General features: G+C 43.5%; 1 protein-coding gene and 1 long non-coding RNA gene across 6 annotated transcripts; one reads left to right on the top strand and one right to left on the bottom strand.

The window, feature by feature from the left end:
- Positions 1-28,807: 28,807 nt before the first annotated feature.
- LOC101061118 (leucine-rich repeat-containing protein 4C) lies at positions 28,808-105,438 on the top strand. 5 transcript variants are annotated; one of them, XM_029842129.1, is made up of 4 exons: positions 28,808-29,006; positions 29,132-29,429; positions 93,499-93,579; positions 100,594-105,438. In XM_029842129.1, exon 4 carries the CDS (start codon positions 100,645-100,647, stop codon positions 102,586-102,588), a length of 1,944 nt encoding a protein of 647 aa, XP_029697989.1. In that variant the 5' UTR covers positions 28,808-29,006; positions 29,132-29,429; positions 93,499-93,579; positions 100,594-100,644; the 3' UTR covers positions 102,589-105,438. The 5 variants fall into 5 exon arrangements, with proteins under 5 accessions (XP_029697989.1, XP_029697988.1, XP_029697992.1 ...); XM_029842128.1 differs by lacking the exons at positions 28,808-29,006; positions 29,132-29,429 and adding an exon at positions 68,010-69,505; XM_029842130.1 differs by lacking the exons at positions 28,808-29,006; positions 29,132-29,429 and adding an exon at positions 87,338-87,598.
- Positions 105,439-106,906: 1,468 nt separating this feature from the next.
- On the bottom strand, positions 106,907-107,431 carry LOC115251087 (uncharacterized). The gene is made up of 3 exons (XR_003889640.1): positions 107,337-107,431; positions 107,103-107,259; positions 106,907-107,024 (listed from the first exon to the last, which is right to left on the bottom strand). It is a non-coding gene; the product is annotated as an uncharacterized lncRNA (long non-coding RNA).
- Positions 107,432-144,179: the final 36,748 nt, after the last annotated feature.

Raw genomic sequence — 144,179 nt, 5'->3', positions numbered from 1 at the left:
TAAGGACCACCTTCCCTTAAAAGAATGTTGCCAATAGATGTTTTTAAAGTTCAGCATTTTTCAAAATAGGTGCATAACAGCCAAAAAAATCAGACATTTCCCACCTGAAATCCACTTACTGCGTCCTGCCACTCATAATCATTCCGTTTAGACTGGAGCTGCAGCAGAAAGTAATCTGTGTTTTTCTCCAATTACTGGCGCGAATTAGTTGACCCGTGTGATAAATTCGCAAACACGCGCTCCCCTCGGATTTGGTGCGTACCGAGAAGCGAACTGGCATCGCGATATTTCACCGCTAAATTGCTGCTCTTGGAAAAACAGATTAAACACAGCGGTGCAGCGGCGGTTAAACGCGCCGTATATTTCTCATCAGAACAAACTTTAGTGCGCAACAGCTTAGTAAAAAGTTTCATTCATAAATAAAATCAGCGAGACATAAAATGGCAATTTTCTTTTTTTTTTGGAACACAGGAGCCAAGTGGAAGCAAACTTTTTAAAAGTGTTTTCCCCGCCATCACCACTGCATTTATACAATAGTTTTGCTTACTACATTATTTTATCAACTAAAAAAATAATTCAGATAACATAAAAATTCATCAGCGCATCCTTTTGTCTTTTTTTCGCCTCCATCGGTGGTTGAAGCCTCTTCGCTGACGTGCGAATGAGCGCAGGACGATTACTATGAACAACGGCTACTTGCCCCATATAAGATTAGAACATAATCTTTTAATGACACGCTGTTCAAATGTTACATTCACTCTTCATTACTCATGATATTGTCTGTGTGACATGTGACATGTGTGAAAGCATTAGGCCAACATCCTGGGTTCAGCTGAGACACTGTTGCTGACTCGTGGTTTCCACCAACAAGAAACCAAACACTGGAAATAAAGCAAAGTAGAGATAAATAAATAAAAATCCAGGTAAACAATCCCAGCAGTCTCTTTATCATGTAAGAGGACTCTATGGAGCTCTTTGACTACTGATTATGCTCCTGGAGGTTTTCACTATCTTTCATAAGACCTTTGTATGGAGCTACTACGTCTGCCACCTGAGCTAGAGAGATGAAGGGCCCTCCATCCAGACCTGGCTCCAGATGTGGGACCCGGGCTTCCTCTAGGCAGGGCATCTTGGTTGCCCCTCAATATACCATGAGATCTCGTGAACAGTCTTGGTCTGGACGCACCTATTAGGCCCTAATCAGAAACACAGGGCTCCCACCAACACAGCTCCCAGGATCACAGGGGCCCAAACCTCTCCACCACAGTTGCACAACGTAATTTGATCTCATTTACTTTGGGCAAGTCATCATTATAACATTAATTATCAAACCAGTTCCTGTGAGTTGGTACTCAGTGAAGTGCTAGTGCCTCATTTTGTGATTAGTTACACATTATATTAAAATGGAAGGTCTAATCATGGCAAATCTGATACAAATATTATCTAGTTGCAGCAGAAATCAAAGATTAGACCAATATTATTATTAGGAGCACTTATATTAGTTTGAACTGCATCCAGAGGGGAACATTTAAAGCCTGTTAGTCTAATGATGAACTTCCTGTTTTTAGTTTGAATCCTCTCCACAGGACAAAAGATGGAAGTGGACATGAGACGGTTTAATATTCAACAGTGCTTCCATCTCTTCAGCTTATCAAATTTACTGTCGTGTGCCTCACGCACAGTTTGGTGAAACTTTACAAAAAAGTTGAGGATGTGCTGGGGTCTCAGGCATCAACAGAAATTTGTCGTTCTACAGTTTTTCAAGTAAATGACTGCAGTTGCGATCAGCAACTCAGATGATCTTTTCCTGATAGCCTGATGATGATGTTGATGATGCTTTGATGGACTTTTATTGTGATATTGCATTATTGATTCGACCTTTAGATTCTGCATCTTCAACAGGATAGAAATTGAGTGAAGCTTCACTTCATGAGTCACGGTAATGAGCTAGGGGGCAATAAATTACATATTGTGAAGTTGTAGATTCTAATTTCTGCCACTAATTGTGAAGTGTAACACTTAATCAGGTTAGCGCACCAAACTGCATAATACACAATCGCTATTTTTGCATGTTTAAATCGGGGAATAATGACTCAACCAGGCATTCAATAGATGGAGCACGTCATTATTGTAATAATAATTTTGTAATTAACTCTGTGCACTAGCTAAAGTTTTAATGTGTCACATTTATTTATTATGGAAGGAAATGTCCCGTGTGTCTCGACGCTGATCAGCATTGGCATTTCTGCTAATCGCTAACGTTGGTGGGCGGCGTTGTGAATATTAGGTGGCCTTGGGTGCAAAAGTCGGAGAGGGAAGCGTGGGATACGCCTCGTCGCCTTTACAAACGGATTTAATGACTCGATGGAGGGGAAGTGAATAGCTTCAAGTCTGAATTATGCTGATGGAAAGACATGCAAATGATTATTTAGCGGGAAATGTAAATGAAAAGGCTTCAGTCTGGCTCCGTGACGCCACACTGATCTGGCTCCTTTCTGAAGTGAACACAAAGCAACCGAGACAAAAATGACAAAATACTGGAGGTCCTTGTTCAGTTTGCTTGAGTGTATGAAATATGTCTTACAGTCTGGTGTCGGCCTCTTCACCAGACGATTGTTTCCTCTTTTCCTTTTGTCTTTCTTTTAAGGACAGCTGTGACTGTTTTTTTTTTTTGGGGGGGGGGGGTCCTTTGTGATGTAATTATTTTGGTGTTTACAGAAATAAAAACTGGAACACATATTTAATAGTTGAGCCTTTTCCCAGTCCAGATACTCAGACCTTTCATCCCATCTGGTGGTTCTGTTACTTCAGTCGCTTATTTGCATTTGTGAAGTGCTCACTGGACTCACAAGACTACGATTGTTTTGTTTGGCTGACACAATATAACGATTCGTCCCGTCGTTTGAGCGTCAAAGAAACACCAACACGCACAATTTGTTTTTATGCTGCCTTTGGGAAGTGACTCTCAGAGGTCCTAAAGTTATAAAAACCGGATACCGCAGAAGCATTTTCCAACAGCTTAGACGAAAAAAGGTTAGGCTGAACTAGATAAATAGGATGAAATCAGATCACAATGGCCTTGATGGCTTACTGGAGGGATTTGGGGAAGAGAACCGAGGGACAGGATGAGAGAGGACAGTGACAGCTTGTACTGCTGATGGCCAAATCCTGATCCCTGTTGCGGTTCCAGGAGTATTTCCATTTGACAGACACTTTGTTGTGCGTGCCCTGACTGGCAGACACTTCGCTGCATACTTGGAATTCGACGTAATCTGCCTACTTTTCACGAAACACCTTGTAAGCAGTTGTCATTGTTCCATCCGGGGCATCCAGTTTGGGTTCGGTGTCCTCATTCTCCCCTTCTTTGAAGGGGAAAAAACTCCCAACTTTTTATTGCGACTTTCCATTTGTGCTAGCAGAGATAGAAACGCTGGGGACTGTTTACTCGGGGGTCTGGCAGGAGCATTTATTCTGCCTTGATTACAGTTCGCCTGACACATTTTGTGCACCAGCTTCTAAACGGAAACCTCGCTAAAACCCACACTCATGCGCATGCAGTGCAGTGATGAATGTCTTTCCAGCCAAGCACGACAAGTTTCAATTACCGGTGTGGCTGAACGCACTTTTGCTGACGCTTGTAAAGATGGAAGCAATGGCCGAGGGTCGAGCGGTATTTGACCCGATGTCATGACGCGTGTTCTGCTGGCGCGAATCTCTCTACAAAGCGAACAATAGCTGGGCTGCGGCGGCGGTGAAGCGGTTTGGCTGCAGACCTCATCAGATATCGCCGGGATCGCCTCACGTGACCCATGACACAAACCCTCTTCAAAGGCCAACTGTTATTACAGAAAATGAACTATGTGACACTGGAAAGGCTGCAAAAGTCCGGCAGTTTCCGCAGAGGACATGAGCACACTCACGCGATCAGCAAAACATTATTTTAAACAGGTAGACGCTGATGTCGATGTTATGAAAGAATATAGATTTGATTGCATAAAAATGTAATAAAAGCACCCTGGCTAGATTTTCAGTTTGATGGAAACTGTCAGCCAAGACGTGAAAAAGAAAATCCAAGGGCAGATAGTGCCTCACATAAGAATATCATAGGTTTCCATACTTCGCTCATGAGCGTTCATTTTATGTTGTTTGATGGTTGAATTTTCCAAGTGGCTGTTAATCAAGGTTGTCTCATTCATATTCTATTTCTGCTTTTGTCTGAACTAAAATTATCCAGAGACAGGAGAGGAAAGTTCATGCACATCTGCATAACATCTGTGATTCCAAATTAATAGTCTATTATTATGGCCTAGTTTTCTCATGAGAAACCTTTCTCATCTTTCCACAGAAAAACACACCCTTTTATGTGCTATTATACAGGTCTCACTGTCGCCCACTGACCTCTGACCCCTCTGACACAGTCAGGCTTGGTTCTGCTGTTTCTATTAACATCTGCATCTGCCCTCTCCTCCTGCCCTATCTGCCTTTCAGGACAGCTATTGAGCCTGGTCCTGCTCAAGGTTTCTACCTATTGAGAGGAAGCTTTAGCTGCTACGGTTGCTTGTTTAGGGTGATGCAGTCTAAGTAAAGCTGAGTCAAGCGCTATTGTCTGCTTTTTCCTCAAGAAAGTCCTGCCATTAAAAAGGAGCCAACCTGACAATTAAATGCTTCACAAACTATTCTTACCAGCCTCTTTTAATGCTGGCAGCTATGACAAACAGTGTCCTTCGGTTTCTTGCTTTTAATGCCTTCCCACCATGTGCCCCCATGCTAATAACCCAAAATTACCTCTTTTTTACAGTACACTTGAATTTATGACACCTGCTATTCAACAGTATGATTTTTTTTCTCTTCTCCATTCAGATTGTCGTGTCTGACCTATACACACTCTGAGCTCTAATGATGGTGGACAGTGTTATGAGATCCGCTGCTTTTTCCTCTCATTCCACTCATCAGCCTGTGAAAGCGTTTGGCCCCTTCTCGCCCTCTCCTCAATCACCTATTCACTCCAGGTCTCTATATTTCACACAGCTAATGTGACATTTATCTGTAATTAGACTCTTACATATTTTAATAGAAAATGATATCCCTTAAGGTCTCCCTGTCATTTGCATGGGCAGCTCTGATGATAATCAGGCCCCCCAAAAAAACACTCTCGATGACATGGGCTGTCATCCCGAATTAACGGCCGCAAAATCCTTATCAGGGGACTGACCTTCCCGAGCACGGCTCAAACTTGGGCAGCATGTGGGAAGAGGGGAGGGAAAAATCAATGTGTCTGTGCAGAAAGCACAGTTTCATTTTTATTTTAGAGCTGAAATTATCATAAGAGATGAATGATTAAACCCAATTTTCCGAGTAATGACTAAATCTGTCATATGGTGGCTCTTGCCTCCCATTTTTATAAATTCTTTACATCCATATTATCACATAATCCTCAGGGGTTATGATTGTTTTAATGAGTGATCGGTTGTGTCGTTGTGACAAAAACAGTTGAGCTCAAGGCTGAAAGATGCAGCCTTTTTCCAAAACCTAAACCTCAAGAGGCTGGAAGAGTTAAATTCATCAGTGTGAAATGATAAATGAGGAAAAAGTCTTCAATATTCCACCAATATTACTGGTCTGATGTTGAAAGAGTGTCAGGAATGAGGGATTTCAGCTCCGATGATGGTTCACAGAACCTTCGCTGTACAGATGTCCAAATCTATTTCATTCATGACTTCATTTCGTTCACACAGAGCCGCCTCTCTAACTTTTCCTTCAATCTCCCCATTTCAGGGGAGCACTTTGTTCAAGAATGAGATTAGATGAGTGGGGTGGTCAAGTGTGGCAGATTGGGAGTAAAATGTGAGACAAAGCAATTGCATTTCATATTGAATTGGGAATAAGGGACGACGCGGACTCCCCTCACATACCCTTCATTGTTTGGATTTCATGCAAAGACCGATGAGACTCCAGCTGAAATTGAAAGGCCCTATCAATCAGTCTGATAACCCACAGTTTTTCGGGGCCTGTCAGTCTTTAAACTCTGACATGCTTTGGATTATTGGAGCTGTTAAATTTAACACCTGCATTCAGATGTTTTATTGTTCCAAAATGTATCGGATATTCGAGGAGGGAAGCACACAATTACAGTGAGTTAAATGCTTCATTCTGCACACAGTCGGGTCGTCCGTCATGCCGTGGCCACGTTTGGGGGAGTTGGAAACTGCGGCCTAGATGAGATCTTCGGGGGCCAGTATCTCAGAAAGACGTAGCGGGATTGTATCGGTGGAGGAAAATAATCCAAAAGATGTGAAATATTCCTTAAAGCATCCTTCAAACTGTTTGTCTTAATGCTTTCAGCAGTTATGGACCAACATTACGCACTCCTCCTGTCGCCTGAAGAAATAAAACCTCAGTTTTCAGTACGGAAGCAGCAGAATTTACTGTCTGGTTAACAACACTGCCCCCCTCATTATTTAGAATTATTGCCCATGAGTTTATTATTTAATGGCTCAGACTATTATTATTATGGCCTCTAAATAAGGGAGCTTATTTGTTCTATTAATTGCATCAAAATTATTCTTAATTGGCACAATTATCTGTTTTTAAAGAGACAGATGAGGAGAGTGGGAGTAATGGGAGACTGCTGTGGCGATTTTTAAAGTAACATATATAAAATAATGTTCCAATATTGTTCAATCCCCTTTTGTTATCACCTTCGGGAGAATACTCACTTTTATTGGTGTAATGTTGTTCCTGCTGGCTTTAGGTGTAAAACTGGTGATGAAAGTTGGTCCAGAATGTTGTGGGTGGGAATGTGAGATGCTAACTAAAGACCAGCCTGCAAAAACAAACTGAAAACAGAGAGAAATGTGCCTAAATTCCCCATTTGATAATTGTAGCATGCAGTTCTAAAAGCTGCAGGTCCAACTGCACTCTCACAGAAAGGCCTGCTGGTTCTTTGACACTTCCCATCCCTTCACATCATATCTGTCTAATCAACCACATCAAGCCATCACTTTTTGCCAGGTACAGAAGTGAAGGATGCGCACCTGCCGTTTTTTTTCTTGTGGCCCTCAAACGCCTCAAACAACAGACATAAGCACTTGTCTAACATAAGTTCCATTTTCTCCTCGAGTGCTCTGCTGCGTGTATCTTTTCTACGTGACATCAGTTTTGCCTTGAATGTTTTTTATATATATTTATATATCTGCTCACTTTTACACTGACAGAGTAAATTTTCCAAGCAACGCGTCATCGCCTTCTTCTCCCCGAGGTGGATGCTGCTGTGGGCCAACAGGTGCTCTCTTGTGAGAGGGAGATTATCAGGGAGGTGGTAGATTTGCAAATTTTTTTAAGAAGAAACCACAACGTCAAGAGAATCACTAAAATTGCCAATTGGTGTTTCGGCTCACTAAATTAAATCCTACTTTTTTGTTGGATTAAGGTCATTCATATGTTAAGCATTACATAAGAAGCAAGAAGAGGTCATGTGATGAGAGTTAAGAGCAACAACCTTAAAAGGAGAAGAGTGCAGCTTCCTTCAGCACTTTTCTTTCAGCCACAAGGTTTGACCGATCATTTACATAAACCATCAAACTAGCAGCCATTTACATTCTTCTTCCCAGGTTAGATATTGACAATTTGTCATGGTTTCTTGATCCTCAGGTGCCCTTTGTCATCAGAAAGAGATGAGCAAGGATTTAATGTGCCTGCGATGACTCTGCAATTAAGAAAATGTTGCATGACATGAACTGGTGAGATTAACGTTGACCTCATTTGAACCCAAGCTTACCGCTCATTCCTGGCCGGTCTATTATTCTGCGTAAACCACATTTGTTTTTTTTGGTGTGTCTTAAAATGTAACCGGACTTTGCCATGTGATAAGATGATTGTTAATGAGCTTTCAATCTTTTTTATGCCAGCGAGCGATTGTGCAGCACGCAGGGGTTAGGGCCGAATCGTTTACTCTGAGCTTCTACGCTGCTGTGAATCAATACTTGTTGGCTTATTGCTGTACCGGAAGCTGGAAATCATTTTAATAGCCTTAAGCAGTCAAGAATTCAACAACTGAGCTTTATGTGCGTTCAATGTGTTTATGTTCAGGGGGTTTGCAAGCTGCTTTTGATGGTTTGATGCAGATCAATTTCATCCAGTTCATCTAATTACGCATGATACGTGGGAATATCAGGATTTGCCCTCAACACGCTCCTCCCGCCTCTTTTGCTGTGTATTTACATGTTTCCTTTGAAGTGGGTTATATTTACCGTCCGCACAGTTTCGATTTATATATATTTTCTTTCTGGGCCATGAACAAGCGTGGAAAAATAGACCTGTCGAGGATAGTTTAGCACAGAGCTACAATCCAGCTGCTCCTGGTGTCAGAGAAGAAGCACAATGTTCTCCAGGACACAGGAAACAACAGGCGTTTCCCATCAACACTGCACCTGCTGTAGCCCGAGAGCATTCGATCCTCACTCCTATAACACACCATGTCCCTCCCAGTCTCACTCTTCCTTCCATTCCACTCAGCAGGGGGTGGGCTTTTTGACCTTATTATGGATGCTTTGACCTTTTCCTTTAGCAGGCTCATCCAGTGGAGGACAAGGGCACATTACAGGTAAGTGATCAGCTGAACAGAACGTCTGACAAGGGCTCGGATTGACAGGACAGTCGGGGGTAGAGTGCTGACAGGGGGGGTGTTGAAAGATTTCTGAATGTCATGGTTGAGGTCAGTCATATGGACGAAAAAAAGTGAGAGAAACAGAAAAGTCAAGGCACCCTGGCAGGCTATTGACCATCCAGATGACCCCCCTCAGACGTCCTCTCAGCAGAAGGATGTCTCTGCCAGCAACACCGTCCATCATATTGACTCCAACAGCTGAGCAACATCTGTTCATTAGCTCTGACAGATGAAAAAGGGCCTGTGAAGATGGGGCGGGAGTGGACCACCAGATATGACGCCCTATTAATTATGAGGAGCTGGTGCAACACAGACCAGACCGTCGTCTGCCGATAATGTTCCCTGGCTCTGCTACATGTTGTCTGCGCGCTAGGCAACACAAACGGGTTACAAGAGCGGGAAATGTGCGAGCTAATCAAGGTGTTCCCTTTGTCTGTCACACATCTTTCAGGTCTGTTGTGATGTGCTGAAGGACTTTGTCGCTTGTGAAGGAGTGACGGACTACGAAGCATTCAATGCTAACATGGTCAAATGAACCACTCATCGGATGGGTGCGAGGAAAAGGCATGAAGGCAGAGGACAGTTTTTCTTTTCACTGAAGCACTTACGACGTAAAGTAGCACATCTAGGAGAAGAAACGGTCTCCTGGATTCCCCTGCAGGTGCATCAGCCGTAACCTTTAGGGCCGTAAATTAATAAAAAGTGTGGGTGCTTGAGCAACATTCTCAATGCGACCAAAACACCAATTCATCTGCATAATGGAATAATCATAATGGTAATCATTATCAGAGCATCAACTATCAACTATGGTTACCATGTTAAAATTGGTAAAAATGTCCTGGTTATGTTTATGTCTCTCTTTCTGAAGATAAATGCGATCTTAGTTAAGCTCTACTCCCAATCAAGAGCAGTTGGCTGTTACAGGATTTTGTGCATGCAGACAGCTCTCAGGACAACTGAAATAGATAAATTGGATAAAACCCTGTTTGTTACAGGCCATGGAACTGGTGCCAAATTTCCCATTTCCCTTTAGCCTGCAGCTGTGATTATGCAGAGAGCAGCGCCGTTCCCACCTCAAATCCCCCAAAACAGCGTCACCACAAGTTCTGCAATTTTGCACGGAAATTGACTCGAGCATTGTGTCAAGTCCTGTTTACTCCATGCGCTGAAATGCAGGCAGCGGATGCAGGAAAGGGAGGTGATTAAACTGAATTTGTTTCATCAGACATACTTGAAAAATATGGCTGGAGCAGCGCTGGCTGAGATTACCTCATTAACCTCCTCTGTCCACCTCCCTGAGTCTAGCTGAGTCAGGGAGGTGGACAGAGGAGCATTAGAACCCCAGGAACAAGATAAAAGAAGGACAAGAACGCTGCCACTATGTAGGCGTGTGTATGTGCATGAAATGGGATCAGAAATGAGGAAGTGTATGACTGCTGCCTGTCGGCGTGGAAGCCGCGTGCGCGATGCCTCTGTGCGGCAGAGGGATGGGCATAAATAATAATCCAGTTTTCTCAGGCGCTGATCATCATCCTGCATCAGCGTCAGGCATGATGGACAGTTGTGTAGAGCGGCGCTGTAGCGTGCAACGCCTCGACTTACCAAGCCGAGCTTCCTCTTTTTCCTGTTTGACAGCCAATGAGGAAACAGCTGCAGCACATGAATCAACAAAGAAGCAGAGTTAAATATTTCATTTTGTTCAACCCAAATCCCACATTATCAACAACGTGTAACATCCACGATGCCCAAACCGTATGGCGCCGCTGGTGAAATGAAAGCGCTCCGATGAGAATCCCAGGAAACGCGAGAGGGAATATAGAAGTTGGTCGGCATGTGTGGCAGCGGAGGATGGCAGATGGCTGTCGACCGCGGTGCTAAAAAGACAGAACGTGGCACGCAGCAGCGACAGATGCAGCCTCATAACCGCTGCGTGCCAACACCTTGAGTGGAGAACTGTTGTCGTTTTTGAGAGGGATCCAGGACTGGTGATGGTTTGGCAAAGTCAAAGTTTCTCTGAGAAGAACAAATCCAGTATCTACATTGATTTAACCTCAAGTCATATCCATGGTTGCAGCATCAGGACTGATTTATGTCTTCAATACGGGATAAATGAGCGGCTGAACAGAAAAGCTGCTCATACTCCACAAGAAAGGCTCAGTTATTCTTCCAGGGATTCAGAAGCCAAAGGGCCAGTGGCGCTCATCCTTCACTGGTCATTATTAAGCTTCCTGTGCTCAGAATAAATGTGAGAGATCGAAGCGAGAGCAGCTCAAAGCGTTCACACTCTCAGAATCAGTTTTCATCTTCTAATCCATGATCTCAGATGATCAGCATGGTAAAAACACATCCGAGCAGAGTTTCCTGCATGAGAAAGGCAGCAGCCATTAAAGGGAATAGACAGAGAAATAGCAAAAGAGACACGAGGTGCAGCTGAAGTGCAACACACTAAAAGAAGACATGCAGGAGGATGATGGTGCTAGGTGCTGTAAAATAACTCAATCTCTTACTCGTCTTCAAAAGCAGGTGGCCCAGCAAGTTTCAGGAAAATTAGGCCTATAATTGTTTGGCCAGTGATGCAATTTTTAGGATCTTGTCACTGAAATGGATTTTTTTTTTTTTTCGCTCTAAGAGGTTTTTCAGGAGAAGTGGTTGGTAGGGTTATAAGGTAAGGTTTCAGATATAGGGTTTTATATATATTATTGAAAATATATGCATTCATGTATATGTCAAATGTGATCTTTCAAAACCCGTTGAACGCCTAGTTGACCCCTGCCATTTTTATTGCCAACAGGTAGAGGGAGCTGAAACACCAGACGCCTCCTTTGACGCCTGTCGTCTTTAGTTTATCACAAGTCCAATTAGGTTGATCCAAAGTTACAGTCAGACGTGTCGGCTGGCAAAACCAGCAGTGAGCTAAATTCTTCTCATTTTGTTTGACCCACGAGCATCGGCATTTTAATTATAATCGCTCTGTTTGTAGTTCTCCTTCACACCATTGCAGACAGCAGCTGCTAATTTTGCTCGCTGTCTGGTTTTGTCTGAAATGTTCTTATTTCTGCTGCCAAGCCCCCATGTTTGCCATTGAGAACTGAAAAACTAATATCAAAAGCTCATCTAATTCAGTCATTTGTCAAATTTAGTATCACACCTTTTGAATAGGTCGCATTAGTCTTTAATAAGGAGACGTGGCATCTTTATGTGTTCAATTTGTGGGACTGGAAGACGATCAAAGTGTAACAGCAGGATACAGGTTCAGTTTCAGCAGTTTGTTTTTTATGCACTCTGGTGTTGTTTTCTGTATCTTTTCTTATTCCTAACTGGCATATTGAATATTTCAATAGCCCCCAACCCCCCAACCCTGAGGTAAAAGTAAAGTATTTGCTGATGTAACTCTTTCATAAAGTGGGAAAGTGAGTTTTGTTTGATCATTTAGAGAGCTTCATAAATTATATCTTACACAGAGAATGCTGGTAAACCAGAAAAAAATGAAAGAGCGTCACGGCTCCTCTCGGTTTCCCCATCTTCCCCTTACACAGCAACACCAGTGTGTGTCTGAGAGCTACACACCTCTTTTTGCAATTCAAATCAAGGATGAGCTGGCACTCTGCAAGCTCTGTGTGTAGGCTAGCAATGCTGCCTTGGGATCCTACGCTGCAATCACAGCTCAGTTTTAGAATTACATCCATCCTCCTGTGCAGGTGAAGGACCGACCTCCACAATAGATTGCATTAGATTCATGATGTCTTCTTAAGGATGTCAACTATAACCGATACAATGCAATTAGAGGTTCACCTGAATTAGCCGCCATATCTACTACCTTCTCTTCACAGTCCCACGATATACTTGGTCAAAACATGTTTGGGTGCAAGTATGAGAATTAAATAAATCCAGTCAGTTTTCAGAGGGAACCCAAGTTCCAAAGATGCTCAGCTCTGGTTTTTGGTCTTTCTCCCTGCATCCTTTTCTGCCTTCATGATCCAGTTTGTTGTGACCACCATGCAGTCATTTGGTCGCTGCATTAGCAAGTAACAGTGACGTGTGTTGCGGCTAAAGTAGCTTCCTGCAGTACTGTTCTAAAACTCACTGACTGGCTGCACATTTGAAGGTAAACATAATCTCCTTTCAACAATGGTGATTTTCACGGGAGGGGAAAGTGTTGCTATTTTTACCGAAAAACAAATAATTAATCGTGTGAGCCTTGGCGTTCTGCGAGGTATAAGATTAGCAGCGGTGGGAGTACTTCAGTGGAACCAAAAGCTCTCCTACGCTGCCAAGTATATCAGCTGCAACCCTCCCCTTCTCCTCTTAAATAATTCCCCCCCTGTAAGACTGTCTGTGCGAGGCTGACAAAAGATGGCGCAACACCAGGAATGTATCACATGAAGTCCCATGCCTGCCAATTGTATTTCAAGAATTAAACAAAGCTTCATGAAAAAGAGGCCTTTACCGGATTGTCAGTCATAATTCGATTTCAAGTCAGCAGAAGATACAGTTAAAAGTAAGTCTCAAAATGCTGTGTCGCCCTCAACCACCCCAACAAAAATGGAAAATCCCGGAAACACCGGAAAGTTAAATAAGCTCATCTAACTCATTTATTATGCATCACTTTTTGTTCTTGAAGTGTGCTAATAGTGCTAGTAATGCTACAGGAAGGGCTACTGTATATGTAAAACCATTTTGTGGGAATGAAAAAAATAATCTTTAGAACCACTGAGGCATTTTGACATTTCTCTAGAGAAATTAGCAAATCTTCAATTGAATTGTCAGGGAATTAGATTAGTTTTCAACACTTCTTGCTACTATTAGGTGGAGGCTGGTTTACTTAACAAAATTCACGAGTCACCTTCTTATCGCCAAAAGCTTTCCCAGCAGCGTTGGTAGGTTTCTGAAAGGATCAGGATTAACTCAAGTACGTTTCAAACATCAGCACTTCCAGTCTGATCCGGGCGGCGCAGTGAACAATCAACTGAGTAACAATAAGACTGATTATTGGTGAGAATAAAAGATAATTGCAGAGAAAAAAATCATTTCAAAACAACCGTGGTGTTACTGGGTATGTTTGATCCTGGTCGTCTAGCACCATATAGGCTCTTTAAACAAATCAAATAATTTGCTTTGTAGCAGCATGTTGTGGCTAATTAGTTTCCTTGCTGTGTGTGTTCTGAGCCGTCTTTGCTGGCCTTTGAAGCTCCGTTGCCTGTATGCTTCCTCCCAGCAGGTGAGCATGTGCCCCTCTCTGTTAACTTTGTAGTTATTCACGGCAGCAGGTGCTTTCTCTGACACTTTTTGGGGCAGGTCTTCAGCCTTTGTCTCTGCAGCCCCAGGGGAGTGCTTCAGCCGTGACTTCACTGCACCTGATGCTCTGTGTCACGCGCGTTTGGCCATTAGACTCCCGCTCCCCCATGGTGTCACTGCACTGTTATCACAGGAGTACCAAATATGCAAAACCAGAGTCCGGGATGATTAGCATTCTGAGAGGCGCAGGAGCTCTTTCTGTATTTTCATATGAAAGAAAGTTCTTGGAACAAAGTTCAACATCAGAGTGTTAGATTAATGTAAGTTCTGCTTTGATGTTTATGCTCGGCATTCCTTCGGGGTAAACTGGGCGGTAGTAAGGGAAAGGGCTCAAGAGACAAGAGTGATTTGATTTATCCCAGCAGTTAGCGCAGCATTTCATTAACACCCCACAACTTACGTGGGGACTTTGATCTGGACTTAAACCCCTAAATATATCCACTGAATACCTGTCAGTATGGACTATAGCACTTATCATGTGCACTTAGTCATCAAACCAGAATGAGGGAATTGTTCTTTCTCCACAACTCCCAACACACGGCGGTCACAGCTTATTAGCATTCAAAATTCCAAATGCACTTCCTTTTTAATGTTAGGTTGGTGTTGTGCTTAAAATTTATGAATATCAATGAATATCTTCCTTCTTATTATTTTTCTTTGAATCTATATTTAGCTCTGCCCGCTCACCCTAAGAACCCTTTCAACTTACAACATAATAAAGAAGTTTTTCCAGAGCAGCTAAAAAATCTGACCCAATCCCCTCATGCATTTGGGGTTAGAACCCCAAACTGTTCCGAAATCCAAAATAATCTTCCCGATAATTCTGATGCTCAAAACACAGACCTTCCTGCAGAATGATTGTTCAATGTTTTAGGAGGAGTGGGGGAGGATGGGGGGGGGGGGGGTGAAAACCTAAGAATATTTTCTAGTTGAAGGCAGCTTAAATTCAGCTTCTTTTCAAATAAACGTGTGCTTATCTGCTCAGTGCCACAATCCCTCCCTCTCATTCGTTCTTCTGTCCCTCCCCTCTTCTGCTGATCCAGCACCTCAGAATTCCTCCTGCTCTCCATTCAGCCCCATCCCTGCTCTCCCCGTCCCTCCATCCGTGCCAGCCTCCCTGAAATGCCGCACTTACTCTATCTGCAAAAGGCTCTATTGGACAGCTTCCCGGGAACGGGACCCCTCTGAGGGAACAGTTAGTGTGTCAGAGCAGATGAATGCTTTGATCACAGAGAGATCAACTCCTGCCGGTCCCAAACCCAAGTCCACCGTGGTGTGGCCCAGATAGGGTGGTGATCCCTCTCTGACCCACTGTCAGAAGATCTGGCCCGGGAGACGGTGATGTATATGTTTAATCTTCCAGACAGCATCTCAGAGTGGCGCTAAGGCAGAACTGGCGTTGACCAGCCCTAATGCAGTGAGGTAATCAACCTAAGTGGCTATTTATGAAGTAGGAGATGGTGAGGTCACTACTTGTTTGATTTTACTGCAAATCTAACAAAAACATTATATGCTTAATATACATAGATGGTGGACTATTTCAAAGACAGATGGGAAAGGGTGCCTTTATATTTCTCCAGTGGTGCTTGAATATTCACAGTGGATCCTTTGGGGCCTGTGAGATGGGGCTCTAGTCCATTTCATCACATGCCTGTTTGATTGCTCAAAGGGACCCAGCTCTCAGAGGTCCGGGAGTCAGGTCAGAGTCCCGGGCTCTTTGTTACACTCCTAGACCCATTTGTGGTCTGGAGAGACACATTAACCTTCTGGAAAGGGAAAGGCAATAAGATCTACAACTGCTTCACAGTAGTTTCTCAACTTGTAGTTTGAAGATTGTGGCTTGTTGTGGGTTGTATGTATTTCTCGCAGGTAGTCTTTGATGGTATATGGTGGTGCTTTGTTCTCCCTGGAGAAAACAGAGGAGGTTAGACAGCAATAGCAAGCCGTAATTTCATTCTGTCCTCCTCTGGGTTGAGATATGAGGATTTTAGACATATAAGAACTATGAATTATCACCTCTGTGGCTCAGACCCCTCATTAACCGTAACAGGAGATGACAAGGAAAACATGAAACTTTTTATCTCCAGAAAGTTGCTGCAATAATAAAATAAAAGGTTGGTCATATATAATCATCCCTTACCTCAATATGATGATGTCTTTTCAAACTCAATTACACATTAGCGGGGCGATTTCTTCCTTTATCTATCACACTTCATCAACTGGGGCTTGGCTGCATATTCTATCTTCCTCATTAGCAATCGGGCCATCACTCACTAATAATGGCCTATCAACACTGCCGCAATGACCAAAGTTACAGCAGGGGCGAGTGAAATATTAACTTCTGATGTTAACCTCAGGTCATGTTTCAACATTGTGGAATTAGATCAGATCTAGTCGATTACCATCATAAATCCAATTTGAAGCCGACTATGAAATAATGAAGGTAACACAGGAAAGGGTAAAAAGGAAAGCTGACCTTTTAAGACTTTATCTAATTAAGTCTCGAGATTCAACTTAACTGAAAATGTACTAACTGGCCAATTTTGTGTAGAAATACAATAAAAAAAGGACCATTAAAGAGCACTTTACCACATAGAAACAGTGCAGTGAGGGGGAAAAAGGGAATAAACAGGGCCTCCGGCAGGCATCCTGTTTTCTAAGCATCACCATTACCATAAATGAATGCTGACTGCCTGCAGTCAGGACCAATACACTATCTATAAAGGCTCATTTCTCACAAATTTACTTTGCTGCTGGTGTGATGGGGTTGCTCAATAAGTTCACTTTCACATATCTCTTCAGGCATGTCCACCACAGCCAGAGGTGCACCCGGCTGGTGTCACGTCGTCACCCCTTCCCGTCCTCTCCCATTACCCTTGCAGATATTATGGCAAACACGTGGCTCCAGGTTCCTGATGCAGGTCTGCCGTTTGCTATTCCAGTAGGGAAAGTTGACATTGGGAAGATCCGTTCAAGACGGTGTGAGAAACGTCTTCTTTGTTGGTCAAATGAAGGTTTCAAACTGAAGCAAGTACTGTCTTCTGTCATTCTGTGTCTCCAGCCCACACACACACACACACACACACACACACACACACACACAGATCCACTCGTGGCGAACGTCCACATCTGCCAAGAAAGCACTTAAGCAAGAGTGGCATGGCAAATTTGATACTACTTGATTGTACTTTGCATACATATTGCGTTTTGTTCTTAAGGGCCACGACCAATGTCAAATAGACACTTGAGAATCAACAGCCATTACCGCGTCTCCTCACGTAAACCAAGTTTTCATCACGCAGGTCTGTCCTCATGGGACCATTCTGGTATAGAGCAACTTAATCTGTGCCCTTGATTTATTTTACGACGTACAGTAAAATGTGCCATCATCCTCGGCTGTTTCTTCGACTTGAGCCATTATCCCGCAGACAAGTTCATAAATTTTCCGGCTGAGTGATCTGATGCTCAATAATGCAAATGAGTTCCTCAATCTTAGCCCCACTCCAACTGGTAATTAAATCAGTGATTTATAGTTATAGTAGTATTAGAGGCACTAACACCTCGTATGTAAAACACATCAAGCTCCTTGTGATGCAGTGTGCTTCTGCAACCTTTGATATCTAACAGAAGATATTTACAGCTGCCAGGTACAGTATAGCTGGCGTTCTGCACTTGGTGTTGCCTCTCTTTCACACATATGACCTAGAGACCTCCTGAGCAGGGTGTCGTCCATTTGAGCTCACCTTGTACTCCATCATGAGGTCAAGCAGAGCACCTGCTCACCTGCGTTACCAGGTGTGGGGGAAGACCCTGATCATGCACTCATAATGACTTGCCAGAAGGGAAGGGCATCACATGCAGCTGGTTTATTGCACATCTTTGCCATTTATCTTCAAATACCCAAGGATCTGTGGAACAGTCTCAGGTATTCTTTGTTGGAAGAGTTGTGGCCTCTTTACCCATCAGGTGTGATAGCTTCTCCACATTATGCTGATTAAAAATGGACCAGCGGCAGTGTCAATGTGCCACATTCCCGTCACTGCTTAAAGAGCTTATGATCGGATGATCGATGGTTCCGTCCACAGGATCAATAGTATCATTCCTGCACAGGGAATAGAATCAGCAACGCTCTCTGGCTTTTTAGGTAAAGCCCATCAACCTCAACCTGAAGTATAGAGTATGGCAATGATTTAGAGCAATTGATCAATTATTTTTCTTCCATCAGTGCCTAGACTTCTTGCACTCACCTTCCTTCCGAGTCTATTCAATCCACTCCACTTTTTAGCCACTTGGGCTGTGTTGAACATTCTCTGACCTTCATATCCTTTCTGTTTGACTTATTACTGAACAAAATTGGCTCCAGGCTCGAGACACCACAGCTTTTCTAAAAGACTGCAGCTCCACTAATCCCAAGCAGAAAATCAATTCATGAATTAATTGTTGAGCATGTCTTGTAGATCAATCTTTCATTATTATTGCAGCCAGGGAAAACTGGCGGCAGCATGTCTGTTCATATCTGCCAGCGGCAAAATTGGAACAGTTCTAACCTGTTGCAAAATCTTTGGGCTGCACCCGCATGCCAATATGCCTCGGGTGGCATTGATGCAGTGTGATATCTAATTTGTCAACAACAGCGGCAGCATCATGCAGAACGGAGAATGCAAACAAAAACATGGAAAACGTCTCAGTAGACCTCATTGGTATCCCTGTAGAGTAGCTTTTCTGTGTTGGAAAATGTTGTGGGTCGCTGGCTTTGTTTGGATTTCACAATAAAAGCACGTACGGTTTTAGTTAGTGTTGATGTGGAATGGGATTTGATAATCATCGGTGATCATTTTTGTTGCCCCATATCTGTCCAGCAATGTCAAATCTAGCTATTATATTCAAAGGGATTCTCAAAGCATCACCATGGAAACGGTAATTTCATAGTCGCAGAGAATCAAGAAGTGCCTTCTCTCTTTCCTAACATAATTTCATTCTCGCAGCTCTGGTCTGTGAGTTCTCGCAGCTATTTTTTGACACATTATCAGTCTTTCATGTGGTGTCTGAGAACGTATGTGTGATTGGTCAGAAAATGTTCGCTAGTGTGAGAGATTAAACAATAGTGGACAGGTTTAAGGTTCATTTGGCTGAGGTGGCGAGGCGCTACGGACATTTGCCCAACACATCATATAAGGTGCAGTAAGACTCTCAAATTAAAAATGGTAAAAGAAGAAGCTTGTACACATGTTGTAGCTGTTTTAGCCACCACGAAAAAGCCATGAAATGTCTCTGTTCTTAAGAAATATGCAACAGCCTGAAGTGCTGTAACCTTGAAAATGTGTAGGCTTTGGAAAAAACAATGGAACGAGTAATCAGACACAATCCAAACATTAAAATGTAATACACTGGCAGATTTGTGGACCTCAGAACCTTTTGAATAATAAGCTTTGTTTTGTTTCAGGGGAGCCATGACTCAGTGAATATTTTGCACTGTTATCTTCTCTAACATAACCCTCCTCAATAATCCTGAAAGACATTTCACCCTTTTCCATCTAGAATATCTCCTTAATGGAATTTGTTAAACTTCTTGGCCATTTTAAGTTGAAACAACCCCAGTGGATTACAGTTTTGTGATAGAGTTGAAATGAAAGTTGGCTTTGGCTGGAAATGCTGTGACCTGCATGAATACAAATGTCCGTATCTGAGACTAGTTTTACTTTTCTAATGAACTTCGGAAAGACTGCAATATGTGATGGCACAACAATAATGTGCACACTCTAATCTACAGTTTTGCATCAAGATTGGACTTGAGAAGCTGACATATACTTAAATTCAACATTTTTAAAGGAACTTATTGAGGTTGTAGTTTTTTTTTGGTTTTTGTTTTGGCAGTGCAAAATAAGGAACAAGACCATGGCATTTAGGAGGCTTGTGATGTCGTTTTACCTAATCAAATTTTGCTCCCTTGTTATGGAACAAGAACTTTAGTCTATTAAAATGTAGGACAAATGTCAGGTCATACTCATTATTGTAGGTCAACAACTTTAAAATCCTATTTAAAACAAACATCCAGCTGTCCAAAACTGCCTTTCTTCATCCATCATTCATGCAGTAAGGTCACGGAATATTTTTACCGCTTCCAGCCCTCTCTAGCCATATCGCTGCTTGCTCGTCTACCTCCCCTACTGCTCATCTCTCTCTTTGCACCCTCATTCTGGCTCCTCAACCTCAGCTTGTCTCTGGTGAAAGCACCAAGCTGACATTAACGGCACTATAGGATAGAAAGGTTAATTAAGACCAACTGTTCCCGGCCTGTTCCTCGGCACCATCTGCTGTGGAACATCGGTTAAACAGATCCAGATTCCTGACAAAGCATTGAGTGCAGCATGGAGAAACTGTGTAAACCCTCATGGCAGGTTGTCTTCTAAACAATGGAAATGATTTTACAAGTTTTAAATCAAAGTCCTGTCTGGCCCTGCTTATTGAACATTAGCAGACTGAGTCCACTTTTGAGTCATCTCTGGAGTTTTTAAATGTCCAAAGTCAGCTCACATTTTCACCATTTGTATCATGTTGTCATAGATGTTTAGGCAGAATAGTTGCAGCAGAGGGATAAAACATTCCAAAGAGAGAACACATTTTCCTTAATTCATGGAAAACTACCACTTCCTCTGGAACAACAGGTTGTCTGGATCACGGCATGAAGCCTTCGGAACCATGTGGGGATAAAGAACCTCCATCAAGGTAGTGCCTTTCAATTCCCCCCAGCCAATTCTTTTTGCTGGTGTATAAATTGGAAAACAAATATAAATACAGATAGATATAATCTGAATTCAGGCTGCAGACGATCACTAAGTGTCTAATAAATTACATTAAAGCAGTGTTGAAAAACAATCAAAATAATGAGGCTTCAGAGGATTCTCGACTCTCTTTAACTCCTCCTTTATTGTCTCTGTCTGTGCTTCTTTCGGGCTTCCTCACTTTGATCCTTGAACCTGCAAATTTTGCATGTTGAGTTACTCTTGACAGAGAGGAGGCGAGAGTTTTGCAGAGGCAACATGAAGAGGAAAGTGATAAATTAAATATGCTCAACATGGACGTCAAGGGCAGAGGAGGCAGATAGAGCTGGAGGCAGCCAATCTGAATATGTAGCATTGGAACAAAACAACAGTATTCTCAATATGAAAGGATCTAGTGAGCACTCTAGTGCACCAGGACCAATTCAGGTTGATAGTCCCTCACAGAGCTGGCTGTTGTTGGAAGCATCATTTTCAACCTGCAATAAATAACAGTTGACAATGGGAGAATGTTTTATTTGAGTCATGGAAGGAAAACAAATAGTGGGAATAAGCATATTTTCCTACAAAGATTGTTTCTGCCTAAACTATTAATTGGAGGTCAAATATCCATTTTGGAATCATACATGCTGGCTCTGAACATGTTTTTTTTTTTTTTTTTTTAAATACATTTGGTAAGAATATAAGACCTACTTTCCTTCCTTTCTTTTTGAAAAAGGGACTTTAGTCATAGAGGTCATAATATGATAATTGTTGTAATGTGTTTCCCAAGTACTATTAATGAACTGAAGGTCTTTTTGTACATTCAAGGCTACTGTTGAATCATAGCGGGAGCAGCCATGGAGAAGGACCTGCATGAAAATCTGGATGTCTATGTCAACTTGATTTGTGCCATCAGATCGATCATGTCCTGGAAGAGTTCAAGTCAATCACAGCATCAATTTAAAAATGCTAAATAAAACCAGCGGAATCTGTTTCCACCCTGAGCAGCATTCATCTTCAGTAAAGGTCGCATTTAAATGACACATTCTGTCAATTTACCCAGTTGGCTTCTGGCAGTAACTCAGGCATACAGCAGAACCGGAAAATCCATCGAACATGCTGTGCCAGAGAATGCCGGAATGATCACCATTGAGGAGTGTCATTGCATGCCTACCCTGCCATGTCTTCACATTGTTTCTTGTCCTTTCGTTCTTATTGCCAGAGGATTAAATGATGCCTTCTACGCCACGCCAAGGCCCTTTCCCCAAACAAATCAGTTACAAACAGGAAAAGCAATCACGCCAATGCAGTTAGCAAGTGAATGGAACAGCAGACGCTGAAAAGACACTTTCAGACTCACTCTGCTCGTGACACGGGCATGACTATCCATTCACTTAAATTCCTCACTCATGTTTTCATATTCAAATGATGTCGGTTTCTCGGAGGACAAGTCCCTGTGCACCTGGAATTTATGGTGAAAAACACATAAAGTGGATTTTTTAGTTGGGTATTGTAGTCCATAGAATGTTTGGGATGGACTACAAACATGACAGCAAACTCATTTGTCACTTGGTGAACATTACATTCTTAACTATGAGCCACTGTTATAAATAAACACCACCGTCCTAGCATCTCTCTTCAAACCCATCCGAGCTATGCTGTGATATCGTTGCGCTTCCTGGTTCAAGATGTAATCAGCCACCAGCATCATAGTGATTGTAAATGCTTATTCCATTTTTTCATGCTAAACTGAAAAGAAATGTCCCTTTCCCTCAAATATAAAATGACCAATATGAGTAACTAATCGATGCAAGTACAGAGACGACTTTCGAGTAAATCTAAAGGTTTTAAGAAATGCAAAATTAAAGAGAAGATCAGCTTGCTGTTGATCTAGTCAGCATGCGGAAATAAAGTAAAAATAAAGGTGTATGGAAACCCAGTGCAAAACTCTAGAATTAAGATAGCTATTAATAAAAGTAACTGATGTTTTGCAACATAATTGAAAGTTCCAGGTTGGATTAAATAGGTGAGTAGGGTGTGAATGAGCTGTACGTGTGTTTCCCTGCTGGTTAATCAGCCACACCATCCTCAAATCAGCACTGAAAGAAAGAAGAGTGGGGAGGAAACAGACAAATGGCACAAAAATAAGAGAATAAGTCAAATGAATAATTGCCTCAATTCGACCGCAACTGGAAAAGTGAAGCGCATGTAAATGTGTTAGTCTGACTAATATTCGACCTCTCTTTATAAGACTACCAGATAATGCAATAGCAACAGCCAATCCTTAATCTGAGTCCACATGCTCCACAACCCCACACTGTCCTATGATCCCGGAGAAAAACCTTCCAAGAAAGTTAAAGGGGACTCAAGGGGGTTTTATGTGGTGTAATAGGTCAGCTGGAAAGGGGGCTGTGTTAACCTGCTGAAAAGATGCCTATCGCCACCTAGTGGTGAGGAGGCCAGCAAGTTCCCGTCAGTTATACGATTTTCTTTCTTTTAAACTGAAACAGGGACAAAATTCCAGCGAGAAACCTCAGTCAAATTTTGAGCATAGCTCGATGAAACTCTGCATTTAGACGTGCTGACAGAAGCTACATTTCTTCTGATGCTTATCTGTAGGTGAAGTTGACACAAGTGATGAAGGAGCCTTTACTAAAACACGAGGTTAGAGACACCGGAGAGGGGTACCGTGTTGAAAATTCATGAGATAGCCATCTAGCCATCACAAATATTGCCTCCGCTCATCCATCCTGAACGCGCACTGTGCATTGAAGTGCTTTTATTCCTCAGCGTGTACGTCGACACTTCGGGCGCACACACACAGACCCACCACATGAGCCTCTCTAGTAAGTTGATCATTGTTGAGCAAACGGTCCAATCTGTCAACATCCTGGCTGGTAAAAATTCCCAGCCATAACATTCAAATGCATCAACATTCAATTCTCCGAGATTGTCAGGGTAGCTACATTTCATTGTCCTAAAATTTGAACCGTCACTGCCTTTACACAATATACAGTTAGATGTGAACAGACAATATGCAGATGTGAACTGAAACAGGTCTGACTTACAGATGGTGGCAGCTTGCTCGGTATTGTACTGATAGTATCAGTTTTTGTTAAAGATACCTGAATAGTCTGAAAAACAGAATCCGGATCCAGAGTTTAGCAGCCACCATCAGCTTCTCATCTCTGATCACTTATACTCCTTCAGTTCGTCCCTCCAAACCATCATCCATAGACCAGGAAGTTAATGCGCTCAGATCTTCATCACTGTCAGTGTAGGAGGTCAAGAAAGCGGACTCCTCTTCTCATCTGGAGGCTTTAATCATCCGTCTGCTTCCTTTCATTCCTGCTTTTATGTCTGTCTCATCAGTGTCTCCTGATTGATATGCTACGGGTAATCGCATGCCTGAATGCAAAAACCAAAAAAACAAGCATTGGTCCCACACATATGATTGTGTTTTGCTTCATCAATTCTATGTGAAGCAACATTAGCGCATGAGCTGGCGGAGTGGTGAAGGCGATAGACTCCTAGTCTATTGTGCTCTGCATGCATGGGTTCAAATCCCATCCTCATTGGTTTCTCTAACCAAGATGCCCTTAGATTTTCTTGAACGCCCAAATATTCAGCACAGCCGTCAGTGGCTCCAATCAATAGTAGTTGTATGATATGATAAAAGTCCAAGTGCCGCATTTCTTCCTTCCATTGCATTGACTCTGGTGAAGCTTTGTTAGATTTTATGTATGAATTCTGAGTTGGTGTCTCTATATCAGCTAATTTGCATGTGCAATCACATTATAAAGGGCAATGCAATTAACACATCATCAAATATCACAAAATCACATCAGGAACCTTTTTGCAAAGAAAATGCAAACAAAGGCCGACAAACAAAAGAGTAATGTCCTGCCTGCTAAACGCTCACCGGGGGTTAAGCACACATAAAAAGGCAAAGAGCCTCATTAGTGCAAATGTAAATAAATAGAGACAGATGATGCAGACAGAAATTTAAAAAGGCCACAGGCTTCAGTCTCATAGAGATATCTGCCGTGGCAAGTCAAGTCTCAGTGTGTTAGCATCAGAACTACCTGATGGGCCCACATACCAGCACCCAGCACGCCCTACACGTGCTCATTACCAGAAAAGATCACATAGAACTCAGTGATTCACATGTGGTTAGCCATTTACTCAATTTTGATCTATTTGTGTTGCAGAAGTTACACAAATAAAGTTACCTCCTGTAGTTGTCCAGCTTCCCATTTGCGGTGGGAAATGGCCCACAAGTGAACCTGCAAAAGGTGGCCATTTTATTTTGAGTTACCGGGGCATAATTCTCAGTGTGGTCACGGTCACGCAAAGGTTTCATTTACTGGCACAGAAAACATGTCCATGTTTGGTGGGAGCTCACCCCAGGAGGGGTGAAGGTCCAGGTTGAGTGGAGGGTAATGATGATGACGGTGGTGGTGGTGGTGTTGGTAGTTGCTTCTTTTAAACCTACAAAAGTTGGGAAACGCCACCAAGTCATTCTTACTTGAGACTTTATTTGGTTGCGCGAAAACACATTCATTTAAGATCTTTAAGAGTGGTCAGAATTTAAACCCTAAACATGTGTGTATGCAGCAGAATGGGCTGTGAATACACGCCGAGCATTTTTTACTGTCTTACTTTTATGTTGCATGTTCATGTTGGAGTCTTTTTAAAGAAGAGAAACACAGAAGCCTCAGAGGAAATGCGACAAAAGCTACTGTTGCGCATTATGAATGGAAAAAAGCCACAAGAGAGTGTCTTTAATTGTGGAAATTTCAGACATTCAGGGCTCATTTAGACAAAGTCAGCTGCCTGTCAGTCTTTGTGGAGGATCCCCCCAGGGCACGCTCCCTCTGTTTTGGATGGAAGAGGCATATGGAAGGGTTCATCACATATGCGCTTTGCTCTGTTGCTGCACTGGATGTTTGTCTTTGTCGCTGCTGCTGCTTTGTCAGGAGGCACCAACCCTCCAGGTCCTCTGCTGCCGACGCGGCAATTAAAAGTTGCTTTGTTTAAAGAAACAATATCTGGATTCAGATCCTGACGATTCTCTTTGACTACCCTTGAAGAGTCTAATTGACATCAGCGACAGGTTCGTTGAATCATTCTCATTTTTGAGGTTCACCTGTGGACTTGCTCACCTCTGATTGTAAACAACAACCATCCGTGTTCTATCTTGATCACTACACATTAGCAGATGGTGGTTTGTGCTGATTGATGTCAGTGTGTTTTGAAATCTGAAGCGGTGACAGTGTGCACTTTAATCCCAGAGCTTGTGTCTGTGTGCATTTGCATTTGTGACCATTTAATTTTGTTCTTGCAGTCAGTATTAATCATGTACACACTTGTCTCAACTCGCTCCCCCGCTGCAGCAACTGCCACTCCTGATATAATTGTTTACACCCCAGATGTTGCAAATATGGAGCTCGAAGGTGCAGTTCCTTTCAAAAACAGCTTTATTTTTCATCCCCATCGCCGGTCGCTGCTGTGGGAAACAACATCTGCCGCAGCTCAGGCTGCAGCGGGGTGACAGGTGCCTACTTACGTTGTTTTCATTTTCATTGTCAAGGCCGTACTTAGAGTCAATTTATTATCACCGTAAAAGACCTTTATATAGGCGGAGTTAGTCGAGGAGGCTCGCCAAATAGCTGCGGTTCAATGTCACTTGTTATTAGGCGCCGTGGAGCAAAGCTGGACTGAGCATGTTTCACTGCTGGTTCTGACTTTTGTCTCTGTAATTAGCCATCAGGAGCTGCCACCACTTTTAGGAACTTTCCTTTGTTTTTCAAACATTTTTGTCACTTGATTATTCTTCTAACTTTAGTGCTGCTGTAGACTCAACCGGGCCAAACATTTGGATTACCTCCCTGAGTTTTCTCGGATGCAGCACAGCCACGCTGACTCCATAGATGCACGCTCTGAGCTGTGGGTTCAGATGGTCCATAAGAGGCCCAACAAACCATCTGCTGCTTAGATATACTCTGACCCCCACACCACTGAGGCATATCCATGCATACAGCCTGCCAGGTTGTTAATCTCCGTGGGGAAGATGGGGCTCATCATACTCCATTTGGACAGACAGGCAACAGGTAAATCCCCTCTGAACGCTCAGTGCTCATTATTACAGATTAATACTTTGTCCTGGTGGTGCTGCTGTACGTCCAGTCAACATGTATTAACAGGCCTCTTTATTTTAGTGCTACCGTTGAGCTAGCATGTACAGTAAACTGCTGATGATAATGATCTTATAGCTCCAAATCCTGACACTTGGTCTGGGTTTCCCAGACATCAAGATGAACCCTTTAGTTTCATTTTTTTGACACTATTAATCATTTAAAGATATATAAGCTAGTCCATATGTATATAAACTCTACAGAATGAAGTTAACAACGAAACACTCACACTATAAGTTTTGGCTAAAATGCTGCAATCACAGACTGTTAGCAGCGAACATTTTTACATGCAATCCTTCACAAAGTTTCCTTAGCTTACAGAAAATGGGATGAAAATGGGGTTAAACTAGTTAAGTATTTATTAAACAGATGTTGAACCACGCAAAAACATAATCCTGGCAATAGAAATTAGATACCAATGATCAAAAGAATCTCAAAAACAAAGTAGAATTTTAGAGCTTTAGCGTTAGCACCAACATGCTTGGGCCTGTACTGTGACCTGTACCCCTCTTATACCTGCGGAAAGGTCCCTATCTGTGCCCAACGAGCCGCTCTCCGCTGACCTGAATTCAAATCCTCCCACAGCTGTTGTGTTTGTGGGCCACATTAGCATCTCTGCTGCGTCTTTGAGCCTCTGATGTAACTCATTTAGAAAACGGAGGGATGATTTAGAATGCGCTTAAGGAGAAAATGCATGTGTCCTACTAATAAATAATTAGCTCGGGGAGTAAATACAAATGTGTTTTACCTACAACAGCATTTTAACAATAGTTTGTCTTATTGCAGCAGTTGCTACAGCTCTGCTGTTTGTTGAATCCTTCTGAGGATTGAAAATGTGGTTAAAAATAAGTGTTCTTGCTTGATATCTTGGACTGATTTATTTATTTTATTAGGAGGTATGGACAGCCACGGCGGAAAATGGCTCATTGGGCACAAGATATGAAATAACAATGTGGCCTGTGTCACCTTTGTGGCGACAGCAACGACACCTCCCTAATTGCGGAGCAGTAGCTATGACGATTTCCGCGGGTTGACACTACCCCGACACAAATAGTTCATCATTACCTACTGAGAACGGCGTGTCCTCTTCAACATCGCTCACGGTAACGTCACATCCAATAATAACCTGCTTGTAATAAGGGTATATATCTGGCAGCGGCTGAAGCGTGAGCGTTTCTCCTCACATGCTGCCAAAGCAACGACCTGCACGTGTAAAATTAGCCACAACGAGCCAACAAGTGGTGTTTGCCTCCAAAGCACTAACATCCTGCTTGTAAAATTAATTAGACCTGCAGGTCACTGACCGCTGTTCCCCCAGAGCAAGAATAAATGCTACTAAACAGGAGATGGTGGACAAAATTAGACCTGCTTATGACGGCTAGCAAAACCAGCAGCGGCCCGGTTCTGATGTGGAGTGTATCTCAATTACCTCAATTGTCATGTTGTAGTCAATAGCTAATGTAAGATGCTTCGAAGAGAAAGAAGCAAAGTCTGCAGCTCGGACTCAGATGCTGAAGAGTCTGACAAATTTGATGTTCTTGCTTGATAGAAGCAGGCTGTTCAGTGGCTCCGCACCAATCGTGACAGCTTAGCCCATCAAAGGAAGTGAGTCAGGGATTTGGAGATTGCATCTTTTCCAACCACCCCCTCACTTTCACTTAAAAAAAAAAAAAAGAAAATCATCAAGGAGCACAATCATGTCTTTAAGGAAGACACCCCATTTGTATTCTGGCTCCTCGTGTGTGAGAGTGTGTGTTTGTGCGAGTGAATGTGGGAGAATGGGCAGGCAGCGAGGGTTGGGGGGGGTGTATAGGAGAGAGGAAGGATGAATCCATTGCGTTGCGGCGGAGAAGTGTGACAGAGCAGGCATTTATTTGAACAGAGTGCGCCGCTGTAGCAGGACGGATGCAGCGGCAGCGGTGGCAGCAGTAGCCCTCCTCTGTCAGTCAGCGCCTCCACAGCTGGAGATAAGGTGGACGCGAGGAGGTGGAGACACGTGGGACACATGCTGGAAATGCAACACCTCTCCAATGCCACCCTTCTGGAATACAACACCGGCGTTCCCCCTTTCGGGTCTCAGAATATCAGGTCCTTTTGCTTTCTGATGCTCCTCGGTCAATCTGCTACTCTCGGATCGCTCTTGATTTTAGAGGAGCCCTTCGCACTAAAGGGAAGCGTGATGTGAATGAAAACCACTGCCATTCTCTGTACAGGTCACAATTAAGCACCGGCGGAGGACTCAAACGGTACCGCAAGCATGCAAAGTCCCCTGTGTGCTCCACAGAGGTTCTACTGCAGGGCTGTCGCCTGCTGAACTCAGGGGAGTTCTTCAAAAGTGCACAAGAGACGTTCCAAGAAGCCTTCAACCTTGCTTGTTTCCTTCTTGGCTTTGTAACAAATTGTGGAGAAAACTGAGCAAATGCAAAGCACCAACAAGTGTCCTTGCATTCCCATCCTCCGCTGCTGAGTTTCAGCCATTCTTCATGACCTGGACTCTCGCCTGGACCCTCGGTGAGTAAGCAAACTTCTCCATGGCCGAGATTTTTCTCTGCGATCCCTTATTTGTCTTCACACCCACGCTTGCGATGTGCCTTCACAACCAGGTAACCACTCAGGAGTTGGTCCTCATGAAAGTGAGCGTGTGACAGTTAGTGTGCTCGTTAGTGTCGCCCGGCGTGTTTCACGAGTGCGTCTTTGTTGACGCTTTCTGCAGTTCTGCTTTATATTCACGCGATCTGACTTCTGCCACTTCCAGTTTGTCTGTGACCCTGGCAGCAGCTGAGAACAGAAAGACGCCACACACCTCCGCTAATATAAATAGACAGGCAAGCTGATAGATAACATGGCTTCTACACTACAAACTTGTCATTTGGTTGCTAAACTACCATTCGCTCCCGAAGCGGTAATCACACCGCCCGTCAGGACAGATGTGATTTAATCTGTTTGGAAGACCAAATAATTGATCACTTTTGGTCTTAGTGCTTGGCTGGAGGGATGGATTTCTACCTGTGTCTCTCTCAGATGTTGCCCCACCTGCTTTAACCACCATGCATGCAAGGTTTTAAGAGGTACGTCTTTAAACTTTTGTAGCAGAGCGGCGTGGAGAGGAGGCGTGGCAGCCGGATCTGGGAAGGCAGATGCAGGTGTATCCCTGGTGCAGGGTGGTGCAGTGGGAAGGGAGGAGGAATAGGCACGTAGAAGGTGTGTGATGGCAAATGTAAGTCTAGGCGCACTTGATCCGGTCCTCTCATTTCAGATTGTGACAGTAGTAACGTGTGGAAAAGAGGATTATATAAGTCAGCAGTGCATTTTATGGACCAGGATGCTTCTAATGTCAGGTGCCGAGTGACAATCTGGACTGAACGTTAATGTCTTTGCCATCAAATATCTAATTTTGTTATTTGCATATAGTGCCTCTGGACGTCCACCACACCTCCTTTCTTGCTCATGTCCTTGACGTTTACAGGGTTCGGGCTTGTAAAGTCAACAAAATTGTAAAACTGCACTTGAGGGCCGTGCCAGCATGGAAAAAGTCACTTATTTTTCACTAAATAACAAAGAGGAGTCAGCTCCCACCACAGCAGCTACGTATCAATCAGAATTTTCAGCCATAAATCTTTTCCATTGTACTTAACAATCAGAAAGGGCCCGAAACGCTGGCGGTGGGTTGTTCCTATTATAACAGTCGCACCAGGGAACCGGCTGAGATAAGACAGAGGTCACGTTAGCATTACACAAGCATGTTTGCGTGTTTGTATGCAAACAGTGAGTCGGAGATGCTGGACAAGTGCTGCGCCCCCGAGAGGGCGAGGTGATGAGGCATGTGTGCACAACCCTTGATGCCACCCGTGATTCTCGGAGCGGTGACGTGGCGATGAAAGGCCGGTAATTGCAGCTGATTAAGATATTAGCAAATGCATTCACCCATGCATAATGAAATTATATGCATCATCAAAATCAGAGCAAACACACTTCAATTAGTTCAATTGATGAAGTCCTTCAGAAAGATTGAATCATTCGGAGAAAAAAGAGGGCAGAATTCATTTACTCCCTGTTCAGTATGAAGACATGGGTGCCACCATTGTCCTTGAATCGAGCGCACATTCGCTAGCTAGCATGCTTCTAGCGCATACCAAGTGTCAAATAATTACTGAAAGTCCCTGCATTGACAGCATTTTCTTATTTTAACATACATATTGCAGTAAACCTGCAGCCACGGTGAACCGAGCACTTTTGAAGCTCAATCCAGCACAAATCCAACACCAAAAAGATTTGTCTCAGGAGCGAGCATATGTGCCATATATTATTGAGCAGGGAAAACAATAGGAGAAGCATCAAAACAAGGGGGAAACGGGAGCATGCAGGAGCGTCTCCGGTGTGGGCCGCAGCTGGCTCTTACCTAAATCAACTGATGTGTACTCGTGTTCCAGCGCCGACGACTACAAACCAGGTGCCGCCGCTGCATTCACAGATCAAATACTTGTTTTCCTTTTCTTCATCTCTCTCGTTCGAATCGTTTACTCCATCTTTTGTTCTGTGCACGCAATGTGTCAACTCAATTCGGAGACCAAGAAGAGACGAGTGAAGCAGAATCAAGTAAAAGGAGCGTTTTAAAAGAGTCTTGCACATTCAACTCTCGCAGGAGTTAATTTAGTCCAACAGCTTGACTCCCAACGTGTTGGAGAAAAACTGATATTTAAACCCAAAAATTAGGGGGATACAATGGCGAGAATACAATGCTGCATATGTGGAGTGAAGCAACATCAATAACAGCTCCAAAAAAACAGTCGATAGTAATGTTTTGTAGATGAAAATCTCTTTTGTTACCATTTTCGGCTGTGATCAATGTGGCCATTTTGTCTTTTATTTGGTTCAAATTTCAAGCCAACAGTCACTTGTAAGTACCGTAAGATATTGTATTGAGGCTGCAAAAGTCATTTATTTCTCAGCAGAAGATGGCTAACAGCTTGAAACATACGGGGGCAAAATAACAAAACCAGTGTTGTTGGCAATTCAGCCGTGATTATTAAGGAACACCTGTTTGGCTCGCTGGCAGGGCGACTGGGGGTACCGCTGAATAGCAGCAGGGTAATGAAAGTCTCCTCTGCTTAATTGTTTGGGCTATAAATAGTAAAGGATAGAGGACAATGCCTCTTTTTCTCAAATCTTTGGCTAAAACGCTGCTCAAAGTTTGAAATGAAAGACAATGAAGAGCATCAACACCAGCTAAACTCCTCACTCATGATTTTCCCGATGGTGCACCAATAATAGGCCTATTCCGGCTACATCTCCCCGACCAATGGCTGCCAAGTGGAAACCATAAGATAGTTCACCTTATACAAAGGGATTATTAATCGCAAACCCACCAAAATGTTCACCAAGATTCAAAGAGATTGCTCAATGACCTCAAGTAGTGTTTAAATGAGCTAGAATTGAATTTAAATTACAGTCAAACTCTTATAAAATGCCTTTATTTTATTTTAGGGGGGCATGTTATTGACCTGTGCTGCGGACTACTGATTCCAATCCTTGCATCTAAATCGAATCAAATCAAATCAAAATCAAATCAATCTTTATTTATATAGCATCTTTTACAATCAGAATCCCAGGGCCTGACCCCCAACAAGCAACAGTGGCAAGGAAAAACTCCCCTTTAACAGGAAGAAACCTTGAGCAGGACCAGGCACATGTAGGGGGACCCTCCTGCTGATGGGAGGCTGGGTAGAGAGAGAGGAGAAGGGAGAGGAGAGAAGAGGAGAAGGAGAGGAGAGGAGAGGCACAGAGCACAGAAACACATACAAAAATACACTATTTATGCAAGCCGCCGGCCGAGCGGGTCAGCGGGGCCGGAGGTCATCATGCAGCTCCGAAGGCGGCGATACCTGTAACTGAATACAGAAGGGGGCGAGATTTCTTTAGCATGATTCAATCAGGATGGAGGCAGATCCACTGATTTTTTGTTGAATAGTGTTTGATGATTTGCCAGCACAATGTGCCCCCCCACTGTGAGCGGGTCACCTTCACTGGTGCTTGGCTGGCAGCGTTCGTCAGGTCGGCTGGCGGTCGGCAACTTTCAGAAGTTGTACAACACCGGGCAAAAAAACAAAACAAAACATTACTATGAGGAGCGCAAACCCTTCATTTTAAATCGCTTTAACTTCACCAGTATTGGAAAAAAAAAAAAATCAGACTAAATATAAATAGCTTTTACTTAGAAATAAACCAAATCAGAAGTGAATTCAGACATTCTAGATCTAGAGGAGAAAGACTGAGCTCAACCCAAAGATGGATAGAAAATATTTTCAAATGTATTCAGCTGCCAGTATCCAGGGTAGTCATATCAGAGCTGTCAATCAAGGTGAAAAAATCCATATCATCCCTTCAACTCAAGCAGAAATAAATATAAGGTGAGATTGTCACAACAGTCCAACAGGGCCTGAGCGCGAGGAGCATACTGATCACACCTCGCTGGTGTTTGAACCCCAAAGTCAGGCAGTTACCCATGAGCCTCCGGGAACCTACGCTGTGGTCAAGCCTTCATTTACAAAAAGAACCTGTATAAATGTTTTTACACACTCACATTTCTAACTTGCTGGAGACTTTTAGTCGTGATGCATCACCCAGCTCCGTACTCTAACCCAAACTACCATCACCTTAACCTAAACCTGATACCAACCCTAACCTTCAAGCCATGTCTTCACCTTCAGACAGTTCTTTTGAACTTGTGAGGAACAGCAACACACACACACACACACACACACACACACACACACACACACACACACACACACACACACTCTCCCATTTTTGGTGCTGTTTTATGTATGCATGCGAAAGCTGGAAGTCTGTGTGAAACCAGCCTGCGTTCCCTTTGATGTTGCCTCTTCTTCTGTCTGCTGATGAAAGTATTATCCTGTAGGTGCACATTTTAAGCCCACTGTCAACATTTTTTTTTCTGCGGTATAAACAAAAATTCTTTTGCAGCAACACCAACTAAGAAAAACACTGACAAGGAGTCACTAAAAAAAATCCTTAATATTGAAGCACTTCCATTTTGTTTAAGGAAATATTCTCCTATGTAGTCTTGTTTTAGTCATCAGAAGCTTGAAATAGTAGCATTTCTTAACTGACAGTTAGCATTATTGTTAGCTCACTAACTCTTGTGGACCAGGGTGGCATCAAGAAGTGACTCAACCCATCAGAGTGTGACACTTGGACGTTCTGTCCTTGAGGTTGTTGAGGATCCCATCAACAAAATGCCTTGCTGAGGAGGACCTCAAATGTTGAAAACCACAACACATCAAACACTGAAACAGATGCTACATCAGTCGAGGAGGCCAGGCTAAAGGAGAAGCTAGTCTCCAATCAAGTGCATATTTATTTTTGGACTGGGGGAGTTGAAGTACGCAATGTTCATGTTTAGTTTAATATTTTAGAGCTGTGGATTTTCATCCATTCCAAGAGAAATGGGTGGATCTTTCAATGGGGAATTACAAATGTTGCTTCTTAGCATCTTTATTCAGGTGTGCCTATCACTCTGCTACTGTCTGATATTTATGTCTGAGCATTGCGCGCCCCCCCCCCCCCCCATCCATGTTTATCCATTGATCTGTGAGAGGTGAGGGAACCAAATCCTGGGCGGCACATGAGCTGCAGACCAGCGGGTGATGTTTGGGAATACGATAGCAATTTACAGTCAGTTGAAATGTCAGCAACAGGCGGCAACACCAAACTCCCACATATCGGCACTGATCCCATTGGGAATGTAATAAGACTGCGACATTTAAGAAACAATGCTGGAGAATATCAAGCAACCTAGTTGGGCTGGTTAGATTGAACAGCTGTCTGTGGTCACACTTGTTTCTCTGCCAGGCAAAATACCACGATATGACTGGACTTTAATAATTGCTGTTATGAGAGAGCCCCCAGCGAAACAAAGCCTGTTTTTCTTTCCTTCCACAGGGAATAACTGTTTTTGTTCGCCTGTCTGTATGTATTAGGACACACAAAAGTGCCATCAAGAGTGAAGAATGTCCCAATGACGCTGATAAATGGCTTGTTTTTAAAATATGAATGGCCTCTGATGTCTGCTCTGCCCGTATAAAGGTGCTCAATCATGTTGCCTGTAATTGTTTTGATTAAACAGAGATAATTGCCACTAATGACTTCAATTAATGTTGGAAAAAATGGGTTATAAACAGAATGAAGTAACCGTTTAGCCATTTCGCTGCTCTGTGTGATGGGTAAGTATAGACATGTCAGTGGCTCCTCTTTGAAACAAATAAGCTAGCTGCGACAATGTTCACTTTTCACAAATTTCTTTGTCCGGCCGCAACGACAACAGCCTTCTTCATTTTCTGAAGATGAAGAAATTGATAATTAAACCTGTAGCTGGGACTTTTGATGCCAGTAACATCATAAAAAAAGACACACAAACTGGTCTACAACACACACAGCAAGTATCAATACTTTCCAGTGCCTACAGAACCTGGCTGTCATGCTGAAGCGCCACCCCCCCTCCCCCTTTTGAGGACACCCCTCGCAATCTCGATGGCTTCCATCTTCACCGTTCCCTTTTGTCCCTTTTGACAGAAGAGGCTTGACAGATAGATCACATGGATGCACAATCATTGCCTGGTTTGGACCAGGATGGAGTGCACCCATTATTCTAAAGCAAAGCTATCTGGCGGGGCAAGGCCTGCACACCGCATGGTGCCGTGATAGATGGGGGCCATTAATCAAGGCGAGGCGGGGGCCCGGAGATTGATGTGCAGAAATTCAAATACTCAAACAGCATATGGAAGATTAAGGCTGTGCGGGCAAGGTTAGAATGCTACCTATGTGTTGTGGGGAAACAGGTGTGGCGGCGGCGGAGCCAGGGCCCGCCGCTGTCGTGGGGTCGGCCTGGAGGGACCGGTTTGCTTTGGGTGCTCGTTTTCCACTCAGGCCAAACGTATCGCATTCATCATTGTCCAGGTGGCTTCCTTCCATCCTCACAGCGCTGACCTCTAAAATGAGCGCGGGGGAATACCCGTCAGGGAAAACGCGTGTCATTATTGTGTTTGCTCACCGCTCACAACGCCTGGGCGCCACGTGGGCGCCACAGCGTGGGAAACAGCTATCGGCATTATTGGTGGGCGTGTGGCTCCTCAAGCTCTCGCTATTCATTAAAACACAGGCTTTACAGAGAGATACCCATTGTTATTGCCCTCATTGTGCTTACCGAGGCTCAAAGTATTTTGTCCTGAATAGGTTACAGGATACCGACTGCGCTGAACCCTCGACAAAAAGTCATTTTACTCCCTGGTAATGACCTCATGTTGGATTAATTAACATGTAAAGGTGGTCATTACTCACACATACACAGCAAACCAGGCTCCTCCATAAGAGCCTGTTTGGATGAAAGTGCACCGCGGACATTACAGATTCCACAACAGCTGGCTGGGAGGATTCGCTGATTTTGACATTGAACATGCGTCTGTTGATGGTTCATATTAAGGTGATAGACAGGAGAACATGCGGAGAGCTGTCACAGCTGAACTCACGCTCCCACCTGGCTGTTTTGTTGAGATTAGAGCAGCAGAATCATGACATTCCCCCCCCCCCCCCTCCCCCCTCCCCCCACACACACACGCACACACACAGCCGTTGTATATATTAAATACATGTATACAACCCTGATGATGGCCCAATGAATCAAGCCTGCGACTCTGCGACTCACCGACAGAAAGACATACATAATAAAACGCTCTCCTGATGATGTAAATACACACTTGTACATTATCATACATTCTTTTAGTCCTTCTCCTGTATGGACTCTCCAAAGCTTAAGGAGTTGACTTGCTGGCCACTTTGAGGTAAGAAAAGAAAATCCAAATCTGAGGTTTATTAATATTTACTTTCATGCAGGGACAATAAAAAGGAGGATTTGTGTCAAACAACTATAGCACATTGGGCTTTTTCATGGATGCACAGGTTCTTATCAGTTTTTGTCAAAAATCTCTTTGAATGGTTAAAAATGTTTTGGATGTGGTGTTTTTTTAAATAGAACTAATGTTACATCAATGTCAATATAGAAGCACTAATGCAGGGAAATTCATTTAGGTTCCAAAAACCCACCAAAGGACAATGCCTTGTGCACCCTGAACAGGTGATATGTACAATAGTGTGAGAGGTTCTCCCCCCTCCCTTTTGGGCCGTCCATCCATCTTCTGGAGGCAGGGTCCAACCTGGACAAGACACCAGCTCATCTCAGCAATATTATAACAAACATTCAAATGCAAGGTCAATTCACACACATACATATGTTAGGACTGTGGGAGGAGCGTGACGTAACCACAGAACCCTTACAGATGCGGGGGGGACGTGCACACCCCATACGCAAAAGCATGGCCATTACATGGCCATTTACTGCTTTTGTCATAATGGTTTTGTTTGAGTTTGGACGCCACGTCCATTAGTCTCGTTGGCTCCATATTTGTTAGCAGGTTCACCTGTATGGGACTCCGTCACCCACATGGGCCTGTGTGGAGCTGGTTGGACACAGTGACTCTGAAAATACATAAAATGTTTTGATTTATTTGCCACTCTTATTTCTCTTCCATTTCAGTCCGCTTTGCTATTTTTAGAGTTTGGTTATATAAGACATGAGGTGCTGCGGTGGCACAGAGCTACGCCCCTTCAACAGCTGAAAAGTGGTTCTAAATAGGTAAAGCAAAAGGAATGTCTTCAGCCTTGAACCCAAAATGAGCTGTTTGAAAAAAAAAGAAGCTTTTAGCGCTTCAAGGTCGTGGAGGTGTGTAAAACATAAGAGACATAAGAAGACACACAAACAAACATGTCGTGTCAAAGAGATTCATTCAGCTAGCGAAGAATGACGAGCGATTGCTTCTCTATTTATGCCTTAAAGCTTTTAGCTCTATTTCACGGGGACCCGTGTTTATCTTAACTCACTTTTTAATTGTGACAAATGTGACGTCTCACTTTTCTGCTGCGATCCATCTGCCTGACAAATCTGCCGATGCTGCGTTGATGAATGCGGCGTGAGAACGCCGGTGAGAACACGCTTATGGGTGCTATTAAAAGGGTAAATCCTCTCTAAAAACAGGTGCATGAGCGGCGTCAGATCAAATTGACGGCGTTTTCTTATTAAAAAGATTCTGATGATTATTAAGATGGTTCTGTTCTAACTTCCTGTCACCGCTGATCAGTTTCAGGTCCCTTTTTTACTACGTTTAAATGTTAAAATGGGGAGCAGTGTTTGTACTGCCTCTGCTTTTCATAAAGCTCCGTAATGTCCCTCTGCTAAACCTCCTCATTGCTCACCCTGTTGGGGGCCACTTGCTCCAACTTGATTTAATAGTTCCCCAAATTGATTCTTTTCTCCCAGTGTGTTAACAGCAGCTAATTAGATGTGAGGAGGCTTTCCTCCGGGCACATTATGTAAATATGCTTATGTCATACTTGCTTCAGTTAAGTGCAAAGGGTTATTAGAAAATGCTACAACTTTAAATGGCGAATTGCTTTGTTTGGGGAGCGAAGTGGCGCCCGCGTGAGTGCAGATCTGACGCAGAAGCACGCTTGGAAAAGCTATCTTTTCGATTCTTTCATTTGAGAGGGGATATAATACGGCATCTGTACATTAGGGGAGAGGAATATATCGAAGTTAATCTATCTTAAGGAGATTTCCATCTTCACCTGGAGCTAGAATTGATACAGTTGACGCAATGAAGAAGTAGATAACATACGACAGCTTGGGAATGTGATTCAAAACCAGAGCGCGAGCGTATATATGCACAGAATATACGCATCTGATGTTGGCAAAATGGAAAACACCATGAAAGCTCAGGGGGAAATCCAGCTTTATCATTTTTATATTGTTCTCATGACAAGAAAGACCTTCAGTGAGTCTAAATGATCTGCAAGAACATCATCCTTGACTCCCCCCGAGGAGGACGTAAGCCATTAGGGGAGGAAAGGAGAGACAAGGATACAGAAAGCTTGATGGAGAAAAAGGTTAGAACGTGGAAGAAACCGGCAATGTGGGATTTTTAATCCTCTTTTTTTCCGAGGGAAAAGTACAAATAGATAGAAACATCTGTCTCTCGCATAAACAAGCCTGGGGAGATGCAGAGACGCTAACGCTGCCTTCACCGCATTTTAGACATTTTCTTCAGTTTTCTACTTAAAGATTTTAATCTGAGGAGAGGAATGTTTTATTATGGCTTGTGTTTTTTTTAACCAATACTTGATTGACCATCAGTGCTGCCTTCACAAGCAGCTATTTCCCTGTTTCAGCAAGAAAAAAGTTTATTTTCAGCCCAACTATTAGGTATAATGTTATTCAGAGGGAATAATACGCCAATCTACAGACAGACAGATGCAGCTGTTGCTTCCTGACTCATTAGGTTATATTGTTTTACATTTTTTGTAAAAACAACTATTTTGTATGGCATCAATAAATGGTCCCCAAATGTGAGCCTGGTCCTGCTCAAGGTTTCTTCCTGTTAAAAGGGAGGGTTTTCCCACTCAGGGGCTCAGGCTGTGGGTTTGTGTGATTCACCTGGAGACAATCTTGAATTGAGAAAAGCTGTTTCAGTAAAGTTGTGTTGATTCGAAAATATTACAGATATTTGAATTTTGTTGAGGCACCAGGTGAGGACAAACCCGGTGCTGCATACAGGAAGTAAAGCCTGTTATTATTGCGATCATGCAGTTACGCTCAGAGTGAGCGACGGGGAGCATACGTGGGGATGAGTGTTGTTCAGGAGCTCTTTGTTTATGAATAATAGGAGGGATCATTTTGTTCTGCAACTGTAGAAAAGGGCCCACCAGCAGAGCTTCACAGCGTAAAGCAAATTCACGGCAAGTGCTTTTCCAAATTGCAAAATATCACGCATTCATGAACACAAAAGTGTGTCGTTTTCACAGAGTGGGAGGAGCTGGAACAATAATGACATCATGAGTAAACCATAATTAACTCACGATATAAATAACCAACCTTTTTTCCCTCTGTCTTACTGAATTGTTGCGTTTTTACTAAGATCCGTACAGTTTGTGCCGTGCAACCAGGCTGAGCCTCACCAGGTTCCACCCTGACCTCGTCCAGACGGTCCAAATCTCTCCTTGCTACGTCAAAGGCGGCAGCTTTGTGACTGCTAACTTTGTGTCTCGGCTAACTGTAACCCCCCCGCTTTGTGCAGGTCAGCTCGAGTGGACATCCAAAAGGCGACAAGGGACCGAAAATTGCTTCTTTTGAATGTGCCACTATGCTTTTATTGCTTTCTGCAATATTTTCTCTCTGTGTTTTGCAAGTGTTTGGTGTAAATGTGCCGAATACTCAGCTGCGGCAGTCGTTGGGAAGCCAAGCCAGTATTTAATGCATGCAGCCAAACATTATATGTACAGTTTCGTTAATACATTTTAGCACTAAATATGAGCAATGTGATATAATAGAGGCCAACTTTGACAGCCTCCTGTATTTTTTTTAGCATTGCGAGTGTGTGAAGCATCCAGATTTGAGATTAAGGTAGCAGCTACTGATCATGATAATTCAGCAGGTTTAGGATTATATATTTGGAGATGCGTAGCTTTTTTCCTCTGCTTCGGTTTTACCAACGGCATACGTCTGGGTGAGTGTGTGTGTGTGTGTGGTGTGTTGATGGAGCAGAGCGCTGAGACTGTCATGGTGATAACTTTAATCCCTTTTTGGAGCCACGTTGCTAATGATGCACGCAGCTGCCGTACGACGAATGCGACAGCACAGCAGCGTAGCTGCGTAGCTGCGTGTGTTAAACAGCTAATTTAAGAGGCAACGCAGGTAAGCCGCCCAAGAATTGTTCCATCCCCATCTCCAGGTGTTCAATAAGAGGTTTTGTACAACACGCCGATATCGGGGGATTAGAGATTACTGTCGCTATAGTGGATTTTCTTTGGTTGCATCTGACGAGGCGCCGCCAGACTTCATGATGTGTGAGTAGATTTGCAGGAGAAAGGGCAGGTGGGGCGGAGGGGGCAGGGGTCCCCCTCACAGGTAGTGGTTTTTGTGCAAATCGAGGTGCATGAATACAAAAGCCATTTTAGTTTTATGATTTGTGGGTTTCTGTACGGGTACAAGCGGCTGAAATGAGCTTCCTCCGTAGGGTGGCTGGGCTCTCCCTTAGAGATAGGGTGAGAAGCTCTGCCATCCGGGAGGAGCTCGGAGTAGAGTCGCTGCTCCTCCGCGTTGAGAGGAGCCAGATGGGGTGGCTTGGGCATCTAGTCAGGATGCCCCCTGGACGCCTCCCTGGTGAGGTGTTCAGGGCATGTCCCTCCGGTAGGAGACCCCCGGGGAGACCCAGGACACGTTGGAGAGACTATGTCTCTCGACTGGCCTGGGAACGCCTGGGGATCCCTCCGGATGAGCTGGAGGAGGTAGCTGGGGAGAGGGAAGTCTGGGCTTCTCTCCTTAGGCTGCTACCCCCGCGACCCGACCCGGATAAGCGGTAGAGAATGGATGGATGGATGGATGGGTTTCTGTATGTTTCCTGCTATGTTCTAGAGGGGGAAAAGCAGCCCTGGTGCCCAGTCAAAGCCTGCGTATCTACACCAAATCAGTGGTATTTGATATTATGTGCTGGAATTAATCATTTCTGACCTTTAGAGTCTTCTGAATTAACTCTCTATTAGGATTTAGATTTCCCTGGAAGCCATCTTCTGCTGCACTCGGCATTCAATCCCCTTGTTTGAGCTCCCTCTGTATCGCACACAACTGTAAGAGATCGATGGCACTAATCTAGTTTTTAAAGGGCATTTATTCATTAATGTTTTCTATCCATTTGATTAAAAATCTGTAAGTGACTCTTGATTAATCATATGTATAAAAAGACATGAAACAACTATTTCAGCCTCAGCCATATGTATCACCGCAGTGATTAATGTTTAATTTATGCTAAATGTAGCTGGCAACAGTAATCAGTGTGGATTGTTGCCAATAAATCCAATGAAAGAAAGTTGGAGAGCAAAGAAGCTGCATTAAAAAGGGGTCAACATGTGTTCGATACTGGCTATGAGCTGCAGTTTCATACATGGTGCCATGGAACCGTACAAGAGGCCAAATAATTCACCATTTTGTTGAAACATTATCGAATTCTAAGCTTCAATTAATAACACGGGACACACTGTTTGGAGGGGTTAAGAGACTCAAAAAAAACCCATTAAAATTATACATCAAATATTTTAAATGTTATTATTATTTCTCAAAGCCCAAATAAGTCGGGTGGATTTGAAAATGTAAAGGCAGCGGTTGAAGAGCGAACCGAGCTGTTCAGGCCAATGAGTCAGATGTATAATGTGAAAAGTTTATGTTCCTCATCCAGGAGGCACACACACACACACACACACACACACACAGGCGTGCAGGAGAAGCTGCAGAACCCAAATACTTTTTAGCAGGTGGTATTTGCAGACTAAAAATGCCTCTCTGAATTACACTCTCTGTTTGGATGCCTGCAGGTGACGATACCTTCACTTCCTCCCACTTTTTAAATGCCTGTGCCTGCTGATGTCGCCGCAGTCACTAGTCACTCCCATTTGGTTGCCTTCTATCTGAATAACTTTATTGAAATGACATTAAAAGAGCTGAGACTTGACAGCAATTGTTAGAGAGTGATTGCTGCATTCCAACCCTTTTCCTGTTTTTTCCTAATGTCACACAGGGATATTTCCCATCAGTAAAATAATATTGATGTTCAACAACATTCAATTAATTTTACATCCAATCAGAGTTAATTGATGTGCAAAAACAGAGCAAAACCAGGGCTGCTGCGTACTTCTGCTGGCCGGAGCTATGACACGGCAGTGACGGGCGTGTGGCGTGGAAATGCTAAAAATGCTGATGGACTTAAAAGGCTGTGAATTGCTGCAGAGTTTGCACAAGAGCCAGAAAGGAGGAGAGATGGCATCTACACCAGAAACATCATTTCATGCCTTTACTAATGTAATAAACCTGTAATAACAAAAATACACACTGCATCTTAGTGTGCTGTGCAGTTTATTTGGGAATTTGTAAGAGAAGTTGCTTTAGTAGAACCTTGTGCTGGTGGAGAAGACTTACTTGTGTTGTATCCCAGATACATATAACAGTGTATAACTGCATAATAACACTCCCCTCATGATACCTTGTCATGATCCATTGAGTGTTTTACACACTGTAAAACATTATTTTAGCCTAAATGATTGAATTCTGTGTTCAGAGCGACCTGAAGAATCAACGGATAAGGCTGACCTGACCTGGCTCACTTTTTCCTGTAACCAGATGAATAGCATTCTCTTTCTACTCTGAACGTTGGGCCTATCAGTTGTTTGTGTCTCTACTTCTTGCTTACATGTTGCTCCAGCTAATCGTAAACATCGTACTCTTGTGTAAACACAAGCCACAAATAGGACGTTGGCTCCAGGGTCGGGTTTGGTTCAGCTTCCTTTTTCAAAGCAGGAGCCAAACAGGATATTCACCAGCTATCAGAGACAAGTACAGCTGATTCAGAGTCAGTGGACGGTGTCAGAAGATATGCAGATTTGGAGCAGATACATTTATTACCCTCAGTTTACTTTGTAGAGTGGCGATCCTCAGAAACCCTCGTATGTGTCAGACTGTGTTTGTGTGTAATGAATCAATGACCTAAAACCTTTAATTACTTTCCGATCGATAAACAGCCCCTGATCACCTTATTGTTCATTGCTGCATAACAACATGCATTTTGCCTGGATGAACCTATTGATCAGGAGATTGCAAGAATTTTGGGGCATTCCGTCGAGAGTTGTGACCTTGACCTTTGAATAATGACTTGTAAGACAGTGAAAATAAAGCCTCGTGCATCATCCTTTTCATCAGTGCTGCACGTTTGATGTTTCTCTTGTTCATGGTTGTTGTTTGCTGTGTTTCTGTGTCTCCTGGTGATGTTTCTGCGATGTGACGAGTTCACACTGTTCCCCCAACGCAGGAGGCATTATTTATGCAATTTAGGGATTAAAAAAACAACAACAAAAACGCTGTAATTTCACAACCCTGCCTCTGCAGGAGCTACCTTGTGTGAAATCACAGATTTCATCGAAAGTCACAATGGTTTTCTGCCTTTGTATAGAAGCCATCGTTCTGCCTCCCTAACCTCGGGGTTGCACTCGAACGCGACACGCGTGATCCCAGATAACTCTAACAAAGACCTCGGAGGTTGGGGGGAGGAATGGAGGCTGCAAAAAAAAAAAAAAAAAGCGACGCCAGCTGCAGATTTACACGCCTCCACTGGATCACTGCACATCATTAAAGCCAGAGGCTGCTTCCAGTGGCTCCGTCTCCGTCCCAGCCCACACAGGCTGCACCAGGCCCCCCACACGCTGATTTATCTCCGCTGTCGTTCTGAATGTCTTTCCCCGCCCGGAGAGATGGGAGCTGATGAGATTTACGCATGTATGTCGGGAAATTCATTTTTGGGGGGAAAAGAACATGCAATCCGTCTGAAGGAAAAGAGCGCCGCTCGCTAACGTCTCTTGTCTCAAACCACATAGCCAGCGCCACCGTTCCACAGCAGGATGGAGGGATCAGTGATAGATGTTCACCTTTACATTCTCTCTAAATATACCTCAGTATCGTAGACATTCTTTCTGCAGGATCCTATGTTCTATTTAACCTAATCTTGGCTTTGCAGTCTTTGTTGCGTTGCGCTTGATGGTTGTGTGTCACTGTTTTGGTTTTCATGTCAATTTCAAAGTCAGGGTTGCATTTAAGGGCTAATATGGCAACAAATGACATTAATAAGAGTCTCATGAGACATGCTCAGACCGTGTTCTCCTGTCAAGCCTGGTTCCTCCTTAAATAACAACATTTTGCACCCTGACATCTTCACATGTAACCGGCCCGTCAGCAAGAACCTTGAGAAAGACGCAGTGTGCATATAAAAGACTGTGTGTCTTCCCTTTTGGCAATAGCAGCAGGCTGTTCTGGACGCCCATATTGGGCCGGGTGCCTCTTTCTCTCTCCTCCACACCACTTTGATAATCTCAGTGCTTGACTGAATCTTCTCAAGGTTACGTGCATAGACACGAGAACCCAGCATCCAGCAAATGGAGCGTGTCCGTATTGGTCTCGCACATTACTTCAACACGACATCCGGCCTGCGCGGCATCTCGGGTTTTCATCATCCTGCCAGACAGACAGCAGTATAGACGGGAAGGCCGGAACATTGTTTGCATCAAGGCGATCGCCCTTTCCAGTTACCCTATTTTTTTAAAGGCTACTTTCGCAGCCTTTTCACCATCATCATCATCAGCCTTTGTCTTGGTTATGTGTCAGTGGCCGAGGCGACACTTGACATTCTGACAGTTGTCGCTCAGGGTGATGCAGCAGATGGACGGAAGAGGGTTGCCGGACTTTGTTTGGGAGAGGTCGCGGTGCGACAGACCTCTGCGGAACGAGGAAAAACCTTTGATCCAACAGACAACACACCGTCGCGCACAGCTCTGAAATTAGCAAAGGGCTTTAATAAAACATTTGAAGGTCGCAACAGAGAGGTAATTGTCATTATAGTTATCGTGAAAGTGTTTTGAAGCATTTCGAATTGAATTCAGTTCAAATTTATTTCAAACAATTTTCTGTTATGGCGTCGTGGGGAGGGTACTGGAGTCTATCCCAGCTGCATATAGGTGAAGGCAGGGGACGCCCACGGGCGAGTCGCCTCGCCCTATGTAAGTTTTTGGGGGCAACAGTAGCTTCCTTAGGGGTAACTTGGCAGTGCTTCAAAGGTGTCCAAGTATCTTCCCCTGCTACCGGCACACCTTCCAAATTTTGTCAACACCTACATCTTGAACCAAAACCCCTCCATTTCTTCCCCTACGGGATGTTTTTGTCCTGATTTACCCCCTTCCAACCAAGGACGGCAAATGCCAGATTATCAAGAAGCGTGATGACTGAGGAACAAGGAAGTAGGCGGAACAAGAATAGAGGATTCAAGATCGGTGGTGGGATAGAATTATGATGTTGGTGGTGCACTGTGTAGAGAGTACTGGAGCCCCTACACCACCACCCCTCTTCAATGCCTGATCTATTTATTTATGTGTTGGGTCTCTAACGGATCCTTTTCGGTTAAGAAAAATCCTTACAACCACAGTTTGAGCTGTTTTATTAAGATACATTTTGTGTAACTTGATAAATCTATAGCGACATGTAACTGATTTGATAAATAATACTCCTACTAAAATCAAACAAAGAGAGTTAGAGGTTATTTTGGATTGTTTGCTTTGACTAGTGCTGATAATTTCCCCTTGAATCGATGCTCTTGGACCTTCTGTCTGGAATTGCGGAGGTTGGTCACAGTACGCCCGTTTCTCCATCTGCGGCCGGTCATGGATTATTTCCTCTTCCCCTCACTGACATTCTGCATTCATGGTTGGATAATAGCGCTCTCAGGAATGTCCCCCATCTCCTGAATGTTTCTCATCCCTCAATTTCAGTTTATCAACCCAAAGCACAAATTGCAGCTTAGCGGCTTTATAGTAAATTGAAATTTATTGAAGCATTTACATGACATTTAGCAACGCCTGCATAATGGGGGAATAATAAAACCAGTGTCAACAGCACTCCTGCCTTGTAATCTCTCAAACTAGAAAATAAAGTGGATGCTGTGATTCTGCGTGCTGTTTAGTGACTGAATTAGTGCGTGTGAGCGGGGAGTTTTGATAAGAGTGGCTGCAACGCCACGTAAGTACGAAGTACGTGGCGGTCTTATTAGAGACTGGCGGTCTGCGTGTCCCTGGGTGCGGTTCATTTGTATTCTACAGAGCTTGTACAGTATAAAAGTCATGATTATGAAAGCATATTGTCAACTGCAGCTGCCATCATGGAGATAAAACCCCACTGGCTGTTCTCAGTGGCCTTTACCTCTGTCCTCTTATCTGCTCTTTACCATCAATTTGTGTCCAATTCCAGGAACACCGGCTTCGTTGCTGATATGATCAAGTCTCTGTGTTTGGTTTTCAAATCAGATTCATCTTAACACGTAAACTTCAATCAATCACCTCTGCATGTCTCAATTATCCCCTGAAAATCAATTCAAAATGTGTATTATTTCATTTTCAGGTTTCATCTCCTTAGAATGTGGAAAATTCGATGCAAAGTGCTTCTTATGCCTTCATTACTTCAATGAAATGGTTGATAAAAGTAGGTTGCTTAATCATCATTTTCTGTTCAGTTTTAAACACATTTGGGAGCTTTTTCTGCTTCTGATGGGCACTGACTGCTCTAACTCCATCCTGTAAGAATCGTATGTGCTCAAACTGGGCCAGTGATCACATGTTCAAAATGTCCCACCTGAGCAGAACCACAAGATTCCTCCCAGCCAGATAACATCATATTCAATAACAGACAGATGGGTAGTAAATCAAGGCAATAAAAGGAAAATTACACATCAAAGCATGTTTTTCTGTTCGTCTAAGATATACGGATAATTGCGTGAAAAGCAGGTGTGAAACAGAGCCACAGGTTTCAATGAAACAGGAAGTTGGTGCTGTCCAGCCCTGTTTAACCCTGGGTCGCACCACGTCAGATCCAGCCCTTTGAAATCTGAGAGAGTCTTGCTCAGAACCATGCAGAGGCTGAACGGTGGGCAGTGAGAATCTTTAGACGTCTTTGGTCTCAGTTGGTAGTTGCTCTTGTGTAGCTGCGTAGTTTAGGACTCTAAGAAAGGATTTTGGTCAAAATCGCCTGAGAAATAGTCCGTTTTTAATGTAAACGTCCGTTTTCTTTCACTGCGACAGTGGAGTCGGCGGCTCCAAATAGACACATTTACACTGGCAGATGTGAATTATTGACATCGACAATGACGCCCCTCTGACCTAAAAAAAAAGTCCTATTGTGAGCAACTTTTGTGTGTGTGAGGGGATCCAGGTGTTTGGCATGTGTGTGGTGCTTACATGCACGTGGGCACGCATGTGAGTGTGAGCTCTGTCCGCTGCAGCTGGCTCACTGTTGTGTGCTCCTCCACACTGAGGTGCTTGGACAGACCCCATCAGCATTAATTAATGTGGTCATTAATCAGAGCAACACAGATATCTGTAATCCCTCTGGGGGGAGGGGGGGGGGGGGGGATATTGGTTATGAGAGGGAACTTAATGTAGAAATGAACAAATCATTTGATCCTTTCTACCGCAGGCCTGACAGTATCGCCCGTGCTACCGTTTGACTTGACGCTTGACGCGTAACCATAAAGGACAGTGAGGTGCACAAATGTTCCCGTCTTCTGCGGGGGATTTTCAGCAACAGCGATCCACAAGGGTGACGCGTCGGGCTGAGCCAGTTGAGCGAGCGAGGGAGCGTAAAGACGTGGACCTCTTAGTCTGCTGCATTATCTCTTCACTCCCCCCCAGAGGTGACAAATGGCTCCCAACACTCATTTCCTTCACTCTAGTGTGTGTGTGTGTGTGTGTGTACGTGTGTGTCAGCAAAGTGAGATTTTCCCTAGTTGGAAGAATCCAGAAACAAACACGAGGTCCTAGTTTTACTAATAATAAAAAGGGCATAGAAATATATATTTTCACATATTTACTTCAGTTTGTCTTCTGAAATTGAATAATGTCATTTATTAATACAACATAAGTGAGTAAAAAAAAGAGAGATTAAACTTCTGAACTAAAAAAATATCATTATAGTCCCCATTATAATATATCTAATTTAAATGAGAAAGGGCCAGGGGCCAGTCCTTTAAGTATCTTCCTTTAGAGCATTAGAGCATATTGCTCTATAGGCAACAAACCCTGAAGGTGTATTTTATGTAATTTCCTGTGAACGTCCACGGAGGCATTTACATTGTTCACTGTTGATTGGGCACTTCAGGTCTGTTTGAAACGCAGTAAAAGAGTGTAATAACCAGTTTATATGAATAAATGCTATAAGAGTGTCTCCTGTTTTATAGCAGAAATAAAGTTACCTACCAGAAAATTCACATGTCGCCACCCGGCTGTGACTCTGAAGCCGCTTCTGTTGCTGCACCTTCAAGATCAAATCGCCCACAGGATAATTTAAGGATTCAAGGACTTTATTATATTCTGCCTGGACAGCTGCTGGGGACAAAATCAGACATTACACAACAAACGGGGTTTTTTAATCTCTTATTGATTTCATTTTCTTTTTGTTTTGCAATTACCTGCTTTTCATGGCATCAAGACTAACGCCTCGGTTCTATGTTGAAGGAGCACGTTACTCACATGCCTGATTATATCTGATCATATTAACAATTTTAAACTGTGAACGACGGCTGATGTTTGAAGGGTGAAAATGCTTCCTTATTAAAAACAGTGGTCTTCATCTCGGTCCTACAAGTCCCACAATTCAGCAGGGTTTTCTCTCCAACCAGCCTGTTTTGACCGAGGTTCCTTTGTAAAAACTGGATAGGACAGAATACCAGGCTGGACTCGGAGGACTGGGTTGATGACCCCTGTTAAAGAACTCATCCTTCCTCACCTTATTACAATTTTGAATTAAAACTGGGCTTTGGTGTCATCACCCTATTAGACCTACAGGGGGAAATAGACCATAATACATGACTAAATAAGAGAAATAGCAAACCTGCGGATTCTGCAGCAGGGGGATGGGCGAGCCTCACAATATTTATCCTTAAACTCTGATTGTGTGTTGTTGTGGAGCTGAACAGCTAATTAGAAAGAGCGACCAGCCCAACATTGGAAACAGATGCAGAAAAAAACAGCAGAAGATGCTGTAGACAGGACACAACACACAGGAAACAGACAGTCTGTCCAAAGGTGTCAGCTTAACATCATGTAGAATATATATCGCTGGATTATCAGAGTGTTAAACATGGATTTTCAATGATTTCGGCACATTTATCTGACCTTTCGCTGGTTAATTTCTTCCGTTGACATTCTGAGGTGGGGGGAAACGGTGGCTAATCTTTGCAGAAAACAATCTCGCCTCACACGCTGGGTCGTTTATTAGTGTTGGTGAGACATGTGGAAAGTGTCCCCGCACAGGCGCTGTGCACACAGTGTAAGTGACGTCGGCGATGTCAAGGGAAAAACGACTTCTCTGGGGCCCCCTGCTGCACTTGGAGGATTTAGCCCTCGGCTCATGTCATGTCTGTTTTAAGAGGATTGCTTTCACTCTGTTGTGTCAAATTAAGTTGTTTCTTTTTTTATTATGGGGGGGGGCTGATTTTAGGTTTGTGATGTCTCAAAGAAAATGATGTTAATTGAAAATAGATGCAACATCTCTGATGTTTTCGTCTCTGTTCACTTGCCGCAGAGGTCGGGGGTCCTGCTGCTCTCGGGACAGGTGACACCGCCGCGTCATTTAGAATTGCAGTGTGAGTGCACTGATGCTAAACCGCCACCCCCAATGATGAATCCTGGACACACCTACGGCACCTCACACTCCCCCCCAACCCCCGTATGGGTATGAGGCTTTTTAGCAAGTCCATCTGAACGTCTCCCCCTTTTTCTTCTGTGAATCCACCATTTGGCTAAAAAGAAACGCTACCTGCTTCCCTTTACTGGTTGGTGCTTACGAACCAGTCCAAACAGGTCAAACCAGTCAAAACAGGTCTCCAATTGTGCCAATAGAAAATATTAATGTAAGAATAAACCAGTGGTGAGTGGGGACATAAGGGAACAGACGGGCTATTCTGGGGACCGTGGGGCTGGTTCTGATGCTGAAAGTTGACCTTCAATGGAATGTTAATCATTCACAAGCAGAAGTTGAGCCATGGAGGAGACACTCTCATCCTGTTAATGAGAGGATTCTTTTTAAAGAAGCAGACATGCAAACAAACGCAACAGTGTTTGTGATGAGAGCAATCCAGATTTTCAGGAAGTTTGCATCCATCACCAGACCTTTCAACTTTGCTCTCAATCTGAAGTTCTTCCCGCCCAGCCCGGCTGCTGGGCAAAATGTTCAGGGATTGGCCTCTTGAGGAGTTATTAATGATTCCAGATTTTCTTCTTTTCAGAGATTTTATTACTGAGCATTGTAATAAAAGGCCTCCTGTTGAACGCTTTTCTCACGGGTGAATTACTGGTGGCCTCGATTAGAGGCTTCATTTGCAATTAACAGACATGAAAGCAAAGAAACCAGAGAGATGTGAGAAGGCAGCACAGGTAGATCATTAAAAATGACTCTTTGATTTGGGCCCGTGAATTATACTCCCTTTGTACTAGATCTTTAAAATGTAAAAAAAAATACAAACACGTAAATCGTTTCCACCAACCACAGACAGGGTTTCTGCGTTTCTGTTTCAGTTAACAAAGCAGAAAAATGTGACAGAAAATGCACAGAATTCACTGTTAGCTCTTATTCTGAGGCGTTCGTCTGAGTTAGTCAGGCGGCTTCTGAATGCATTCCTTTTCCTTTTAGTCATAAACACTTAAACACGATAGTCTGAACCCTCAGATTATAGCGGTGGTGCGCACTGATGTGTGTCGAATGTGATTTCATAACAGACATTAGTGACAGTTTATTGATTGGGGAAACGTTATTTGTCAACTGTAGTTAGTGTAAAAGACTTTTAGTTGTGTAAAAGACTTATGAAAGACAACTGTACTGTACTGGCACTTCATATATCCACTATAGAGCAAACATCCTTGACTTTAATGGTTATATGTATACGTATGTGTATATAAACTTGGAAAAAATGCTGAGTAAATGAGGTGCTTAGCAGTGTCTTCTGCAGTTCTGGCAGAAGCCCTGTAAATACTTTTGTAAATTTTGTAAAGTTTAAGGGGAAAAAGACAGTATTTGATAGTTATCTAATTGTTGTAAAAGAGTGTAATAACCAGTTTATATGAATAAATGCTATAAGAGTGTCTCCTGTTTTATAGCAGAAATAAAGTTACCTACCAGAAAATTCACATGTCGCCACCCGGCTGTGACTCTGAAGCCGCTTCTGTTGCTGCACCTTCAAGATCAAATCGCCCACAGGATAATTTAAGGATTCAAGGACTTTATTATATTCTGCCTGGACAGCTGCTGGGGACAAAATCAGACATTACACAACAAACGGGGTTTTTTAAATCTCTTATTGATTTCATTTTCTTTTTGTTTTGCAATTACCTGCTTTTCATGGCATCAAGACTAACGCCTCGGTTCTATGTTGAAGGAGCACGTTACTCACATGCCTGATTATATCTGATCATATTAACAATTTTAAACTGTGAACGACGGCTGATGTTTGAAGGGTGAAAATGCTTCCTTGAATGCTAATTGTTTTTAATGGTGCAGGAAGTCTATTTGACTGTTTTGATTCATTCTATGATCATTTTAGAAAGTTCTAGAGAGTTTTGTTGATTAATACACCGAAAAATGCAGCATCTTTAAGTTGCTTGTAAAGGGTTGAATATGTCAAACATGCACGACATCTGGAGTGAAAAGTTGTCCATTCTTCATTTAGTCAGAGCAGAAACTTCACTGGGAACAATAATTCAGGTATGTTGAAGCTACAAAAACGATGAGGTTGTTCAGACACCCACACTTACTCTTCATTCGTTGTTTAATTTTAAACGTAAATGAAGGTTCATTGTGAATTTGAGTGTTTTTTGCGCACCTCTGATGAAAATAATAAAGCAACATGCTAACAAAGGACCACAATACAAGATGTGGATTTCACTTGGAACAAACTGAAAAGTTTGACTCATGAAATGCCATCGCTCTGATGATATTTTGCTTTTCAGTTTAGCTTCATCCGCTCATTTAGCACGTTAAAAAGTTGTGGATTGACAGCTCGGCTCCCGGTTCAGCAGGTGTTAAAGGTCAAGGTCGCTGCCCCGGCTCGGCTCTAATCTTTCCCTGCCACTAGATTCCCCTGAATGTTGAACTCTGTTTCATTTAAAGCTCTCTGCACTGTAAGAATGTGTGCTTAACCGCTGACAGTGTTTATCGTCTCCAGTCCGGGGAAGAGAAGGAAGCGCAGAAGTCAATTAGCAGCCGTGAGGGGCCTGTACGCGCAGGGTCTCGGTCGACAGACGCCTCCTTTTATCTGTCTAGGTGTCCACATTATCTGACAGTTTTAGGGGACATCACATTTGGTCTACAGCAGTGCAATTATCAGCATTGAGTTTAATTTAATTTATTCAGTTCCCCCTCATCTTTCCCAAATTATCTCTGGGCTCTCTCATTAAGCTTTTAGCATTAAATAGATTGGAGCGCAGCCTTTTCACTGGCTCAAAATGACTTTTGGTCTGTGCGAGAAGAAGCGCTGGAATCTAACCACATCCCATTTACTTTCCCTGCAGTTGCAAGTCTCTCATGCACTCATTTCTGAAGCCATTAAACCATTCCAGCCTTCTGGGACTGCTGGGGAGAAGGTGGCTGTAAATCTGATCCTGCACTTTTTGGTGATGCCCAATTTTAGGGTTTAGAAGTTTGTGTATGTATCTAAATGAAATTCATCATTTCACTGACTCCGAAAGTCAGGTTATATTTGGCTGTTTAATCGTTCATAAAGCCTTTGGTCTTTTAGTCTCAGTGACCTTTTTAGGGTCAGTAAGGTTTTGTTCCTTTGATTTCACTGCCACTGTCCCTGTGTGGACTCTTCCTGCTTTTCTGGTCGAAACCCATTTTCTACTCCCACCAGACCCTGATTAGCCTGAGTCAGCTCAGTCTCGTTTCCACGGTCACAGGTCCTTGTGCTTATGGGACCTTTTCAGGTTGTTGAAATGGATTCTCCATGTTTGACCAAGTCTTGATTCACAAGGAAAATGTTGTTTGCTTTGATCTTTGCCGGAGCTGGAATGAAATCCGATTAGAATTGTTTTGCTGATTAACTTTTACATTCATCACTTTAGTTTTGTACTTGCAATTTGTTAACTTTTGCAGATGAAAGACTGAACTAGTGTTGTTGTGAAAATCTTTGAGTGTGTGATGGGCTAAAATACATTAGTAAGGCAGTAGAGAAATAAAATATCCTCATCTTGTCCTTCATCATGACACCAAACCTAATAAATGCATATAAGGAAGGACGATACCTTTAACATGTAGAAGATTTAAATGATTGACAAAGAAATAAAAAAAATGTTGCTTGGTCGTACCTTGAGTTTGTCACAGAATAAGGAAAGAGTTAAGGCTCATTGCCAAGAGTTTGATGTTTAATGTAAATTCTGGAACTTCTCCTTGTGTAAGGACATCAAATGTGAATTGGTAGCCAGTCATTTAACCTCCAGCATGTGGCTTGTGTGAAAATAATACAGATTACACACAACAGCTTTCATAACACACTGGGGACACAGGAAGTGGCAGATCGATGCCTGATGTGACCTTGTGTGTTTGAACCAACAGGTCAGTCCAAGTTACAATATGTAACATTGTGCTCCCAAATACACCAAACAGACTTTATTCTATAGGGATCAGCTGAGCGTGTTGTATTTTTTAGAATTGATATAAATGAGAGAGGAGAAGAGCACAGCTTGATAAATAACTATTGTCGTGATGTTGTGAAAAGTGTTCAGAAACATTGTGGACATCACGTGTACGGCTGCTCCAGGGAGTTGTTTTCCATAAAATGACTTTTATGTATTAACTTTATTGACTTTTATTATTTTTTTCTATTTCTGAAAGATGTTCAACGCCTCGTCATGCACAAATCCAAATAAAACACAAGTCAACATGATCCATACACGTCCCCTTTTGTCTCCTAACTTCTGTGCATGTTTGAGAGGCTGCTTTAAGTACAGATTGAAATAAAAATCATAGATGTCATAGATATAGAAAAAGAGTAAGAACACATCTGCATACGTTGCTGACAGCTTAATTACCACTACCCTGCTCTCATATAGACTTGTCATGCTCTTAATAAGATGGCTGTCAAACAGGCCTGTAAATCAGCACTGACTTCACAATACAATTAATAAATAACTTAATTCCTCAATCAGCAAAAGTTTTTGCTTTTCTAAATGCCTCAGACAGCAGATGGATTTTAAAATCATGCAGATACCAGGAGTTGTGTGGGAGTTACTGCATATCAAGAAATACACAAAGAAATATGTATTTTAATTGGTGTAAAATGATTTTTGAACACCAAGATGACGTAAAAAAAAACTTTCCACTTTAATATGTATGAGCGTCCTGCCTTATGCAGCAGGACTGAAAACCTGAAGGGAAACACAAAAAGTCTTTTTAACCAACGACTTGAAGAATAAAATTCTGCCATTTAAAAGAATCTTTCAACGAGTGTTCCAAAACATGGATCCACGGAGGCTGCAGATGAAAAAGGCATGAACACACAGAACACAAAGCACTGAAGTGAACATCAGAGCCATCAACATTTTATGCAATTAGGGCGGAAGCAACATCTTTCTGCCTCCCTTGACACAAAATTTATGTTTTTTTTTCTTTTTTTATCACAGAAAAACATAAAAAGACCACACTATAATTTTGCTTTTAGACTTTAATGAAAAGACAACATTTCTGTAGACCAGGAAATGATCAGCTCTGCTTCTGTAAGATATTATTATTGTTAATTATTCCGCAATCAGTCACCCTTAAATAAGTGGTTATACTTCAGGTAATATTTCAGATATCGTAGTAAAGACAAGATAATAATATAAAACAATGATTAAAGGCAAGGTTGAGGCTAGATTGAGTAAAAATAAAACAAACATTGAATATAATAACTTGCGTACAGCAAATTGGGCTGAGTTTTGTCCATACGTACCGGAGGTGATCAGAGGAGCCTGTCTTCATTACTTCTTTACAAGAAATAATTTTTTTCAGCTCACTGGCAGGCAGGTTTTTTTAGTCCTTTTTTTTGTCAACAGCAATGTTTGGTGACAAATTCACCTTAATGCGGAAATTAGCGGCTGCATTGAGCTCGTTTGATCCTACGAAGCTCTCGATGCCAATGTTCTCTGTACATTTTGGTTTTAAATGCAGATAGCAGGCCGGGATATAATCGCGTTTCTTGGCCACTGCCTAAGTGGTGATATATTTATTTTTTACCTGACAAAGTGTGAAAACCGTGACTGTTGTCATGGATGCAGCATTGCACAAAGACTCACTACAAAGGCTTTTTAAGGATAGTTTTCTGGCAGCTCCGAGGGCAAAAATGTTGCCTCAGTCTTCTCAAGAGGCTCTGCTGCATCGAGAAGAAACTGCCAAAGGAAAAAATAAATCATTTCCATGCTATATGAGCTTCAGCTGCAGCAAAGGCTAACATTAAATAATTTGGTGTATTATCACAATCCGAGCCGTGTTACTCGCCCACTCGTAGTCATCTGGGTATCAAAAGTTATTTTTTTGCAGTTCGACATGGTGGTGGGATGAGGGCCTCTGCTGCTGACCTCGTGGAAGTCTCTAAAACATGCCAGAGATGAGAAGACAAGTTTGTAATAGTCTCTCCACAAAGAATCAGCTTGCACATAAAGGTCACAGCTACCATTTCTTACTTGAGCACGTACGGAGTGTCTGCCATCGGACATTTAAAACCTTCCAATCATCTTGAAACAGCTACATTTATGAGAAAATGAGAGAGGTCAACAGCACTTTTCCAGCACAGTGGCCTTCTTTTTACTTGGTGTTTTGACATCTTACTAGCACAGGATTGGTACACATGCTGTATGATGTAAGTTAAGGATAGTTGCTTTGTATGAGCGGCAGCATGGCAATGAAATAGAGACCAATGGGAAAATGATCCAGAAATGATGAGAGGAGGAGGGGAGATCAACTGCAGAGAAAGAGCAGAATCTGTGAGACTGCCATTATTGACACTGTTCGTGCTGGAATAGATGATCTGCATCAGGGTAGCATTTGCAGCATCCTCAGGAGAAAGCCTACGCCATCCCTTGCCACTTCCTTCCACGCCTCCAGGAGGGAACAGAGGTACTTCAGAGATAATTGGTAGATGTAATCCCTCCAGTCTGGCCTTGCCTGGGGGTCGCCTCCTGGCTGGACAGGAGAAAAACCTCTCCATAGGCAGACATGCTGACCCACTGCCTCCGCAGGATCAGGTTAGCATAGAGAAAAGGCTCTACTCTGAGGTCCTCCTCGTATATCCAGACCATAACATTGGCCACAGTTGTGGAAGTGCTGACATATTGAGTTAAAGGACTGTCTTTTTATTTTTAGAACCAAGATTTTCTCTGACACAAAACTGCTACACCTTGATATGCTGTTCATTATGAAACTTGATGAAAAAGAATCCTGGTGGGATCTGGGAAATTACTGTTAGTGAACTAACAGTGCAGGAATTGAATGGCCTCAGTTACAAATTGTTTCACTATAGGACATCTGCATAATTCCAAATGTGAATGACTAGCTTGACTACTACTAGCTTGACTACTTTTAAAAACCCTTCTAAACAACCCATTAGCTCTACTCTACTGAATACACAGTAGCTATTGCTAAGCTAAATGTGGGTGTATCCATCTGTAAATTCAAGTGGCTATAAAAATGCTAACAGACTCAAACATAAGTCTGTAGCCTAAAGCTACACCCACTAAAGGAGGATTGTGAATCTTCCTTTTGGTTTTACCTCAAATGAGCTCTTGTATCTATATTCATCCAGATAAGCACCACCGTCTTGCGACAACCTCACATTCCGTCAAATGAAGGGGAAAAAAATTCCTCCCTTTCCAGTTAGCATAATTCTACACCTCTTTACACATTCAATATTCACTGGTTTCAAATTGAAATGTTCAAAATCTTGTGTGCTCAACGCGTCTTAATGTAGCATCTGCGGGAAACTTCAAATTAGGGGACAAAAGGGACTTTTTTGCTAAGTAGGACGGCTGTAAAACTGGTTGATTGACGCACAGCTTAGTTTGAGCAGAACATGAAATTATTAAGGCTTACGTATCTTAACGCTTTGCTTTTTTTTTTTTTAACCTGCCACAGCGGCACCGTTAAGCTTCAAAGCTTGAAGAGCTGTCACTTGCAAGAAGGAGTAATGCTGCACGGTTTCTAGATCTTCAATGAAGCATGGCTGTGCTTTGGCCCAGTTACAGCGCACCACGTCCCTACAGGAGAGCAATTGCTGGGATAAGTGGGAGGTGTTCAAGCAGCTGACCACGCCCACCCAGAGCCACATGTCGTTCTTATAAATTGGCCTTACAGTTAAGCGTCTGCCTTTATATTTGTGCTGCGCTTCATTGATTTTCTCCAGTAACAAAAGACCTGTGAAAGGTGAAAGCTACATATCAGCCATCAGCTATTACCCGAACAGATCCAGAGCTCCCTGCAATTGTCAGTTCTCCTCTCATGCTCCATCCTTATATCCCGGCCTGTCAGCCAGCAGACTGGACAGAAGGTCAGCTGGTTGATCAGTGCCAAAACTCCCAGGATTTTATCTTGCCCCCCCCTCCCCTTTTTCTCCCCCCTCTCATTTTCCCTTTCAGATATGCAGATTCTGGACCTCCTAATGAGAATATGTTGCTCCCAGATACCATCTGCTCCACTTGCACTCTTTATGAGCAAATAAAGAACATGTGACATCACTCCAATGAGACTGATTAATCAAAGTCACTGGGTGGTTGCCCTTTTGGTGTCAGAGCGCCTTCAATACGTTTCCTGTGTTCAGACCAGAATGTGTGCGGATATGGATCATGAATATGGAAAATGAATCGCCTTTGCTTGCCCATTCAGAGGCTTGGCTTTGTGAATCCTGTCCACACCACGTCCATTTATGATGTCTAGAAGGAAATGGGAAGACACGCAACATAATAAGTTTAACGTAAATTCATTTCCGGCAAATATTAACGACCACAAGAGACAAGGCAGTAGAAACCATCTGGGTTAGGATCTCTAAACTCTGTCACGACTCATGTTACTGCGTTTCTGGTGTTACTCCAATGAAACCCTGACCCTGCTCTGGTCACGAGTGTCCCCTCACTCACAAACAGTTAAAGAAAGCCGGGGGGGTGGCGCCGTTATGCTCGGCCAATCAGCGCGCAGTTCCAGGATGCTTTACGGAGATAACAGGATAATCCTCGCTGGCTCAGTACCGGGCCAGGAGCTTTAACAGGAGAAAGGTAACTTAATAACTCAGTGAGAGCCAGCACTCGTACCTCTAATGCACAGCAGATGGAGTTTTACAGCTGCTTTATCCAACTCAACTCAGTGCTGTTTCTTTCTGGTTTATTTCCCTGAACTAAACGCTGTGTCTTGTAATAACCACTAATCAGCCCTCCAGAAGACTTTTCTTTATATATTAAAGAAGCCAAGATGGTCTAAGGGCTTTGCAGTATTTCGAAGGACTCATCTTTGCAGTATAAGTGACTCTGTGGCCGTCTGTGTTCACGTTGACTCTCTGACAGACAGCTTCCAGGAGCTTCTTCTGTTTTTGTCTTCAGGTGACATGTTGAACATGGTACCTGTCTTCAGCTCTGAGCTCTTTCTGCTGGTGTCATGTCCAAGATGGGGGCAGATATCATTTTATTTTTTCGGACACCGATTAGAGAAGTCAATGGCAGTCTCGCTGTGTCAGCTGTTCCAATGCTGTTTCTTCAAATATCATCCTGCATTTACGTTTTCCAACTGTTAATATCATGTATTATTGAAGAAATTATATTAAAGTAGACTATTGTACAGTTAGGAGTGCTTGGTGCAGCTATATTTAAATCATCCTAAGGAACAAAATGCTAAAAAAGCATGTACAATTCTAGATGCATTTTGCAGAGCTGAGAGGAACATTTAACGGGAGTTTTTATGAACTTTTAAAAATGCGGTTTCAAATTTATTTTTAAACATACACGAACTGCGGATTTTAATAAGGTAAGTAAAAAAATAAGATGGTCTCTGGATTCTGGCACACTTGTGGCGTGTCATCATTGGCTGAGTGGCGTTTCAATTCGAAGTCCAAAAACTACCAAATGTCCCAAAATTGTACTTGTTTATCAAGTGTGTCCCGGACTTATCTGGACTTGGGACAGCTAGGTATCCCACAATGCATCCTACCTCGAGACAAAACGGCAGCACCAGTGGTGAAAGATACATACTTCAAAGTATCTTCTCAAGACCATGCTTGTGCACTTGTTTGAACTTTATATTGTAGCGTGTTGGGGAGGGTCAGTGTGGGAATTTCCCAGCATGCTTTGTGTCTGTGGGTTCAGGTTGGTGTTAACCCTGTTTTTGTCCATTATAAATGTTATCTTTTGCAACTTTCAATGTTACTGTTCTATTTATTAGGTACTAATTATTGATATATTTAATTACTGTTTGCAATTACATGGACACCATAAGTGAGGTTATGTGTGTGAGAAATCAGAAGATATTGAAGCAGAAAGATATGCTAATTTATGAATGACACATACAGTTCATGGATGGATCCTAGTTTGGCAGTAACATACTTTATATCTAGTTTAGTAACTACTTTGTGGGATGATTATTATTACTATATCAAAGAATAATCTAAGGGTTTAGTAGAAGAGGCTGTAGAATAATTTCTTTATCATGTATTCAATAATGAAACATTTATTTATTTTGGTTTGGATGGCGTTGGGCTGAATGTTTCTTTTTACAACATATCGGAATGAAAAGATGTGATCACGGTTTGCTGTGTGGGAGTTAAAAAAGATGAAAGAGTCATGATGAACATCCTGAGCATGCTCACCTTCTCTGTACACACGTAAAAATATAAAGATATAAGTGAGGAGATGACAGTTATTTATGATTTTGCGTTTGATACCTGCTACGTGCCACCATTTCCTCCTTGTGTTCTTTTAAATATAGGTCTCCTATTGATGATCAATCCCCACTTTGATGACACAGCCACTCCACCCGTCGATAGAAGGCAGCGCCTGATGTGAAACAATGTCCCTGGGAAACTGTGAAAGCCTGTTTAATGTTCATTTGTCAGACCAGGCAGAGCTTCTCTTTGTGTATCTGTCTAATTATGTGAGAGCTTCGAAGCTGCCATTTGCCAGTATTGATTTGTACCTGTTACACACTGAGGCCCGGGCCCCTGTGGGTGGTTTCTGTGGTGGTTTCAGCCAGACCACAGTGATTACCAGCTCACCAAGACTGTTGTTGATGTGTAAAAGCAAATATATGTTACATCCATGATGGGCTTCTATTGAGCTTCAGGCGATGCAAAGGGAAAAGAGTAAATGTAGAGAAAAGGAGCCAAAGCGAGTCCACTAATATGATTCACCCAGACAGTCAGGGGCTTCAACCTGACGTGATTACATTCCTGAATCCTTTTGCCACAATCAGGGTGTGTTTTTATTACAGTAGGCTATCCACATAATACATTCACATTTACATATTTGAAAGTTACAATCACCTGAAAGTAAAGTGTTGATGGATTGTTACAGTTGAATAAACCTGTTAGTATGTTCTCTGGTGTAACATAAAGATGTGAATTTATGGCAAAATCTAAGTGCTCGGATCACTCCGCAGACACAGCACACACTGTGATGGCTGCTGTGATGGTTGACGGCTGGAGCCACAGGGCTTTGGATGCAAAATGATTCAGTCTGTGACTTCACAACAGACTATGTCTCTTCCAGTAAATTCCTCTGTATCATTTCTGCAGCTGTGACTGTGGGACAACAGCTAAAATTAAACAAATAAGCCTTAGAGGGTGTGGGGTGTGTGTGTGTGTGTACCGGTACATATTATGTTGTGAGGACAACAATTAGAATTGTTATCTGCAAATCAAGGACATGTTTGCAAAGTGAGGACTTTCTATTAAAACAAGTGTGTGTGTGTGTGTGTGTGTGTGTGTTTGGATTACCAACATATGAGATTGCACATTATTGTGTTTCTTTCTTCAATTTCTGTTTGCATCAAGTATATATGAATCTTCTACTGCAAAATTTTGTGGAAAACATACCAGGCTGTTTTTTAACACACTCTGAAGGGGAACCAAGGACAGCAGAGTGATAGAAGAAAGATAAAAAATGAAATAAGCTGCAGCTTCTGCGGCACATTTGTCCCACAAAAGTAGTAGTAGCGACAAAATAAGTGGATTGTGAGAGAATGGGGACGTGTCAATCAACGGAGTGGTGGATGATCCAGGCTGTATATCTGCCTCTGGCTCGGTGACCCTTTAGAAAGGTCCCATCAACCCTCTGTGATCTGCACCATGTAGAAATGGTGGTTAACAGAAGAGGGGCGAAAATAAGTATCTACCAATGGGCCAACGGTGAATTGAATAGAACCACCTTGGCTTGTGTGGATCATTACAGTGTATCTGAAAGGATCTCTTTTCCGGTCTTAAACCTGCTAGATCTATATCTGACTCTGTGTGCCTTTCTTGTGGTAAAGGTATCTCAAAGGACAACAAATTTAAAATTAAGCCTTCAGTTTTCCCGACATGCTCAGGCACTATTATTTCTATGTGATGTTTCGTTCCTTCTTGTGTTGTTTTGAAACCCTAAATGACTGAAATTTTTAGCAGTCTAATCGAAGCACAGTGGGATGAGGGCTTTTCATGCTCATGTGCATTTTCCTCCTTAGAAGTATGCTTGAGTGCATATTTAAGACCGCTGCTGAGAGGTCATGTTAAGTGTCTGTGTAAATACAGAAGCTGGCAGAGCTGCTTATCATATACTCTATGACAGGTGTAATACACTGCTTATAATTCTGATGCGCCCCATGAATACTGACAATGTGGATGCTGCCGCATGCTGCAGCTCCTAATAAAGCCAGTTATCCTGAAGTTTAAGCAGCATAAAGATTGTAATTTGAGGATGAACATGCTTTGGATTATCGGAGATAAATGTGTGTATTTCTGTACTGGAGCCAACTGAGAGCTCCTCTATGACGTGTGTTATGGATAGAAGGAATTCTGAGATGAAAAGTAGAGTGAGAGATGAGTGCGCATCAAAGTGGAGATTAAACAGGATGAAATTATCAAACGCATGAAATTTGAAGAATATCTGTCACCACTGATCCTAATATGCTATTTTCCATCTTGCTAATCTCTTAAAAAATACCGCTAGTTTGGCCATTAGATGCCGCCTCAAGCTGCTCTTATGAATATTACAATTTAACAATCACTGGTTCTTATTGTCTATAGTTAAGCAGACTGTAAAAGAAAAGACCTTTCTTGCAGAAAGGTGATTAGGGACAAACTGTTGGAATCTACAAAAAGAGGCATCTGCAAAATGGCTATAAATGCATCTATAAATGCATTGTACTTTTTTATGTGACAGCTTAATCTCATCTTCATTTGCATAAAATGTTGTGTGCGGTGAATACTTAAAAGAACGAAGCTAAAGGACAAGAAAAAGAAATAGCCAATGAATGCAGTTCTTTATCATGTTTCTTATTGATTATGTGACTATCTTTTCTGTTTAGCACTGTTTATCTGCCCCATGGCATGCAGGATGGGAATGGATGGCCCACTTGATCCCCTATGTCTGTGAGCAGGAAGGCACCCGCATGGAGGATTAGACAGGGGTGGGGTGGGAGGGGTTGGGTTGGGGAGGAAGACTGTCACATCCAGATGCTGCAAATCTGCTCCCTGCCTCACATGTGAATGGAAATGCCATTGTCTGGAGCGCTGCTTGTTTTGCATGAGCACAGCCAAGGAGATAAACCAGCTGAAACTGAGGTTAGACCAAGTGTAAATCTGTTATGATGCTGGATTACAAGGTTTACGTGGCTTTATCCTCTGATCTTCTCCATGGTGAACTCGTGGAGGCTTTCACGGCTGCCTCTTAACTGACAGTTCAAACAAGGAACATGGGAGCTGCAAAAGCGCATGTGGCATAATGTGACGGAATATTGAATACTGGTGTTTGACTGCTTGTTTTGGCTGTGTACTCTAAATTGTGCAGTGTTGTGTTCACCTGGAAAACACATTCAGCTCGTTCTTGTACACTGAAAACACATTTTCGTATATTTTTTTCGTATTTTTGACACTGGCACGGAAGGGCAGTCAGCAGATAAAAACTGTACATGAACATGTAAAGACTGTTTTCAGACAGGGACATAAAGAATATTCATTGCTGGAATAAAAAGTGCGGTGAACAATCGCGGAAACCGCTAATGACTAATAAATTCTGTCTTTATTCCAAAAATAAAAAAGATTAGCGATAGCGGGGGCTTCAACGCGATCGTCCGTCAAACTCTCGTAGCTTTTTTTCATCCATGCTAAACAGCAAGGGAGGAGGTTTCAGATGCAGCCTGCATTTCATTATGATGAGCAACAGCTCTGGCACATGCTCACATCTTTCATCTTTGTGCCAGAATATGCTTGTTCGAGTGTTTGTGTGTTTGTGAGTGTGCGTGAGTTGGTGTGTGTCCATGTATTTGCTCCATATTAAGTACCAAACTACTTATTCTACTATCAAAACAAGACCGTGGAGCCATTTTGTCTTGTCCCCAAAACTTCAAGGAACTGTTTGAGGGTTAGGACATGGTTTTATGGTTGGGGTTAAAATTGAATGTTTGCGGGGTTAGCTGGGATTGGTAGCATTATGGTAGGGTGCTGGGTAGCATATTAGGTCTATAAAAGTCTCCACAAATATAGAAATTAGTGCCTGTGTGTTGATCCAATCTCTTTTTGTTACACAGCCTCTTTTTGTTACACAGCCATCCCCACATTAATTGTGTTTGGGAAAGTCAAATTGACCTTAAATGATTTTAATTCTTCACTATCCAGCTTTAATTATGGAAGCTTTTTTTCCCCCACAGCTCTATAAACAATGACCTGTGCACAATAATTCAGCATCTATGTGTCAGAAATCTGATTCATTGGTCAAAACATGACCCCATTTTGAATTTACTTTCTTCCCCAACTTTGTCTGAGAACATCTGACCCCTGAATAATGACACTGGCAACATTTCAACAGGCGATATGTCACTGAGCTTCCTCTAAGATTTGCTCTTTCGGGTAAACGGACTCCTCCAAAGTTATGACTCAAAGGTCGCTGCCAAACCAGTCGGCCGACGGGATTTTAGCCTTTGTGAGGTCAAACTGATATGCGTCTGCTGATTTGAGGAATGTGGGAACAGATGACTCAATCGATCAAATCAGAGATTTGAATAATCGTATCTGGAGCGCGGATCGTGTTCCACATGAAGAACCCGGGGTGTCGCACAAAGAAATGAAGAGCAGAGGGAGAGATATGTGCGCATCAAAGTGGAGACCGAACTGGATAAAATTAACAATGAGTTGGAACTTTGACGAGTTTAGTTTTGCATCAATTTCACCTCGGAGCTGTTGGAGGAAGTCCACTTGCCAACCCTGCACACTAAGCTGAAAAGGATGTCAACGGTTTTGCTAAGAAGGGCACACTTCCTCTGCTGCACAACTGGGGGAGTCAAGAAGACTGATGAGCAAATGTGTGATACTAGTGTGCTTCCTCCAATTTGCCTCCCACAATGCACCTGGATACTTTATTTCATGATCCTCGCAGGCGGTGATGTCTTAGACTCCAAAATGAACGCCATGAATAATTAATGCCGTGTCTCAAAAAAAGAGGAGACAACAAACAGAGAAAGGCTTTATTAATATATTCTGAGGATTGTTTGATGCACAATGGTCACACAAAACGTCCTTGTGAGCAGATGCACACCAAACGAAAAGAAGCCACAATTACAGAATTAACAATAAATTTATGAGAGCAATTAACGGTAAAGCAGCTGTGATAGGCTCCACCTTCCTCCCCGTGACCCAAACGGGAGTCGAGGAAAATAATATATTGTAAAGAAAGAAAAAATAAAGGTTTTGTAGAGGGAGTGTGTGCTTTACGTTGATAAAATGACCATTGCACTCCGATGACATCAAGCTTTATGCCGTCTCACAGGATCACACCACCAGGATTCACAGGAGGGACGATGGGAGGGTTTTCGGACAGACTGAATGCACTCAGAAGGTCTCAAAGAGTAGAAGGAAGATTGCGACTGACCACGGTAAATCACATGTGCAATACAGCAACAACTACCTGGAACAGGAACCATTAAACAGCCACATGAATGTCACCCAAAAAAAAAAGTACCCACAAAGAGCGAAGCAGCTTCCTGAAGGTCAGAAGACGCTCAGAGGCTTAAACATATGCTCTGCCAGAGGTCACCTACCCAGAAGCTGTAACCTGGTCAACAGAAGAGGTAAAAGATGGGAAGCGCGTTAAGTCAAGTACCTTTGGCTTTGTAAGTCAGGATGACTGAATGATGCAGGCTGCCGCAGATGATGTCATGCTGAATGGTACCTCAGGCAGCACAGATAGGATGATCATGGCATCTACTACATACAGAAACATGCGCGGCTGATACTGAGAAGACACAGAGGTACCAATCAGGATCAATAGTGGCAGAGGTCTACCTCAATAAACAACCGTGGAAGCAGAGGACAAGACATTACAAGATCAATATGGATTCCTCCAGAGATGATGGAGAATAAATAAGTTAAAGTCATGTGGGACTTTCAGATTGGGACTGATAGAATGGCAGCAGCCAATTAGTCAGACATCACAGTGGTGGATAACCATCAAAAGGAGGGGCGGGGAGTAGATTTAGATATCCCGTGTGACAGCAGACATCAGCAAGGAGAGATATGTGAAACTGGAAAAACACTGAGGACTAAAAGAAGAGCACCAGCCTCAGAGGCTGAAAGATCCAGGTAGAGAACCTGAGCTGGAATGGGAGGTGAGAGACCAGCCTATTCATTCATGTCAGCAATAACTGCCCTCTTGAATCTTCTATATTTCTTGCCCTGTCGTGAAACAAGGTCACGCTGTTTACACACCCCCCCCCCCCCCCCCCAAACACACACACACACACACCGCCCTGAGAGGGTTCTTCCTGGTGATCTCAACTGGGCTGTTCCAATACTCCGCAGCGGTGATGCGTTACTTGAGGAGGGTCCATTTTTGCATTAAAAGTGTCGAAATAATGTTTAAGATGGTGGAATGTATGCGTTAAGTATCCTACAATCTATACAGACTGTGTGCTTCCAAGAGCTACATAAATCAAGATAAAGGGTATGTGTCATCCATTGATGGCCCCAGCACCGCAACTAAGTCCTGAAGTACAGGAATTAGTGGCCACCAGAGATGCTCCAAGAGGATGGATTAAAAGTAAAAGCTTTAAATCACAGTGGTGACCATCAAGAAGGAACATGGAGAGTGGTGTTGTATGGGCAGAAAGAACAGACTAATCTTCAGAGAAAACATGTATTTAAATAGATCCCCTTCCTGGGTTTGACCGGTGTCGAGGCCGGTGCAAGGCGAGAAGCGGGGAGTGGATTGAGCCATTTAACGACGTCTCCTTTGCCTGCGAAGCAAGAGGGCGGCGTTCTTTACCAACATATGCCAGACAAACAGACAGGCAGGTCGACAGTTATGAAGACAGATGAATGATGCAACGCCTTCAGCACCTGGGGAAATGAGATCAGGTGTCGGCGGCGGCGGCATGGACAGATCTCCCCCCCAGACTGGCCTTCAAAGAGTCACATTCTGTATCATATGGCGTGTGAATGCTGGAGCCACGTTCTGCACCATCTGTAAATTTCAGTTTTTATGTCTTTTTTTTTTTTTTTACTTAAGCTCCACCGTGCATGACTCGATCTGACTGAGTTTAGCATAATATGCGGCGTACAGCAGGTTGCCTGAGATAAGCATTTCACAGGCAATAATCTTGCTGAGGACCTGAAGTCTCCCGTGTCAGCTGCCATACTAAAAATCTGCAATGTGCATTCCATAATTCATAACACAGAGCCAGCATTTATAAGAGCTGCAGACCTGAGACTAAAACTGCTGTGTCGCTCTGCTGCCGGGACCAGCAAACTTATTGTCTGTACCTCCTGTGCTTTGCATTTATTCCACGCTGCAACTGTGTGCTCACTGTTCTCTGCAGCGCGGGAACATTATGTATGGGCCGTTGTCTCATATCGTACCCTACAGCAGGTTAAAATACAAATAGATGCGAGATATAGAGAGGCCTGTATAAACACAACATGGGCTGTCAGGGGAGAGCAATCTATGCGACAGTCAGCCTGGGGCCACAGCTCACACGGCACGCAGGCCACCACAGTCGGTAGGTGGCACTCATGTCACATTTGAAAAAAACAAAAACAAAAAAAAAGCCCAGGCAGGTTTTTCTTTCTTTTTATGTCTTTGCTGTTTAAATCTCTTTCTTTCTTATTATCTCCGTCGCAGCGCACAGAAACGCAAAAACAAAAATCAAGCCGGGGGGAAAAATGTCATTTTTCTTTACTTCTAGCAAAACCTGGCAAGGATAAACCAAAAGGGACAATCGCGTGGATCCAGTAATGTTCTTCTGTGGTGCTCAGTTATAGAGTAAAACCCGTTGAGTAACTTTACGCGGCTTTTCCTTTATTCTGTTCTGTTCCGGACGACCAGCAGAGACGGGCGGAACGCGGCCACTCGGACGGCTTGTCAGTGGGAGGTAACCTCCAAGATTCCCCGTCGGTGTACTTATCAATTCAGTGCCCGTTCCGCGCGTTTCATTTGAGGCACAGAAATACGCATCGGTGGATGCAGTTATGTGCGCGTATTTGGAGCGATGTGTTTCGTGATCACGTGTAACGCGGCTTAAAACGCTGCAGCCGACGGAACAGAGGAGAATCGGAGGCTCGGCCGATCTGCACTGTGTGGATATTAAAGCCCCCAACACCGTTTAAGCGGCCGTGCTTCGTCTCGGCGCACAGGCGAGGCTTTCATTGGCGGAATGCGCACGGAGCGAGGGCGCACAAGTCTTAACTGCCTCTCATGAACTATGATTCCCATCTATGCAGGAGGATCGGAACTCTTCGTGGAAATGATGTAAAAGATTGAACTCCTTCCGTTACCTGAAATTCTGAAGGCTTTCTTAGACGCTTATTGTGGATACCTGCTGGATGGGATTGGACTTTTCGACGCTGCGTCGTAGACTAACGCATTTCCCCCCCTCGAAAATGGAGAAGAGAGCAGTCTGCGGAGAAAGGAGAGGTCTTGTATCAGCTCCGCAACTTTTATTCATCCTCCCACCTACAGGATTTGCTGCGGAACTTCTACCATTATAACGCGAAGGGTTGGAAAGGGAATTAAATAGCTAAAAATCCGCATTGGCCTGTGAGGCGAGATCCAAACAGACGGTAGCGATGGTAATAATTCTGAAATGAGAAGGACCTGATGGAAAGTTGCAACTGAGATCAGGACGATAAACCACTGCACCTCCGTGGATCATTCAGTCTAATGACGGGCTTCGCATTTCACCCTGGAAATTGCCCACACCAGATCCTCCGTGGACTACATGCTGTGAAGCTGTTGCAGTGCAGCTCGTGTCATTTCGGAGAAAAGTGAGGAGGGGGGGGAGAGAAAACACCCGTGTCGCCTATTTTTGCTCAGCTGGTCGTTCAGAGAAAATCTCGGGGCAGCCTTCATTGGGAGAGTAGACGCAACAATGGAACTTATGTGCCAGCGCATCGTGTGCGTCCTGAAGGGGGGGAAAGGGAGCTATCGCCGCCAGTGAGAGTAGCTATCACAGCGGACAGACGCGTGGATTTTGCGCGTTCGTTTTCACAGTGGGAGCACGATAATGTGTCCGACAAGACAGCACAGTCGAGGATTCTGCGAGATCGACTGAGAGTTCCAGATGTTTGCTGATGCAGTTTTTGGGGAGGGAGTGGAAGAGCCATCTTTCCTCGGAGATCGCAGAGACCTCTTTAAACCAAGTAAGTTAGTTTTTAAAGTAAAATGACCAAACAAAATAATACACTGATCTTTACACTCGTGCTTTCACGAGCACCTCACCCTCCCTCCCCCTCCCTCTTGTGCTGCTCAGCTGCCGATTTCATTTCTTTGACTGCAGCAGCGGCTTTACCGGGCGGGGGTGACGTCCGGAAAGACCCTCCGTCACGTAAAGGATGCCGTCTAAATGATGGATCTGTAAACACGCACTGCTTTGGGAGAAGAGGCGCGCTGTCGGCTGGGTTTGGACGCGATTGGTGGAACGACGCTCACGTATCGCAGCAGCAAAAAAAAAAGATTTTCCACAGTGTTGCGCATATTTCGGGAAGTGCGTTTACAGAGAAGGTATCTTCTGAAAAGAAAAGCTGCCGCAAAACCCTTCTTATCTATTTAACTACGGGCAGCTGATTAGTGACGATAAAAGATGCATCGCGCATCAAAGATGCAGCAGGGCTTTAAAAAGATTCCAGCGTGTTGCCTGAAAAGCGTCGGAAAGCGCGCGTCTGCTCCGCGCACACAGAAGGCGCTCTGTGGTGGCCTGGGAGGGAGCTGTCCCTCTGACGTGGTGCTGAAGAATCAAATATTCAGCCTCCGCGCTGGTTTCGCCGAGCCACAGAGGGAAAGGATGTTGTAGTTCATGCCTCGAAAATCAGAGCCTCCTCTGATGAATATAATCCCTTCCCAGTGCGCGTCGATGCAACAGATGACACATAGTCTGTGTTTGTGCGGCGCACAACAAGTTTGCTTGATGTGTTTGTACCTTTTCTGTTGTGTAGCTACACCCAAGTAGACGTGTTTGTGCTAAATATTACATGTGCTATAGGCTGTGAAGGATATTTTCTTGGGAATTAAAGAGGGGATCTTGTTTTAGTTGGGAAGCAGCGGCAGGTTGGTGCACGAGTGTTTCAGAGTAGTGGTTTTTGATGCGGTGGTCAGCGGATTTTCCCAAACCTTCATCATCTAAAGGAAAGCCTTTCTGTGTGGCCGGGCCTCACTGTTGAGGAACAAATGAGACAGCAAACCTTATGGGTTCTTGCCCGGTTGGAGGAGTTGGTGTGATAAATCATCTCAAACTGCTCCCAAGATTGCAGTTGTTTGTCGGCAGGTGGTGCAGAGTGATTCACAGTAACAAGCAAGGGGTACTTTGCCCCTCCCTGTTTTACACCTTTACACGGAAAGAGAAAGATAATTTGTCTGTCTTATAGCCTCTGTGTGACCCACCAATACACACACACACACACGTACGCACACACACACACACAAACATACGTACTCACCAATGACTCTCTGAGTCCTTTAAATGGTTTAGGTCACAGAGCAGCGCGGCATCCACACAAAACCAGTTTTCAGCTGATTAGTTTGCCACCGTCGACATCTTTGTCCAATTTCCCCAGCCGTTGTAGGCTAACTTGAAAATTGTTTGGAGCGGCCGTGTCGCCAAATTAATGAACTTGTCAGTTGTGAAAGGGCATCGCTGCAGCGAGGTATTAGGCACTCACAAAGAAATAGACTGCACACACATGCCTTTGCCCCACACTCACTTTAATTATTATTTTTGGTTTTTTTTCCCCCTTTCTTGGCCCATGACTCAGTTCAGATGAGGACCAAGACTTTGGGCCATGTAATTAAGCGTGCATTCCTCAAATGGGATTAATCTCTGCAAATCGAATTTAGCTGTCAGTTGTCTCACTTGTATCAACAATAGTTAAATTTTGATAGATAGATAGATAGATAGATAGATAGATAGATAGATAGATAGATAGATAGATAGATAGACAGACAGACAGACAGACAGACAGACAGACAGACAGACAGACAGACAGACAGACAGACAGACAGACAGACAGACAGACAGATAGATAGCAGCAAGAGAGACACAGACAGACAGACAGACAGACAGACGGTTGTTGATTGTGGCTTTTGTGCACGAGGTCAGTCAGCTGTCACCAGATAAATAGCGGCCGTGCATTTAAGTGTGAGTAAGTGTGAATTAAGCTGCTCAATAGTGACTGTTGACAGCTATTGTTGATGCCTCAAAACATCAGCTTTATCTATTTACTTTCTAAAAAAAAATTGATTACGTCGCTGTGCGCTGTTCCCGTCAGAGCGGTTGGCGACAAATGCGCTGCAGTTTGTCACGTCAAGCACGCGACGTTAAAAGCTCAGCTAGTTTTTATTCGGAGGGCTGGGAGCCCGGTTGCTTCTTTACCATAATATTGGGGGTCAAATCTGATGGCTTCATGTTTTAATAGTGACCAATAGTCTGGTTTTGGCGACACGTGCAGGCAGATGTGGGCGGAGTCTGCCGTGGCGCCCCTCGTTAGTAATCCTCTCCAGTGTGTCTGGTTGGATGTTCTGTCCAGAGAAAGAACAGCTGAGCAGGCGGACGGCTGCGGCGCATTCTGTCAGTCGATGGACTAATCAATCGGCATTCCGGCTCAGCCCATCAATCCCAGAGAATATTCTGGGAGACATCATAAAAGTGCCATTCTGTCACTCCAGAGGCCAAAGAGCATTGCTCTTTTTGACTCCATTCTGTCTCTGCTGCAACTCCCATCATGGAACTCTGGAAGCCACACAAACGTTCTCATTGTGGCATTGGTTGGAGATGTTTGTTTGTTTGTTTTTATCCCTGTCCCGCAACACCGACTTGTATTTTTACCCCCATTCAGAGTGACTCAGGGACTCACAGAGTCCTTCCAACCCCACCACTGTCTCCGTTTCCCCGCTGACATTCTGAAATTTAGTTAAGAGTGCTGACCTGGATACAGAACGTGTCATTACTCACCGCTCGCCTTGCATCATCCACCTTAGCAGTTGTGGCAACGGCGTCTTTTAGACTTAGTGTTCACACACCCTCTTTGTGGCTCACATCTCTTCACTTGACACATCTGAACAGAGATTAAGAATTGTATTCTGGACCACCTCTCTGCTGCACCTTGTTCGGAAATGCTAATGAGGCCCATTAATATCTGCTGCTAAATTAAAAGGCTAGTTAAGATGGGATTTATATTCTGCCTGCTTCCTGGATGTCCCTTATAATGAAAGGAATGAGGCAGCAAAATATGATAAGTGACAGGTAAAAAAAGAGCAGCTGTGTGCATCATCCATTTTGTCTTCCTCAAACTTTTGTTGTTAAAATAAACGGAATATACTTGGTAATTTAACGCTCAATTGTAAAAAAAAGAAATCAAATCCACCGGAGAGACATTTTGATTGTTGCGTTTTTAGCGGTCGCATAGCAACAAAGACGAGTGTGTTGCCAGTCAGTTTGAAAGCTCTCCTAAACCTCAGGTGGGAGTGGACCTTTGGTGACAGAAGGAAAAGGTAATTTATGTGCAACATTTTATTCTGTTGGAAATATTGATCGTCATCCAGGTTAATGAGAAGGAATCCTCTCCGCGCTCAGCCTCTACCCCGATGACCAGGGCTTCTCTCATTTTTCCCTGGTGAGCTCGCAACAATAAAGACATAGTTGAGCTGGAAATGGAAATTGAACAAAAACTGTTATTGTGATGTGAATAATAAATCAAACGGTAAAAAATGTAAATATCAACGTTTTTAAAAAATTAATCAAACATTTAAAAAAAATCCAGGAAACTTATCTCTTAGAAGGACTCACAGCTTTGATATCAAAACGAGGCCGCCGTCAGATTTGGAGTCAAATAGGCTTCACCAGCAGCAGAAAAGGCAAATTTTTCTCGCTGTGACAACTGAACAAGCAGTTTCTCAGCCACCGCTGAAAGAAAATAAATGAATCCTTTGCTTCTCTTTAGGTCCATGTCATTTAAAGATGAGACCAGGTTCTGATTTGTGGAGAAAGACACAAATGAAGGAGACCGCTTTTCATACTCGGGCAAGCATCCTAATTAAATCCCGTTCCCATCAACCATATCTTGAACAATTCTAAAGAAATAATTTGGCCTTTTTATTAAATAAGGGCTTCGACATTGTGTAAAGAGCCAGAACAGCAACAGAAGCTCGAAATACCATCTGTGCATGTTTGCATGGTGTGTGGGGCTAAATGAGTGTTAAGGAAGTGGATTATTTGATCAAGCTCTCTAGTCTGTCGTTATATCCTGCATTCAGTGTGACCAACGATCTTTGTGATAGCTATGCAGGCTGCTATCAGACCAGTCCCATCGTGCAGCATGCTGTTACATTTTCCACCATTCTGGAGGAAAGAGAAAAAGAAAATTGCTCTGCTAAACAAAGCCGCATTCACACAACAGCGACCTGCTAGAAATGGTATTCTTTCCCGCCTTGTAGTTTGCCTGCTGGGCCACTAGTTATTAACGTGGTGCGAGTGTGCAGGTACTTCCTGTTTCAGAAAACATTTATTTTTAAATAGTATTGCTTTCAGAGACCTGACACTGCATTTTTCCTATAAAAGTTTGCCATTTACACCTGAAAGCACTCATTCAAACACCTAAGAGGTAACTGAATTCAAGCTAATTCAGACCACAAGCCTTCTTTTATTCCTGCTCATCAAGTGTCTGTATCTCCTTGTTTTTGTGGCTGTCTGCTCAGCCTCATTACTCCCTGACCTTCTTGTGTCACTCATCCTGGCACCTGCATGTCGGAGAACCTGCCCTACTCTGAGAGTTTTGATCTGACAAGGATAGACTCACACTTGATTTAATCCGAGTTGTCTCTGGGGAATTTGAGGAGATACCCGTCCGTTTCGCCACTCGGGTCAGGACCCTGTGACAGGCGCTGTCAGTCCGCTCGCACCGAGCGTGCGTGTCGGAGAGAAGACAAGTTCTGAAAATGCGTAAGGACCTGGATGGAAGGAGGGCGCTCACACATGCTTGGCTAATGGCTAATCTCCCTCATACACAGATTAATCCTGAGCAGATGCCATCTCATATATTCAGAAACATGCGCTCGTTTCCCAGCAGCCACAACGACAATCTCAAAAAGAGTGTGCGTATGTGTGTGTGGGCCTCCTGTAGAACCGCGCCAGACTCCTCAGCATTTGGCTGCAGTCCTTCTGTCACTGAAGAGAGAGAACTGTCACACAACATTCAAGGTCTTGTCATGTTTCATTTGTTTGTAGTAAATCAGTGGAACATCAGAGGAGATACAGTCCCTCTGTGGTTGTTCTGGTTCCAGCATGTCCCTTTAAAGGTCTGTGTATAAAAAAACGCTCAAAGGCGCGAGCTATTTGTCCTCTTCTCTCCATACTGTCTCCCATTCTGTTGTTAAAAGTCAGCCACAATGCTCTCGCTCCTTTAAAACAAGGCTGTCCTTTATTGAGATCCTAAAACTGCATTCTGTAACATCCAGGAACAAGATAAGATTAAATCAGACAGTCATTAATAGATTTTTTTTTTTTTTTTTGCCTTTCACTTATTTTTCACGAGGCAGGCCTCCACACCAGCGCCGTCGCGCACTCTGGAATCGTTTGGTGTTTCGGTGGGAGTCGTGAGACATCAAGCTGGTGGAACCCGTGTCGGCATGACAGAGGAGAGGGTTTAATTCCCAGCGGGGATTCTTCCAGCTTGCCTGGGAATAGATTTTCCCGCTGCGAGAGATCATGTCAGTTTTAGCCGCCTTAGTGGCTTCTCGACCACGATTAGGGGGCGGAGTCTGATCCTGTGGGGCTGACCTTTTAAAGCAAAGATCATTGTTGGAGTGTTTCTTTTGAAGCAGCTTCGTATGCTCGACTCAAGGTTTTTCCTCAGAGTGGATCACGTAGGCGTCGGCCTGAGTCTCGATCGTGTGTTGCCACCGCCCCCCCCGGGTGATCACGCAAACAAGACATAAGAGACATCCAGTCTGCTTATATGTGAAGGTTTCAAGTCAACAAATTAGGGAACTATTTCTTTAACCTTGTTGGGTAAATCCAGCAGCTGTGACCTCCTCGTTCGGCAGAGCGATCTATAAAGGAGTCCTTGATATGGGCGGCTGTGCGACTGTGTGGTTTGATGTGTCTCCACTCTGGAGTCTGTCCCAGTGATACAGTGATTATGTTTAGTAGCAGGGGAACATTCTAAGCTTTATGTTGACTGCTAATTGGGCTCAAGTGTAATGAATGTGTCATATTAATGACCCAGATTCAGCTCATTGTAGTATTCATGAGCTGTGGGTATTGCATTCTCTCTATAGGACTGCTGAAGATTGTGTGTGTGTGTGTGTGTGTGTGTGTGTGTGTGTGGTGTGGGGAGAGAGACAGAGAGAGAGAGAGTACGTGTGGGTGTTGCAACAAAGGTCGACCACTGTTTTCAGCTCCTCTTCAGTCATTTTTTTTGGATTCCCGGAGAGCGGTTGGAGCTTTCGCTCGCTCCCGTCTCGAGGAGGGTTCCCTCCTTCCTCAATGCCGCCGACGTGGACAGGTGTTCATTTTAAATCTGCGTCTGATCCGACCACGTGGGGTGACTGTCTGGCTTTTAGGCTACATGTCAGAGAAAACGAGGCCAACGGAAAACCGGCTGGCTCAGGTTAGAACCAGGCAAATGCAAATATGGGATGAAGACCTGTCTTTTATAGAGCCGATGCTGTCCTTAGGTGTGTTTCTTTTTATGGAAGCAAGGACAGGTCAGAGGGGTAACTGGTGCCTCACGAAGCAGGTGGGACCCCTGCAGTCACTGGCACCTGATCCTTCCTCTCCCTTACATCGGCAGTATGCTTCCGATGTATAATAAGCCTAATAGACGCAGGAAAATACACAGATTTCCCCTGCATTCATTAGCTTCAGCTGCAGCTCCTTCAAAGGTCCCGGATATCATATCCTACAGATCTGCGCTATAAGGCACAATTATGCCGTGCCAGTTCGTTTAAAAAAAAATAATCTTGCAAGCCTGTAGTGAAGAGTTTTGTTAGTTAAAAGAGGTCACAGGAATGTGAGGCTAAAATGGCTAACTCGATGGAATACCGTAGCACCACAGAAACAAGCTCAACTGCATTTTTGCACACAAACATAATAAATAAACAAACATCACCATCCTTTTAAGGACTAAATGAGCATCACGTCATCAATGAGGAATCTATAAATCATGAGCCGCCGCCTCCTTCTGCGTCTTCCTTTTTGGACGTCTGGCGTCACTTTTGCTAATCAGGATTCTTTCGGCTTCATGTCGGATTAACCTTAATGGGAAATTGTGTTTCCTTGTTCCAAGTAAAATTATGCATAAAACAAAACAACAGCTTCCGTCTTCCAGAGGCAAATCTGATTTAAATGAAGAACCATTCAGGCTCGGCGTCAGATCCAACACAGCAACACTGCTGCGGCCATCGAGTGTTCATTACAGCCGGTTAAGAATGGCACCTATCAATCTACGCATGAGCCGTATAAGTCCTATAAATTATACTGCAAGTGTGAAACGCACACCTATAAATGTCAAAAACGGAAATAGATTTAAATGGATGGTCGGGCTGGTAGAAAGTGTAGAGGGAGGGTTTATTCTTCTTTCCTTTTCACTCGGCGAAGCGACGATTCCTCCATTTGCTCATAACCTGACAATGGAGGATTTCATCTGCGAGAGGAGAGAGATTCCCGGACTTAGGGGGAGATCCGGTTCCCTCCGCTGACAAATCTTCATAAGAGCTTCCTGCCATTTTTGTTCTCATTTGTTTCAACATCAAAGGATCAACTGCATTGTGATCGGAGCCGCTGTAACGTGGACCCTAATCCGAATTAATTGATGAAGCAGTAGAGGACACGATAACACGAGCTGCTGCATAATGCTCTGTGGGTTTTGATGAAGAAGCACTTTACCCCTTTTCTCTCCATTTTCCACCTTCTACATGCCGCTAAACAAGATTTTTCTCTTTCTTTTCGGGCTTTTTAATAATTAAGTGCTCAGAGAACGTAACTAATCTAAAGTCTCTTTTCTGGATTTCTAAATGCCGGTTGGTGAAACTTAAACAAAGGTACGTAAGAGGCTTCATATCCGTTGTTCTGCTAATCCAGATGAGCTTTCTTGCTTTAATGTGTCATAAAAACAAGTTCTTCTAACTGCTGGGCCCACGGGGTGGTTTAGGGTTCTTTAATAGCTCTTAATAGAGGTGTGATCGTCATCATCATGCAGATGCTCGTGAACATCAACAGTGAATCCACAACTGTATCATCCTTGCCTGATAGGATCTTAACAAGCCTCATTAGTTTTAAAGTAGAGACCGAGAACTGCTTGTTTTCTATTCAGAAAAAAATAAAATACATACATATATATTTTTTTATCAATTGTCTTGACACTGCAGGTTCCTGAAAAGCTAAGAAAGTGACACTGGTCATGACATCATTCAAGCCGACTTCTGGATAGAAATAAAATTTCATTTTAAGACCCCCCCAAGTGATGTGAAATTAATTATACAGTTTAAATACCAGCCAATGTGAAAAAGGAGGGAGATTTCTAGGTTAGCGGTTGGAATGTTCTACTCGCGGCGGCCCACCTAACCTTACACCACAAATGAACAACAGGAATGTAAATAAATAACATTCAGCGCACTTTAAATCCATAACTACAATCAAATGTGCAACAATGGACCTCGCGTCAAGGCTCCACATCAATTGCTCACGTCACTATTCTCCGCTTTGTTCCGACAAATCGACAAACTCAAAACAAATTTGCGACTAGACGGTTGAAGGTGTCGCACCAACTAAAAATTCATCCCAAACTTCTTTTTTTGGCTGTTGTCTCGCTCAGAGCACTGACATACGTTACAAAAGGCATTTAGTTCAGGGGCATTTGGGTTGGGTTGCCAGGTAGCCAGGAAGCACTACACATAAAACACCCTGTTGACTCATATCGTGCTGATATCAGATGTATCATGGGAGTAATAAAAAAATCGAAAGGAGGGCGGGGAAAGGGTCAGAAATCAGGAGACTCACACCTCAATGGAGAGTGTCGTCAGGTATAACACATTTATAACAGGAAGCGTCTTTTACCCCGGGCAGTGGTGAGCACAAACTGGAGGAAATGTGGCTTGGAGATTAAAGATTTAAAGAATCGTATTAGAAGGTGTTGTTCACCCCCGTGGAGCTGGGCGAGCATGCTGTAGTTTGCCTCTCAACAGATATGTGACTGTCACACTGGCTACGTCAATATCTGTTTTATTTGATTGTGAAATGCAGCAACCACCTAGCTTAGCGTCGTCTTCACCTTCAAAATGGTTAAAAGGCTGAGAAGGCTGCTATGTGCGTGACACCTTGTAGCTCGGGAATCGGCGTGATAGCACCCGCCACCACATCAATCCTAACCTGCTGTAGTGTGTGACATTGCGGTCTCACTTTCTGTAACTGTGTCCTCATCCGTCAATCATCTAAGGGGGAGAGAAGTCTTCATGCTCCACACAGACTAATCGAGGAAGCGTCCACCATAACGAGGATGCTGTTTCCCCCCTTTGGGTTTTCTGGGATCTGCTTTGAACCAGCGTTTAGATCGACTTTCAACAGCAATTTAAGACTTTTGCAGAAGACACAACCAGCCTGTCACGTCTGCTAATAACCTTAAGATGAAGGTTTCGAGAAGGAGAAATGCAAAAGGACAAGTTAGAATCCGAGTGTGGGAGTATGTTGAAATGCAGGATTACCGTTTGACATGCCGTGGGGGCAGCCCTCCTCTTTTGAGTGCAGCTGAGGTCCAACGTACTTTTTTTAGCCCAGTGCCGCTGGGCTGAAATGTGCCAGAGCAGAGTTACTATAGATAAACACTGAAGTAAATATAGTTCTTGTTAGATAAAGATCCCATCCTTACATGTACAGATAAGCATACAGTCATTACCTTAATTACACACAAAAATGTTAGAATAATGAAAGTTAATACATGTTATAATAAAACATGTACAGTGGTTTTTTTGTTTCAAATTAAGTAACAATCAAAAGAAAATCTTGTAGGTTTCCATTTTATTTGCTAGCAGTTGCCGGCCATTTGGATCGCTTTGTTAAAACTGAAACCACAACGGCTCTTGGTTTCTTTTAAGAATCATGTAGATCCCTGCGGTGGAGCGGCAGTGACAAACATTAAAAGAGAGCTGCCATCACCAGGAGAAACTAGCTTAGCCTAATGTCAGTGGAGAAGCAAAATCCGGTAATACTGTCAGTGAAAGTAATTGCTTTGAAAGGAACTATCTCCAAATTCATCAGCGTCATTATTTCTGCTGACTTCTGCAACTCTAATGGTGTAAAAGGCTAATTTGTTTAGCTCCTCCGGTTTAATCACTGTCTTTTCAGTCACTCTTCTGTATACCCCCAACTTTGTCTCCACCACCCTGTTTCATTTGATTCTTCTTCTTTTTTTGTCCTAATCTTGGTGATTTATGCAAAGTAATTGGTTTAGGCAACTGTTTATCCACATCCTACACATTTCCCCGCGAATGCAAAGGCTGAATCTGCTAACCTGAGCGCCTTCAATTACTCAGCTATTCCAGGGGACTGTCAATGGCTGATTTCAGCTGCAGTGTTCCCTTGGTAATGGGGAAGCTAAAGATGGATGGCTGCTGGTGCATGGCACAAACAAGGCCTGCTTTGGGGAGAAGGCGAGCACATCAGCGCTATTGTTAACACATAGCGGGAGATTAGCACTGATGGTTGGATGTGAGCTAGCAGGCTTGGCTGGTATTCCGCGCTAACCAAGCCCACCCCTGCTGCTTCCGCCACCGTGCTACAATTATCCAGAATGGCTGCAGACATGATCACTCACCTCGGGGGCCCTGCAGTCAATTTATCACCAATCACTGGAATATTACCGCTTTGGAGGCAATGCGACGACGGGCTTAAGGCACCCATATAAATGATATACCGTACCGCTCCAGAATTAGCTGTCGCCATTCGTTGCGGGAGCGCTCTGAGTTCTGACACCGACACCTTCTCAAAAGGCAGATCGAGGAGTGAGTCATTGACACACAATAAGAGAGGTGCTGACATAAACATGCTCGCTAAAGCTACCTGAAAGGAACTTCACACTACTATCAGGAGGGAAGTGATGATATGAAATGGCTTCACTAAAGGGGCATTGCAGTTATGAGGACAGAAACACACACACACAATTTTCTGCCTGATTAATGTCACTATTAATTAAGAGACAAAGAGCCAAATGGTGGTGAACACGGCTTGATGTGCAGACATATAAAAGAGACTCAACGGAATACATTTTTTTCCCATTTCCTCTTTCCATGTCATCAGTCTCCCATCTATTTCTTCTTCTCCTTCTATATTAAGCTCTTCTGGGTTAATCATTCCTAGAGGACAACAGCACCTAAAAAAAAAAGGTGCCACACAATCGTGTGGAGTCAACCTCTTCACAGCTCTCAGAGCGACACACTTTAAAAGAAGTGATGTGCGTTAACTCCGCTCTGGCTCCGCACGGAACGGATCCACTTGACCTTATTTCTCATCCGTCCCGTCCTTTCACTCCGACACGGCGAGAGGTTTGACTCATCATCATCGCACGAGGCATTCCATCATATAGCTCTGCCGTGGCAAGAAAGTGTGCTAATTTATTTGTTTGCATATGGAGAACGTGTTCGCTCTGACGGATGGCTTCGGCTCCCCCTGCAGGCTCAGGGGTTACAATGGAATTTGCTTTGTGACTCTCAGAGGACCGCATCCATAAATAGACCGAGATACACCTCCACACGTGTAAAGTACAGGAAACGTACAGTACCGAACACACTTCCTCCACAGTGAAGTATACACACACAGGGCTGATTATGCAGCCCATGTCTGCATATAAATAATACATATGCATACAGAATACTGGGTCTCTCTTGTGGATAGAAGAAAGAAAAAAGAGAAATGCCTTTGTGAAGCTCCAAAGCGCATTGACAGTACGATTAGATCCGATAAGCATTAAAGTCTTCTAACGTCGTCAAAAGAAACCGGCAGTTGACAGTAATTGTTCAACCTCAAATTAGTCTGCTTAGTGGCTTTCTTAATCAATTTGGTTGTGAACTGAGATGTGATGTGACTGCAAACATGGAGTCAGTCTTTCTCTGAACCACACACACATGCACACGCACATGCACACACACACACACACATGCTCCCAGGGTCTCTGGCAAAGTTAAATGTCTGCCAGCTGAGCATGTCCCTCACTCAGTCTTTTGTAAATCTCCAGCTGAAGCTGTGTAATTTATCTGCCACGAATGCACTGGGAACAAAGGTTTCACAGGCAAAGTCCCTGCATCTTTGTTACAAAGAGAATGTAAAATGTTTCCGCTTCCCTCAGTCTGGGTTGGTATGTCATATGCATATTGTATAAGAATCGACTGCTGGTTTGTAGTTTTCTAGAGCCTTGAGTGCTGTAAACAGCCCTTAGCCCCAGATCCTCCGCTGTGTTCTGTAATGGAGTATATATTTAAGTTCAAACTGGAGAGGCTTCTGGTTTTGGTTCTGTAACAGATCTGTACGCGCCACTCTTTGGATCAGTGCTTTAAGACGTGAAATAAAAGGTTTGAGACTTCTCTCTCAAACAGCGGAGGCCATTACGCCCGTGGGTGAGTTGGGTGCATGGCAGGAGGAAACATACGTCTTTGATTCATTTCTTCTTCCTGCGAGTGTCTCATAACCTGATTCATCCCCAAAATGGATTAACTGGAGTAAGATTTCTTTGGTCAGGAAGCACCAGTATTTTGTGAGATCATTCACAGAGTCTATTATTAAAACCTGGTTACGTAAAGCACCAGGAGACGACACCAACGGGTAGTGATTCACCAGAATTCAATTGTATAACAGGCCCACTTCTACATGGAAGGTAGAGGAGTGTGTGAGTGACTGTGTGTGTTCAGCAGTATTTTACTCAAGATTTTAGTAACCAAAGCTGAGATTTGAATGTGTAGGAGACGCTACTGAGTCCGTTTCTGACTCCACTGCTGCCCTCACCATGCTGGTGTGCTCATTATCACCGGTTTACTGAACCACAACTGTGTATTTTTATTTTCTAATTGTCAGTGTGACCATATCAGAAATGATGCTTTTTTGCAGAGCTGAATTTAGTGATTTTTTTGTGTGCCTCCATGGCTACAGGGCTGGTGTTTATAGTGAGGAGCAGCATTGTTGAGGGCTGTCACTGTCTTCAGCTTCAGGTTTTTATGGCTTCACCAAAGGCTGCTCCAGCTCCTGCCGACATACAGGCTCGTCTCCATCCTCGATTGTGTCATTGACGGTCGGGTCACCAGCAAAGTTGCACGTAAGGGTGTTTGGAGATGCAGTCGTTTGTGTAGAGTGTGAAGAGCAGTGGGGGCAGGACACACCCCTGGGGAGCGCCAGTGCTGAGGGCCTGGGCTGTGGAGGTGAACTATCCCAGCCTCAGCAACTCCTCCAGTCTGCAAGGGTGCTGGTAATCCTCAGAGAGTTGGCTGGGCTCAGCAAAGTGGAACAGATAGGATAGGATCCAGATGATGCAGGATGTAGTTTAGGCTCAGAGGCAAATGGCAGGGGGTCCAGCAGGGGGGGGGTGGCCATGCTTTTCAGATGGATCACCAGTCTGTTGACCGATTTTATGACCACAGACACCAGAGTCACTGGGTAGCAGGGGCAGGTTGCAAAGCCAACAACTCCTCAGGAGGAATCCCAGGCCAGCCTAGAGACACAGTCTCTCTTGGTTTGTCCTTGGGTCCACTCCTGGATGGACATGCCCAAAACACCTCCATTCTGGAGGCACCCTAATCACTTCAATCTCACCTCCTCTCAATGCTCTGGCCTCCTCCAGGAGCACAGCCAACCCACTGAGGATTATGATGTCGCTTGTACTTGATCTTGTCCTGTCTGTCATTACCCAAAGCTCATGACCAAGGGTGAGAGTCACAACATGTACTGACTGATATACTTGGAGCCTCACCTACCGGCTTTGCTCTGTCTTCACCCCAGTGGACCAGTTCACCCTCAGAAGCAACAGACTGTATTCATTCAGCTGGTGATGGAAGCTTTCTTCCATTAACTTGCTTTTTGGAAGAAACTGGATGTTTCACCTCTCATCTGAGAGGTTTATTCAGTTCTGACCAGCTTTGTGGGTGCTGAGATGTAAGTTTTTGAAACTCTTGTAAAGAGTTTTCAACCCCAGTCCAGCTGACTCTTCACCATATCTGGAAGAATTACTCTGATTTGGATGAATGAGAACCTTCAGAGAGATGGATGTTCCTCAAGTTTCTCAAGGAGCACAGACTTAATAGCTCCTTTGAGTCACTTACTTCCATAGAGACAAGTATGTGATGTTTGGGATTTATCCGGACTCGTTTTTACTTTTGGAATATTGTGTCAAAGTCCATGGATGTTAACGAAACACACTCAGCGGGTGCTGGTTTCCTTTTGTGCAGGGATGCTGACCTTATCTAAGGCGAGAGAGGCCCGCAAGTTCTTCAGATGACCTATTCTGTGGATGAGTCATCAGAGTGCTTTTGGAGGAATTGTGAGAACTCTCGGAAGAGTTCAGCCCCGTCCCAGTGCTGTTGTTTTTGCTCTTTGTAGGAGGTATTTACTACTAGCTTGCTCCAGTGTTTTTTAACTCTCATCAGCACGGTTGATTTTTTGTGACCTTTGACATCGTGGTGTACAACATCTCAAAATCCACCCATCTGTTCATCTACACAATCATAGTAGCGTGCACACGTCCTGTAACAGCATTACAGCCAGAGTGTCTGTTTGGGAGATGCTCACTTTCATTCGCAAGTCCTTTGAACGCGGCAAATTAAGCATTCTACAGTCGGCTTATCTGCTGACCCTTCAACAGTCTGATGACCTTCTTTATCCTTTCATCTCACTCCCTCTTTAATTCTTTGCTTCCCATTTTGCTTGATGTCCTTGATATCCTCGATGGGCCCAAAGAGGCGCGGCCAAAAAAAAAAAAGCCTAATCGGGTAGCATCTAGATTAAACTGCACACAATCGGCTGCGCCTCCATAATCTTGTGATCGCAGGAGCAACAAAATAAATTCAGACAAAAAAATAAAAAAAGAATAAACAGGCAATATTTCTTAAGGAAGAAAAGGGCCCACTTGAACAGAAGCTTTCAGCTGAAGTTCTCTGCTCTCAACAGCAGCCAGGAGGATGAGTGACTTTAAATAAAAGCTTTCTGTTGGTATTCCATCCAGACCTTCCACATATTCTTCGGCGCAGGTCAGAATTTACACCGTCCATTTAATACAGAAAGATAAAACACCGACGAACGGCAGTAACATTTTACACAGGTCATGGCGAGCCGAGCCATCTGACCTGGCAGCCGTCCCGGAAAAAGAAATTGTGGGAAATCACAGCTGCTGTATCGCCCTCTCTCCTTGCTGTGCGCGTGACTCGCACTCAGACATACGTTAGCCTGTCCCTCTGAGCCACCAGAGGGGGTGGGGGGGCAGGCTTATTTATCATGTTTAATTTGTTTTCCAGAGTGTCTCTTGTGTTCTTAGCTAGTTATCAAAGGGGCTTGATCCCTCCTCCCTCATACAGTACAGCATGCATTAACCAAGAGAGAAATCCCATAATAATAACAGGAAAAAACACATTTAGTTAGTAAATAATTTTGAGCTTACGTGTGCACATGTGTAAAGCATCATGTGAATTAGAGTGACTTTTCTTGACTTTCTAAACGTCCTCGCTCTGCAATGGTGTTGTACTGCATGTTGAACGCATAATCACGACACAGGGAGCGAACGGAATTAATCAGAGCAGATGAAGACAGTTAGCCTCCCACCCGAGCGCTGTTAGAGCCCACAGTGGTCCAGCAGTGGAAGGGGCAGTGACCCGTGCCGAGGGTTCTGCTTCAGTAATTAAAGTTCACTGCTTTTCTACGGCATCCCGTTTATGGACTCATTTCTTTCAGCGTGAGGTTCGGCTAAAATAGAGTGCGATTTAGAGTCCAAATGATGTGGGTTTCCATACGATCCCGCCTCCTCAGTCGTCCCCCAGAGCAAGAGAAGACAGGTGAGGTGGAGGGAAGGTGAATGAAAGGACACGGGAAGGGAAGAGGAACAAAATAAGAAGGTTATTGCATTGGTGCGCTCAAATTTGATTTATGCTTCGTCCATTGTTAGCGTCCGCCTTTGAAGATCCGCAAAAGCAAGAGTCCATTTTCTTGTTACTGTTGTGGGGGAGATTAGCAGAGAGCAGGCTTGTTTCTATTCAGGAAATAATGAAGAGTGTGTCCTCGCACAAACCCCGCTCCCCTCTCGCAGTCGGCCTGAGCAGGTTCGTCGGTGTACGTCATTTATCTCCCCAGCTTTAGAATTGCTACGAAATGTTCAAGCTTTGTCATTCTTGGCAAATCCGCTCTCATTTGTCAAATAATAACATATTATTCAGATGCCAACGACACCTGAGGATGACACAGGGTAACACTTTTTCAGCAATCATCAACACCTCATTCTCACCGGTTTGTACTATCCTGCACAGCTGGAAGCATGAAAACAAGCCTAAAAGGTTCCATTGACATAAGTATTCAGAGTCTTTACTTGGTGCTTAGTTGAAGCAACTTTGGAAGCAATTACATCCTCCAGTCTCCTTCAGTATCAGGCTACAAGATTTCCACACCAGGATTTGGGGATATTCTGACATTCTGCCACAAAGAGTTCAAGCATGCTTTCATCAGACCTGAGAATCTTGTTTCCCACAGTCAGGGAATCGTGTAGACGCCAGGTGAGCTTTCAGGTGTTTTTATTGAGCAGCAGTCCGCCTGGACACTCATCCAGACAGGTGGAGTGTCGCAATGACAATGACACTTTAGGAACCTTGTTCTGTCTCCACACAGGCTCTTTGGAGCTCCGCCAGAGTTCCTGGTCACTCACTTTGGTCAGCTGGCTTGTTTCTTTGTCCATTTAAGAATGATGGAGGCCTCTGTGCTCTTGGGAAAACTTCAGCGGAGCAAAGAAAAGTGTATCTCTACCCACATCTGTACTTTTATACATAAAACCGACAGGTATGTGTCTTTACAACTCACGTCCATTCAATTAAATGACCCATAGATGGACCCCGGTCAAGGTGTGGAAGTGTCTCAGAGACGATCAACGGAAGCTATTTAGGTTTTTCCTAAAAACAAACAAAACTCTCTTTCCAGTTTGTCATTCTAGGAGCTGGAGGACAAATTAATGAGAGCATATTTGCTTTTATTAAATAGCAAAATACGACAGTTTGATCAGTGCATCATTATTTCATTACATGAGGTCGGATCGTCCTTCTGACACACTCATGAATCATCAGGTGTGGTTCAAAAAGCTGGTGCGAGAGGGACACCCTTTCTAGTCATTATTTGAAGTTTGGGCCCATCAATTATTATCATTTGACACTTTCACGTCCACGGCCTCTCATAGGGAAGCAGGGTGAGACGTTTTCCTCCGGTTTTCCTTGTTAGAGCGCTTCTTCAAACCTCTCCAGTTTAATTGTGCAGCTTTCTGAAAGCATAGCGATGGAACAAGGTCCTGGGTCCCTCTCCAGATGGGCGAGAGGGGAAGGGATTACCTTACATCCGGCTGAAAATCTTAAGCTCCATTGCATAGTTTCCACAGAGTTCGTATTTTTAGCATCGTGACTTTTTTGCGGCAGCGGAGACCCTCCCAAACGGCCCGAATGTAAGGATGCATTTGACACTTTTATTCATTAAGAGAAACAAGGAGCAGAGAGGCAGTCTTTCATGAGCTCCCATGATAACAGAGGCGTGCCTGCACCAGGCCATGGAGAGCAGCCTCACGAAGCTGATGCAGCTCAACTTCTCTGCCTCCTCAATAATTCAACGTGGTCCTAGCGGAGTAAAGGTGTCAGCCAAGACGCTCCTGCCGCTGGTTCCTCAGAAAACAGAGGTGGAACGATGACAAGGAAACACCGGAGGGGACGGGGGGGGGGCGGCGCTCTTTTTAATGACTCTGGAGTGTGATGGGAATGCCGTTAATGAGGAAGGATGGGATAAGACGCTGCGCTTCCCACATACAGGCAGACAAATCTGGGAGGAGCCCGGCAAGGTCCTCGGCTCGGCTGTGCTCGATGCAGCTGCAGCTGAGCGAGGCGCCGCAGAGCTCTGCAGACCACAGTGTGGGATGAATCGAGTCTGACTGTGAGGCGGGCGAATACAGCACGGAGAATGAGCGGCTCCGCTCCGTTTCTTCCTCTCTGCCTTCTCCCAGAGAGACCGTGGCAGCACTCTGGTGAAGATCAGAAAGGTAGGAGATGGAAAGCGAATGGGAGCGGGGAGCAGAGAGGGGGGAGTGGGGTTGTGGTGGTGGTGGAGGGGGACAAGACAGTAGCCCCAGGAGCCCCATCTCTAGTCAGTTATACCACTGGGACCCTCCCCAACAATCTTCAGTTTCCATCTGCAGATGAAAAATAAATAACCTCTTCAGACGGCCCTCCTTCTCCTCCGAGGAAACCAGCTTTCCCAGGAGCAGTGCTCACTTTCCGCGCAGTTATCACTCTGTCTTTTCCCTTTAACACGCCGCCTTTCCTCCACACACTGTCACGTCCATATGATGTATCTCCAATGCAGATGTGCCGGCCATTACCAGGCCTGGATGAAAGTCGGGGCAGAGCAGAGAGAGACCGTGTCACCCTTCAAATACTCCCCCAGCAAATCGCCGTGCCATCACATCTTCTGTCCATCATCTCATCGCTGTCTTTGTCCCCCCACCATTCCAATTCTGAGCCGAATCCCTTTGTCCTAGTCGCAGACAGCACCAAAAGTAGCGTTACCTGTCTCCTCTCAACATTTCTTGTGTAAACATGGCTGACGGAATAGGGCAGCGGGATCGTCCGGGCACAGGAGCCACTCCGTAGCGCTCTAATGCTGAAAGCCTTGTCAAAGGAAGACGTGATAGTTGATTGCGCAGGACAATTTCTCCCTCCTATCTGCTGCGATCCAGGGGCTTTCATGCGAAAAGATGAGTGTTGGAAATATCATTTGCCGTGCGCAAATCTGGGTTTGAAAGTCCACTTTGTACCTGTCAAAGCGGATCCTTCATCCAATTCAAATCCATCCGATGCGGCTTTTATATGACAGCAGTGTCACGAGGCGTTTGTGAATGCTAGCAGCATTCGTGGTTTTCTTCGACGACGCGTTAATTGCACAGCCACAAATATTCTCTCCTCAGCTCGTCTCTATCCTCAGAAATCAGAAACGTTCAACGTTATAATTAACCTACCATTATTTGTTATTCGGTATTCTCTTCAGGGATGCCCGTAGCTTTAGCTTCTGACACCTTTATTATGTTTATCTTTTGTAGTATCCAAAAAGAAATCAGGCTAACGTCCCTGCAGCACTTAGCAGGGACTTGGAAACGCTCAGGCCTGGTCCGCCAACGTGGCCCCGTGTAGATAAAGCTTCTGTGTGGCTCGGCGCCTCACGATGAAAGACGTCCACCTGGGCTTTTGGAACAACGCGGAAGAGTTGTCTGCGTTAGAAGAAACATTTTGTTTTAAATGCTTTGTTGTTTTGCCATTGGAAAGTGGTTAAATGTTTTCTGTTGTTTTCTTTCTCAAAGATTTATTTTTTCCTTGTGGGAAAACATGAACGAGGATACTGCATTCATTTATTGATCAAGACTGCAATCGCGTGCAGGGTAAAGAAAGCTCAAGTATGTCCCTGGCACTATCAGGCTAGCTTGGTCAGCTAAACTGGACTCAATCAGGATGTTGTGATTAGAAAATACAAAATGTACAAATGAGGGTTCAGCCTCAAGCAACCACAAACATTCCAGGAGAAAGACAACGCCTCAATATACTCCCCATTTTTAAAAAAAATAAAGAAAGAAGTAATCAATGGTTGTGTCAGTTCTTGGATGGCTCAAGTGACACTTCAGCCTCATTCCAAATGATACACGGTTCAGAAGACTTCCTATGGATTTTCTTCCCCTCGATATTGTTGAATATTCACATCTATGTTTGATTTATCAGCGTTCCGCAAAAGGCAATTAAAGGTCACCAAAATCAAATGCACCATTCTCTGGAGAGCATTATGGTCTACAATATATGTCAAAACAATCTAATCAGGAGTTTTCAGTATTATAAGGTCGGGCTAAATAAGCAATCCGTCTTTGATTAACAACACCAAAAATCTTCAATCAGAGGACCCAAAAATGTCACCATTGTCAGCGAGCGTGGCTTCTCCTGACTCCAACAGCAGGGATTCCGGCATGAAACGGGCCGGAAAGCCACAAATTTTGAGTAAGATGTGCATCACAGCAGAAAGATTTTGAAATCATCCTCTTTGCCGCTCTCACCATTGGGGTGACTCTTTTTTAACCCATCCTGGTCACTCCCACCTACCTCAGTCATATAAACGTTCTTTTTTTGCACCCAGAAGTCCTTGGCATTCCTCCCTAATTGGTATTTAACTGTGCTTTTTTGGGTTTCTTTCGCCTCTCTCATGTTTCCTTTATTCTCTGTTGCTGTATCTCATGTTTCCTGCTCATTAATTAGCAGGAATTATCTTCTTTAGACCACACAGCGTTGGCCCATTCTACAATGACGCACTCTACATGATGGATTCACGCGTGCCTTCTGTTAGCATGCGCTCCTTTCATAGCCCTTTTCCTGGCTTTTCATTAGGCAAGCTGGCATTTTCCCCACTAACTATCACAGGTCGGCCATTTACTTCTCCATCTTTCATGTTCCCTCACTTTTAAAGGCACTTTTTGCCGGATTCTTCCTTCTGCTGTTGGAGTGTTGTGTCATCTCTCACAAAGACTAGGCCTCCTGTTTGCCATCCGTCTGGAAGGCCTGATTGGCTCTCCTGTCAAAAACAACTGATTTTGAATCTTGAAAAGATAAATAAATAAAACGAGAGGCGGAGAGTGAGAGGCGGAGAGACGTAAAAGAGCGTTTCATTGTCAAAATTCATTAATAAAAGAGACAAAGAGTCAAATGAATGTTTCATGCTCGCTAAAGTGCTTCTGTTCACAGTCAATCTACCTTTTCTCCTCCTCTTCACATCTTTTACCTTGGGTTTCTTCTCTGCCATTTTTCCTCCCTCCTTTGCAGGGCCTGTTTCATCTCTCCTCTACGGCTTGAACTCTCTTTGGACTCCAAATGCTAATTCAGTCAGGCACTTAATCAGACATATTAATTCCATATCTCCCCTGATTGCAGTAATTCCACTCTGCAGAGAGTTTGTCCGCGGCGTCCTTTCAGGGCGGCAGCATTTTTTCTCTGTTTTTTTTTAACGCTTCGCTGTTGCGAGACCAGTAAAAAGGATTTATTCGAAAAGAGATCCGCCACGCAATGACAGCAAATACACGGGGAGGATAATGCACAGCAGCAGTGGTCTGTGTTGACTCATGCTTTGATGTGATCCTCCGACCCTCCAGCCATTTTCGACTTGTAGATAGCAGTGTTTAATGTCGGGCCGACAAGCCTTCTGTGCTAAACTAATTTGACCTCATTTTGCAGCATTTTTTACCAATTACACATAAGTGAGGGAGCGACAATGGCCGCCGCTTTGCTGAAACAAACGGCTCTGCCTCTCACAAGGGCCGGGTTGCCGTGTGCATAGTATTGACTGCTAAGTCATTACACTGTCACAAAAAAAAGGTGCGCCACACATTCTAGCACATAGCGATGGACTTAACGATGAACACCGGCATGCGTTAATGAATTCAAAGTAAAGATTTAGGCCCCTTCTAAATGAATTAAGTCTCAGATTGTGTGATTGGGAGGCTCCCAAAACGGCATTCTTTAGACTTCAGCGTCCGCTAATGGGCTTTTGTCTCATTGGCACCATCTTTTCCCTGGATTTTTTTTTTTTGTCTTGACGCTGAAAACTTTGTTTGTAAAGATCGTTGTTTGCATTTGCAGCGTGCCAGAGAAATGCCTGGAGGGATCAGTGCATGCCTTCAAACCTCGCATGATCTGTCTGCTCGAACGGCAACGTAGCTGGAGCCGAAGCCACGATGCATTCTTGCAACAACAAAATCTATCTCTATCTGCCGCCGGGCAGGCGGGCCTGTTGAGGAGCCTCCACCAGACACGAATGGATTTACCATTAGGTAATGACAAACGGCGAGCGCGGCTGAGCTGACTTCAGCACTTACGGCTCCTTTGGGACCCCCGTACTCTCCACGCTGCAGACCACACTGACCACCCCCCACACACACCAGAGAAATTAATTGAAGGAGTAGCTGTGCAGCAAATTGATTCTTCCTGACGTGCACCTTTGGTGGTTTCCAGCGGGCGATGTCGGGTGACCTCTGGGTCAAAATCTGCCACAGCGAGGAGCAGAAGGCAGCGATATTATTCTGGATTTGTCCTGCTGCCTTTGCTTTTGCTGAGGGATTTTATCTCTAGGAGTTCAAGTGAGGTAAAAGGAGACGCCAATAGTGATTGTGTTGTTTTTTTTGTACAGAACACACCAGAGGATATCTGTTAAAGGACAAGGCTTCATTATGTGAAAGATAAATTGGGAAAACAACTGCTGCATCCATGCCAATGAGGTTAAAAAGTTTATTTTAAATACTGCTCAACCCTAAAAAGAGCTATTCACCATAGTTTAAACATTAAAACTTTGGAATATAAATGGGTAGTTTAGGGTTTATGAAGCCAATGGCGCTGACAATAAAAGCCAACTGCAACTTTTGTTAACGGGCCCTTTTAGTTTCATTTTAATGTTAGCTAGCACCAAGTTGTTATAAAAGTTTAAGCCTTGAACCTTCAATTAAAGCTTGAGAGTTTTCAAGGTTTTAACAAGCCTTTTTTTGTTGTATTGTTCTTTTGTTTTAAGATTGTTACCTTAAAGTAAATGTTCCTGTTCTAGAGGTCGCAATTTCTTCCTCTCTTTTGTGATCTCAGCCTCTGATGTTTTTTGTCCTTGGCACTGAGCGGTAAGGTCGCGCGACAATGGATTTCCTTTGTGTTTTCCTTGCTTGGACATCAGAAACCTTGAAGGCACTGCCTCGTTATTCCCTTCATCTGGGGCCGTGGGAGCGCTCCTGAGCAGCGTGGTTTGAAAAATAGAACTTTTGTTGAAATAAATAATAAAACAAAGAACCTCAAACCACAGACTTCAAAGTGTCCTTTAAAGTGTCGTGGAAATTCAACAAGCATTGTTTTGTAGTAGCCAAAGAATAAGTAGCTTTAAACACTTATGTCCAAACTGTATATCTCATAAGCTACACTGAAGCTAATGCTAAAGGAGAGACGGGTGGAAAAGGGTTCCAGACAATCAGCTGCATTAACAAATGTGCAGTTTTATCTAAAATGCCTTTACCATGACCTTTACTACATGTGTGTCACCAACGCGGTTAGCTTCAGCAAACCTGACGACACGATACCAAGATCTGCTTTTGAACCTCATGAGTGTCTCAGACTCAGTGAAAACATACGTCCTGCTGCAATGACGCTGTCGCAAGACTCTGTGTGGTCATCAGAGCACAATATGGTGTGTACTGATTGCACAGTAATTACTTTTGGCACGTAGCACAGCTTTAATTAAAGTCGGTGCTAACCGAGAGCCAAAAAGGCGGCGAAGCCCTTATCTTAAAGTAACGTCCGGGGTCACGGCAGATGAATGCGCCTGTGCATCGGCGAGGCGCTCGTTTGCACCCACGCTTGTGTCACCACACGGTTGGACGGGAAGAGAGACGCCGAGCTTTGTCGTGCTCCCCTTTTGTCCTTCATGACTTATTCAGGAGCGTCTTGTTCTTTATCTCGGCTGCGTGTTTTTGATTGTTCGTGACTTTGACTGCCCCCCCCACCCCCCAGGGAGCCACTTCTTTTGACATACAGTAGCAGGTGCTAACGCTTGCTCGACAGAGCTCCTCAGAAGCCCGGGAACGCCGACGCCGGCACAGATTGCTGGGGAAAGTGGTTGAAGGGAAAGCTAACAAGACCACTTAATGATTATTTAGGCGCAGTAAAGAGAATTTGGAATGCGACGGGACAGGAAAGTCCCATCCTGGGGGTGTAAAAAACTGCATTTTCTCGGCTTGAGATACATCTCAAACATTGCATTATTTATTGGCTGTGTTCCGTTCCAGACAGCTCATGAAACTATGAGCAGCTACTAAGTGTATGGTTATAAATATCTCATCGTTTTTACAGTTATTTTATGTTGCACTTCCTTTTTTTCCCCCAGTGACATCGTTCTCCGGATCGGACTGACGTGAGGATGACCGAGGCTCGACGGAACCGTTTCAACCTGGACTGAAGTTGGCAGGTGGGAGAGAAAAACCCCACCGAAGCCAACGTTTGAAACAGTTTTAGGATCTGTCTCTGTCCTCATGCGGGAGTTTCCTTCAAACTGGCATGAACTTTTCCCCTTTTTATGGTTTGATCACTCTCAGAATGTGATTTTACACCAAAATAAAACCCTCATTAGTGTCCAGCGCTTGGAGATGGGAGGATATTCATTACGTTCTTTTCCACCTCTGCATGGCTCATGTATGCCTCCTCCGGCCTCTAATGATCATAAAATGATCTCAGTGGGTCAAAAAAGGTCTTAAATTATGAAGTGGACTGAATTTCTATAAATTTGATCACTTATTTTAGCTGTTTAAATGGTTTAACCACTAAGTACTTGTTCAGACACCTCATGGCAGTTACTTTTATTGGGAAAGGAAGACTGGAGTTACTTCATGGAGAGGTGTTTGCTCCAGATGGATTCTGCTGAGTCATCAGAAAGTTCGGGTTTTTTTTTCCCATCACGTCAGTGAAAAGATAAAGAGGTTCTTCAGATGAGCAGATTGAAAGGCTGGAGCAGGATGCGCCGCCGTGCAATGACCTGTGAAAGGTCTGCATCCAAAAACCGTAAAGCATTTGGTTCTTTAACGGGCCGCTTTAACGATAATCCGGTGGGCGGCGCGGCGGTGGGACGTTTCAGGGGTAAAACCAACGTCTCCTGTGACACGGACATAATTAAGGTGACATCCCCGTCGTCACGTGTGCGAGTCGAGCGATTTAAGTATCTTCAGGATGAAGCAGTGAAGGACCGCAGCTCTAAAAACTCTTCTTTTATCTTGTTCTTTGCTTTGATAAGTCGTCATTGAATTTTAAAAGCCAAAGGGAAACCACGCAGCTTCATAAACGCTGTGTTATTGTTATAATGGTGAGCGAAGTTGGTCTTGAAAGCAAAGCTGCGGATTCACAGGCGACGCGGTTGAAGTTAGCTCTTAGTTCAGGATGCGATCCAGAAGAAACGCGATTCTTTTTTTCTTTTCTTTTATTTTTCGGTTAAGAAATCGATGCAGACGCACCTTTAGTAAATATTTTCTGAACGTTCTGAATCGCAGCTGAGTTCCTCGTGCGCTTGAATAGCCAGTGAAAGAGCTCTGGATGTTGATTAAGGTGGCACAATAACGCAGCCTCACATGTTCTCAGGGATACTTTGTCCGTCTCTCTGCCCGGTTCCCTCACTTGCGCTCGGCTGGTCCGTTATCCTTTGTGCTCGGAGCTCGTGCAGATGACACAGTTGCCGTGAAAAGAAAGGAAAGCGGCCGCCGAGAACTTCCCCGCCTCCTGTCAGGGTTCGTCCTTTCTTTCCTTTTCAGCAACTCTGTCTTTCAAGCTCAATGGTGGCATGTTTTGAAGGCATGGATGCCGTCTGCACCTGCGGTTGCTGTTTTCTGACATCTAGCAAAATATCCTCTTTTTTTTCGAAAACCTGAAGAGAAAGCTGACCTTCACTACACATGTCGACTTGACCTTGGCCTCGGCCGCGTGTTGAGGGATGTTTTCTCCTCAGAGCTTCTTTGTTGCTCTAATGCACCACAGCCGAGTCAAATCCAAATAGCTGTGGATTTCAATAATCGTTACTTTGGCCTCTGCTGGATTGCAGCGCTCAATAATTGAACCGTCTCCGAAGTCCAGATGAATTTGCCTTCATTGCATTTGCTCCTCGGCTTCATCCAACAGCACCGTCGTGCTGAAATCGAGTCCAAACTGAATCGCCGGGGCGGCCCTGGTGCCCGAGCACCCGGGGTCGCGACCCCTTCACAGTCGAGCGAGACTCAAAGTGATTTACGCTAACCGTGACCTCGCGCAGACACCGGAGTGACAGAACCATTACGGACGGGCTCTGTCGTGCTGCATCCTTGAAGAGCTGCTAACAGCCATCTCTTTTCCGCGCGTCCCGCTCTGAAATGTTCACAGCCCGGAGAGCGTCGGCCCAGGAGCCTCCGCGCGGCGTGAAAAAGCAGGCTGTCACGTACGCGGCCTGTGAGCATTTTGCACATGCCGGAAGCGCTCGCCGGAGAGACAGTGTCGCAGATTACGTGCCTTCTGTCGGAAATTGGCTAGCCCAAACAGCGTGCTGGGGGTTGAGGGTGATGGGTGTGTGTGTGTGTGTGTGTGTGGGGGGGGGGGTTTGAAGATTCAATATTTCAATACATTTTCCGTGACAATTCATAGCATTTAAGTTGCTAACATGCAGCTAGTTCGGGGGACATCTCGTCTATTGTTGCTAGTGGGGAGAAATTGTGTCACATTTGACTTGCAAATGTGCACTTTGTGCGCAGGTGTGGGTGTGTGCACCAGATATAAATCTCTGTGTACATCAATATGTACTCGCAGAAGGCCGTGTGTGTGTGTATGTGTGTGTGTGGGAAGAGGTGGGGGGAGCTCCTGGTTGTCTGAAGAAGCTAATTGAATCTACTGTGGCTCATTTATCAAGAAAATGTGTCCCTAAAGGGGGGACTCCTTAAACCAGGCACATGGAAGTGTGTGTGTGTGGGGGGGGAAGGGGTGCGCCGTGTGTGTGCAGGCACCTACAGTAAATGGCAGTTGTGAGATCCCGCTTGGTAAACACAGAGCTAATCAGGTTCTGGTAATAATAGTGTTGATAATAGTGTTGATTACCTAAATCAAGCGTCATCCATGACCTCTGAACTTACTGCTTTTCTATCGCAGGCTTGTGTTAGTTTCAGCTCTTCTGCGTTGTTGGGTCTGGCACCTTCCTGTAGGCTCCCTGTTTGCTGCACAGGGACACCGTGGTCCTTGAACCAGCTATTGGTGCTGTGGGGGCAGGTGGAACGTCAAGTAATACCTGCATTTCTGTAAAGTCCTCCAAAAGGTTAGACTGTTAGACGTCTAAGCTGACCTTTGACCTGAAAAAACACAACACATCCACACCAGCAGATGACTCCATGAGCAATCAGACTGTGGAAACTTTGCAGTGGAGCTAAGCAGGCCCGTTAACTGTTTGTCTTCGACTGGATTTCCAAATGAATGTCAAACACATGGACCACTGAGCAGCCGCCCAGTCCTCTGTGTCCTCGGTCCAGATGAGACAGTGGCCAGACTGAGAGACAATTGAGAGGCTCAGGAACCTTAGAGGTGTTCTGACACCATGGGTTTCCAGTGCTGAACATTTATAGAGTACTGCGATGTTATGACTGACTGAATTTTGTTTTTTGATTAACTTTAAGCCGTAATCACCCAAATTAAAAAAAAAAAAAAACCTTAAAATATCAGAATCTTTTTAACCGGATTGCTAAAATAAACCAGCAGTGTGAATATATCAGCATTTAATGTGTGCAGTCGGTAAAAAGCAAGATCTAAAGGTTCTTTGGGGAGTTTTCTAAAGTCAGATTCCTTCCTACATCAAAGCAACAAAGATTTTACTTCAGTCTCATCAGAGCAACTGAGCTGACATCTGATGTATGTGATGAGAAAAGCCTCCTGGTGTATGACAGAAGGCCACTGTCTGATGGATGTGGTTGGTATCCCTCCCACACTGCAGTCTTTATAATTCTATCACGCCGCCGCTGGCATTATCAAGAAGTGGCCTGATTTGATTTGTATCTCATTATATACGCCTCTTTCCCTCCGTCACCCTCAGCACACGCCGGCCTCCCTCTTTCGCCCACGTCTCATTCCCAACTATCTCTGCCTGGAAAAGTTCATAATCGGCAGGCAGTCGGGCATTTAGTGGCTGAGGTGCGCCCCCACTTACCGTCCTAACCTTTCAAGGTGCAACAGGCGATCTTGCATTTCTCAGATCATCCCCCCCCGAATACACTGTGCGCACTGTGCACGGGGGTTGTAAGGTCAAGGAAAATACTAGATGGACAAGTGGTGCACCAAAACATTAAAAAAAAACACGTTCCAGCCATTCACGGACAAGATGGTGGGGGAGGGGCGGGGGTGGATACGTTCTTTTATTTACTTGGACCACCAACAGATGCGACGTCCTGCGAGATTGCACAGTGCACCTTTGAACCACGGCCACGGTATTGTCCATGAACACCAAATGGAGGAAGATGAGAACCGAAAGAGTGGCTGGTAGCATCAGAGGATCTATTTTAAGGGATTCGGACTCGCTGGAGTTTCCTGTAGCCTTATAAATATTTAATTCTGCCTTTATTTATAATGCAAAAATACGACACAGACTCCAGAATTACTGTGCCGGTGAAAGATCAGAAGGAGTGCAGGGCTCGGACGGCTGAAACCAGCTTCTGCGGTGAATTCAGCTTTGTTGGAAATGAGCTAAGCTATCAGGACTGCTGCTTTAGGTGATTAGCTTAAATCGTCCTAATGCAGCATTGTGGCTTTATCCCATTTATGAGACGTCCTTCTGTAGATTTGAAGAAAACCATTCTTGTAAGAAGAGAGACGTATTAGTTGATTAATTTATAAGCAGCGGGGCAAGAATAAAAACACATTTACGGACATAATGCATCAAAGTGTGAGTACTGAATGTAAGAAATCATCAGTCGGTCCAAAAACAGAGAAATGCACTCCCATCTTCTCACAAAGGCTGCGTTTGTCGATGTAATACCCGCACATGGACGGCAGCAATAATAATATCTTGAAGGCCAATTTGCTTTCTGTGGAGGGATTGATTTTCATCAGGCTCCGCTGTTACCGCATTAAAAACACTGTCAACAGAGATGAGACCCGAAATGATTCATGATAAGTCAGTACAGCGATTCGACTCCTCTGCGAGGCATCGCACCGATGGAGGGATTTACTTTTATCCATTTCCTACTTAGGTACAAGTAGCTGTCTGCAGTCTCAGCCTGTTCTTCAGTTTAAGAAGATCAAACATTGATTGTGTGTTCAGAGGAGGCAAGAAAGTACTTTAGAGTCTAAACTGAACAGCTGAAGCTAACCGTTAGCTCAGCTAACTGCTAAGACAGGTGTGCAGGGTCCCACAACACATGATCAGATCAACACTCCATTAATGAAGGCCCTGCATCACGTGGCAGCGCTACATTAGCTCAGAAGTGTTCGGAATTACACAAATGTTCTCACTAACACGGGCAGAAAACAACAATTTCTTCTTGTTGTAGATGTGGGAATTTAAAATACAAAACTGCCACAACAGGAATGAAGGCAGCATCACCGACGCACATCTGATGCTGGGTTGAATCCACCTGGGCTGTCCCTGACCCGAGTCACAGGGGAATGAAGACATTTTAAAGAAATAAATACATATATTTCTGGAATTTCTGGGCGTTGGTATTGCTGCCATATTGTTCTGCCACGTCACTGCTAGCATTTGCTAACTAGTTAGCATTGATCATGCTGGACAGATGTTTTGAAGTTACCACAACTGTATTATTAATATTTATTGGAGTGGACAGATATTGAGCATTTTACCAGTTATTTACTCATCAGTGTGTACATTTTGAAACATCATATACAGAATATTTACCTTACCTTACCTTTACTATTAGCTTATTAAGACAAGGATATTCCAGAGAATTTCACAACTTGACTCACGGAGATTGGAGGGATAAAGAGAACTGAAGGAAATAAATAAATGGAGCTGTGAGGTTGAGAATGCAGATTCAATAACAGAGACAAAGGCAGGGGGAGATAAGGTGGCAGCTGATGATGACGGGGGGGGCGGCAGGTCCTCCAGCAATTTTGACTGAATCGCAGGGTGTGTTTTTATTCCAGCAATATGAACATTTCACTGCAAGAAAATAACACGTCGCTCCAGGAGTAACCGAAAGGCAAGCAGTCATTTAAAGCAAACACCATAATAAATGCTTTTACTGGGGTTTTAAAAGACCATATTCCACTGTAATCATAATAACATTTTCTGCACCACTTGCGCGGCAAAAGAGGCCAACTTACTGTACTGTAGCCGTTGTTTACCTGTACCGGGCTTTTACAACGGATTGTTCCGATGGTTTTCATAATTCCATTTCCTGAATATTGATTCCCTCCTCTCCGGTTTCAACCTGGCAGCAGTCTCTTTGGTGTTGTACTTCCCATTTATCTCGCCTCTCTTTTAAAACTGTCCCGAGAGCCTCATACCCTTGTGTTATCAGTGGCTGTGTCAACTCGGGCTTTACCATTTTATCACACCTGAATCCCCAAACAAGCCGTAAAAAAAAGTTACCAGGGATTATGGGCTGCTTCCATTTTGTTCTTCCATATCTTGTCTCTCTAGTTTCTCTCTAAACGTTAGCAAAAACCTACGAATGTCTTATTTGTCTCACTTCAAACATCGTAACTGTGCGTTATTTGTCCGCTGATGCTCCTTCATGGCTGAAACTTAAGGTTAAACATCAATGAAGGGTCTCCAACGTTAATCAAAATTCCCTGGTTGGATCCCGTTCCTTCCTGTGAAGGCGGGAACGTCACGCAATTGTCAGATTTAAGCCCTCGGTGTCAAAGTTGCTGTCACTGATTACCATCGAGCTCGAATTTCTGCAGCTGCCTTTTGTGTGACAGCGCACGCAAGTCGAAAATGACTTTGTTGGGGAAGAAAGAGGGAAAACAAACAAAAGAAAAGCAGGAGAATAAAACCCAATGAATCAATTATCCAAACACAGTTGCACCGCAGACCCGCGGTGGCGTCGTCTCTGCTGCACGCGGTAAATCTTAATCAAAGCATACACCGTTTGTGTTACCACGGTTTCCCCTGGCAGGGCGCAGAAACACGTCCCCATGCTCCCGTTTCAGGCGGCTCGTTTGACATCCCAGTCACATTCGAGCTTTGAAGAACTTGGGGTTGTAATCAGACATTTGCACATACTCGACTGCGTTGGGGGGCTGGTGGGTGGGCCTCCTTATTATTTATGTTCCCTCAATCTCAGATATCAATCACCAAGCACAGCGGAGGAATGTCAATGTTCTCTCCGCTGTTCCTCCTGCAAAGTTACCTGGAGGTTGTGTCTGCAGCGCTCCTGACTTCTCTTTTGTTGACGATCGTAAACAGGGGTGGCACCTTTGCCCTCCATTACCTAATCCTTCTCTTCTCTCTTCCGTTTCGTTCCAGCGTGCCCCAACCTTGTTCCCCATGAGTGGAAGACCAGCCAATGAATTATGAATGTTAAACAAGATGACCTCCTTTCAGCAGCAACAGATGATGCGAGGTCCTAGGTGGAACCGGGCCTTGTCCGACCCTTTGTTTGTGCTGCTCTTGGCCCTCCAGCTGCTGGTGGTGGCAGGGCTGGTCCGTGCGCAGACGTGCCCCTCCGTCTGCTCCTGCAGCAACCAGTTCAGTAAGGTGATCTGCACCCGGCGGGGCCTGCGGGATGTCCCTGACGGGATCTCCACCAACACGCGCTACCTGAATCTGCAGGAGAACCTCATTCAGGTCATAAAGGTGGACAGCTTCAAGCACCTCAGACATTTGGAGATCCTGCAGTTGAGCAAAAACCACATCCGCAAAATCGAGCACGGGGCTTTCAACGGGCTGGCCAGCCTCAATACCTTGGAGCTTTTTGATAACCGGCTCACCACCATCCCAAATGGGGCGTTCGAGTACCTGTCCAAACTAAAGGAGCTTTGGCTGAGGAACAACCCCATAGAGAGCATTCCGTCTTATGCTTTCAACAGAGTGACCTCGTTACGGCGGCTGGACCTTGGGGAGCTCAAGCGTCTCTCCTACATTTCTGAGGGAGCTTTTGAAGGGCTGAGCAATCTGCGCTACCTAAACCTGGGGATGTGCAACCTGAAGGAAATTCCCAACCTTACTCCCCTAGTGAAGCTAGATGAACTAGAGATGTCAGGGAACCAGCTGTCTATCATCAAACCGGGCTCTTTTAAAGGCCTCATCCATTTACAGAAGCTGTGGATGATGCATGCCCAGATCCAAATCATAGAGAGGAACTCTTTTGACGACCTGCAGTCCTTAGTGGAGCTCAACCTAGCCCACAACAACCTCACCCTTTTGCCCCATGACCTCTTCACCCCTCTGCACCACCTGGAGAGGGTGCATTTGCACCACAACCCATGGAATTGTAACTGTGACATTCTGTGGCTCAGTTGGTGGCTGAAGGAGATGGTCCCGGCGAACACCACCTGCTGTGCCCGCTGCAGCTCTCCAACGCACTATAAGGGACGGTACATTGGCGAGCTGGACCAGAACTACTTTCACTGTTATGCTCCTGTTATTGTGGAGCCCCCAGCAGACCTAAATGTTACGGAGGGAAGCGCCGCCGAGCTGAAGTGCCGAGCCAGCTCCTTGACCTCCGTCAGCTGGATTACGCCCAACGGTTCCATCATGACACACGGCGCGTATAAGGTCAGAATCTCCGTGCTGAATGACGGCACGCTGAACTTCACCAACGTCACCATGCAGGACACGGGCACGTATACGTGTATGGTTAGCAACTCTGCGGGTAACACGACAGCATCAGCAACACTCAACGTGTCCTCCACAGAGAACAGCAGCTTCAGCTACTTCACCACGGTCACGGTGGAGACCATAGAAACGCCACACAACGACGGCTTTACCACCACGGTGCAACAGAAGGCGGGTCCCACCCCTTCCACTGCGGCGTGGGAGTCCGTTTCTATCACCTCCACAACCACGACGACGGCCCGAATGCCCCTTTTCACCCGCGCCACGGAGAAGGCCTACACCGTCCCTGTGACGGAGCTGGTGGGGGACGGCTCGCTCAACGGCTTGGACGAGGTCATGAAGACGACCAAGATCATCATCGGCTGCTTCGTGGCCATCACGCTCATGGCGGCCGTGATGCTGATCATTTTCTACAAGATGCGGAAGCAGCACCACCAGCAGAACCACCACGCGCCCACACGCACCATCGAGATCATCAACGTGGATGAGGACTGCGTGACAGGGGGGCCCGGCATGGAGGGCCACCTGACTCTGCCCCCTCTGGAACACGAGCACCTCAACCACTACAACACGTATAAGAACGCGTACAACCACGCCACCATCAACTCCATACACAGCTCTGCACACGAACCTTTGCTAATCCGGGCCAGCTCAAAAGACAACGTACAAGAGACCCAAATCTAAAACACTTACTTTTATTTGCCCCCCCTCCCCTCCCCCCCAAGAAATAGACATTATGAAATGAATGGAACTTCATGAAAGACGGCGATACCTGTAAGGTCTTTATCTCAAAAGCGGACGTTCGTGACGGAATCTGGCTAATCCGGGACTGGCGGTGTTTCTGCAGTGACTTTGGGAATTAGGGTAACGTCAACTGTTTCAAAAAGTGTCTTTACAAAAACAGAAGTTATTTATTTAAGAAAAGAAGTATTGTAGTTAAACTAAGAAAAAAAAGGTATTCTGCATTTATTTTTTCAGCACCTCAGTCATGTACCTTTTCCACTCATTTCATGTGACGGGTTTCTTGTTTTCAAACTCCCCTTCCCGTGTTCCTCTTTGGCCACCTGATAGATGAGAACGCGACCTCATCTCACACACGTATGGAAGGATGTCGGAGCACGCGGGGGATTTTCTGCAGCTGTGGAACCAGTGACGGATCTCTGTGATACGGAGCTGAAATAAACGCATTGATTACTTTACAGTGAAAAACAAGAATGTGCTGATAATTCACTGTGCAGCTCAGTCTGTCACCTCTGTATTTGGCAGTGCTCGGTCCCGTTCACACTAAAGGGGCTTTAAATGAGGGGAATGTGTCCTGAGCTCAGCTGTTGTTAAAGTTGCAGTCGGCTATTTTTAATTTCATCGTTCATTTTGAAAGAAATTTGTCTTTCTGGTTGTGATGGAAATGCAAAACGTCATTTTCAACCTTTTTTTTCTTGATAAGGAGATCCTAATATTATAGCAGCTCAATCTCTTCACTGTTGTGTCAAAGATTGCTCAGTTTTGCTGTACAAGGTCCGATTTCATTCGTTTAGCTTCGGGTTAAAACTCATCACTGGCTCTTTGGAGATGTTTAGGGGCAGAAAATCACTAAACATTCCCTGCACTCTCTCTCTTTCTTTGTTTCCCACACAGAAACCACTGAACTGTCACTCACAGTTAATGGCTTTAACTTTCAGGGGCTTTAAACTCAATGAAATACAAGTTTGCTGGGCTCATTATGCAAAGTGACCAGGAATTAGAAGAAAAAAAGGTGATCTTGACCTAAATCCCCGAATGTTAAAAGTCTGGTTTCACGGCCTTCTTCCCTCAGCTGTGAATGGTTCAGACCCCCACCCCCCCAAGTTGCTGACCGGTGGGTTAAAGAACGAGTAGAAATGATTTGCGCTAGCGTCTGAGTGCATTCCTCATCACATTCATGCCACATTTTTAGCCACTCTCCTCAGAAAGGCTTTTCAGCGGCCCCTGAGTGAGTTCACCTGCCAGATGTTTGACGTGCACCTGCTTCCTTCCATCTCTCAAAGCACTGCTGTAGCGTCCATTTTAATTGATGCTCCCGTGGGCTTTTCTTGGACTTGGCTCAGCAGGGTGCCCACGCCCATGAGTCCATTTCAAAGAAACCTTGCTGTGAGGAATGCACTGCAACCCACAAAAGCTTCGAAATATCTTTTTTCCATTAGCTTCTATAACAGCAAACACATATGAGTCTGATGATCAGCTTTGTTTTGTGTTTTCACAACATCCAGGTTTCAAGTTATGACGACAGGGAAAGAGAGGGCCAAAATCTGTATTAAATAATCTGTGACAGCAGTTTTAAACTCCTGTATTTTCTTCACAAGCAAATCTGCTTTCTTTTTATTTTTAACCTCGATGGACTTGGATGGATTTGAGTTTATTGTGGCTACAGTGAAATCTCAGTGGATTATAGCTACTGTAATAGAAACACATGTTTGGCGTTTTCCTCTCCAAAATTTCAGCTTGATCAAATTTCTCCTCAATCTGCAGCTCAGATTTCAGCTACAACTGAGGCAAATTTACAAAAATCCACTTGCCGTTGACTGGATTTAAAAAGTTTGCTTTTAATTGCAGTAGATTTGGGGGGAAAGGAAGAAAACTCATGTCTTTTGACTAGAAAATTGAAAAGAAGAAGTTAAAATCCTTGTCTTAAAGTACAAATATCACCGCGAATCCTCTTGTAAGGCGTAGTATGAGGTTTCCATAGATTATCCATCATTACCGGCCCTGATCTGTGAAGCAAAAGTAGGAACAGCATCATTTTATCTCGCATTCATGTTCATTTCTGACTTCGCAGCAGAAGAGGAGACGAGTGCGGGCGGTTGTTTGACACAGTTTAATGATCATTTAACAATTATTTAAATTGATGAATGTGGATTACTAAATGCAGCTCAGATGATGCATTACTAAAAGTGATGTTGTCAGTTTGAAGATTATCATTTCTCATGCCTCCAGGCTTCAGTTCGTCTTGGCCCAAATTATTTATTCAACTTCAATCCTGGGACTTTGGCACATTTGTAAACCATAGATTGGCCTTTGCTGTGTCTCATTTAATCTCTGTTTTGAGTTCTTAATGGTTGGATGTCAAGATTCTATGGAAGAAAGTGTAACCAGATCATTCATTTTTGTTTTTTTTTAAAAGAGTAAACTGTCTGAAAAACTACAACTTTAATTCGATGCATTTCAGTCTCAAGTGTGTAAGATACTGTATTTAAATATTGTTTTGTTTTTTTCCACCTTTTCTTTTCTTTGTACTGAGATTGAATGCTGTTCTAGTGTAGATTTCTATAAAAGACATTTTGAAAATCAAACAAATATAGAGAAACCTTTTTAACGTTTGATTTTACATGTGCAAACAACCTGTTGTGAAAAGAGAATCATGATGTAAACAAATAAGAGATGGATTTTCATGTAAGCATTCTTTCATTACCTTTAAAAAGATATGGAGCTCGATTATAGAGATCAGAATTTGTAGTTCATACACAAAATATGGTTAAAATAAACTATTGTTGTTTTTCTCTAACGTCTGGTTCTTGCTTTCGCACCTCTTCATCATTAACGTGCGCCAGCTTTTGTTCCAGTCCAGTTATTTAACAAAGACAACAGGATAAAAATCACAATGTTGTACTGGACGTGTCCCAGATGTTTTAATGTTTTGATAAAGCCATTTTTTTTATCGTCGATAATCATCTTAATAGTTTGTGACAAATCCATCAAAGATGTCACTTTTCACCTACCTAATCACCAGTTTTACAACTAAAGTGTAAACTATTCAAGTCAATCCTTCTCAGGATAATGTTTTTAATAACAGCTATCACTGATTTCCTTGATTTTTGAGAGACTGTTTACTTAATAAATTGCAGTTTTATTCTGCCATGTTTCTGTTGTTGCATAAAATTGACGGATAAGCCGTAAACATTACTTCAAGGATCAATCCAAGTTTTCCTTACACTTTCTGAATGCCTCTAAGCAATGAACTTCCTTGAAAATTCAATTTATTCCTCAGCAGCCCTGTTCAGTTTGGCATGACTCTTGACAAAAGAAGGAGTGGTGGACAGGTATTCAATGCATCTTATTTTATGAGCCTCTTGTCAATAAAAATGTAAAAAAACAAAACAAAAAAAAACCAACTGAACATAATAATTGCTCCAAAATTCAGCACTTTTTATTTGCTGTTTCAGCAGTTGTGTTGGCGTCTCCTCTTGGAATCGACCAATACTGTTGTTGTTTTTGAGTAAATCCATCATTACTGTACATTTAGCTAGCAAGCAAACTGCCCTGCGCCTCCTTGAGAGGCGTCTCGTTTCCCTGTGTAAAGGCAGTCGATGAGCTCTTTTAAGTATGTGTCCGGTTTTGTCTTTTAACTGCCTGCTCGTAACATTGTATGGGACCTGTTTCCCTGACTCCTCGTTAATGCAACATTAGACTCTTCATTTACTTGTTTGTTCTGCTCCTCAGGGCAGGATAAATTAATGGGTGCTGAATACCTCTTCCCCATTTCCTGTGCCAGTATTTTTCTCTTTGTCTGCTAATAAAAAGAGAAGCTCTGGTGTGTAGCGGACAATTCTTTGGTCACCTCTGTCCTCATCTTTGGTCCTGTTGGGGACACGGACAGCATAAATAGATAATATGTACAGTTAGGTCTTTGATCTTCTTTAAAGGCATACAACTGTTGGAACATGGTAAACCCTGCTGGATGGAGCAGCATTGTCATGCTAATGAGGATAATTACTTCCACACGGCTCTAGATTTGGTTCCCCAGTTTTGATAATCACATTCTGGCTAAGATGACGTCATAGGCTAGAGTCTCCGGATGGGCCTGGTCTCTGGAGACGTCACAGGAGGAATTTGCCCCTGACCAGAGTCCACAGCATGACGACACACAGAAACAGTTGAGCTAAGAGGCACATATTTAATTCAACACAGTTGTTATCGGACATACAGTATATACTGCACTTTCACATTCTCTTGAAAATAAACGAACATAACCGCTGTCTTTTGATGAGGAGCATACTCGTGCAGATGCTCCTCCAGCATCGACGTCCACTCACCAGCTCTCTATGTCATCCATGAGCGGAGGCAGCTTTGAGGAATATCGAGCAGCTCTGTCGAAACGGGCGAAACAGCCTTAACTGGATGTTACACTCGCAGGCAGCCGAGCAGATGATTTCTTGCTCACTGACCATCCAGATTACTGCAATTAAAGTTGAGCGGTGAGGCCTTCTCAGGCCATCATGGAGGCAGAGTGGGAAGATGTCTTTGCAAGACTCAGGACCCTGGGGGGATCTGACCAGGCAGGGAGTTAAAGTCATGGCTGTGAGGCGTCCTCTGTCTGTTGACCTGCAGGACTGCCATGTTCAACTGCAACAGGAGAAGGAAAGTATTACAGAAAAGCTCCAGCCAAAATACATTCTCACCTCGCCCAAGGAGGTTATGTGACAGCCAGCGTTTATCTGTTGGTGGAAAAACCTCACGAGGAAAAGTAAAAGTTGTAAATGGATTTTAATTAAATGTGTGGGCCAAGGTAAAGATGATTCATTTTTCTTTATGTTCTGGAATCTAGAGGGACTTGGACCTTATGTCTTTAAAAGGTCAAAGGCCCATGGCTTTGATCATAGAGGAAGTACCTATGTTATGTAACCTTTTATTATACTAGTATACAATATAAGGAGTGTAGGTCACAGTATGTGGGAAAATGAGCTGCTTGATGGAGGTGCGAGCTCTACACGTGCTTTTCTAGTTGCTGTTGTGGTCATAATTCACAGAACATACAGCAGAATTACAGCTGGCCTTTATAGTTTGACAATGTTTCCTTAATACTAATGTATTGAATAAACTATGTTGTTAGACACAATCGCAAACCAATTTGTAAAAAAGAGATGTGTAGGTTTGGTGTAGTTAGTAGTCCTTTTCAATCGGATCTATAGATTCTGTAGTTTATCTTTCCACAAAGATTCATTTGTTTTGTTTTTTAACTGATTTTAGGGTCACTGGTATGTGTGGAACTGTAGACTGATATTTAATAGGAGCTACCTGAGACCTGTGCTGTGAAACACCAAATAAACGGTTTCAATCGGGAAAAAAAATGTTAGTGAAACCCAGCGAGTGTCATGAAAGCTGCAGATCTAAATTGCTCAACCGTTTTTATTACGGCGGCAGCTAACACGATTGGTAGGCCAGTTTCCACGCTCACACCAACAAACAAATTTAGATAATGTAAACAGGTCTAAATAATTGAACTTTATCGCTAACAAGCCCGCCGTTTTATGTCGAGAGCGCTGTCCGTGGTGCTGAAAGCCTTTTTACCGTCTGTTCCAATCCCTCCCTCCAGTTTCATTCGGAAGCGAAGGGAGCATTCTACAGCTGGTCGGCAGCTCCACGGACAACGTGACAAGAAGTGCAGTCGCAGCACAGCGAGGATGTCAGAGAGACACTCCACCGCCAGTGTTGTTCTGAACATCTAATATCTATGTCAGCAAACATTCGGGTTTGACTCGAGTTAGGGCAAATCCGTGGCTTCTTCAAACCCACTGCAATAATGGATGACTTCCTGACTGTTTGTGTGGGTGATAATTGGTGGCTGCTGTCTGTGTTCCTGTGGAAACTATAAAAGTGGGATGCACTGAGTGGCTGACTCCATTTGGCATAACAAAACCACTCAAACAGCTAAAGTCTTGCTATGAAAAGTGGGTGTCTTGAAATAATTAACTCATTTCTACCTTTTCATTTAATGCAAACAAACACAACCTTTGTAATTCAAGAATCTATCCAAAAAATTCTATAAATAACATGTATTAAATGAAAAAAAGATAGGAATAAATAATTGTGACGTGTTCATTAGACTCTCCATTGTGCCTTTATTGATGGATATCTTCACCTGGTGAACCCCGGGACGACACCCAGTAATTTGTGGTTCATTTCTGATCAGTTGACCGGACCGCTGTGACATTTACCGGCTGATTGAATCAATAAAGCGATCTGCTTGTGAGCTGACAGCTTTCCATGGTGTGGACGTCCTCAGCTGCCCGTCATCTGTGTTTAAAAAGAAAAAAGGAAATCAATGCTATGGTCCTTGTGAGGGAGCTTAAACACACCCGTGTCACTAATTAAGTGAAGAAGTTGGCAGGAGGGAGCTCCTCTGACGTTTCAGTGTCGCGTCCATGAGTGATGCATTAGGAGAGGTGACTCCTAACTTCGTCGGTGCACTTCTTCTCTACAGCGTAATCACTGTCCATTTCAGATCTTAACACCCCGTCCTCTCCATCCAAATGGGCCATTAATGGAATGAAATGATCAATACACTGAAATAGAAGCGGGGAGATTTGGTAAGGCGGCGATTAATAATGAAGAGCTGCACGGACAGATGAGTGTACTTTTGGGAAACTGCATGTGCACTTTGACCGTTAGCATCACAAGTCAGTTGTAGTGCATGAACTGAATCTACGGCACGGCGGAGCATCGATCAACTCCATTACATGAAGGGGGAGTCGGTAATTAACTGGCAATAACCTTTCACTTTACTGGGAAATCAGCATTTTAGACGCAACCTTGTGGAGCTAAATACAATAATATAACATCATTTTTCACAAAAGAATGAGTTAATGCCAACCACAGGAAAATAAAGGCTTCATGTTTTCTTATCCATACGTGTCATTTGGTAAGGTAATACATAAACAACCACAAATAATAAAACAAAGACAATAAACATGCTGTTTGTGTATTAGAGGTAAAAACAGATAAACCTGAGCTATAACATTATTGAGTCGCTGTAAATGACAAATGCTGAATATTTTCTAGAAATGAAGGTTCACCCTTCAAATTCTGCAAATCTATATGATAATAATCACAATATTATTGACAATTAAAAGAAAATGCTGCAGAATCTTACATATAGCATAACAAAAAAAAGAACAAAATAATTAATTCACTACCAATAAAGGTGCAACTGTCCTAAACCGATCATTTAAAGCGAACACTCGATTGCATTGATCACCTGTGTCTGTCTGAGGTCAGAGGACGTCGTAGATGTTAAATCACGCCTGAGTTCAGAGGAGTTCATAAAGTCCTCGCTGCCCTTGTCGTGCACCTGCTGCTTGTTGCTTTAGAGCAGATACATTACACAGATTTGCCCCTTAAAAAAAAAGCTCGTCTGAGTCGGCGCCCCTTTTGTATGGTGGCGACCCCACTACATTTGGCAAGCGCAGCCTTGAAGGTCAGGTCTTAGGAGGTAAAATCCCTCTAACTGTGCCAGTTCATTAATCTAAGGCTTATTGCAAGAACAAAATGTATCTGGATGATGAATGTCCAGATCAAATACTTAAGTATCCCCAAAGGCTTGTGGGAAACCAACGTCTCAGGCTCATATACTGTGAAATACTATCCTGTGCCTCAGTAACGCTGTGCTGTTGAACTGGGTTGAGCTATTTCCTGTTTTAATTTAAATGTTTTATCATCTTGTTTTGTCGTATTGTTTGTCCAAATTTCCATTCATCAGTTTGGCTGCCAGTTCAAGTATTTCTCTTTGTTTTTTCTGTCAAGGTTCTGAATCTCTGTAGCGTTACGGGTGCGACTTCTGTTTGACAAACATGTTTTTCTCCTCTGTTTTTTGGGGATTTCTTGGTTCTGTTTGCAGAATTTTGTGAAAGTGAAGAATTCATCCAGAGGCATCAAATCAATTTGAACCACAAGAGGTAAATAAACTCTGCAGTTTTTTTTTCTAATGTCACAAAAACAAGCCATTGTTATTGGTATATAGTCGCTATTTACTTATCTCTTTTTAGACAAACCCTGGTTGGTGACAATGGTTTCTTTCTCAAGGTCAAAGATGAAAAATATTGCATATTTAACTCTGCTGACGCAGTATTCTGACTCAGCATTGCGCAGACCGATTTAAGGGTTTCCAAACCAACAAAAGCAGCATCCTGCTGTTTTCTGGAAGAGGAGCGTGGGAGACAAAACCACGTTCTTGTCATTTGAAGGAACAGAGCAATGGTAGTTACTTTTCCATCTAGAAATGAGCTACTTCTGGTAAATTGACTGTTTTTCTGGTCCATTTGACCACTCAAAGCATTATGGTTACAGGTTGGGTGTCCCTGGCTCAGCGAAGGAGACGTAAACAGCCACAGACATTCATACACTAAGGGCACATTACCGTGCCGACCACAGCATCAGGTGCATCAACAGAGCATCCATTCCGGAGCCACATCTGTCCCAGTACAAACCGACCACTCTTACCAGTTTACACAATATTGATTTATATTAAAAATATATATTTTGTCCAGTGAGAGATTCATTCTAGTGCCACTATCAGAAAATCCCATTGGCCCAACGAGCAACGCTGCATGAATCACCAGGGCAACAGCTGTGAGCAGACTGTGACGACCACACAATCTGCCTGTACTCAGCCTTTCAGTCGTCATCAACACATAAAAGACCTCTAAAAGAAACTAAAAGTAAGGATTCATGCCAGTAATTAAAGGGGGTGGGAGCAGCCTGCTGGAGGTCTTCTAGCTGTTTAGACTCCAACAATGCTAATCCTGCTCTAAGAACAACAGGACGTGACAAAAAGTCACATGGAATATATATTTTTTAGAACTCTTTACAACTGTAATAGCTTCTTTATCCAGAGAAATGTGGAAATGTTCCTCTCGTGATCAACATTAAACTCTGGAAAACAGAAAAAGCACGATAAACGACAAACGGCGGCATTTGTCGAGTTTGCATTTCTGCTGATTTGCTGCATTCAGGCTGGATATGATGCAAACTGCTGGAAAATATGAATAATTTAAATCCCAAAGCAGTGATTTCTGTTACATAATGGAAACTGGATCATTTAATCAATACCTCCCCCCGCACTAATTACAGATCCATTAGGCGAAGCGGATGCAGTAAACTGATTATCTTTGTAAACAGTGGACATCAGAGCTGAGTAAGTGGATTATTTTCTTTTGATTTATTTAATTTTTTACATATTTAAATAAAAAGTCTTCATATCGGCGGTTTCTTTTTATTGGGGCTTTATGTTTTTTGCTGTATTGAAACTTCTGCAGTTTGATTCTATGTGATATGAGACAACCGTCTGTTTTAGCGGTGCAGAGCTGCAAAACCTTCAAGTTTTAGATTATTCACAGTGCTTTACTACAATGATTGTGACTATTATGAAGGGTCAAGTATCATCAAAGTCAGCTCGCAGCCTATTTTATACTGAATGTGACAGATTTACAGACCACAAACTCACATCTGTTCTTCGTTATGGTGGTTTTTTTTGTCTAAAATCTAAAACCTGGTGGCTGTAGTAGAGTGAGACTATCCAAGGAAAACCAATTACCTGATGCATTCCATTTCATCAGGGTCTGGGGAACCATCCATCACTCTCCAGGGACAAACAAAATACACTACTCATATAAATTGAAGTTCTGGAAAACGTAAAGCCTTGGACAGAGTGTTTTCATTAACTAATTTTCCCCAGACCTTACCAGACCTCTTTTCATTCACTTAGTCATTTCCTTCTTTTAATATTATTATCAGTGCCAACAGCTCAACCAGAAGCCCAGAAGGAAACCAGAGACGGTTTTTGGCACATTTCGCGTCAAAATCGCACCAGTCTCTGGGGACGAAGGACTCTGTCATTAATGAGCATCACGAAGGACACTTTGACCCCCGCTGTGCTGGAGCTGAACTGTAAACAGAAAAAGCAAGACGGCGTGGATCATTTTTATCTGCTCATGTTTTACAGAGCAGACGTGAAAAATGTGGCACATGAAGGCCATTAGTGCAGAGGCACCTCACATGTGACACGGCTTCATCGTCCCTCTGTTGCTACGAGATGGCAAGGGCAGAATGGCTGGAGGTGATTAGCAGCAGAACCTCAACATTCGCTCCTGCAAAACAGCTGTTGGCCTCCTGTGAACCTGACTAGTGAACATAATTGGTCATTTTCACAGAAATGTGATGAAATCTAGACGTCATGCAGTAGGTATTGCTGACTTTAATGATACTAATGATTAAAAAAACACACTTTTGTAGTGAAATATGTCCTCCAGTATCATGAAAACTACTGTCAAAATTCCCTCAATCTGGCAGGAAGAGGCTGGGCTGGTGCATGTGGGACGTTCTGTGACATTTCCTGTTTGATTTGGTTCCATTTTAGGTGTGAATCTCGATGGAAATCTTCACAGCCGAAGTGTCGCTGAAGTGATTGTGAAGTTGAAGGGAAAATGGTGGTGAGAGGTCACCATGACTCCCCTTTATTTCTTCAGCTATTTGGAAGCTCGACATCCTCACTCGTGATGCAGCTCACTCTGTGCTCCCTCCCTCCTGACTGTGGGACCATGCAGTAAATGGCATTTTCACACAATCACTTCATGCCTCTTTATTATAAATGTGTTTTTGCAGGTATCTCGTAATAATAAAGCCAGTTTGTGACTGACTGTAATTATAGCTTACACATGATTACAGCACAGCTCTGACAAAATATGGCCCGCATCTATTCATCCTCTTTGCCTCCACTTTTCCCTTGTTTCCTCCAGTTGTAATAGGGTCCAACTTGCATTAATGCAACATTAAAGCCGCTTCGGGAATCAGTCTATTCAAGAAAAAAGCAACTGAAAAAAGAGAGGGAAAAAAAAACACTCAATAGGTCCTTGTGACCAGAAGGAAGGTTTCAATCCAGTCAGACAGTTGACAGAAAAGTTGTTTTAAAGTCTGGCTCATCAGTCAGAGCCAAGTTCAGTGTTAGTCGCTGTCTAAAAGACAAGGAAAGAGACAATTACACCAACTGCCTGTAACAGGCTGCGTGCTGCAGACTGCAACCAGGCCTTCCTTGGAATATATATGGCCAAATTTCTGCACTAGCACGAGCGGAGAAGGGATTTTTTTGTTGTTTTTGTTGTTGTCTCCAGGTAACTGTGGAACTGGGACCCATTATAGCAGAATAAAGTGCTGATGGACGTATTCCCACTGCGAGAGAAGGCAAAGAAAAGATAAAACATCAGCAGACTGGCCAGCATTTGTTTCAAAATACACCCGTGATCTTGCAAAAGTGGTCAATACCTGTTCCCCTTATACCCCGCGGAGGTTTCAGGAACATATTCAGCATAGCACATCAGTGCATAACAGGGCAGGAATGGGGTCTGGCACAGTGTGTGTGTGTGTGTGTGTGTGTGTGTGTGTGTGTGTAAATATAAAGCCATGTGTTTGTATCCATCACTGCCACATCAGTGCTGATAAACTGGACCCCAGAGTCGGCGTTAAATCCAAAGATCTCTTAGCATCACCTCATTGTTGGCTATTTACTCCAACTTTTAATCAAAGGTGAGCCATATGCTTGAAATTTTAGTTACTTTGATGCACCAACACGAGGACTGATGCGCCGTCGTGCGTGCATCTGTGTTGCCAAGTGTAGTAAAACATCACGCGGGATTTTTATCATCTTCAAACAGCAAATAAGACGAGGAACCCTTCTTCTCTAATATCATTAGTGCGGTCTCGACTTTGCAAGTTCATAAAAGACACTGGCACAACAGATTAAAAAATCAGATTAAATTAAAGTTATAATAAAAAAGCACTCAGTGGGTGCTGAGTCATCCTGGTCCTGTATTGAGGTAAAACTTTCCATCAATCATGCAAGAAATTTCATTGATTAGTCCTTCAAATCTACGCTGATGACTACGTTAAAGCTGTGAAATGACCTGCAGGTAAATATGGGGGAAGATGCGTGTTGGATCGGTCTCGGGTTTGTAGAGTAGAGTAGCTTTCACAGGCCGTTGTTTAGCATTCAAGACAACCTCAAATTTCTAGTACGACCGCTGCCGAACACGGTTTTAATCGGCCAGCCAGTGACTTTCCAACTTCTGCATGTTTGCTATCTCTTACACTTCATGTGTCACATCCAGTATCTACAAACATGTTTTGGAAAATGGAACACATGTAAAACTTTTAGACTTTTTAACTGGAACATAACTTCCCCCAGGCATGACACATGTTGGCGTAAGATGTTCTACACCAGTCTAGCCTTATTTCCTTTAATCAAAATACTAAACAAAGATGAGCAGCTCAGCTGGCTAATCACTGAGTCTTTTTATAGCCTCTGGCTAAAGAGGAAGGCGGCATTTACCTCATTTCATCTTCTTTAAAATCATTAACCAAACTTGTGACTGGCAGATCTGTAGCACTGAATCACTGCTGCCCAGAGAAATACACTGAAAAAGAAATACACTTCCTGGATGGAAGATGCTCAGGACCACCCTCAGCTTTTCGGTTATGCATCCACTTGTCCACGTGGACTCGGCTCATTTTAGTTGTTACTTTGATTTAAGTCGGTCTTACCACATGCTGTTTACTTCCTATTCAATGTTTCATGGTGTCATATGTACTAATTATTGCTCATTGTTTGTGAGACGTGGAGCTCCAATCAATACTGGAAGTCACAGGGCTCATTATGGATCCCATGCGGACTTCCACACAAATGTCAGCTCACAAACTATATAGATAGCATATAGCAGAGATGAGGAAAGACCTAGGATTGTACCTGTCGCCACAGATTTGTTATGCAAACCTACATTTGGACATAATTTCTTTAATATTGCATTAGCACTAGTGCTAATAGTTGTAATTAAGTCCTATATTTTTAACATTTCACTATCCACAATATAGTTAAATTGTTGATTTATTAGACTATTGATTGCACAAGATTTGCAAAAATGAATGTACATACAATGCAAAGCGTGGCTGGGATTACATCAGACTTGGTCATGAGATTCCTCCTCAGTGCCCTTTAAAACAGCAGCATTACCGATTGTTCCAAAGCTGCACGGCACTTCTGCTGAGTTTGAGTAGGTGGTCAAGCGACGCTGTTGGAAAAGTGAAGGTTGGGCACAAAAGTTTGTGTGACCTCCAGGAGAACAGTGAGAACATTTTGTGCGGTTTTCAGACATTGCTTTTTGTATCCTTTTGAGTCCTTTTGTGCTTAACGGGCCAACACGAGCCAGAGAAAAGGCCCATTTTGCTTTAAATCAGCCAAGCGTTTTGTGTCATTTCAAAAGCCTTTTTTCTCCAGTCGTCTTTTTGTCGCCGGTCGACCAATTTAGCCAAAAATAATTTCCCGTTCCCTTTTGTTTGGCCTTGCTATTGATAAGATGCGTGACGGTGTTTTGATCGGAGGTGTACGTGTCAACAGAAGGGCGAGATATCAATGATTTTGTTTGCAGCTGATCCTTCACACCAGCCAAACAGTTCAACCTTGGCAGCTTTTATCTGTAAATGGGAAGATTTCCAGAGATTATTTATAAAGCACCCTCTCCCACTGCTGTCAGTCCTATGATGGTATGATGGATTTAACGCGTGGAAGAGGGGGGCTAAAGACTTTTAGGGCGGGTTTCCAGAGGCGGGCGCCTCAAATGTGTGTGGGCCCTGCTCGTTTGCACGTTGTTACTTTGTGCCGCTTTTCCATTCTAACGGGAATGGATGGTTGACAAGCCAGTGAATTAGTACCTGTCACCGGTTTCTTCCTGTTTCTCTCATCACTGTCTTATTTTTTGCAAAGGCCCTCCCATGTCATTACCCCCTAAGCTGAAATGTGCCACTGCAGATCACCCTGTGTGAAACCACTTTTCCATCCTATTCATGTTAGACAACAAGAGCTGCGGTAAGACACAGAACCTTTTGGCTGGTTTGATGATTACAGAGCAAGCAGTGAAAGTGATTGGTTGATTTATCTCCCAGAACTACTTGGATTATTGCCTCAAGGCAAGTTTTGGGGGTGAAGAACGAGCTGTTGGCCAGCTGAGCATCTCAGTGTGGGGCAATCTGCTCCAGTCCGCCGTGAAAACCCCCCTCGGGTTGTGCTTAGGTTTGCCTCTTTCCTTCCTTCCTATTCAACCTGATCAAGTTGTGCCTCCACCAGTTCAATGAACGAAGCAATGCAGAGGGGCTCCATTTCCTTCAGGTTGTTAAAGAATAAAACGCGGCTGGAAAATTGCTGCTTCTCACTTCTCCGTGTGGGGGCTTCCACTTGAAGAAATCTATAAATGCTTCATGAGCTAACAATATTCTGCAGCTAATCTGTGTTGCATTGAGCGGTGGTAGTCTTAAACTACAATGGTTTGAACTGCTTTGCATGATTAAACATGACGAATATGCATGATTTATGTGCCTGCAAAGCCCAAACATGGGGTCTTTGGAGACCATATGTTGTGCTGGAATCAGTTTTGTAAACATTACACTCTTTAACATTTCAAATACTGTATTTAACATATCTGGTGAGTTTCATGCCCCAAAATGTGTTACTACAGTCAGCACACAGGAGCTTTTCCATCAGGCATCTGAGGTCTGTGATTTATGATCTCCTTTAAACTACAATTTAGCAACATTGATTTAACCAACCAAAAGGAAACTCACTGTTTGACTCATGTTTGCAGGAAAAATCACAATCACAACCAAAAGGTCAATACAGTGATTCATGTTACCTTGGTTACAGCCAATGGCTTCAAGCATCTGTGCCCCACAAAGCTGGAATAATGAAACAGAAAGTTAATGGGCTGTAAGAATTTAGATGTATAGAGGCGCAGAGAACGTTTTGTGATTTTTGAAGAACAACCAGGAGAACAAAGAGGGAACCAGCTCTGATGCTGCAGTAATCCGTCCACACTGCATAAAGGAATACTCAGCTCACAGAAACTCAAAATAGCATCTCAATGTTAAATATAATATGTATAAATAGTGTATTTTAATGTGTGTTTCTGTGCCCGTCCTCTCCTCTCCTCTCCTCTCCTCTCCTCTCCTCTCCTCTCCTCTCCTCTCCTCTCCTCTCCTCTCCTCTCCTCTCCTCTCCTCTCCTCTCCTCTCCTCTCCTCTCCTCTCCTCTCCTCTCCTCTCCCTTCTCCTCTCTCTCTACCCAGCCCGCCATCAGCAGGAGGGTCCCCCTACATGAGCCTGGTCCTACTCAATGTTTCTTCCTGTTAAAGGGGAGTTTTTCCTTGCCACTGTTGCTTATTGGGGGTCAGGCCCTGGGATTCTGGAAAGCGCCTTGAAACAATTTTGATTGTAAAAGACGCTATATAAATAAAGACTGATTTGATTTGATTTGATTATTGAAGTGAACCCGTCTAATATCTGTATCTTTATTAGCACTGAGGCAACAGCAGAAGCTCGATCAAGTCTCTGATTACTTGATTTGAATTGATGTTCCAAAATGCTGCAATCAGCTGGTTGTTCTGCGAACATCACTGTTGGTTTCATATAAACCCCCTGAATTAATTCACCCATTTCAGTAATTTTGTTGCATTATCCATAGAATTTAAACTACTTAATGTGATCTTAGCACCTCATAACTCAGCAGAATCAACAGCTGCTGTCTATAATGTTCACGTAAAACCTTTAAAAAGCTCATATCCCATTGCTGTCCCGCACTGCGTTAATACTGGAACCACCTAAACGATATGATGTAACAGCGAGACACTGCTGAACTAAATGATAGAACATAGGTCAGTGCGCAGGAGAGTGTGCTCTCTCCCCCGAACGCCACGTTCTATGGGTAATGTTCTCCCTCAACAGCATCGGGAATTTGGCCCTGGTCAAATCTGCATAAAAGCGACATTCATCTGGGATGCAGCTGTCTAGATATGTGGAAATCCCTCAGTAAACTTACAAGACTGTGAAATTGCTTTCAACAAGGAGGCTGACCTCAGTGGAGGGTGTGGGGGAAATACGACAGGGATGTAGTGTAAAATATATGGGCAAAAAAAAGTACTGTTAACACCTGTCAATGGACTGCTGGGAGAATCAAGGATCTTTTTTTTTAGATTTTTAGCATGTGGGGGAAACAGGGAAGGAGATGACCGAGGGTTACCAATATTGCCAACGTATTGCCGTGGTTTTGTGAGTGGATATTTGTAACTCCTAAACACCAAGTACCCAGGACAAGTGCCTTATATTAATCCCAGTGAATTTAGCTCGAACGTCAGCCGAGACGTGGGGCTGATGGCATCGTCATACACAGACACTTCTCATAAGACGTGACGTTTTTAGCAGTAAACTGCAGGAGTTATTGAGTCTGCTCTCTAAATGCCACTGGATGCTAATGCTAAGGTACCACTCGGCTATCTGCTGTCAAGAGGAGCTAATGTTTTTGGACTATATACTCAAACATCACTAACGCATACAGAGTCTCCCCATCGCATCTCTTCCTGATCTCGGCATACAGCCCCATTATTAAAAAAGTGAAGCCCACCACCAGAACTGTTGTGACAGGGCTTGCCGACGCATCCATCTAATTGCAGGACTGCTTTGAAAGGTCCAGCTGGGGGGGGGGTTCTCTGACCAAAACATAGAGACTTACACCAGCACTGTTCTCTGTTACATCAGTACCTCTATTGAAAACATTACCACCAAGAAATTTTGAGTTTTTACAAAGAAAAAACCTTAAATGACAAAGGAGGTCCAGGCCCTGTTGAGGGAGTAGAATGCAGCATTCAGGAGAGAGGACAGAGAGCAGTACAGCACTGACTGTCACAACCTGAAGAGGTATGTGGCAAGGAATCCAGCACATCACAAACTAGAGGGGATATCAGCAACCCCTCTAGACAGCAGGACCCACCTGGCTGAGGATGTCAATCGTTTCACTGGAACTGCTGAGAGTGATGATGGAACCAAGTGCACACTGAATGCTGCTACTGTACTGCCGCTGACCCTTCAGCATGGTGAACATCAAGAAAGCTGAGGGGCCAGGTGAAATCCTGGGGCTCAGAGGCTGCATCCACCAGGTGGTAGAGCTAGTTACAGGTATTTTCAATCTGTCACTGTCCCGTGCTGCTGTACCCACTCGCCTCAAATAAAAGAGGCGAGTGGGTACAGACCAGTGGCTGAACGGCACAACATCACCTGTTTAAATGACTACAGGACAGTGGCACTTACCCCCATGCCTACTGCCTACAGAGCGCCCCTCTCAACAGAGGATTACCATTGTCCTCAGCATAGCACTCCTGGACCAGTGAGGGACGTATGTGAGGATGCTTTTCATTGACTAGTTCCTGGATGCAACACCATGCACAAAGGCAAACCAAAAAGGATCTGCATCGAGTCATATGAACCTCAGAAGAGATCATTTGACTCAGCCTGCCCTCACTGGAAGGCATCTTCAGGACGCGCTGCCTTTGGACCACTTAACAAGCACAGAATTGGATGGATCGCGGCATCACTATCATGTTTTAATGATATACAAATGTCACATGAGCCCCAGAATAAAACAAAAGTTGCTTCATGCACAGCCAGGTAATTGTTACCAGCAACTGTAAAGCTGAGCCTTTAGTAACACAAGAGGTCAGCAAACCCAAAAGCTATAGGAAGGGACATGAAGAGATGGTGCTTTTCCTGTTAGGCACATTGAGGGGGGTCCTACTCTGAGCTAAATCAAGGTCCACTTTTATCTCAACAGATGTGTTACTGTGGATTTATGGGGGTGAGAACAGGCATAAAGGGTATGAAAATAGACAGTTAATGGAGCCTTTCACATGGTCTTGTAATTTGTTTTTACTAAACTGGGCCAGAATGTTCTTTCTGTATAGATTCTTCACCATAAATTCAATGATCTGCCTAATAACCGCAACTTCCATGTGAAAACACGGCTCTGGCATCTCCATAATGAATGAGCTGTGGGCTCAGTCAGCACGACACCACCATGAGTGCAGTGTCAGCATGACAATAATGTCACTGCCGCTGCCACAGCATCTGTGATCGATCTTCTTAATCCCTAGTTTTGTATGGAATTAGCCAACAAGCAACACCTGCTGGACTCCCAGCACAGGCTGTTCACGCTGGGAGAAGTTAGCAATTTCAGAATGTCGAGAGGAATGAGACCAGGATATCTTCTTTTTTTTTTAATTCCTCGTGCCAATAAGGTCATAAATCCTCTTTTTAATTTTATCTTTAATAAAAATGTCACACTCTTTGCACTAAGCGGCTCGGAATGATTTGCTGAAACACCCATTTGGACATTCATGTTTCATCCAGACAACAGAATGGATCATGGTTGATCCCAGTAAATGACACGTTTATCCAGCGGATCAATGCTCCAGTTGGTATAAATATTACATAATAACAACAGTCCTACACTTATTAACTTTAACAACAGTGAAATAAATGCTGTGAGGTATACTTGATTTATAATTTAAAACCCATTATATGCATTTTTAAGGCTTTATAGAAAAACACAGACACAATCTACAATTTTACCCATTATTGCGTCTTTGATTGTGGTGTTTTTATTCGCCATAAAAGAGTTCCCTATTAGCTCACATTTGTCTTTATGTCAGAGAAATTGTAATAATCAGCCCTGTGAATGTGATTCAACTAAAAAAACGCTCTATACTTTTAATATCGTCATCACAGCGCTTGCTCTGTCAATCCCGCTCCTGAAAATAAGTCAGTCATCATTCCAGCGGAGGCAGAGAATAGGGGAAAGATATCATCAATAACAAGAACAAACTTTGCTATAAGTGCATTAGCTAGTGCTGCATTAGGCAGGTGGCGTATAAAACAAAGCCTTTTAGAGGAACAGAAAGACACTTCATCCTAATCTATAGGACTAACGTTTACACTGAGGCTGAAAGGGTCAGGGTTAAGTTAGCTCTACTTTCAGTCTTGGGAGCTTGAAGGAGGTCACAGTCCTCAGCCATAGCGGTGTTCTCACCTCCCAATCCAATTTATCAATCCCCATCTAATCTTTCACTTGGGGGTGAGCCAGTGGTAAATGGCGGCCTGGCGATAAACCCCCCTCAGGCACGGGGCCACCGAGGTAATTGATGAGAAGAGCTTTTACATGTCAATCATCACTCGGCATTGGTTGCAACAGTTAAACCGCTTTGTTCCGGAGTCATAACTTAACCTGCAGCAGCAGCGAAAGCCTGGGCCGGATCTGTAAAAACCATCTGCGAGGGAATCAAAGGCACCAAAATCGTCCACAGTGACCCAGGTGAAGTAATTTCTCAAAATAACTCAGGGTCTCTGACATGTGGCACGGGAGGGGGCCATTTAATGTCCTGTGACCAGACAACGGAGGCACCGCGGGGGTATCGTCGAGGTGGGGGGGATTCCAGGACATGATTTCTGTAATCCTTCACCCGGAGAAAATCTGACAGCCGGTACTTCGCACTCAACGGAATGTCGCTACAAAATCTTAACAATGCTGTTGGTGTCCACGCTTGGAGGTGGAGAGGAACCACGCTGCATCCGCTGCCATCCGAGGGTAGACACCGTCAATTTAGCTTCCAGAACACCAATGAAGTCCCCATTTTTACCTTAACACCTGTTGTCACTTTCCTACACCTTTGCTGAGACCGCGTTGGCCTGCTGTGGGGGCGGGGTCAACAAGGCTCAGCGTGTTTGTGTATTGAAAAGGCTGCATGAACTCTGCACGAGCGGTCTAAAGCAGGGGTGGGTAAATCCAGTCCTCGAGGGCCGTATCCAAGCCAGACTTTCTGTCCTACAGGTAAATACTTTCACCTGGGGTTCCATTTACCTTGGTGAAAGTGGTTTCTCCCTGGTAGGATGCAAAACCTGGATTCCAGCCTTCATGGATTGGACTTGCCCATGAGAGGAGGTCAAATTCATTCCTCAAGGGTTGGATTCAAGCCGGGATTTGCATCCTACAGGCAGGAAATGCTTTCACCAAGGTAAATGAAACCCCAGGTGAAAGTGTTTACCTGTAGGACAGAAAGTCTGGCTTGGATATGGCTCTCGATGCCCACCCCTGGTCTAAATGGATACAGAGCACACATTTTTCACTGTCCTGAGCTTGAGCTGTCCATGTAGATATGAAAATGGGGAAAGTCGAAGTGTAACCTCCAGTCACACTGGAGGCTCGCAGTGCAAAAGAAAAGTCAATCATTAGAAGAGGTTCTAGAAGTTGGCTCCGACTCCAGAACGTCTTCTCTGGAAAGTTTGACTTGAACAGAGAGCAGAGCAGATACAGCCAGTAACCAGATTCATCGCAGGTGCCTGGATCACGCAACGCCGGCCCCAGAGGACAGCCCTGCCCAGCTGCCCTAGAAAACAGCCAACAACAAGACAGAAACACACAGACACAAATCGCCCACAAAGATAGCAAACTAACCTTTTGTTTTCCTTGAATCTCTGCTTTATTTTAAGGCATATTTATTATATTTATAAATATTTATATTTATGGACAGCTATTGCTGTCGCCCTAGTTTGCCTTGACCTGCCGACCATCCCCACCGACTTGCTCAGTCCCATCATTTAGTTGTCTGTATAATTGATATATTTGCATATTTGTCTATTCTCTCCTTTCCGTCCCCCTTCTTCTCTTTTACTGACAGGCCATCAGCGGGGGGGGGGGGGGGGGGGGGGGGGGCTCCTGTTGATTGTAATAGATGCTATATAAATAGAAATGAACCGACATGTTTTTTTTTCTTTTTATTGGTTGAACTGTTCCACCAATTTTGGATTAGAGAGGACATATGAGCCGGCTTTTCCTCTCCTCCACATTTGTCTTTGGATAATTAGGTATACTGGTACTAGATGCTTTTATCATTGTGCATGTGAATAAAATAAAATGTGGAATTTCAGCGCAAGCAGTAGCGGCAGAATTTTTTTTTTTTTTTCATTTTTTGTCCTTCCAAACACATACATCACAAAATGCACATGAGGACAAGATTACAGACTCAAAGCATCACCCCCACCACCCTAGTGAGACCTTGAGGGCAAGGAGCCCCTGGTGTCTGCTGGTGACAGTGGCCCTGACCCGTGACTGTGACACAAGCACTGGGTAAATGATTTCTTGTAAGCCCAGGGGTCAAACTCACAGCACATTTGTCTCGCTCCGCCAACCCACTCATTTTGCAAATTCTTTGCTTTGGAGCAAGGGGTGGCTGTGGCTGGCTCTTCCTTTTGTCACTTGGCTTTATTTGACTTTTGTGAACTGATCACTTTTTAACCCTTGTGTAATGTTCATATTGTTGTTACTCAGCCAGCGTTTGTGGGTCTGATGGACCCATTGCATTTTGTGGCTTTTATTGCCTCACAATCAAACACTTTTATGTTAAAATACTGAACAGATGTTTACCTCATCCCAATTACAAGCAGTATAAACAATATATATGGTTAATATTTGCCCTTTACCTTTGTTAGGTCACATTTATAACTTATTTAAAACATAATAAAGAAAATCAATTAAAATCAAGATATGAGTGGAAACAAATTTACAAGTGAAGTAAGGTTTTTCAAAACTACTGACTTTTATTTCTTTGAACTTATTTTTATTACTTATTTTTATTTATTTTAATAAAAAGTGAAAACGGGTCCCACAGACCCAAACACCACACAAGGGTTAATTAATCAGCTGTAACTATTGACGCCAAAACTGCCAGAAAACCACAAAAACAGTTTTTTTTAATGCTTTATCGTACAGCTCCACAAGCTGTTGTTATCGCTGTGTGTAGAGAGAAGAATTTAGAGATTACAGGGCTTTGTGTTCGGTGTTTTACTTTATAAATCTAAACAAACCCATTTTTCAGCCTTCTGTGTGATAGAAATTGGATCTTTATTAGAGTGAGCAGCTGCTCAAAGGCCACTGGAAGCCGCCATAGATTAGAATTCCTGAACGGATGGAGGATGAAATTCTTCCTGCCCTATTTTTTTTAATCGGAAATAGAACAGCAGCGGTGAACACGTGTCTTTATTAGTCTTTATGGTAATGAGACCCAGCTTTTGCTATTCTGAAGTTACAGGCAGGGATGAACACTCACATGCGTGGGTGAAGACGCCTCCCCGGAGAGGTTACGATAGAAACACAGTCCAGGAGTGGAAATCCTGACCGTGTGGAGGTCTTAACTGAACAGACCATTCTATATGTGCATGTGTGTGTTAGTCTGTGTGTGAATGTGTGTGTGTGTGTCTTGTACTTGCTATATAATCCACAAAATGTGCATTCTACTAGTATACTGGGGACATTTTTGGGATGTGAGGACATTTTGGCTGGTTCTCAAAAGTTAAAAGGACTTTTTGAAGGTTAAGACTTGGTTTTAAGGTTGACATTAACAGTTAGGGAACTAGTTGTGAGGGTTATGGTGTGCTAAGGACCAGGAAAATGTATTGTGTCCATGAAAGCCCTCATAAAGTTTGAACAAAACAAACCATGTGTGTTTGTTATTGCACATGCTGCAAAGTGAGGACCAGAGTAAAATTTCAATGTGGCTCCATTCCCTCAGTGAGAGGATCCTCCTCATTGGTCTTATCAATAATCTGCTGATATCTAATGTTCATCAGTGAGAGCAGTGACCAGTCATTTTCTCCCATCCGTGTGGGACCATCAGGGAATAATGCTTCCAAAGAGCCTCCAGCCTCCAGCATTTGAGAAAGCTGGGGAACATCTTTATCAGGACACCTCTGTACGCTGAACTTTCCATCCCTGCAATGAATTCCCTTAACCTCCCACTGGAAGTGTTCCCTTACTGTATTCATTCTTCATCCACCCATTTTTTCCAGCTCCATAGTGTTCATGAATTTATGAATTCCATATGGACTGACGCCAAAAGTCAGACAAAAACCTAGCGATCTGTAGCTAACCGAAACAGGAGAAGCTATTCTATTTATATGTTTTTCCTTATTCCAGCCATGTTTTGGATTTGTTGACATCTTCAATGTCTTTTCATTTGGAAATCAAATTTTTTAAATAGTTTTAAGTTTTAAATTGGAAGAATATTTCCATTCAAATAAAAAAATAAAAAATCAGATCTCTGCCGTGTAGCTTCAAATGAACATGCTTTATTTTCATTTGTGCCATTTAAGGAAAAAAGACTGCATTACTTTTACAACATATTTGCTTCTCTAAAGAGCATTTAAAGGACTTTTTCTTTTCAACCTTCTGTTCATGTCCGCCGTGGTATTATACCATTTCATCCATAGTGATTTAATCTGTTCTGGGAAAATAATCAGTCAAAATACCTGCAGCATGGCCACCGTTAAGGTTGTGTCTGAATGTTGCAAAAATAGAAAAGAGGCTGCGTATAATTCCTTTTGGTCTCACAGGTGAACACTTAAAAACTTTATGATGGATATCTCAGGGAGGCTTTCTCTTTCTGTAGCTGCTTCAGGGAAGGTGAGGCCAATCAGTCCTACTGAGTTTCAATTATTTCAACAAATTGGTGCATATTGATGTGCCGTATGCTGCTGTGGGTCCACGTACACTTGAACTGTCAAGTCTTTATTAGAGGAACGTGGACTTTGTAGCAATCGCTTCATCGGAACAGTAAAACAGCTGTGGTGTGTTTTCCTGGTAATTTCAGTCAGAAGGCTGCAGCTAAATACAGATAAATATAAAATGTGAGTCTTTTTCGGCGGCAGAAAGCCTTAAGGATCAACAATGAAAAGAGGTTTGTTCAAAACAAAAACTTTGGATAGGATAGTGCTGTCAATTGCTCGACAATGTTGGCTGATTCGAGCTGAAAAATCTGGTTGGATGCATTGAAATCTGGAGAGTTTTTACTATCAGCAGCATCAAGATAGACGTCAGAACAAGATCCAGGTCTCGGGTTCACGTATTTGTCACCAGCACATTCTGCTTAACTCGACTTAATATGCATACATTAGGTTTGGGTGACACGATGGTAAAAAAGGTAATTCAGTTAAAAAGGTTTTCAGACATCAAGTTTTCTCACTCTTGGAGGAAAAACTTGTTTTTCTTTGAATTATTTAACTCATCTTTGGTGGTGGTAGCTCAGTCCGTCGAGGACTGGGTTGATAAACGGTGGGTTGCTGGTTCGCACCTGGTGCGGACAAGACATGGGATGTGTTCCAGTAGGAGGGGAAGGTGCCAGAACACCTTCAGAGCAGTGCCAAGGTACCCTTGAGCAGGGTACTGAACCCACAATTGCTCGCAAAGCGTCCTGTGATGAGTCGGTGACACGCCCAGGGGTGGACCCTCCCTTCACCCATATGCAGTTGGGATAAGCTCCAGCAACCTTCCTGTGAGCCGAGAGGGTTGAAGAGGTCAAGAAAATGAAGCGAAACAAATCATCTTGCTAACTATCCATATTTGTTCTTGTCATTCACTTTTTTTTGTATTTTTTATGGTATTGTCTTGTGGAGCATTATGGAGCTGCTTGTTAATTATTAGGCCTGTGAGCAGATGGCAGAACGACAGACGACACCGGGCTAATGGAGCACATGAATGGAAAAAAATAAATGATGAGGTAAAAATGTTGCACGCAATTACCGACTTTTTCGCGCCTGCACTTCTTTCCGTCTTTGTAAGCAGTGTTAACCGAAGCGTCGATGTTATTTCTTAATTAAAATGATTGCAACATTTTCATTTTTTACCGTCTTTAGGCTTTAAAGCCACGGTAGCCTAGTGAAACCAATGACACAGCTTTTTTTCCCTCTACAGCTTTTGATTATAATAAAATTCACTGAAAACAAGTTTCAACTATTTGATTGGCTTTCTTGAGCTTTTGAAAGCTGTTTTATACTTTTTCACCATGTCCCTAGCCCCAGCTGAACAGCCACGTTTAAGTCCCCAGATTCTTGATTGTTCACAACATTTCGTATCCTCCTCAGTACATACAGTATATTTCAACCCGCTGGTGGCGATTGTCTTTTTTTGTCTGTTTTCTAATTTATAGCGCATTAAAATTGAAATCCCGTCCTCCTGAGTGTATAAGCTGCTGCCTATTGTCAGTCTCTTGCTTGTTCCCGTTAATCCCTGGTTGACAGCACCTGCTTTGTGGAGACCTCCTGTGTGGTCTTTCTCATGCTGTCTTCTGTTTCTTTGTTGTACAAAAGCATCCCATTCCCCGTTTTTTCCCTCTCAAACTTGCTGCTAATTTCACAAAGAGCTGAGCAGCATGTGCAGAATGATAAGTATGCGGACCTGAGCGACATTAGCCTGTGGAAATTGTGTCTCATTTCCCATTTTAACACGCGTTTCCTTACATATATTCCTGTGAACCAAAGAGAAGTGGGGAGGAAATGGTCGGGGCTCTTACCGCATTTTGAACCTTGTCTGATCAAAGTCTTGCTTCACATCATCTAATCATGCCATACTATTTTCCAGGGCAACCCCCCCACGCCAACCCCCAAAATGAATTGATTAATTATCGCGCTGCAGTATGTGCACGATATTCTGCTACAGAATGTATTAATAACAAATGAAGTGTGGCTTTAAACGCAATTACTGCAGGAGAGGAGTCTAACCCATGACGTCTTTAGGAGAAGAAAACATCCACAGGTGACAGAACTGGAGCTTTGTCGCTGAAAGCCCGTCGAATTTCCATGGTCCTCATCAATTAGATCAACGTGTTTTAGAGGTTTGCTGTCCATATATCATGACTGCCCAGTGAGCGTGTCCACAGGGTCCATATCTGCTGCGTAAGTGCCTGCAAAGACGCAACTGTGGATGGTGAGACATGGTGTGGGGGGGACATTTGTCTGTCTGTCTACCCCCACCTACATCTACAATCATTAAGAATCTTCCCCGACACACACACCCAAGACATCCATAAAGGTAAAGAGAGGATCTCTGGAGGGGGTGGCTGCACATACCAAAAACTGAAGTTAGAAAATAATGAATATTTCATATGCCAGAGCTGTATGCATCTATGATTTTAAAAAAAATAAAATAATAAGACTGTTGCATTGTGGGTCAGGGGTGCCTGATTTTACACTTGCTATGCTGTTCTGACAAATCATTGTGACGTTCAGTGCGAGAGACTTGAGTGTAAATTAATGATTTCCTTTTTTAAATTAATCATTTGCATAATTTAACTCTGCAGACGTGCCTCCGGAATATTATCGTAACGGCAGTTTCGGAAATGGCAGAACACACGTGATAGATTATTGCCCTGTTGGTATAAGAGAATACCTTAAACTATTCAAATGATAATGCTAACTAATTCAATAAGAGCATTGAGGCCTCTTTTTCTTTTCCCCCCTCTTATAATTGGGGCAAAATGGAAGATAATGCCTCTAATTGGGCATTTTCTGTAAACCTTCAGGTTTTAGATGGTCGGAACGTTTCTTACATGACATGCAACGTTTGTGAAGAGGGGATGGGGCGGGGGGGCTGCAGTTCTTCACGCAGAATTAAACAGAAATGTAAGCGTTTGGCAGGCTGCACGGCATTAAATCAAAATAGGCTGCTCAACGCAGCGTAAACAACTTTAGCTGATCATTTATGCGACGCGGAAAGTTATAAATTATGGAGCATCTACACATTTTCTACAATCTGTTTGGGCCAACCTGTCTTACCTTCATGTAAATGCACAGCACAGCTGAAGCTGTATTATAGATAAGCTTTCAATATTGCATAAGTGCATAAGTGCACCTGCCATTAATCTTTGTCCGCTGCTGTTGCCGTTCTTCTCTGCTCCATTGGGCTTTCACATGTGAAAATCTTTGGCAATCAAACCCTTTAAGTCAACTTAAAGGGTTAAGTTGTAAATACGAGAAGCTTTCTTCGACAGAAGGGGCGTTTGGATTGTTGACTGCAGGGATCCGAATGGTCTCCCATCAGGAATGTGATCATGTTTGGTACCTTGTCCCAAAATTTGGCTCGTTCACCTCCGGGTCAGACACACCGAAGAGTCACCTGATGACGTCCGGCCAGTCAACAGTCGCCACGCACATCCTTCTGTGGCGTCGTGATTAAATAAATCGTATCACATTATAAGGAGGCAGATTCATTTAGAACTGATTTGGAACGATGGAGGATTTTAAAAAAAAAACTGATCAGGATTTCTGAATTTATATCAGCAACTGTCTGTTCAAAAGACACTCTACAACAGTTTGCTGATTTATTGCCTGAATAAAATGGTTTAGAGAGCCTCCTTGACCGGCGCTGAATGATAAACCGCCGACATGATGATGAGAATGCATGCAAAGGGAAGAGCGCAGAGCTCATCATAGTTGCATTTTGATTGTTTATTAGAATTGTTAAACATGATTTAAATGCAAATGGATGAATACAATAGTTCCATGGCGCATATTTGCAACACTGCTGCGTGAGTGGTGAATTGGGTGAAATTTGAACCGGTAGTTGAGAGATGATGAACAATGGTGATGAATGCCCCCAACCAAAAAGGTTCTGAGCTAAAGTGGTCCAGAGGTTCTGGGGGATTATGCCTAATCCCACTCACTCCTAAAGTCCAAAGATTCCATGGATGGATAAATGAGCACATTATCTTTTTGCATTCCATGTTTGCATCTATTATCTAATTTTATTGACCTGATAATTCTCTATCTAATGACCATACAACTATGACAACTACTATGACGACCACTACTACTACTGCTGCTACTAATACTATTACGACTACTTCTGCTACTACTAATATTACTACTACTACTGCTACAACGGCTGCTACTACAAGTACTACAACCACTAATACTACTGCTGCTACTACGACTACTAATACTACAACCACTAATACTACTGCTGCTACTACAACTACTAATACTACTGCTACTACTACAACTGCTACTACTACAACTACTAATACTACTGCTACTACTACAACTGCTACAACTACTGCTACTAGTACTGCTTCTACTGCTGCTACTACTACTACTGCTCCTACTACTACTACAACTGCTACAACTACAACTGTTCCTACTACTACTATTGCTGTTACTACTACTACTACAGCTACTACTATTGCTGTTACTACTGCTTCTACTTTCGGCTCAGCTCTCTCTTCACCACTACGGACTGGTGTAGAGTTCGCATTACTGCGGACGCCGCACCGATCCGCCTGTCGATCTCCCGCTCCATTCTTCCCTCACTCGTGAACAAGACCCTGAGGTACTTGAACTCCTCCACTTGGGGCAGGATCTCCTCCTTGCCCCTGAGAAGGCACTCCACCTTTTTCCGGTTGAGAACCATGGCCTCGGATTTGGAGGTACTGATTTTCATCCCAGCCGCTTCACATGCGGCGGCGAACCGATCCAGTGATAGTTGGAGGTCACGGGCCGATGACGCCAACAGGACCACGTTCATCTGCAAAAAGCAGAGACCCGATCCTGAGGTCACCAAACCGGATCCCCTCAACACCATGACTGCACCTAGAAATTCTGTCCATAAAAATTATGAACACTACTGCTACTTCTACTACTACTACTACTACTACTGCTACTACTACAACTACTACTGCTACTACTACGACTTCTACTGCTCCTACTACTACTACTACTACTGCTACTACTACTACTACTACTACTACTACTGCTACTACTACTGCCACTACTACGACTACTACTACTACTGCTCCTACTACTACTACTACTGCTACTACTACTACTACTACTACTGCTACTTCTACTGCTACTACTACAACTACTGCTACTACTGCTCCTCCTCCTACTAGTACTACTACTACTGCTACTACTACTACTGCTACTACTACTGCTACTACTACAACTACTACTGCTCCTACTACTACTGCTACTACAACTACTGCTCCTACTACTACTACTACGACCACTACTACTACTACTACGACTACTACTGCTCCTCCTACTACTGCTACTACTGCTCCTACCACTACTGCTACTACTACAACTACTGCTACTACTGCTCCTACTACTACTACTAATACTACTGCTACTTCTACTACTACTGACCCTAAACGTCAGAATCTGATGTCAGCTTTTCAGCCATGTCTCTGGGTCAGGCCGGGCTCCCCATGGCTGGTATATCCAGCACGGCGGCACTCCTGGTGCTAAAGTTCTCCAGAACCATTTAGGGGGAGATTTGGATTAAATAAAGGCCCTTCCCCTGAGATATCCATCTTAATACCTCTGTGGCACAGTGGTACCTGCAAGTAAAATCCACCACGGCGGCCATAGAGACTCCGCTCGCCAATATTCTCCACGTCCTTTTACGCTTGCTGCTTGAGTGTAGCAGCTCATTAACTTTGCAAAAACGTTGCTGTAAGTTGGGTCACTTCAGCGCTTCCCCGAGGTGTCCCCTGCGCCACTTGATCTGTGTGTCATCAAAATGTCCCCGCGTCGCTCATCAGGCAGGAAAACAGCTTGGGTCGGCAGCTTTCCAGTGGAGCATGATGGCTGGAACGGTCACACACCTTTACTGATGGTGAAAGTTGCCTTTAGCCTCAGTGACCCAGCGTAATCCCCACATTTGACCCCATATAGAGGCTCTGTCATGTTTCCGCCATGCTTCTGCATAAATTAATCTAGTCTTGGCAGTAAACGATGGTATGTTATCTATCTCAGCCTTTTGTCATCATGTTTTCTAGCTCTGTGGTGGGATCAGGCGCCTCCCTCTTTCCTACTCAGCGTTCAGGCCGGAGCTTAACAAGCTAATAAGAAGCCCCTGTGCCTGTCTTTGCTGTAGCTGTCCACTTTTGACGTTGCTGAAGAGCCAAAAAATAGTTATTAAAGGGAATAAGTGCTGTTTATGACACTGTATTTGGAAAATAAAGATCACTTAGGTTGGAAAGACGTTTTCCACCCCACTGAGTTTAGCCTTGAACAGAGAGCTTTGCCTCAGTGTGATTAGCTTATGCCTCTGATTGTGTGTTTCTAAATTCATTAATTAGAAGGACATAAGAGAGACAGCTAAGGAATGCTTGGTTGTGAGTTTATTTTAGAGGAAGTTGACATCTAACAGTTGAGCTGAACATGACCACATCTCTATTATTGTGTATGAATGAAAAAACTGAAATGATGCTACTATGCAGTATCAACTTTCGTTGTGTACATTTAGCTCTGACACCTGAAACCCAAACAAATGTACAGCCCATATGCCACTGAGAAACATTAGAAAAGTGTTCATATTTAGCAACCAAGTGTGGTCTTCCTGAATAGCTTCCATTAACCTGCTGCATGTACAGCTTTAGCATTGTGGCGAAGAATATTCAGCACCTGAAATGATTGCCGCATATTTTAGGGGGCAACCTTTTAATGTTTTCTTGGTTTACACCCTTCTGCATTTCAAATAAGAGAGCACTTAGTGAACATGAAGAGAACACAATGAATGATGATGAACATCCGCAGTTATCCAGCAGTCCTTTGTAAGTGTGGATTTGGTGAGTTTGTTGGGTTTAGTTTCCCTTCATTTCTATCAATTCTGAGCTGATTTTTTTTCCCCTGTCAGAACCAGTTGCTAGCATGTTTGGTTAAGGCTCCACTGGAGAATCAGTGTTAGATCTTCCTGTAGCAGTTGTAGTAATGGCTCAAGTCTTACACATGGTACATTAAAGCAAAGGATTCGATCCTGGGCCTCTGCGGCCTACATGTGTAAATCTCCTCGGGGACAGCTGTGAACCCTAAAATGCACCGAAGCGGGTTCTCCGTGTATGAATGTGACTGGCTTTTTTCCTCCGATGAGCAATGGGCACCTTATGTAACGGGAGCTGACTTCCCTTGCTGCCGCTTCAGAACAGATTTGATTCTTGTCTTACATCAGGTGTGATTTTTATCTTGTGTATTTGTCCCTCTGCCGATGGCCACCAGAGGAGGTGGTGCATTGTTAATTATGAGGAGGCACCATCATATTAATAACAGACTGAACATGACACACTCTGCATCACACACAAGCTGCTATTAAGATCATACGGTCGATCTACATTATGTAATTTAATGCCTGCCTGAACATGATTATAAAATGTAATTAATCACAGCATGGTGCAGTATTTCTTTGTTGTACAGGAGCTAACAAATGACTATACATTTGTCATGAATGTGTGTCGTCATGCCCAAAAATAGATCCCTGATGGCCCCTCTGTGACCATGTCTTTTTTCGTTAACAATCGGTTGTTTTATGGGATTCTTTTCTAAATGGCAGATCTATATTTGCACGTGGTGCAGTCATATGCGTTTCCCCAGGACAATTACCAAACCACGACAGCCTATCCCAGCCGTATCTACCATTCTAAATGTATCCATTACCATGCAGATTGGGCCATTATCCTATGCAATGGGACGGCGATTTCCAAGTGAGGTCCTTTCATCAGCGTTTGTTCAGGAATAGACCTGATGCATGGGTTGGAAGGGTATCAGGAGTGCCTGCTTTCATCAGAAAAACAGTCACAGTAAATAGGACTTTCAAGTCACTTAATCATTTCATCGGTGAAGATCAGGTGTGTTTCTCCTAAACTGAGCGGCTAGCTCTCGCACTGCTAAAGCAGGACTAGGATTATTATATTCCATACGGTGTGTTTAGAGGGCGAACGCCAGGGTCCCATATGTCCGCACAACCACAGAGCCAATAAGCAGTGTCAAGTTTGCAAGCACTAACAGGATTAAGCACCAAGACTTTATGTCTTTTACAACTGCTGCCAGCCACGAGCCGGAAAATAATGGGATCAGTTTTGAGCCAGTTCATCACGGAAGAGACCACCTCTCCCTGCGCTAGCGCCCGGGTGAAAGGTCCCTCTGCAGACAGCCATCCGCAGACATGCCTATCAATTGTAAACATGTCCCACCATCGTGGATAACTATGCATAAAAGTGCTAAACGGGGGGAAGATTGATATTTAATGTGTGGTAAGCAATTTCATTAACTAGACAGAAAAGGTGGTAAGTCAATCACCCGTACACCCTTAATGACAGCATTAGCAGAGCACAGATCATAAAGTCTACGCCATTAATTGGAAGTGTCTTCTAATAAGAAGACCTGACTGTCAATCAGCTCCTTAAAAGCTGTCTAAAACTACCCAAAGAACAAGCGGTGGATGACGGAAACCAAAGAATCAACACAGAAGAGAAGAAAGCATGAATAATTTAGTCATTATGGTGTCCAGTTGGTCCTTCCCACCTGGTTTTGACATGATGCTCAGAAGCCAGGGGAGCTCAAAAAGAAACGGAAACATGGACTGGAAGCAGGAGAGGTGCCCAGACACTTTTTACTTATTGTGTCACATGTGTTCATTGTATATATGTGACATCTGTTTCTGAAGATTTCTTTTCTTTTCTTCTGCTAAAATCCTCATGGTTAAAATTATATGAAACTCCAGTTTATGTCTCTTCAGTACAGTTTTGAAAATCTAGAAGGGGTTATCATAATTTACACTTAATATTGTTTTACTATTATTGTCTTTTTTCTCCCAATTTGATATGAAGTCTCATTCAAAACAGGAAGCACAAGTATAAGGAGTGACCGAGGTTTATATTTATTTTATTTTATTTAGGAAAATGGATGCACAGGCAGCTGGAATGGACATCAGAGATTATTTTGTTTTGGTCAGAGTATCTGTCAGCTTTATTTAGCTCTCCACAGGTGAATGTGGAGAAATCATTCCCAGGGAAATACTGATGAGTCCAGGGGGGAAGTAATAAAGTAAACCACCTCCTGAGGAGAGTGCCTTCTTCATTACTCTATTATACATGAAAAGAACCGAAGGCTTCAGAAGCCCTCCTTCAAAGCCTCAGAGCTCCCTCGCACCAGTTTAGCTGGGCACATTTTATTTATAATTGCACTGTCTGTCTATTTTACCTTCTTCTTTTGGAATTGATCATTTTTGCCTTTATTTCTTTGGTTAAAGTTTGGTTTATTTATGCCTCTAAATCAAATAAAGCATGACCAGACCGGGTCAGTTCATTGCAGCACTCCGCTTTGGTAAAAACAGCACAAACCAAATTCAATCAGTTAGTCGCACCCAGCCTCCTGCCTCGGTCCCAACACCCATCAGCCGGACATTGTTTTCCTTGGTCAGTGAGTGTTTTCCTCTTGTTAGTAAGTGTTTTGCTTAATGCCTGTCTATTTGGCTGGTAATTTCTCCTCTTTTTGATTGGCTTGTCAGCTTGGACATAAAAAAAATTATTTTCTTTCCAAAGTCCTGCAATGAGGCTTTTCAAGTGCATTAAAAACAAATGCAAACCAAATATAAGTTGAATAGCTGCTTCTGTCGAAGCGTAGATGGTCTTTTTCTGAGTTTCAGAGCAAATTGTTTTAAAAATGCATGGAACAAAGAACAATGGCACAAAATTGAGCCATGAAATGAAAGCAGATAGCTGCAAACTGAATGCAGCTTGCATGTTGAAATTGCGCCCTAAGAATGATAAATGGGGGGGAGATTATTGCCTCGTTTGTGAATTAAAACTACTTCTGATAGAATTCTGAGGTCTATAACAAATGTAAACTTCAGCTAGTAGGCTTACAGCCTCAAATCATAGAAAATGGCAATTTTGCTAAGCAGAAACCCTATTTTTTACAATATTCATAATTTTAATTTTTACAGCAAACAGATTTAGCAATGGCTATATACATCTTCAAGATGTTCAGGCTTTGCTGTTGCCCAGCAACATTGTGACCATTGTATGACATTTGTGACCACTTCAGAATTGTGAAACACTTCGGATCTTGAAGCTGTTGGAAGCAAATGTATGAAATATTTCAATAATGTCGCACCAGGTCTTCCAGCAGGTATTAGATGCCATTAGAGAGTTGGCGCCTGGAGAATTCACTGTCCAGTGGACAAAGGTTAGTACAAGGACTAAAGAGAACCCCATCAGAGGACGCCCAGTGCAGGACCGAATAGAGGTGGCTCAATCATTGGTCTCCTGAGACTGCAGAGAGGACAATGTGAGACGTACATTTTTGAGAAAGTGAAGAAAGATGCGCTCTGCTGGATTTATTGGTGTACGTGAACTTCCGATGGACAAGAGCGACATTCTATCCCTGTAAGGCAAGGTGCTTGTGCTGCTTTGAAAGATAAAGGAAATACAGAATAAAGAGTTATTGCTGCCCTCTGTAAATGCAGTGGCAATTCTAAAATGCTCACAGCAGGAATGTCGCCACGATAGTGTAGGTTAAGAATAGAAGATCCTAAAATAAAGAAGCAGAAGGTATAGGAAAAAGGTTGTAACTGGCAATCAACATTGAATACACACAAACAAGATTAAATATCCAGCACAAAGTTTAGCTTGGGGGGAAGATGGAGGCGGAGAGGGCAACATCACGAGAAAACAGGAGACAAACATTCACCAGCCAAGCATTAAATCTCTCAAAAGCTCGAGAATCCACCTCGGTGAGGGTCCACAGATGCTGTGCAGAGACAACGGAAGCGACTGATGATGAAAGCTGCAGGAAAAGAGGGGGCATTGCCTTCCAACCAAATGGCAAACTGATAATTTAGTCCCAGCCAGGGCTCCAAAACAGCCGAGAGATATTTAATTACCAACCGGGTATGATGAATCACTAATTTCATTATGATAACAGTCACAACTCACATATCCTAGAGGTAATCACATAATTCAAGGATTACTGAACATGATCATCTGGAGCTGAAGACTTTTCAATACACTCAACATCCCCACAATGTGCCAGAAAAACAGCTTTGTCCAATCACACCAACGGAGTTCGACAGCACTTTAAACCATTGTAACAACAAAACAATAAATAAGTTTGGTGGAATAAAAAAAGACCTTTTAGGTCACCAAAACCCAAAAAATGTGGGTTTAATTGTCTGAGCATGGTTTGGATTTTTGATGGAGTTTATAACGTTCATTTCCCACAAAAACACATATCAGCTTAATAACTGTAATTGTTAACAACACAAACCTTGGAATAATGTTCTTCATAAGAGATGGAATCTTTGTCATTTCTGACTCTTCAGTTCAAGAATCAAAGTTTGTGAATAAAGCTGCTTTTTTTTCAAGTTTATTAATATAAGAGTCGCGTTGCCGTGTGAACTCCCCCATCAAAGCTCATAACCATAAAAGTCAAATTCCTATAGTAACACTATTCCTCCCTAGACCTCAAGGTTGCATGAGACAAATATTCTCCTTCGTTTGTAGCTTTTTCTTTATCACACATCTCAAGGCGGACATTTGAAATGTTGATAAATCAGCTTGCAAAAGTGATGCAAGCCTCTGATACATGTTTAGATTTATGGACTGCCGAAGAGCAGTGAACTTTAAATCACAAACATGGGTAAACTATGTTGTTGCTGCAGGCGAGATGTCAACGCGGCTCACTTGGGGACGCTCTGGCACAAAATTGGAGGTGGTCCAGCTCAGTCATGGATGCTTCATTTGGTAATGGAAATGCCAGTCAACCCAGCTGGGCCAGTCAAAAGTGGGGGAAATCTCCAGAATGCTGAGCAGTGCTAAGACGTAAAGTGAAGCGAGACGAACAAGAACAGCAGCGTTGTAGACCTGCAACAGGTAACTGTCCTTCATAAACCAGGCCGATTGTGACGAGTGACGTTGGCGCGACATCACGGGGGTGAGCGGAGCGCTACCTGTAAGCTTGTTAACGATTTCTGTGAAGGCTTTTCACTTTATTCATCAAATAAAATCCTCCTCTGGCACAGATCCTGTATAATCTCACCCTAGAAAACCTATAATTCAGTTGTGTTTTGCCAAGTACACCAGAACAAAATAATTTTATCCACAGTAGTAGAGAGGGTAAAAATCACAAACAGGTCCGAGCCGGGGTTCATGAAAAAGCAATTTTGGAACTTCATTAAAAACTCAGCCGTTTTAATGGTTTCTGCTGTGTCTGTAGATTAATATTGGTTTAAATTATTGTAGGCCTGCATAGGTTTGATCTCTGCCTTCAATGAACATGGAAACTACAAAAAAAAGACTCCAAAAGAGAGACCGTGAAGAGAATTTGCATATTGCTCATGTAGATTTGTAGATGAGTCATAAATTCTCAGTTGCCAAATAAAAATCCATGTCAAGTCTGATTTATCGTAGTTCATTCTTGCCCAAGTTCGAGTCCTGATTCTCTGGCATTTGTTCCTAGAAATATAGCCTGCCCTAGAAATCACCATCGTCTGAGCCACAATCCTAGCTGAGTGTGGCATTCAGTGACCTTCACTTGCTGAGACTCTTCTGGTGCAGACGGTCCTGTTGATGTCCTCCAGTCTAGGCAGCTGGGTGCCAGTTATCCCCTCCAATGTCTTGATGATGCCGTGCGGACCTTTCCTGTTCCCTTAACATGGCCAGAGATACGTGCTCTGAAACAACACGTGAGGATGGACCCGACAGTCTCCGCTGCCTTGTTGATGGACAAATAAATCCAGTCTCCTGGAGTCCAGGTCATCTCCTGCAGTGCAAAGAAGAGAAATAACCGCTGTTATCTGACAATGAGCGCTTGTACGTAGCACTAGCAACATAAAAGTTCAGGTTGTATGTATTGAATGGGCCCTTTGTGTCCTTGCGGACCTATGCTACGATGTTGCGTCACATATGTTTGCATGGTCTAGCGTGTAAAATCAAACGCATCCAGATTTCACACCAAAGCCGCGGTGTTTTGCCGCCCTGCTTACGAATGCCGCCCGTGCAAATTGGAAAAAATGTTGCATCTCAGCTCAACATGTGGTTCGCGGGCTGCCGAGTCCCTCGGCAGAACCGAAAGAAAAGTCCTTGTAGACACGCACGCAGCCATGTGATCCTCCTTAAACGTAATTAAATCCACCGGGGGCCGTGATAGATCTCACTGAAGCACCATCTGCTTATGCAGACCTTCTCATGTTATCAGCACATAAAGACCCATGTGTTTCTATGTACTCTTAAAGGTCTTTCATGTCCACAGATGAGACACATTTACAAGGTTACATTCTAATGGGTCCCTTCTCCAGGTCATTGTCTCATTAGATATGTTCCTGCTGCTGCTGTTGGCCATCCAAATTATGCTATCATTGTGTATACAGGACTAGCCTCAATATTGCCCTTATCATTGCGTACGCCGCGATTTCCATCCGAGGCTTTGTTATCAGTGAGACTGGTATCGGCCCATGCCTGTCTTGCTGGGGGAGACAGTAGAAGATTTGCTACTAGGCACACGCTCTGTTAGCGGTGGCCAGCAGAACACACCCCCGGCCTGCCATTAATGATTCCATGAACACAGTAATTGAATGCCTCTCTCATTTCCTGGAAACTGCAATACAAAGCAAAGGCTGGAGTGAGAGGAGATACGGAGAAAAGGGGGATGAGAGGCTGAAAGGCAAAAAAAAAAGGCTTGTGGAAACAAAAGGTGGGAGACAAGAGCGGAGCAGGGGAGCAGGATAAGACACAGGGGGAGGGAAATAAGGAGGGTGATTCAAGTGTGGGGTAGCATGGGCAAAGGATCAGCCTCAAAGGACATCGAGGAAAGAGATTGCATTAGCCCATCATCCCAGTGGACCTGGCCGCACTCTCAGGTTGACGGTTCTGAGAGCTGCCGTCCTTCAGCCTTCTTCTGTGCATGCTGTATTATCCCCTCACCATAAAAGGCATTGAATTCAGCTCTAGAAAATCAAATCTCTCATCTTAAGGAATATTATAGAAGGTGTGCAATAATTCCTGTCATGAACTCCATAAAGGTATGCTATTATCTCCATTTTTGCCACATATCAGCCACGGCGTGCAGCGTTTCAATTTCATGTTAATATCAACCGCAGAGCCACTCTAGTATTGAACAATATTGATTAATATCATTACTATCACATGTCCAGCACAGGCCTTGATTCATGATATGCAATTGCGGTGCAATGAGTTGGTGTCAGTAGAGTGTGTGAAGAGCTGCTTTCACAACAGCCCTGTTATCATTTACAGTTCATGTGGGTTTTTTTTGGTTTTTTTAATTCAAAGTGCTGCAAAAAGCCAAATTATGTTCGTATCTAATAAAGAACCGGCCTCTAATTAGGACCAGCTAATCCTGAGACTTCAGGGAGCCTTTTTCTAAATAACAAAATATCCTTCGGCAATGAGGAGTCCGCTCATTTCAGGTCTAAACTCTAAACAAACATTTGCTTTCACAACATTATTAGAAAAATCAATGATTCATCCAAATTCTGTAATTTGTCGAAGCAAAGTAAAAGAGTTTCGTGGGTCACGTGTGTGTGTGTGTGTGTGTGTGTGTGTGTGTGTGTGTGTGTGTGTGTGTGTTATTGATGCTACATAGTGAGGACCGGAAGTAACATTTTGATTGCAGTTTTGGTGAGGACATTTTGTCCTGTCCTCAAATCGTTAAGAGAGTTTTGTATATGTAATCAAGGTTAGACTCGGTTAAAGCATTAGGGACAGACGTATAATAGTGATTGGAGATTAATAATGGTAAGAATATACGGAATGTATGACATCATTGAAAGTCCTCACAATGATAGGTGTACACGTGTGTGTCAAACTCTCAACCCTTGAGTGATATTTACTTCTAAGCTTGGTATTTTTGCATTTTTCAGTGATTTTTGTACTGTGACCTCATGTGAACTGTGAAAATGTAGCGTGTGTGAACTTGAGTTGTGTTTGGAGAGGATCTGTATTCATCTTGTCTGTGATCCTTTGTTGGGGGCAGCTTCTTTTGAGTTTTTCTGATGGGTCTGTGTTTCGTCTTCTTTTTCTGCCTCAGGAAAAACTTGGAATAATGCCCTCCGAACTCGTTTCTTGTGCTGGAGTCGGGGTTTTGAAGGTTTAAAAAGTGGAGATGAGTGACAAGACCACTGTGTGGAGGTGCAGATCCATTACCATTTTTCAAACTTGCTTTTTCTTCTTTGGCCGCTCCACCATATTTTGGAGAAACCGGAATGGTCTAGATTTCACGTCAAACCTCCAAACTCGTACATGAACATCTCTAAATACTGTGCCCAAATTATATGACAGGCTAACCCTCACTCTAACCCTTAACCCTAACCCAGCCATGGCCTGGTTCATAAATACTCCAGCAAATACTCCCCTATCACGCTGCAGGAGGCAGCCGTTCAGGCTTTAGATCTGAAGGAAGGCCACCTGAGGTAAGCGGGCAGCGTCATTAAAACCCCTCCTGTATGCTTTGAAGAAAGCGATGATGGCAGCTGGGGCCCAAAACGACCTGCTGCTACTGTTTTCACCATCTGGACGTCCCGTCTCACCAGCGCCACCGTGTCAAGCACAGGTTGCTGGCAGAGAGAAGTGCGACATCTTCTCAGCGGGGGTGATAAGACGCATAAGAGCGGGTGTCTGCGCATCATTGATTTTCAACTCTGTTCCAAAGCCACCATGGCAGAGCAGACTCACGGGGATGCAACACACCTAATCCCGCTGTTTCTGCCCTCTCTTCCGGGGATTTGTCAAACACTCCAAGCGTGCTGGCGGCTGACGAAGCTGTTGACGTGGTCAAGCTAACTGAAGCAGGAAGCTGCAAGACAGAACGTAAGGTTTTCAATTAGCGACTCCATCTGTGCAGAAAGCTCCGGGATGCAGGAAAAGTCAATAACTGCAAGGAAGAGAGTGATGTCATCACACCTAAGCAGCAACTTATATTAGCATTACAGAAAGTCATCTCATCCAGCACCAGAAAAGAAGTCCTACAGCTTTGGTCATCAAATTTGTCATGCTTCACAAAGCTTATTTTCGATGGACACTGTCATGATGCAATCATGGAACAATGACGGCCTTTGAAAGTGAACAGATTGATTCCGCATCAGAGCAATACATCACAAGAACCGAGGACAGTGTAAGTGAACAAATAAAAGGTAAACGGGTCAGCAAGCGTGTGTCTGAGTGTGGTGCCACACATCCATTCTCAGGTCTGACTCAGCCACCTGTCAGCAGGATGAGGCAGATGGGACATAAAGCGCTCCGTGCCTTGACAAGGTAGTCCGTCAATGTTAGGGAGAACAGTCGCAGGGGTAATGTTTTGACAAGGCATTAAATGTCTCCTTCACAGACGTCCTGTATGACACACCATTAGATTGATGGACTCATACAGATGGTTGTATAATGGACGCCTATGGGACTGGTGAACGTGAATGCCTCTGCTAATGTCATGTGCACATTTGTGCCACTCGGCTAATGATTAGCCAATAGATGTTTAGCTCCAGATCTGCCAATACCTACTCTCAGTTACATGCATTGTGTCATTTAAGATGTGTTGATTGCTTAAAAAATTACGATATAGGCCCCATTTAGCATTGTTAGCGGGTATTAAAGTGTGTCTTTAGCATTATTGCTCCAATGTCATCCAATTACTTTACAGAAGTTTAAAATATGGTGTTTTATGCGTTTTCCACTGTGTTTTGTTGCCTTTGAGCTGCAGTGGAAAGTGGAAGGTGTACCAATTCTTATTGCTTCTAACCCATTCCACACCTCCGGACAGATGTCGGCTGCAATACAGCTCAACAAATTGAATCTGCCAGTCACCTGGAGCAGCACACTTATCTAATCTGACCTGTTACACAGGACTATGCTCTGTTGCCTTTGCATAACACCTCCGTTGTGCATGCAACCTCAGCCCCCAGGGTAATGTTGAGGTATTGTCATTTCACTTATTGTAAACCAGATCTTCTTCAATGCTGTCCTTTTCCATGAGCAGCCCTCTCTAGGGTCCTGACTCTAAAACTCCCATTACTCATATAATCACAAATGCTTACTGTGTAAACGCACTCACAACCAATAACATCAAATGAGGTTTAAAAAAAAGCAAAAAAGAAGAGAGAAAATACATCGAGTCACTCGAGTCAGAATTCATCTTGCGAGGGACTATTGCGTTTCTGCTTGAGTCAGCAAGCCAGATGTAAATGTTGCTGTGAGAATTAATGGAAGTATTGGCTCACGACATTTGGTGATACATTACTGTGGCCCCGAGCAACCGGCTTCTATCAGGTTGTTTTTCAATTGCTCAGGTAGCAGGAAGGTGCTTTCTTTTCTTTTTTTTTCCCTTTTAATTAGATACCAGAGAAGCAAATAATGAGTTAGATAAACTTTAGTTTCTGCAGTGATCTATTTTCCAGGAACATGTTGTAAAATAACTAAATGAGCATTGTTGCATAATGAGCTATTGCCCAACAGTCAATTTAGGGTTGAATGCAGGTCTGATCTTCTGCTACACTAGAGTTTTTGTTTTTCTGGGGGAAAAAAAACAAAAAACATCATCATGTTACACAGTATAACTGAATTCAACAAAGGCAGAATAACTTGATATATAGTAAAGGTTTATACTTTAAAAATCATGGTAACTAAAGAAACTTAACTGTTTCATTGCCTCAAATGAATATTTAACTTCTTCAGCTTTAAGTGACGTGACATTTTACTAATGTTTTCTTTTTAACAATCCAGGGTGAGTGAAAAGGTTCTGACCAAAAAGAATATTTATGATTATTTTGAGAAAACTAATGACATTTGCTGCAGAATATGAATGCATTAGCCTCTATTTTGCATCATCACAGTACTTTTGCTCTGTTATCTTCACCTTACTCAGTATAAAACCTATTCTTCTTTATTCTGCTTATGAGGGTCCCACTTGGAAAAACAAGTGAGATGTCACTGACTTGAAAACAGGGTGAGGAGCTCTGAGACATCATCAGATGGGAGCCGCTGCTCTTTCTCAGC

The sequence above is a fragment of the Takifugu rubripes genome, chromosome 9 (assembly GCF_901000725.2).
Source record: "Takifugu rubripes chromosome 9, fTakRub1.2, whole genome shotgun sequence".
In the NCBI taxonomy this organism is placed as follows: domain Eukaryota; kingdom Metazoa; phylum Chordata; class Actinopteri; order Tetraodontiformes; family Tetraodontidae; genus Takifugu; species Takifugu rubripes.
The sequence above is the reverse complement of the archived record's forward strand: the minus strand, read 5'-3'. Positions and strand labels throughout refer to the sequence as shown.

Bases quoted from the DNA above. Each gene is read 5' to 3' on its own strand.
- LOC101061118 (XM_029842129.1), top strand. From the start codon at position 100,645: ATGTTAAACAAGATGACCTCCTTTCAGCAGCAACAGATGATGCGAGGT.